The 144,179-nt window shown below is 34.2% G+C and overlaps 1 protein-coding gene and 1 pseudogene across 4 annotated transcripts; both read left to right on the top strand.

Moving 5' to 3' along the window:
• The first annotated feature begins 28,765 nt into the window (after window positions 1-28,765).
• Window positions 28,766-72,461, top strand: LOC149540053 (DExH-box ATP-dependent RNA helicase DExH18, mitochondrial-like). 3 transcript variants are annotated; one of them, XM_089801248.1, is made up of 3 exons: window positions 28,766-31,451; window positions 71,529-71,597; window positions 71,844-72,461. In XM_089801248.1, exons 1-2 carry the CDS (start codon window positions 29,146-29,148, stop codon window positions 71,554-71,556), a joined length of 2,334 nt encoding a protein of 777 aa, XP_089657374.1. In that variant the 5' UTR covers window positions 28,766-29,145; the 3' UTR covers window positions 71,557-71,597; window positions 71,844-72,461. The 3 variants fall into 3 exon arrangements, with proteins under 3 accessions (XP_089657374.1, XP_089657373.1, XP_089657372.1); XM_089801247.1 differs by having other exon boundaries at window positions 28,791-31,451; window positions 71,824-72,461; XM_089801246.1 differs by having other exon boundaries at window positions 28,856-31,451; window positions 71,984-72,461.
• Window positions 72,462-136,562: 64,101 nt separating this feature from the next.
• LOC149540052 (tubulin-folding cofactor C pseudogene) lies at window positions 136,563-138,212 on the top strand (annotated as a pseudogene). Its single transcript, XR_016356340.1, has one exon. The product of XR_016356340.1 is annotated as a tubulin-folding cofactor C pseudogene (transcript).
• Window positions 138,213-144,179: the final 5,967 nt, after the last annotated feature.

Below are 144,179 nucleotides of genomic sequence, written 5' to 3'. Positions count from 1 at the left end.
TGATGCTGACATTAACTATTTATAACATTGTAGCAAGATTCCAAAGGTCAAGGATATGGCCCCTCAATTATGGTGCTTTGAGGGGCGACATGTGGCCTAGGACCAATTTGAAATTTGTAATGGTGAGGATGTTTCTACAAGAAAAATCATGCTAAGTCTACAAATAAATGATGTGCCAAACAAAGATGTGGTGGAAAACATAGATGAACTCTGTAATTGTAATTAAAATTCACAAGTGGGGTTGGTTCATATATTAGAGAATAAAACATACAAGCTTTGGTTGTCATCACAATGAATAACACCCACATGTTGGGAAAAAGGGGTTAAGGTTTAGGGTGAGGCCCCAAAACATGATTCACCTTTCAACTTCCCTCACCACCCATTGAGTATCTGCTTGAAATTGTATATTACTATGCAGAATGTAAATGCAACCAGAAAGTGATGTGGATGCAAATTATGACACAAGAAACATGTGAAGGTGGGAATGAGGAAGGTAGTAGCATACTATCACAAGTATGTGAGACACCCAATTCTCAATATGAAACATCATTGAACAAGTTCTTAAAGATGCTCATTAACATTGTCAACCAAAAGCAGGGCAATCTTGTTGAAAAAGGGATCTATTTTAGTCATTAATCCTAATTTTTAACATCTCATAATTACATGGAATTGGTGATGGAAAAAGAGGTAAGGAAGAAGGAATCAGAGGAGATAAAAGAGAAGAAGAAAGAGAAAATCATATAAAACAAGACCACAAGCAAATTGGAAAAGGGGAATAAAGAGAATGAGAGAATGGAAAAAGGACATTCAACACAAGAAAAAGGAAAGTCTTAAAGAACAAGTGAAGAAGGAAAAGGAGAAGAGACAAAACTGAGCCAAGGTAGCATACAACCAAATGGTTGAGGAGGGATGGATTGAGGAGTAGCATATGGATTTAGAAAAAAAAAAATGTTATACAATTCATACACTTTGTCTATGGTACTGTTGGAAGGTCATCCCCTTATGCAAGATATGATCAACATCAACATCTCAAGTTATTTGATGACTTATGATTGTACACCAACTTCACCATCTATTTTGTTTGTTTTTCCTCATAACTATGGTGGTGGGATCTAAACATTTGTTGGAAAAGGTGGATATTGCAGCCCAATACAAGATGGAATGAATGGCTCTCAAGGATAACTAGTGGAGGATAACCATCACTCTTGTTGCAGCACCAAGGTGATCACTCATCTCACCACCATCAACTTTGCCTACGTGGCTACCTTAAATTAGGAATTATTTTGGTCTCTAATTTATATTGATTTTCTATGGTTTTTGTTTGCAACTATGTTTTATTTTATTAATTGAGATGTCAATGTAGGTGTGTCAAATGAAATGTGATGATTGAGCAAGGATTTCAACAAGAAGATTATGTAGTTTACAATCCATTTTGTTTTCAACTATGTCTTATATTTAATAGTGATATGTGAATACAATCTACAACACATAATATGATTATTGAACCAAGATGTGTATAATTAAGTGTACTAGATGTTTTCAATTTGAATTCCAATTTTGTGGGTCAATGGTTTAATAATTTATGTGATTGATGGTTGCATTGTGAATCAAATAAATGCAACCAAATAGCAAATTGTCCCCATTCCATTTGATAGTGGCAGTGTTGTGTGCAAATCTATTTGTGAATGTTTGAGCACAACATAGTCATGGATTTGTGACATTTCAAATCCACGTGGACATATAACAAGGTCAAGGTAGTAATATATGGGCCCATTCATATCTAGTAACATCACATGTTTTGGACCTCGTGCACTTATTGGCTCCTCTCCCCTAACTGGTCAATTATTTGTGTGTGTTCTATTTATTTACACGTTGTCTTAATTATGACATTACATGGACATACTTATTGTCTTATCTTCCACTCCCCTATCTCCCCCCCCCCCCCCCGCCCCCCCAACACAAAAAATAAATAAATAAATAAAATTACATACACATATATATAGACATATAAATATATATGTACATATATATATTCATGCACTTACATAATAAATACATATATTTACGGACTTGCATAGATACATGTAGTTGCATAGATGCAAGAAAACATGCATGCATATATTAATTTCAATCTATCATTTTTACACTTTCAATTTTAGTGATAATGGTTTGCAATTTCATTTCCAGTGTTAGGGATAAGAGTTTATTAAGTTATTTATAGATGTGCATTGTAGTCCTAAAAAGGATTCAAAATCATCATGTAATTAACATATTGCAAATTTACCTGTAAATAGACAAGATTCCAAGTCACCACTTCTATATCTTTAATTGCATTAATGTGAACTTCATTTGAAGTAAATGATATGACATCCTAATTGTAGTGTGTTTCAATGCATTTAATAAAATTGAGGAAGGATAAATAGATAATTTTAGCTTAACATTTTTACCATTACATATAATTCAATGATAACCTAAATCAATACAATTCAAATTGCATGAGTCCTATAAAACTTTATTTGAAAGTGCCTTGAAAACTGAAATAGCAATATAAAACATAGCATAAGATGTTCAACTAATGTAGATGTAGACAACCCAAGTGCACAATTAACTTTTTGTACGAGTAGTATTGAAAACTCCATAATCAAACAAGAGGAAGATATATGTCTATTGTTACAATGACTATTTGTGATATCGATTCTCCATATCTACATTTAGGAAAAATCATAGGTGCATTGTAGTTACAAAAGTATTCACAATTATATAAAGTACATTGAAATAATAAATCAAACATGCATTACAAAACTACAAAAGCATTGAAAGCCACCTTACAATTAAGGATGTTGTAAAATTTCTATATAATATTTATAATTGTCAATTTTGATATTTGGATATTTCAGTAGTGTATGTATTAAACTTATATATAATGTATCAATTTTGACACCTCTAGGAATCATCATATCACCTATCACCGTTTTATATCCTTTATCATAAAATACAACCTACATACTCAAATCTATTAGTTTGCTTACATATGAAAAATTCATCTTAGACCATGGAGATTTAACACACCATCAAGAAACTTGATTCTTACTTTACCAAGACCAACAATATTTAAATGATAATTATCGCCCAAGTACACCTTACCTACATCAAATTATTCATATTAAGAAAACCAAATTCTATTAAAGGTCATACAAAAAGATGCACCTAAGTCAATCAACCATGCATCATCACATCCATATTAGTGGTGAAAGCTACAATAAATGCATCACCATCTTCCTTCTTGGACTCATAATTAGGATCTTTTTTTTTTTTTTTTTCTTTCTCTTTTCTTCTTGTAGTTTGTATAGACATGTTTAGGATCACTGCAATTCCAACAAATAACTTTTTACTTTCTAGGAGATCTGGATCTCCCTATAGATCTAGATTTATTTTTCTTCTCATTCTTCTTTCCTTCTTTCTTATCTCTTCTACAGAAAACTAGAAGTTCCTTAGAACTAATGGATATCTTTCTCCTTATTTCTTTATAAAGAAAAGAACCCATCACATATTCCATTCTTAGAATAACAAAATTATGATTGATGGTCATACTAAGAGAATCTCATGAATTAAGAATAAACAAATTAAGATCTTACATTTCCCCTTCTCGTCCATCTTGATACCAATGAAATCCAACTAGTACACCAACATATCGACTACTTCTAGGTGGTATGTAATTTGTCCAACCTCCTCCTTTCTAAAGGAATATATTTTATTCCTCAAGAAAATTGTATTTACTAAATATTTTTCTTAATAAATCTCACCAATATTCTCCATAGATTATTTGTAGATGACTCTTCATGGACATTTATTAAATAAAGTCTATGAGAGATAGTGTATTTAGATCCTTAAGTTTAGGGCCCATAATATCAAATTTAGTATTTTCATCTAAATCTATAGATCTGAAGATATTTTCATCAACAACCTCCCATAGATCCTGACTATTTAGCAAATCCTCATGTAAATAATTTCTCCACCTCTATTCTCCCTGACAAACTAGTCATTTGAATTCTTTTGCATTAAAATCACAAACTATCTTTGATACAAGTTCTCACTTAAATTTGGATTCATCCAACAATCCACAACTGAAGCCCAAGGTAATTTATCTTTTATACCACTTGTAAGGAAGTCAAATAGTAAATCAACTTTCGATATTGGTCTTGAGGAGAGGGTAACATAAAAACTTTCTTATTTATAATAGTTATAGAAACTTAACATAAATAACATGTGTGCTAACACAATTATTTATGTGGCAAAATTTCTTTCAGGAGAAAAATTACACACTCTAAAAGCCACCCAATATATTTTTCAAAAACTAATAACAAATTAAAATATATTTACAAAGTAAGATTGTCTTAGGAGTATCACTAACTAGATGTAAACATGTAACTAGATAACTATAAGATACTTTCATACACCCTCCATCTTATGCACCTAATGTATGGGAATTCAATATAAGAAACTGTTAATTGATTTTACAAAACAATGGGCTCAAAAATACTTGTAAAGTTGTGCCCATTTTATCTCCAATCAATGATGCCCTCCAATGTGTCAATACACACAACAACACACATAACTCCCTTAAACCACTCATATATGTGTTCAACACATTTTTTTATTTCCTATTTTAGTAGACCCAACTCTCAGAGGCCATAAATTTTGAATCGAGTGTCTAATTGATGAATCATTTGAAGTGCCAAAATGCTTGTGACAATAACCTACAACCTCAAATATATTAGTATTCTCACATATAAAAAAATTCATCTTAGACCATGGAGATGCAACACACTAATAATCTCTCTCATTCTACCATCAAGAAACTTTATTTTAACTTTACCAAGACCATTAATAATTAAATGATAATTGTCACCCAAGTATACCTTACCTACATCAAATTCTTCATATTAAAAAAACCAAATTTTATTAAAGGTCATACAAAAAGATGCACCCAAGCGAATCAACCATGCATCATCGTATGCATAGTAGCAAAAGCTACAATAAGTGCATCACCATTTTCCTTCTTGGACTCATAACTAGGATCAATTCTTTTTCTTTTTCTTTCACTTTTCTTCTTATAGTTTGTATAGATGCATCTAAATCATTACAATTCCAACAAATAACTTTGTACTTTGTAGGATATATGGATCTCCTTATAGATTTGCATGAATTTTTCTTCGCATTCTTCTTTCCTTCTTTCTTTGCTCTTCTACAAAAAACTAGAACTTCCTTATAATTATGGATATCTTTCTCCTCCTTTCTTTAGAAAGAAAAAACCCACCAAAAATTACATCCTTAGAATAATAAGAGAATCCCATGAATTAGTAATGAATAAACTAAGATCTCACATTTCTCCTCCTTATCCATATTTATACCAATGAAATCCAACTAGGAAACCAACGTGCACTAAATGCTTCCAGGTGGTTTGTAATTTGTCCAACCTCCTCCTTCCTAGAGGAATATGTTTTATTCCTCAAGAAAATTGTATTTACTAAATATTTTTCTTGATAAATGTCAGCAAACTACTTCCATAGATTCTTTGTAGAGGACTCTTCATGGGCATTGATAAAAATAAAGTCTATAAGAGATAGTCTAATTAGATCCTTAAGTTTATGGTCCATAATAACAAATTGAGTATTTTTATCTAAATATATAGATCTCAAGATATTTTCATTAATAATCTCCCATAGATTTTGACTATTTTGCAAATCCTCATGTAAATAAATTCTCCACCTGTATTCTCCCTGCCAGACTAGTCATTTGAAAATTTATGCATCAAAATCACAAACTATCTCATATACAAGCTCTCACTCAAATTTGGATTTGTCCAAAAAATCCAACAACCCACAACTAAGGCCAAAGGTGATTTGGCCTTTATACCACTTGTAAGGACATCAAATAGTAAGTCAAATTCCATCATTGGTCTAGAGGAGAGGGTAACATAAAAAATTTCTTATTTATAATAGTTATAGAAACTTAGCATAAGTAACATGCATGTGAACATGATGATTTATGTGGGGAAAGTATTTTCAGAAAAAAAAAATTACACACTCTGAAACCCACCCAATATACTATTCAAAAAATACTAACAAATTAAAATATATTTACATAATAAGCTTGTCTTAAGAGTATCACTAAGTACATATATACAGGTAGCTAAATAGCTAAAAGATACTTTCATGCACCCTCCATCCTATCCACCTAATATATAGGAATGCAATACAAGAAACCATCAAATGATATTACAAAACTATGGGCTTAAAAACACTTGTAAAGTGATGACATTTAATCTCCAATCAAAGATGCCAAGTAAAATGTGTCAATACACACACCAACACATATAACTCCCTTAAATTACTCATTTATGTGTTCAACACATTTTCTCATTTCCTATTTTAGTAGACCCAACTCTCAAAGGCCATAAATTGTGAACTGAGTGTCTGATTGATGAATTGTTTGAAGTGCCAGAAAGCTTGTGACATGCTTTATCACCTTGTAAATTGTTACATCATTACCCACACTTTTGTCTTGTTTCAAAATTTATGAACCCTCCAAAATTGATTTTTTGGGGGTAATTTCTAAAATTGAAAACTTTAATGTTTTTAAAAGTAGACTTGATCTTACAAAAAAAAAATATTGATATGCTTATCCAGGCCATCCAAAACTTAAGGGAAAGAATAGAGACATTTCACACTCAAACATAAAACTCATTAAAAATAACACTCTATGTAATTGTAATGTTAAGTGACATTTTTTACGTTGAAGGTGTTTAATATATGAAGTGCATCAGTTGAGTTTTCAAATCAACAATGGAGAATATCAGATAGCATTGCAAGATGATTCCAAATGTTTTGTTTGTTGAAAGAAAAAGTTGCACAAGCATCCCCTCATCCAGTTGTTAATTCTAACACAAATATCACATCTTTGGATCCCATCATGTCCCTCATTTTCCATGTGAACTCTATAAGAAAATCACTGAATTCCAATGGAACTACTTTCATAATAGAATCTTGCCCCATCTTGTATATTCACTCAACCTTCATGATACTCGACCCTCTGCAGTCTTTGTCACTCAATCCTCCCACTTGACCAAAAAAGTAAAGGGCACTATATTCCCCCAAATCTCCAAGACCATGCCCCATTGACGAGGCAAAGGGGCTCTGTAGGTCTTGATGTTGATCTGGCTTTGTAGTGGTGACGCAATGATTTTAGCCCTTGTCCCCATCCTTTGCCCCTCTCTTTTTTCCCTGCATTGACATCTCTACTCAAACCCAAGCAAAAGAATCCTGGTGATGTAGTACAAGAAAGGTGAACCTCCAAAAGGAGATGACCAAGCCCCCAAAAAATTCAACACAATGGAGCTACACAAGATATAATTGCAAGATAATGTTTATTATCAAAAAACTCCAATTACATCATATGTTCACCATACATTCCACTAATGATGACACAACTCGCATGATAAAATATACTACATGCCAAGTTGCAAGGCCTTCTTGGTTACGACCAATTACAATTCTAGATTATAGACTCCAAGCTTCTTGTAAGTATATCCTTGATCATACTTCTTCTTAATACTTGAATGGTGATGCTTCCTAATACATCAGGACATTACATATATAGCCATCAGGACACACAAGTCGGCTAGAGTTGACAAACTCTAATAATATGAAACGTCCATTTCATTATATGACTGATCCTTAAATAATTAATGACCAAATACATAATACATCAAATGGCCTTATGTGACCTTAAGTATATGTCCACATGTTAACTAGCTTCCTAGATCCAAGAGCGCACAAGCTAACTCTTAAATACAAAATGATGTTGAATTAAATATTAGGCATCACATGAAGAGCAACATAGGAAAACAACATCTGAGAAGATGAAGCCTAACTTATGCTAGATATCACATAGGATTATGTGCACATAGGGTAATGATCCATGACAAGTCACTAACATGAAGCCAAGATCATGTAATCTAGAATGACCAACAATAATTGCCAATACAAACCATCAGACATATAACTATAAATAGAAAATAACAAATATATTGTTGGGTGATGTAAGATTGCCAACAACCCAAGGATGCTCCTGCATCAGACGTGCAAGGTGACAAAGAGATGTTCCATAAGGAATTATGAATATTTTCAAGGATTCAAAACATAAATCCTATGCTCATTCTTAATCCACAAATCCTCTTCATCAATCAACATAGCAGTTTTTCCCAATCTGCTACTACAACCAATTATGTTATCAACCATCACAAATTTTCTATTGCTACTACAACCACTAAGATAAAATGAATCATGCCTATTGTGTGCCTTCATCCAATTAGTAAATTTATTTCTTTGACCTTTTCTCTTAACTACAAGATTAGGTATCTTCAATTCTGACTACTTTCCATCAACAACAACCTTAATCATAGGTTTTATTACCTTCAAACTGAAAGTCTTGAAAATGCATAGGTTCTTTGCTTTGAAAACTTCTTCCTTCTTAAGGAAGTAAAACAAATTTCTTACCATACTTTTCAACTATAACAATACTCTTTCAAAAATCATGTATAGCTCACCTGTCAAATTGCCAAGGTCTATCAAGTAAAACATGACAAACACTTATTTCTACTACATCACATAAGACTTCATCCTTAAAAGGTCTAGTGTTGAAATTAACAAGACATTGTTCTCTGAACCAACTGATACCATAAGGAGTAGGGTATTTCAATCTTTGCAAACCATCTCTTTAGAAACAAGATTATTAGTACTACCTCCATCCATAATAACTTTACAACATTTACCTCTAGACTTACAAATAGTTCATAATAAGTTCCTTCTTTGCATTGATTCAACTTCATGCCTTGCCAATGTGATTCTCCTCATATCAAAGTGATTCTCCAACTTTTGGTGAAGACAAATCAACATCAGAAGATTTCACCTTTTGATCACCCTGTACTACCAAGTTGTTAGATTGTGGTGACTAATCAAGGAAGTATTGTACATACTCCATAATTCCTTAGTGGGATTCAGGGCCGGGTTGGGTCCCAAGTGGGGATTTGAGGGTAGGAGCCCCCAATATAGCCAAGGTTGATAGGGCTAAATTGTCTAGGGGTTCGGGGGCAAAGCCCCCAAAAAATAAATAAATTGAGCCCTATTTTATCAAGATTTTGGGCTAACATGTAATTATTAATTATAACCCTAAAATGGTAAAAATACTTGTATAAAGGGGCTTAAGGTTAGGGATTTTTTGTTGTTGTGATGCAAAAATTGGTTCTCGTGATAGTATTGAGTTGTAAGGGATTACGGATTATAATCAAGTTGCAATCACTAAATTGTAATAATATCAGACTTGTTGTTTGATGGACGTAGCCCAGGGATTGGATGAACCACATTAAATCTTGGTGTCTTGTATTCTTTTTTGTGTGATCTATTATTTTCTGATATTGTTTATATTTGTGTGCAGTTGTTATTTATGTCAATGGTTTAATCCTAACAAGTGGTATTAGAGCCTAGTTGTTCTTTCAATTATCCTCTACAAGAAAGTCTCACGATTGAGTGGGAGTCTCACAATTGAGTGGGAGTGACAGTAGACAAGGATAAGCTAAGGGTTGATAGGTTTAATGGGCAAAACTTTCAATTATGGAAGATGCAAATGGAAGACTATCTTTATCAGAAGGATTTATGGAAGTCATTGGAAGGCAAAACCAAGAATCATGGATCTATGTCAAATGACAACTGGGATCTTTTGGACAAAAAGGCACTTGGAAGTATTTTATTATGCTTAGCAGCATCGGTGGCATTTAATAATACAAAATCGAAGACAACAAAAGAGTTGATGCAAACCCTAGCAAAATCATATGAAAAGCCCTTTGCTTCAAACAAGGTATTTCTCATAAAGCGTTTATTTAATATGAAAATGACAGAAGGTGGATCTATTGCAGATCATTTAAATGAATTTAATACTATTACTCGTCAGTTATCTTTTGTGGGTATCAATTTTGATGAAGAAATTAGGGCTCTCTTGATTTTGTGTTCTTTACCTAAAAGATGGAATGGCTTGGTAATGGTTTTGAGTACTTTTGTTCTATGATGATATGATCAATGTTATTTTGAGTGAAGAAACTCATAGGAAAACCTCAGGTGGATTTACATCAGGAAGTGCTTTGAACCCAAAAAGTCAAGGTAAAATGACTGAGAGAGGAAGTAATTCTAGAAATCATGGGAAATCAAGAGGAAAGTCAAAAGGGAGGAGGTCTCAATCAAGAGAACCAAACAACTACTAGTACTATGGGAAACCAGGGCATAAAAAAGAAATATTGTTGGACTCAAAAAAAAATGGAGATAAACCAGATGGAGACAAGGAGGCAAATGTGGTAAGTAACAAATCCAAAGAGGATGCTTTGCTTCTATCTTTAGAAAGTGTTGATGATTCATGGGTTTTGGATTCTAGTGCTTCATTTCATGCTACACCTCATAGAGGTTATTTCATTGATTATCTCCAAGGGGATTTTGGACTTTTTTATTTGGGGGATAATGAACCATATCGGATTGTTGGAAAGGGAAAAGTTAAGATTAAGTTGCAGAATGGGAATCATTGGCTACTACATGAGGTAAGACATTTTCCAAGGCGGAGTAGGAATTTAATTTCAGTAGGGCAACTCGATAATGAGGGTTGTATAGCTACTTTTAATGATAAAAATTGGAAGGTTTCAAAAGGTTCCCTTGTAGTAGCAAAAGGTGTGAAAGTAGGAACCTTATATCTTTGTACATGTCATATTGTTCCTTCTACTTTAATTGTTTTAGAGAAAAATTAATGTTCAAGAACAGTTGCTGCAGTTGAGCAGGGAGAACAAATAGTTGTTGTAGATTCTGATACAACGCTATGGCACAATAGACTTGGGCATATGAGTGAGAAACGTATGAAAGTATTTCATTCAAAGAAAGTTTTACCAGGTCTGAAATGTGTTAATATGAATTTCTATGAAAGTTGTGTGTATAGAAAATAAAAGAGAGTGAGTTTTGTGAAGACTGGGAAGGAAAATAAAAAGGAGAAATTAGAGCTTGTGTATACCGATGTATGGGGACTGGCTTAGGTATCTTCCCTTGGTGGCTCTCATTATTATGTTACATTCATTGATGATGCAACTAGAAAAGTATGGGTTTATTTCCTTAGACAAAAATCTAATGTATTTCAGACTTTTAAGAAATGGAAATGCTTGGTTGAAAATGAGATTGGTAAGAAATTAAAATGTCTCAAATCTGATAATGGTGGTGAGTATCGTAGTTATGAATTTGAAGATTATTACTCCACTAATGGTATTCATAGACAAAAAATTGTTCCAAGGACCCCACAGGAAAATGGAGTGGCTGAAAGCATGAACAGGACTATAATGGAGCGCGCAAGGAGCACGAGTTTGCATGTTGGGTTGCACTTACACACGTAGGAAAAGGCTATCAATAATGTTGCATATTTGATTGATAGAGATCCCTCTACTCCTTTGGGTTGTGGTATTTTAAAGGAAGCATGGACTGGTAAGAAGGTGAGTTATTATTTTTTCAAAACATTCGGTCAAATAGATTTTGAAAATAGAACCAAGCTAGAAGCTAAGTCAAAGAAATGTGTATTTGTTGGATATGGCATTAATGAATTTGGTTATAGGCTTTGGGATTTTGAAAATCATAAAATTGGAAGAAGTAGGGATGTCATATTCAATGAGAAAGTGTTGTACAAAGATCTGTTGCAGCAACATGAGAAGAAAGAAGATGATTATGTAGTGCTGGATGATACTCCAAAAGCTGATGTTCTAGCCATTCCTCATGATGTGCAACAACTGCAACAACAAATACCACACACACCAGTGAATGTTAGACAGTCAACAAGGCTAATTAGACCTCTAGAAAGATTTTCTCCCTCTTTGTATTCTATTTTACTAACAGATGCTGGTGAACTTGAATGTTATGATGAAGTTATGTAGATGGGTACTAAGATTTAGTGAGAGTCTGCAATGAAAGATGAAATGGACTCTTTGCTAAAAAATAAGACATGAGATTTATATAAGTTACCTGCAAGTAAAAGGGTTTTACAAAATAAGTGAGTTTACAGTTTAAAAGAAGAGGATGGAGGTAAGAAAATATTTAAAGCCAGGTTAGTTGTAAAATGATTTGCACAGAAAAAGGGCATTGATTTTGATGAGATATTTTCTCCTATTGTTAAGATGACTTCTATCTATACTATTTTAAGTATTGTGGTTACTAAAGATTTACATTTAGAGCAGCTTGATGTTAAAACAACCTTCATTCATGATGATTTGGATGAAGAGATATATATGGCTCAGCCATAGGGATTTGAGGTCAAAGGTAAGGAGAACATAGTGTGCAAATTGAAGAAAAGTTGATATGGATTGAAGCAAGCACCTCGGCAATGGTATCTGAAATTTGACTGTTTTATGCATGAGCATGGATATAGTAGGTGTCAATAAAATCATTATGTTTACTTTAAGAGGTTGGATGATGATAGATACATTATTTTATGTTTATATGTTGATGATATGCTTGTAGCTGGGTCTAACATGGATCAGATTAAGGGGCTGAAATGTCAGTTAGCACATGCATTTGCTATGAAGGATTTAGGGGCAAAAAAAAAATCCTTGGTATGAAGATTTGCAAAGATAGGAAGAATAGGAAATTGACACTATCTTAGGTTGATTATGTTGAGAAGGTGTTGCAACATTTCTCTATGGAGAATGCTAAAGTTGTCAGCACACCTTTACCTGGTCATTTGAAGTTTACTAAGGAGATGTGTCCCAAGACACAAGAAGAGGAGGAGAAGATGTCAAATGTACCCTATGCTTCAGCTCTAGGAAGCTTGATGTATGCTATGGTATGTACAAGGCCAAATATTGCACATGTAGTGGGAGTCATTAGTAGGTATACGAGTCATCTAGGAATCGAGCATTGGAATGCAGTCAAATGGATTCTCAGATATTTGAGAGGAACATCCAATAAGTGTTTACACTTTAGGGGCTCTACTACTAATTTACAAGGCTATGTTGTCTCAGATTTGGTAGGGGATATTGATACCAGGTGGAGTACTACAGGTTATGTCTTTACTAGTGGTGGGGCAGCCATGAGTTGGGTTTCTAGGTTACAAAAGGTTAATGCTTTATCCACTACAAAGGTAGAGTATGTTGCTACTATAGAGGCAACAAAGGAGATGATATGGTTGCAGTTCTTTAATTAGAAGAATCAGGACACCCTCAAAAGGATAATTATTTGTTTACAAATAGTCAGAGTGTCGTTCATCTTGCAAAGAATTCAGCTCTACATTCAAAGACCAAACACATATAGTTACGATACCATTTCATTTGGTTAGTTTTGGATGATGGATAGTTAAAGTTGCACAAGATACACACAGATGACAATCCAACGGATATGTTTACAAAAGTAGTAACCAGGGAGAAGCCGAACTCCTCTTTAGCTTGGGTTAGGCTCCTAGACTGAACATGAATAAAAGAACAACAGAGTCTAGGGTGTATTGATCCAATGGGAGTCTTATGGAGTAGTGACATGCTACAAGATCAGTCTCCAAGTGGGAGATTGTTGTTTAGTGTGGAGCCTAATTAGTCCCTAAGTGGGAGATTGTTAGATTGTGGTGATTGATCAAGGAAGTATTGTACATACTCCATAATTCCTCAGCAAGGTTTAGGGCCAGGCCAAGTCCCAAGCGAGGGTTTGGGGATGGTAGCCCCCAATATAGCTGGGGCAGATAGGCCTTGACTATCCAAGGGTGGAGCCCCTAAAAAAAAATTTGGGCCCTATTTTATCGAGATTTTGGGTCAACATGTAATTATTAATTATAACCCTAAAATGGTAAGAATACTTGTATAAAAGGGTTTAGGGTTAGGTATTGTTTTGTTGTTGTGATGCAAAAATTGGTTCTTGCAATGGTATTGAGTTGTAATTGATTACAGATTGTAATCAAGTTGTAATCACTGGATCGTAATAATATTGGACTTGTTGTTTGCTGGACATAGCCCAGGGATTGGGTGAACCACATTAAATCTTGGTGTTTTGTGCTCTTTTCTATGTGATCTATTATTTTATGATATTCTTTATATTTGCATGTAATTGTTATTTATGTTTGTGGTTTAATCCTAACACAAGTTTTGTTTGTCAACCTTCACATTAGGATATTCAAAAGCTTAATGTCCATCCTTGCCACATTTAAAACAAGTACCTCTGAAAACAAATTTATTTTCAAAAATAAGTTGCTTACCTTTATCAACTTTAGTAACTTGCTTACCTTGCTTTCTTCCTATCTTTTCTTCAACTTTCAATGCATATTGATAAGCATCTTCAATTGAACTAAGTTTCAACATACGTAATTCATCTTGAATATTAAATTTCAAACAATTAACATACCTTGCAACTTTTTCTTTAGAAGATTCATGATGTCCAAATCTAATTTATATTTTGTAAAATTCTTTAGTATAAGCCTTCGCAGTCATATCTTTCTGCTTCAACTTCTAGAACTTCTTAAACAATTCAAGTTTATAGTCTCCAAGGATGAGTTTAGCCTTCAATCTAGAAACCATGGGCTTCCATCTACTAATCTTAAAGGTTCATCATTATCTTCTCTATCCTTCTATAGTTCTTTCCACTAAAAGGAAGCATGACCTTTCAATTCAGTCTATGATAACCTAACTCTCTGTGATCTAAAATATTTTCAAGCTCAAAATAACCCTCAAGTTCATTAATCCAGTCTATCAATTCCTCAAGATCTAAAGAACCAAAATAATTTGAAACTTCCATTCTACAACTCCTACCAACTTGTGTCATAGTCTTCAACAATATTTCTTCTTCTACAAGGATCTCTACTTCAAGTACTTCAAGATCTCCAACATCTTTAACATATTCTTCTTCAACTATAGGGTTCCTTCCCAAGTCAGTCAAGACATTTTAGATCTCATTCATCATCTCAACCTTGAATTCTTCAAACATATTCTCCAACCTCTTAAGGTTCATTCTTCTGGGTGACATTTTATTTTCAACAAGGTGGAATTGCCTCAAACTTTGGCAATCTGTATACCCACAGGGATCAATAGGTCTTTAACAGGAAAATAAAACTTGAACAATTCCTCTACTATTGCGAGTCAAAACTACAATTTATTGCTTCACAATCAAGAATTCAAGTCTTCACTAGCCTTCTAATCTTTAACCAAGATCAGATCAATAACTATCCAATCCAACCACTTATTATAGATTACCAATCAGATCAACCTTCGCTCAAACAACCAAATCAACAACTAGCTCCCATAAGATCCAATTAAGCTCTCATAATCAGATCAAATAACCTTTGTCTTTGATACCTCTTGATGCAGTACAAGGTAGGTGAACCTCCAAAGGAGATAACCAAGCCCCTGAAAAATTCAACACAATAGAAGTACACAAGATATAATTGTAAGAGAAAATACTTTTTTATCAACAGATCTCCAATTACATCAAATATTCTCTATATATTCCACTAATGATGACAGAACTCACATGATAAAATATACTACACAACATGTTGTAGACCTTCCTGGTTACAACCAATTATAATTCCAAATTACAAACTCCAAGCTTCCTCTAAGTATCTCCTTTATGATACTTCTTATTAATACTTGAATGATGATGTTTCCTAAGACCCAAGGACATTACATATACAACCATAAGGACACACAGGTTAGCCAGAGTTCAAAATCTCCAATAATAGGAAATGTGCATTACAATATAGGATTGGCCCTCAAATAATTAATGACCAAATACATAATACATCAAATAACCTTATGCAACCTTGGGTAAAGGTCCACATGTTAACTTACTTCCTAGATCCAAGAGCGTGGAAGCTAACTCTTAAATACATAACCATATTGAATTAAGTATCAGGCATTGCATGAATAGCAACATGGGAAAACAACATCTAAGAAGATGAAGCCTAACTTCTGCCATATGTCACATAGGATTATGCACACATAGGGTAATGATCTATGATATGTTCCTACTATGAAGCCAAGACCACATAATCTAGAAACAACCAATAAGAGTCTGCCAATACAAAACACTAGACATAGATAACTCCTACATATAAAACATAAAACAAAAATTATATTTTTGGGTGATGCAATATTGTCAACATCCCAAGGATGCTCCTACATCGCGTGGCTAAGTGGTGCTCCTAAGAGTTCTAGCTCGAGCATTATTGTAAAGAAAAGATGAGGAAAATTGTTGGTGATGGGGGATGTGGACTAGCATGGAAAAAAATAGAGAGCCAAGTTGGGGAGTTTTGTTCACAAGGTGTACCATTTGTCATGATGTGTGTGCGCATGCATTGGGGTCCATTGGATTGGATTGAAATTACTCCATGCTTCAATTTTTTGTAGGCCACATCCAAGTAACTATGAGATATTTGTGCCTCCAATGGTGGATATATATTGCAGGAAGTAACACCCATTGATAATAGAATGTATCTTATTCATTCATTAGTTTAATTTGTGAGGTAAGGAGCTCCTAGTTTAAGGTTCTCTATAGGAGTAGGCATCTTTATAGATAGAAAATTGACTGAGGCATGCAATGTGAATAGAGGGGGCAAGCGTTGAGAAGAAAAATATCACAGCGTGTGGTCTATCATTTCATTGCCATAATACAAATGAGTGGGCACCTACAATTCAACAACATGAAAATGTTTGTTTTGGGATCTCAACTATTGAAATTGGACATTGCAAGCATTGGCAATTACCCTATTCAAATTCCTCTGCAATTATCATAATTAACAGATCATCAAACACTCCATCATCTCTCCTCTCATGTGTATACTACATCATTCTTTGTAACTTGATCACTCATTCTCCTTCCCTCCACATCAATATCTCATGTGCCTACGATAGCACATCATTACATTTGCTACATGTTTTTATTCAATGCTGAGTAGATATTCCCAATATGTAATCATCACTTTTTTTTTCTTTTTTTCTTTATTACTTAGATGTAGTCTCCTTCAAAAATCATTCTATAATTAATTTGATGTTATAAAGATTATGATAATTACTAATAGTAATTTACCTTTGCATTGAAAGTTTGTTGTCTTTTCCTTCAAGAGATAAAGACATTCTTCTTACAAAAAATACCACTTGAGTTGCACTGATATCAAATTGAAAAATTTATTTTTATATTTTATTAGAAAAGTGATGCAGAAGCATCTTGGGCTTGCTTGCAATCCTGCATGTTTGGAGGGATTTTGGCTTAAATTTGTGGAGTTTGGTAGATATTGGTGTTTGACATACACTATGGAGCTCAACATACAATATGGAGCTCGACATACATTATGGAGCTCAACATGCACTATGGAGCTCAAAATGGTCTATGGAGCTTGGCATGGTCTTGGAGCTCGACATGGTCTGGGAGCTCATAAATACTTGAGAATTTACCGATGCTTGGCTTGGTCTTTCTAATGCTCATCTTGGTTGTGAGGCCTTGTCTCGATCCATCATAGCACATCTGATACATTATGACTCAATATGCTGAGACATTGTCTGATGGACTGGACATTACTATATTATTTTATGTCGTGAGATGCTTTACTTCAAAATGCTTAATCATGTTATTCAATGTTTTATAAGCATGCATAATGATTGTGTATTATAGTAAATGAATTCGAGATTAAGAATATGATCAATACTTTAATCATGCAATTTTTAATGATTGAATATGTGAGCAAAAATGAGATAATAGTTATTTAAAAGAAAGATTGATGTTTTAATTGACGTGATTATCTAGATAAGTTACACACACACACACACACACACACATATGACTTTTCTTGAACTATTGATGTGTGAATTGAGTGTGCAGGATTATTAAGCATGGAATCTAATGAGGAATTAAAAATTGACCCTATGTACAATCTGTGAAACCTAGGGTTGAGTCTAATAAAGAGATGCAAACCCCATTGTTTCGTATTTTATCATAATTTGAATGTATGTACCATTTTGTAATGGCAAGGTGTTTAATGTTACATAATAGTGAATCTTATGGTGTCACTTGACACTCATAATTTGTATATGTGTATCAGCATGATAATTAGGGTTAGCTAAGTAACCTGATAATCTGGGATGGATTTAGTAACCTGAGACTAATTAGTTGGTAACCTAGATTAATTACCATAATTAGAGTTTAGTGGTAAGTTTGCATTCCTAGGGTTTTTAGAAAGTTCAAAATTTTTAAGCTAATTAATAGTTCCTAAAATGGTCCTAGAGGCCAAAATTAATACAAACCAAGTGCCTAGGGGGTATGTGTATGGGTTGGAGACATTTTCCATGCTTCTAGATCCTTTTGTTGACTTTTATGACCTCCTAAATATCTCATTTTCCCTTTAGTGTGAAAGATGAACTTCTCCATGAGTTTGCCAAGTTTACACTCCACCAAAAAGGTTGTCTTAATCGTAGGATCAAGTTGGAAGACCCTAGAAGGCCTTAGTCAAGTATGGAGTTATTGCAATTTTAGGTGGATGAGTTTAGAAGCCAATTTAGTTACAAATTTGAGAGTTAAAGAGTGTTCACCCAATCTCTACATTTAGAGAGAGTAAAGATAGGATTGAAGGAGGAGAAAGGATTAACTCTTCTCAAAAAATTTATTTGCTATAACCTTTTATGAAGGTAGGAATATTTTATGGTCTTATTCTTCATGTTGTGTTTTTATTTGCTTAAGTAGACCTATTGCAAGTGTGTGTATTCGTATGTATGATGAAACATGTGAGGGTTGGGTTATTATGGGTTTCTTAATTTTTTGCCTTTTATGTTTTGCATTTTGTTTTGTGAGGGAAACTGTAAGGGTTGTATTGTTATTACTCACTCTCGGATAGGGCATAAGTGACCATGTACAAGAGAAAGGCCTCAGTTGGACTTCAAGTTAGTGCAAAGTCTCTCCTCATGATGAGGAGAGGGAGAAACTAGGGTGTTATGGGACCCTAATTGTCAATACAAACTATTATGTGTTTGGGGAGATAAGGAGTGAAAGAACGTAAGTTCTTGTGATTATTAGCCTCAGAAGAAGCATCTGTTTTGGTGTTGTGATTGACTTCTCCTACCCTAGAAAAATCGACCTTCTCCCTAGTCTTGGTTTGATAAGGAACCTATTGTGCAAACTTGGGATGGGAGTAATTGGTTGAATGTGTCTATGTGTTAAATTTGATTGTCATCTAGTCAGTTTTGGTTCTCCATAGTTTTTTTTTTAAAAGAGGGGTAAATGCTTTGACCTAGAGCTATGAACCAGTGAGGCCACAAATGTGGGACCTCATCCCCATTTGATTTGAACCTTGATGGCAAGGATAACAACTCAACAACTTAACTATCACAACATGTCACTATTGGCTTTGCTTTCATTTAAGAGGGGTAAATGCTTTGACCTGGAGCTATGAACTAGTGAGACCACAAATGAGGGACCTTTTCACCATTAGATTTGAACCTTGATGGCAAGGATAACAACTCAGAAACTTAACCATCACAACATGCCACTATTGGCTTCTCCATAGTTGTCTAAATATAAATTTGTAGATTACTTAGCTAATACCCTAATTGGGAGCAAAACTGGACTCAGAGTTTTGGTATTCTTGAGTCAAATGTTATGGAGACTTCTCCTTTGGATAATGATCCTGATGTAAAATTCATTGTTAACCTTATTTTTGAAATAACAATGATATCGGGTTTTCTTCCCTAATTCTTTTTTGATGGAGTCCTTGAATTAGATTTTTGAATAAAATAAATATGAAGTGGCTAGCATGTGTTGAAAAAAATGAGTAATTCCTTTCTTATGGCATTGTTTATAATTCATTTCATATGCATATGATCAATTGTGGTTAGATACCATAACGTTACACAAAGTTTACAATTTGAATATGATTAGATGTTAGAGAAAAATCGATTTATATGGATACTATTTCATTTTGCATTGCAGTAACTATTGAAAAATAATAATACTCCTACTCAAATGCATAAATATAACATCAAAAATCTATGCTATAATTCATCCTAGAAAATGAAAAAAATACCCCCCTTATGCCTTGTAAACAAAATTGTATATGAAAATTCAACACTTGTTAAAAAGTGATCCTTTAGAAATTCATATTTTTAGAGCAAAAATGCTCTCTACCTTTTGTATGTAGAAGTTTTTTATCCTCTTTTGGAACAAAGAATATACTTTAAGAGATTCCCTTTTGAATCCTTGTCTTGATTCAAATAATAGACTTGTAAATATAAATTGCAATAAAAATAAAAATAAAAATAAACAAAATAGGTAGACAATTAGTTTTTTAAAAAAAAAATCTATACCTTATCCTATCCCTCACCTAATAAACTTTGCAACATAGCTTTTCAAAATTATTTCCCTCCATATGTTTAGATTAAGTGACGTCACTCCACTCAAAAAGGAAGTATGCACTCTTAGCATTGGAGTGCATGTTTGACATAATCCTTAGTCAATCAATGCAAATAAAGGAAGAAACAAACATTCAGATACAACTTGCCTAACATACCCATGTGAAATCTATAGGAATTGGTTTAAAACATGTTTTGTCCTCCCTCCATGTGTACTAATGGGTTGACTTGGCATTTGATTGGCATAGAACTTGTAGTTTAAGACTACATTTATTTCCCCTTCATTCACCCACTAAACTTTAATCTTAAACTTTTATATCCTGCCCCTTACTCCATCCACATAGAAAAGGTTTTTGGACTGCAGTTTCATATCTGCATGTGCCCCCATGTCAACTGTCATTAGGCTGAGCATTTCAAGGGAAGGTGAATGTTTTGATAAATTGGGGGGGGGGGGAGGAGGGCAGGGGGGGACATTTGATTTAATGGGTCTCCCTTTTCAAAAGAGGGGAGTATACTTGGGCATTCAATTTCCTTTTAACCATCTTTCCTCCCCAAATCAACAATCACATAATCCTTGCATTTTCTTGGGTAGCGTGTAGGATGGGTAGGATAGTGCACCCCCACTTGGATGAGGTATCATGTAGGTGGTAGATGTGAGGGTAGGTTAGTTGGGTTAGTTAGGGATGGTTAGATGGTAAAGTTAGTTAGTTATTTTAGTTAGTTTAATATAGTATAATTTAAGATTAGTGTTTGTAATATTTTAAAGTAAATAAAATTAGTATTTTATTAGTATTGTTTTAGTTTAATTTAATTTAACTAAGATATATTTATATCTTGTAGATTTAACTTAGAAGTAGAATGTGATTAGAAAAGTAATGTTATTTTTGATTTGTTTTATATTAATGTTTTAGATATGTTTAATGTTAGAATAAGTTTGTAGATTTAATTATAATTGTTTTGTTTTAGTTATTTAAATTATTTAATTAAGTTATAAATGTTTGATGTTTACTTTATTTTTTAAATATCGTAATTATTTTTAAGAATGAAAGTGGTAGATTAATAATGTATTGAAGGGTCACATTTTTTTCCTCTGAGTGGTAGTGGTATAGGATTAAATGTAATGCAAATAGATGATGAAACTGATTAAATAATGAATGTTTAAATATAATGATTTAATCCTACATAATTAGTTATAAATCGAGATGAATTGTTAAGGTTTTGCTAGGGAAAACTATGTATACATTTCAACACACCTATAGTTGTTAACTTGTAAATAAATATATTTAATCATGTCAAAACCTAATGTGACTTAGCTAATTAGTCGACAATATCAATTCAGCTATGACCCAAGAACTAAGGAACCTAATGCGTTTCCCAAATTATGATATCACTCTCTAACTAGATGTCAACTTTGCATTAGGTTGAATCACAACTGGAATTCATTTCTATTCTTCTCATAACCCTTTTTAGGTGACATGTAATACTTAGAGGTTTAATTAACATTAAAAAAATATATTTCATGTGTTTTTGCCTTAATATTTTAGGCATGACATTTTTCTCAGGTCTTGTTGGTGCTGAGTTGTTTGTGAGCTGACTTTTGGCATTTAATTTATGTAAGGGTAGATAATTTGTGTTGTAGTCAACTTGTGGCTCAACATATATTTAATGTAAGGGATTTAATTTAATTTTTAATGAACTGGGACAACTTGTGGCTTAGTTGGGTATAAGTAGGGGGTTTTGTGGAGTCTTTAGGCATTAGATCATCTAGCTTGGAGAAGAGGACGAAGGGTAGATGTGAACTTTGAAGAGCTAGTAGTTGTGCCTTGAGAACTAGAGGATTGCTTGGAGGACTTGAGGGTACAAGTGTGGATTCTTCTTGGTGTTCTTATCTAGTTATGGATTTGGACTAGTTGAGATTTGGATTGAGATTGTAAGTTGGATCTTGTGGGATCTTGGAGAACTGATATTGTAATTATTATTTCTATTTGGCCCTAACATGGAAGGCCTTAGAGCCAGGCATATTGCATGTAAACAGTTATCTCATGAATAAAGAGTTGTGGTTTGGTATCAGATCTTGCATTATTGTTGCTTGTTGTTGTGTTTCTGTTGTGTGGTTATTTGTTGGGGGTTTGGACATCTCCTTTGGGGATTGTTTTGCCTTGTACTGCATTAGGTGGTATCAGAGTGAAGGTTGTTCCTGAGTGTGTGAACCAACCACCAAAGTTAAGGTAGTTTGCACCAGGATCTTGGGTCGATGAAGGTTGATCTAGTGGAGCTGATTAATCTTTTGGATTTGAAGATCTATTGCTTAGGGTTTGCAAATTTTTTTGAAGATGCCTCCAAGAAGAATGGACCCTAGGGCGACTGATGATCTTAGTGATGTTGTGGGAGAAAGGATCTCATAGAAGATTAGAGCAAAATTCAGATATGAGATTGCATTGATGAAGAGTGACATGATTGCTAAAATTGTGAGTGCTTTAGGTGGTGTACCTAGGCATGTTGGTACTAAAGGTAGTTATGAGGAAGTTGTTGGATTGAGTGGTGAGGATAGAATTGGTCATGTGGAGAGACCTATTGGAAATAGGGATGGTTAGTTTGCTAGACTTGGATCTTAGTTGAAGCTGAAGCATAAGACAAAGGTTTCTAATTTCTTAGGTACTTTGATTCCTAAAGATCTGATTGATTGGATTAGTGAATTGGAAGACTAATTTGAGCTTAAAGATATTGAGGATCCACTTAGAGTGTGGTTGGCACAAACTAAGCTGAAAGGACATGATACTCTTTGGTGGAAAAAATTGCAAAGAGATAGAGAAGAAGAAGGTGAAATGAAGATCACTAGATGGAGATTGATGGTGACTAAATTGAAGTCTAAGTTCAGTACTGTTGATTATGAATTTGAGTTGTTTAAGAGGTTGCAAAATCTAATGCAGAAGGATATGATTGTGAAGGATTATACAAAGAAGTTCTACAAGTTGACTATTCAGTCTGAACACAAAGAATTGTCAAAGGAAAAGGTAGCTCATTACATTAATGGTTTGAGACTCAATATTTAGGATGAGGTTGGTATGTTGAATATTTCTTTAGTTGAGTATTTTTATTAGTATGCACTAAAGGCAGAAGATAAGTTGAAGAGGAAAACTCAAAGTAATGCTAGAGGGAAGGAGAAACAGGATAGCTTGATACAAGCTAAACTGAGTGCAGAAGGTGAACCAAAACCTGTTGATCAGAAGAGAAGGATAGGTGGAGGTGTGTATAGAGGTAATTGTTTCAAACGTGGGCAAGAAGGGCATAGATAATTTGAATGTTTGCATGGTAGGACAATTACTATTATGACTAAAGGTTGCAGTCCAAGACAATCAACCTGAGCAAGGAGAGAATTTGCTAGCTCGGTGAGTACTGGTTGGTTAGAGGACACTAGATTCTTGTCAGAGTACTAGTTTGTTCAGGACTTATTGTAAGTTTGGTGGTAAAGTCTATGAGGTGATTGTGGATGGTGGTAGCACTGATAACCTTGTTGCTAAGGAGATGGTTCAAAAACTTGGTTTGAAGAGATTAAACATCCTTATCCTTATAGGATTGGCTAGTTGCAAGGTGAGCATGCTTTGGAAGTGAGGGAGAAATGTCTTGTTGATTTCCAGATTGGGTAGTAAAACAATCAAGTGTTGTGCAATATTGTGGACATGAACAGTTGTCATGTGTTTCTTGGTAGACCTTGGCAATATGATTGTAGCGCTGTGCACGATTGTGTCAATAATATGTTACTATTGAGAAAGGTGGCAGGAAGTTTCCCCTGATTCCTTTGTAGAATGAAGAGCTTGGTAGGAGGAAGCTAAGTATTGGCAGTCGAGTTGAGTTGGTAGATTCTGAGAAGCTTGGAGATCAGTGTGGAAAGCAAACTTGTAGCACACTAAGGATGGACATGAAGAGGTGGAAGAAGAACAAGGGAAAGAGTGTACAAGTTGAAGACTTGAAGGATATGTATGTGAAGAACTAATTTGGGATTTACATGCTGAATCCCAGAAGATGTTCTTCCAGCTAAATTGACTACATCTTTTCGAACCTAGGGTGTCTGATGCAAGAGCATCCTGGGCTTACTTGCAATTCTACATGTTTTGAGGGATTTTGGCTTAAAGTTGTGGAGTTTGATAGATACTGATGTTCGACATACAATATGGAGCTGGAGCTCAACATGGTTTGTGGAGTTCGACATGGTTTGGAAGCTCGACATGGACTGGGAGCTCGGTAATGCTTGGGAATTTACTGATGCTCAGCTTGGTCTTTCTAATGCTTGGCTTGGTCTTGGGTCCTATTGGTGTCGAGTTGTCTATGAGCCAACTTCTGGCATTTAATTTATCCATGAGTATTTAATTTGTGTTGTGGCCAACTTGTGGCTCGACATATATTTAATGTAAGGGATTTAATTTAATTTGTAATGAATTGGGTCGACTTGTGGCTTAGTTGGGTATAAGTAGGGGGTTTTGTGGAGTCTTTAGGCATTAGAACATCCGACTTGGAGAAGAGGATGAAGGGTAGATGCGAACTTTGAAGAGTAGTTGTGGCTTGAGAACCAAACGATTGCTTGGAGGACCTAAGGGTACAAGTGTGGATTCTTCCTTGGTGTTCTTATCCAATTGTGGATCTAGACTAGTTGAGATCTGGATTAAGATTGTAAGTTGGATCTTGTGGGATCTTGTAGAACTGATATTGTAATTTTTGTTTGTATTTGGCCCTAACCCAAAAGGCCTTACAGTCGGGCATATTGCATATAATATTATGAATAAAGAGTTGTGGTTTGGTATTAGATCTTGCATTATGATTGCTTGTTGTTGTGATTCTGTTGTGTGGTTATTTGACTCGGACATCTCCTTTGGGGATTCTCCTGCCTTGCACTACATCAAAAAGTAATAATCAACTTGATCAAGTTTCAAATGTTAATAGTTAATTTATATTTTCAATTGGGCAATTGCTATATGAGAAAGTTAGTTTAGGAATTTAAATAGTCTTAAAGATAGACAAATCACAAACTTTGATTTTTAGTTCTTATGTGTATCCAATGGATACTTGTTGGGAGCCTTGGTCTAATTTCTCAAATAAATAAATAAACATGCTCAAAATGTTCAATTCATTTGCATTCATGTTACTTGAATCCCCTTCCTTAGTCCAAATTGATCTTGAGAAGTGTAGTGAAATGCTCTTCCTAAAATGGAAGTAATTGTTTAATAAAAATATATACATAAAAAATACTTTATTTTTCTCTAATGAGAGCAATATTCTTTTGTCCATTGCACACCACAATTTTCAACATGACGAGTGCTTTTTTATTCGTTTAGTCCTAATTTCCTGAGAATTGAAGAAACTCGTATTTAATTTGAAGCTTCATAACTTCAAACTTTTGTTTCTTGGTATATTGTAGATGAAGTGGACAAGGCAAGAGTACAAGTGATATTTTTGTTGAAAGCATGGGCCAAAGCACTAGAGAGAGAAGTCTAGGATTTGGAAAACATTATTTAGAATTGGTTGTGGTAGAGGATGTCTCTTATAGAAAGAATGGTGCTTAGTGTCTTGATAACTTCAGAGGCCCAAGACATTTGAAAGTGCATGAACGATATTATTGAAGGAGTTTTGAATAGAGGCTATAATGTGAGCCTTCCAAGCGCTTTCTTAGCTCTACCTTTACATAAGATTTTTACATTTCACGCTAAATTAGGGCATTCTAGAGTGTTTCACCTCAAATTAAATAAAGAAGATGCACATTGTTTACTTTGACATAGACGAAGTCTAGTCTTGACCATCATTAATAGAATCCATATGGGCATAAAACCCAAAAGCTACCCAAAAAGTGGACCCTTCCTAAATAAGGGGCCTCTAAGTTTAGCAAGACCAATAACAAGAGTTATATATCCTGAACCATCTTTTATTTTTAGAATAGAACCTCTAAGTTGTCAAAATTAGGCATGTAGACTATTTGACAAAATGTGGACAATCTTATAAGCAAAAAATGACCAATAATTTAAGATACTAGCATGGTCATTTTCTTTGGGACAAACTTTAGGATATGGAGGGATTTATACTATTTAGAAACCAACTTTTAATAATTAGTTTGCAGAAAATTCCACCAAAATATTGGAAAACAATTCCAATTTTATGCCCCCCTTCCACATATCCTTGGCATACCCATTGCACACCAAGGTGCAATTGCTAGTCCTAATACACTTGACAATATGATAGAGTGAAAGTAGGGTCCAACATTTTTGACATTTACATTTATGATGTATAGTGTGTAGTCTTAACCAAAAAAAGAAAAATAGTAAGTGGGAAAACATCATTCTAAGACCGTCTTCCTATTTAAACCAAGAGTAACTGACATGAGCCAACTAAATGACTTCAACTTCCTACATTGATCAAAACAAAGGAAAATCACAAGTAAAAGTAATGCAACTAGTGGTAATGATATATATGGAAAATATGAGGCCAATAAAAAATAATGAACATAATGAAATATTTTAATGACATTCACAAGATCAAATAGTTTATAAAACCAAGAAAAAAAACACTCTTAATTTATCTTCACACTCTTTTTTACATTAGATCATCCCAGTCTTTTTAAATTATCTTACATTGATTCTCTTCAATTTTAACAATCTATTTAAAAAATAGATAGTTAACTTTGTATAAAAACACATTTAATAAAATATAAAAAATAATTAAATATGAAACAAAATAGTAAGTAATAAAATAAAAAACAAATTTTTATTTTAAGCTATTTTAATTTTAATTTTATGAAAAATATCCTATAATGTAGGAATAGAAAAATATAGTGGAGCTAAATACAACAAAAATAGCCTTTAGCGCTAGGAATAGAACAAGAGATGTAAGCGTTATAGTTCTTGCCACATGCATGATGGTTGCAATGTTGGGGTTGAAAAAATAAAAAGTAGAAATAAGATGGACAAAATAAAATTTAGAGAAGTAAGAAAAAAACTAATAGATGTGCATTGATGAACATGGAGTAGTGATTCTATTGCTAGTTAATAGCCAAATGCATGGGGACTTTATGCCCCTTGGCTAGCCACAACGTTGTTTGAGTGTTGTACACTAAAATTTACAGGTTCTTTTAAGAAGCTCATAAGACTACACCAATGGAAGTACATTGCGATGTTAAAGGAGCAATGCCAAAGTTGCTGGAGTGAAGGCCTTCCGACTCATAAGAAGTGATAAATGGATCATTTATTTAAAAAAAATGATACAATATGGGATTCCACCTGCATGATTCTTTTGTTAAGCCACCTATATCGGAAAAAAACTGTTATTATTTGTACTTTAAAGGCACATTGAAGAGAGAGTTAAAAAAGAAGGAAAATGAAGATTTATATATATGAAGACATATTAAAAAGAGAGATAATGATAATAGAGATTTATAGATAGAAATGAAGGATACAAAGAGATTTAAAAGAGAGAGAATGATAAGTTATTATAGGGACAATGAAAGATAGTTGGAAGAGAATTTAAAAAAAGATTAAGGATTATGTTATTTTAAGAAATATTTAAATAACAATTATAAAATTGAGTTAAATAAATGAAATATTTGTTTCTACCTTTTCCAATATAAATTCAAATATTAAATTTTAAAATATAAATTGTTGACTACTTGATCCAAACCAACAAAAAAATTAGTTTGTTTGAAGAATAATATTAGTTTTATAAATTTTAAAATGAGGAAAAAATTAAAACAAGATTGAAAAAATGGCTAGTTAAACATAGTGTGAAAAAAATTAAGATTTTACAATTCGCAAAAGTAAGGAACAATGTAAAACTAATAAATATATTTAAAATAGAAAAAACATTAAAAACTAAATTTAAAATTCTTTGTAACAAAATTTATAAATATTTTTAGTAAAAATTTATCAAATCATTATATTCTTAAAAATACACTTTTGTTATTAATTAATTTAATTAAAATTTAGAATAAAAAATTAAATTCTAAAACTAAAATAAAATAATTTTAAATTATTATGAAGAAAAAATTAAGTAAATGTATTTTTAAATGATATGATAATTAATTTTTAATAAGATTTTAAATAAACTCAAACTCAAAAATAACCTAGATTGATATATTTATAATGTTGGATAAGAAAAATGATTTAGTTATTATTGATTACACATGCATTTATGTCTTAAGAATGCAAAAATAGTGTAGACCAAACAAAAATGTCATTTATAACATAAAGAAAAATGAAAAATAAATAATAGTGCAGATCAAACAAAAATGTCATTTATAACATAAAGAAAAATGAAAAATAAATATACACATTGTAAGTTCCATATAAACTTTTTAGTTCTTTAATTGATTAGTTAATCTAATTGAAAGATTGCATCCAATGAAAAGTATCCCGCCTAGGAACTAAAATTATACTGGATCTGATAACGAAAAATGAGTTCGTTGATGGCTTACGGATAGAAAGACATGTTCAGATATCAGTTCCATGCAATTTCTGGTACGTTCCTTAGCGTTGTTGTTCGTGGAGAAGCTAACTAAACGAAAGAATTTCATTCCATTAATAAGAACTTCAATCCTTCCTGTAGGATGTCTTTTTTCACTACTTTCCAAGTTTCCAGTATGAGTCTTGTTATCTATTTAAAACCCTGAACCCTAAACCTTAAGCCATAAACTTTGATATCTACACCGAGCATTGTTTTGTTCAGCAATGATAGGGGGCCAAATGGTGGTTCTTAGAGCCCTAGTTCTGAAAAAAGCACTTTTGAGGGGTTTGGGTTCATTAAAATCTTCATGCCTGCAAATACCATATATTGAAGGGTTGGGTGGCTTAGAATCAGATATCGCCTGTACTCGTGGGAAATCACCCTTAAATCCTGCTCAGTACCGTGGAGCTCATTTATTTAGCGCCAGATCAGCTGATGAATTGCTAAGTCAATTGGTGAAAACTTCGCAAAATGGAAGGAGTTACTCTGCGTTACAATCTGGAGAAAAAAGTGCAGGAAATACGGAGGCTCCAATCAATGTACCTGAAAATGATAAAAACCTAGTAAATGGTAAAGATTTTGATAGTTTGGAAGAAAATAAAAGCAGTGTTAAAAGAGTTGGGGATGTCCGGTCTTGTGATCATGCGGTTTTATTCCAGGAGATGTGTCAGTCTACGAGACCTGCGGAGCTAACTCTGTCCGAGAAACAAAAATTACTAGAGATTTTGCAGTGGTTCGCTCACTCGGGTTGGGCTTGTGACCAAGCTTTGGCTCTGTATATCAAAGATTCAGTTTTTTCGACAGCTGCGAGAAGTTTTAGTAGGTTTGTTATCCATCACAGTCAGAGGGACATATTAGAGCATTTGATAAGGTTAGGGGCTTCAAAAGAATCAGTTCAGTTTCTTTTTCCCTTGTTTGCGGAGTTTTGCATGAAAGAGTTTGAAGATGAGATAAAGAGCTTTAGGAATATTGCTGGAACTGCAGATCTCAGGACGCCACACACCTGGTTTCCGTTTGCACGGGCAATGAAGAGGAAGATCGTGTATCACTGTGGCCCCACAAACAGTGGCAAAACATATAGTGCATTGCAGAGTTTCTTGCAGGCGAAGAGTGGAATTTATTGCGGTCCGCTTCGTCTCCTTGCAATGGAGGTGTTTGACAAAGTGAATGCACTTGGTGTGTATTGCAGTCTTCATACAGGGCAAGAGAAGAAAAATATTCCGTTTGCAAATCACATTTCATGCACAATAGAAATGGCCTCTACAGATGTAAACTTCGAAGTTGCTGTTTTGGATGAAATTCAGATGATAAATGATGAGACTAGAGGGTTTGCATGGAGCAGAGCTTTGCTGGGGTTAAGGGCCGATGAAGTCCATTTATGTGGCGATCCTACTGTTTTGAAGCTTGTAAAGGAAATTTGTAGTAAGACTGGGGATGATCTAATTGTGCATCATTATGACAGGTTCAAGCCTCTGGTCGTGGAAGCCAAGACCCTTCAAGGAAGCTTCGAACACATTGAGTCTGGAGATTGTATTGTGGCTTTCTCACGAAGGGAACTCTTTGAAATCAGAATGGCAATTGAGAAGTTTACTAAACATCGTTGTTGTATCATATATGGCGCTCTTCCACCTGAGACTAGAAAACAACAGGCAAATCTTTTTAACAATCCAGAAAATGATTTTGATGTTCTTGTTGCAAGTGATGCTATTGGCATGGGTCTTAATTTAAATATCAAAAGGGTTGTATTTTATGGTCTCCAAAAATATAATGGTTTCAGACAGCAGCATGTTCCTGCTTCTCAAGTAAAACAGATTGCTGGAAGAGCAGGCAGGAGGGGGAGCCCATATCCAGAGGGACTGACGACTACATTCAAGTTAGAAGACTTGGATTATCTAATAGATTGCTTGCGGCAACCATTTGAAGAATGCAGAATTGCTGGCCTTTTTCCATTTTTTGAACAAATTGAGCTATTTGCCGGGCAGCTTCCAAATATTACTTTTGTTGAGCTGCTAGAAAAATTTGCCAAATGTTGTGTGTTGGATGGATCTTACTTCCTTTGTAAACACGATCATGTAAAAAGGGTGGCACACATGCTGGAAAGAGTACCAGAGTTATCACTTCGAGATCGGTTCAATTTTTGCTATGCACCTGTTAATACACGTGATCCTAAAGCAATGGCCCATTTGTCAAGATTTGCTCAACAATATGGCGAAAATCTTCCTGTTAGAATAGCAATGGGTGTACCTAGAGGATCTGCAAAAAACGATCTGGAGCTTTTGGATTTGGAAACTAAGCACCAAATCTTATCTATGTATTTATGGCTATCTCATCATTTCAGGGAGGAGACATTCCCATTTAAGGAGAGGGCAGAAATCATGGCTAGGGATATTGCAGATCTACTTAACAAGTCTCTTGCTAAAGCATGCTGGAAACCTGAGTCAAGAAACGGCAAGAAAGTTGCCCCACAAAATAAGGGAGCCCCACCACAAAATATTTCCGCTGTTGGGAGGCAACTTTTGATCATAAAAGAGTAAGTTATTTCTGTATTTTGTTACACTTTAATGTAGTATTTTATAATATTTTTCTCATAACTTCATACTGTTTTCAACAAGATAATTTAAGCAATGTGGTTGATAGCATTCTCATATTACAAAGGCAAATTTACACAATTTCTATTTGAAAATAAATTTATAATGCAGAGTGTAAGAGTCATTCTGGTTAACCTGGGCGTATGATTTTTTTTTTAAAATAATGAGGACGTGATTAATTCAGGTGAGTTTGACTTACGTTTCATCAAGCTTTACCTCATACTGCCAAGACGAGTTAACGTATCCAGACAGACTATGCTTATGTGTTTTGTCTGAATTTTGAGTAAGTTAGTGTTGAAAATCTGGTAGCGTCTGTCAGAAACTGTTATATTTATCTGAAACTATCATACCAATTTAAGTAAGCAAAACCTATATATTCACATTATAATTCTCTTGGATTGAGCATTATTTCCTTGCACAAATGCCTATCATGTATTGATTAGTTTGGATTGAGTTTATGATCCATCACCTTATGCAATTCGAAGGTCATATTGTAAACTTGTTTGTTAATCAAACATACCCGATCATGGAGGGGTCTTTTGGAGTTGCTTATGATGAGACTTTGTGTCTCTTCATAAAGAGACTCATATTGATAAGTCAAGACTGCTCACAATTGTATAATATATTATGGAGACCTATCTCCCATCCCTTGAGATGCATCTCGTAGATGAAAACACGTCTCTAGTACCTCAGGCGTCTTCGGAAACTTCCTGACACATAGGGTTCTTTTGGCTGCCATTGCCAACTGTCTCTGAAGTCTCTCAAGCAGAATTTGATGTCTCCTGCCAAAACACCTAGGGAAACATGTGTTAAAAGGCAAAAAAAAAGAAGGGAAATAAATGAAATAAGCAGGCATAATGTTTTGTGCTTATATGTCAGATGATACAAAAATCCATGCAAAGATATAATGATCGGATCAACCACCGATGTGGACATTTGGAGAGGGATATATACAGTTGTATGACTGATTTACTATTCTTGTTTTCAAAGTTCTATGTCATGATATTTTTTGGAAATTATTGAATTATAGTAGAAAAAGTGTCTCCAAGTACCTTTATCTACTATGTTTGAAGATTAGCCATGTGGGTATTGGTTCAAGTCTCGACATCTCCAAATACCCCTATCACTTTGTAACTGTATTTAATAGATGCTTAAAGATGTAGAAATAAGAGGGTGAGAATGTGAGGAAAATCTTGTTCATGGTTTGTTGAGAGAGTATGTAAGTAGAGTGAAAATCAGATTAAAAGTTCTAGAAGAGATTTGGAAGTAGATGCATCACAATCTTTCAATTGAAGTTTATACTCCCAAAAGGGTTTCTCCACTTAAACCTTGGGTTGTGAGATTTACTTTTTGTAGGTTCTTGTAATCTGATATTGTTGATTTGTATCTCTTTGTTATCACTATCTTATAGCGAAGTCATCTTCCTTCTTATTGCTGTTTTAAGTCCATCTGAAGTGATTGTACTTTTTTTCAAAAAGGGGCTAAAAATTTATTCAGATTTAAGCAAAAGGCCCCAGGCCCAACCAAGGACACCCTACAAACAACAAGAAGTTCTAGAAGGAACCTTGAAGAAAGAACAATATCTAATGTTGTTCTCCTAGATTAACTTTTCCAAAGTCTCTGAGTACTTTGGGACAGGAGTGCCTAGTCATCAACATGAAGCCCATTAACCAAGTCACTTCACCTCTCTATTCCATTCATGAGGAATATGATGGAAAGAAATATGCTGATTAGCTCCATGCAAATGCTGCTCATTTAACCAAGGTCACCGGGAGACAGGGAGACTTGGAGGTCTCTGGTACTGGTACAATAATTTTTCAAAACTAGGAGACAGGGGTACTTGGAGACGGCAATTTTTTTTAATAGTTTAAAGAGTCTAATACTAAATACAAAATTTGAAAATCATAATATTGTAAAATTAAAAGACTAAAGTAAATAATAATAGTAATGTCCCATTAATATAGAGTCAAATATTCTAAGAAACCAATGGCGAATCTATAGCAAAAAACACAGTTTCTGGGCGCAAATCTATTATTGGGGGTTTTAAGAAACCCTTGGCGTCACTCCTAGCCCTAGATGTGCAGAAAAACTGGACAAAAATGCCCAAAAAATAGTCACTTTTTTTCAAAAATGGCTAGAAAAAAAATGTGAATATTGATCGTCTATATTCTCAGACAAACCCTTGTTTGAAGCAAATATTTTTGCGAAATAATTTCGAAGATGGGGCTTGATAATTTTAGAAAAGAAATTATGATTTTAGAATTTTTATAAAGAAGTGGCCCTGCTACCATATTACAAAGTAATTGGTTAAATACTTGCTTGTTATTAACAGAGACCGAGAGGTATATATATTACAAATAGATTACCATTAACTAATTATAGATCCTTATCTATTATTATAATAATATTAACATTCAACTGCAAGCTGACTTCAATATAGGTGGTCTTGGAACTTCACCCTTGACCTCCGTTTTCGACACCCTTTGCAATGTATCCATATAATGCTTCAAGACACCTAGCTGGCTGACTAAGGTTAGGAAGTTTCTGTTAGGTTTCAGACCCACTTTATACTGCAACCAATTAATTCCCTTCTTATGTGGCTATTACCTTTAAAATCAAACCTTTTGCAATATTGAAACATCGGAGAGTTGCAACTTTCCGAATCTTTTGAACAAAGAATGATGTGGGATGGCCATTTCTTTGCTAACATATGTATCAAATAACATTCTAATATAAAATGGTTAATTTTGTACACATGTATACCACAACAGATCTGATAACCCCAAATAAAGTTGTGCTCAACAATTAAGGTAATACCAATCTCTGATGAATTCTGTCATGGAGATACACGCGTTGATCTTAACCTTGTCTCCTCTGGATTAATGGCTCACGGCATTGAGAAATAATACCTGGGTGGGTCTGAACCTGTAATCTTCCTTATTACTGCTTGCGCCTCTAGCATCTTCCGAATTATGTCCAGTTTAAATATTATAATTGTTGACATTTATGTGGTCTAGTTGCCACTATACATGATTGCAAGTATGATGACAATTGTAATGTAGGGATAGTTCTTGGTGAAAGACCACAAATACTGACTGTTGTAGTTATATTGAAGGCGGCTAGGGATCATGCATAAACTATGACTGATCGAATATCCAACTGAGGCAATCATTGCAATACTTTACCTTAGATTATATGCAGGAGTGTCATGATGTTCCTCTCATTGTGGCAAATATATTCTTTTCTCTTCAACGTGATCTGTCTGTATATAAGATCGATCTGGAAGCTCTTTATAGGATGACTGTATTTCTTGATAATTATCCCTCCTCCCTGTTTGTATATGGCTATTGGCTGAGGTAATCACTGTCAACTCGTGCACACTTCCTATAATTGTTTTTGACTTTGTAGCATGGTTATATATATGACTATATATAGATTGTCTTTTACACTTTCTTATGGATTGTAGTTGCCAACTTACATTCACTGACTATTGATTACAAATACCATGTCCCTTATATTACATATTGTTCGATCCTTTCTTTTGTATCTATGAGTTTATATCCGCTGACTATTTTGTGTTTTTCATTTCTGCTGATTATCTTGTTAGGCACTGCCTGTAATGCTTGTTCGATGTTTCTTGTCCTTACCGTTTTCTCTAATTTCTATTTGATTTTGTCTGAATTTAGTTTTTAGTTGCTGCTGCATATATTCTTCTCTGACTTGGACTATTGACTAGTCTCTCAATGTGGTTGTTATGGTCTATTTATTTCTAATTATTTTTTTCTGCTTTTACCCTGTAGTATGGCAAGTTCATGCTCTGATACTACTTGTAATGTCCCCTGTTTGGTCCTCTGATTTTTGCAGATTCGTTAAATATCAAATTTTCTGAATAATCTCTTTTCCCGATGTTAATATTCCATATATAAAATTTTCTTCCCTAAAGTCTTGTCCTTCATAAATGATATTATCTTGTTAATAATTATACTATATTTTTTTTCCCTTCCTAATAGATATGATTTTATTCAATGAGCCAGGTTTGAACTTGGCCTGAACCAAGGGTGGATACATCTAGGGGATTCACTATCCCCATAAAGGCACAAGAGAAAAGTCTATTAACAGACCAAATTAAACAATATTGCCTTTGACTACTTTCATATGAGAACCGAGCATCATATCAAAAGAGCCCATTGTTTTGTTCAAACTCTTTCCATCTTTTACAGTAAGCCATCCATCTTCTATCTTAGTGGCTTCATTTCGCCAATCCAAGAAACATGTTAAAGAACCCTGAGCATGTTAAATCTTTCTTTCAAGAAGAGACCGATACAATTAGAGTTCTAAGCAGGGCACATGCCAATATATGTATGTCTGTATGTGTGTGTCCAAAAAGTTCTATAAACCCTTATTCTTGAGAATACCCATTAAAGAGAGCATCTCAAGAGGTGGCTTTATAGCTCTCTATCTATGACGTGCAAAGGCTATGAGATGGAGGCTCTCAAATGAACCAAGCTATGCAACCCTTGCAAGGTGCACCATAGAATGAGTGCTAAATCTTTCTTTCAGGAAGAGACCATTACAATTAGAGTTCTAAGCAGGGCACATGACAATATATGTATGCCTGTATGTTTGTGTCCAAAAAGTATCACACTTCTATAAACCCTTATTCTTGAGAATACCCATGAAAGATAACATCTTAAGCGGCGGCTTATAGCTCTCTATCTATGACGGGCAAAGTCTGTGAGATGGAGGCTCTCAAATGAACCAAGCTATGCAACCCTTGCAAGGTGCACCATAGAATGAGAGTTTCAAAGATGAGAGCAAGAGTGCTAGCATCCAAGAATCACAATGAATGCATTGCAAATGTAAGATCTAAACTAAATGAAATGCACTAGCTAACAAAAAGAACTAAGCTAAATCATAAAGGAAACTAAGCTAAAAAGAAAACCATGAAGCTATAATGCAAGTGAACCAAGATGCAAGTATGAGGAAAATAGTATGAGAATTCAAATGCTCCAAGTCTTCAAAGCTCCAAAAGCACCTAAAATTCTGCAACATACCATTAGCATGAAAGACCAAGATTTGAGAATGAGGAGAGAGCCCTCCCATTTAAAGAAAATGGACGATAGAGATTAAGAGGCAAAAGAGGCATAATCAAGGGAGAGGAATGTATCTTGAGTGATCCATGTGCACAAGCATCTCAACCAATAAGAAACAATGGCTGACTTTAGAGAGAGAGAGAAATGTGTGGAGGAGGATTAAAATATTTAAAAAATAGACGATTCCTATGACATGGAAAATTGTGCATTCATGTGTAGACAAAAATACCTTTTCCTCTTATTTTTAAAATAGGAATAATGCTTTATGTGTGCACACTTATGATAAGTGGGAAGTGGGGATTTTTATTTAATTAAAAGGGAGCATGTTCTTTCAATTAAATAAAAGACTTAGGATAAAGTGGTCAAACTGTAGGTTATAATTGAAATTTTTTTTTTTTGAGGATTTGATCAAAGATAAGCAATAGATAAATAATGCAAAATTGCTAAAAAGAGGGCTTAGAGTCTAGATGACTATTTTTGGGTGATTACATTTGCCTCTCTTTGACTAATGTGTGATTGATCTAGGAACACATTATGTCAAAGAATGAAGAAACCAATCAAGTAGTAGAGAAATTTGACTTCAAAGAATGAAGTACAGAGAGAGATAGCAAATCTTGAATGCATAGTACTGAACATTAGGAGAGAGATAGATAGTATCAATACTTGAGATGAGAGCTGATACGTCAAGCCAAGTAGCCAAAGCAAGCATATGAATCAAGAGCAAATGGAAAGGTCAAGTATATGCTTCTGAGAAATAGATAGCCATAGCAAAAAAACAATTTGCAGCAAATGATAGAATATTCTTGCCCCCTCGGAATCGAAATCGAAATGAGATAGAAGAGATGGAGAAATGAGTTGGATCTAGATCAAATCAAGATAAAGAAAAGTCTATGATGATAGATAAGCGATTAATACCAAAGAGTGACCACCAAGGAGTGAAAATATGCGCCAGGTCGACTAAGTTTGACCAATAAGATAACACATTAGAAGTAGGTCAAAGCTAGAATAAGGATGAAGCAAAATGAAATGAAATGAATAAAAAGAGTTGAAGAGAGAAGAAATGAAGCAATGAAGATTGCCCCAGCAATATTTAAAGATTTAAGCCTCAGAAATGGTTAGCCAACTACGCAAAAGGAGAATTTTATAATGCAACTTTGAACAACAAGATGAACCCAAATTTCAATTTTGATCTCGAAAATGGTTCGAGAATGTCAAAATAATGTAAGAGGTTCAAAAGTGCAGATAAATGTGATGATACAATTAACCCTTTTGATGATTGGATGGTGAAGAGGTGAATGAAAGCCAAGAAGAGATGACAAGATATGAATGAGAAGAAGTGAGAGAAGAATGAACGCATTTAGCCAACACATCCATGAAAGATAAATAAGACTCTATTAACATAAAAAAAATGCAAAGCTAAGTTAAAATGAATCCTAAAATGCAAGACCAATAAGATAACACATTAGAAGTAGGTCAAAGTTAGAATAAGGATGAAGTGAAATGAAATGAAACGAATAAAAAGAGTTGAAGAGAGAAGAAATGAAGCAATGAAGATTGCCCCAGCAATATTTAAAGATTAAGCCTCAGAAATGGTTAGCCAACTACGCAAAAGGAGAATTTTAAAATGCAACTTTGAACAACAAGATGAACCCGAATTTCGATTTTGATCTCAAAAATGGTTCTAGAACATCAAAATTATGTAAGAGGTTCAAAAGTGCAGATAAATGTGATGATAAGATTAACCCTTTTGATGATTGGATAGCGAAGAGGTGAATGAAAGCCAAGAGGAGATGACAAGATATGAATGAGAAGAGGTGAGAGAAGAATGAATGCATTTAGCCGAGACATCCATGAAAGATAAATAAGACTCTATTAACATAAAAAAATGCAAAGCTAAGTTAAAATGAACCCTAAAATGCAAGCTAGTATGCAAAAGGTGTAATTGCAAGGATTATATAGATAGGTCCTAGTTTTTATCATTGAGCCTTATTAGGGACATCAAAAGATCATACAATCATCACAAGTATAACTATGAGGATTTGCATAGGATCTATATCGGATAGAATGTGGGAATTCAACCTATGCATCAAAGACATATAGGTCAAAGATGACTAGTGCAGTTAGATTCCTTAAGTATAGTGTAGCAATATTATGCCTGCATCAAGGCACAAAATGTGAGATGGCCATAAGCATGCATATGCAAAAAACAGACAAGGATGATACGTTATAGATCCTAAGTGTCAAGTGGGAGAAGCAATATGCTCAAGACACCTATGATCGATAAAGTACACCTACACGGAGAAAGCAAAAGAAAACATGCCCCATGCCCCTAGTCCTCTAGTCCGTGACATCCTCGAGAGACTATTAGGGAGGGAACACTCAACAAAGAAATTAACATAGACAAAACACAATTTAAAATAAAGCCAACAAGTCTCAGCCAATGTTTAGTGTTTAAGTGCATATGTGTAAGTCACATGAGCATTTCCTTAGGACTCAAACTTGTCAGTGAGAAATATTGCAACATCTTAGACTGTAGCTAAGGTATCCAATAAGTGTTGAGAGACACTTGATGTCAAGGGGAGTGTTGAAAAACACTTGATGTCAAGGGAAGTGTTGAAAAACACTATTTGAGAGTTGCCAAAGAAACACCAATGCAACAAGGAGACCTATGATAAGCTAAGCAGTTTGTGCCCCCGGACCTAGATTAGAGTCTGTTCTAAGCTAGACAAGGAAAAAAAAAGATGAAGTGAAATGAGCACAAAGCAAAGACTGATAGACATAGGTGCAAGGGTCTCAAGCAATGCCTGTTTCCAGGTTTTCACCACTTGGCATTGTTTCAAGACTTTTTATAATTTTTTTTGTATTTTTGAGATATTTGAATTTTTTTGGTGATACATCAGAGTGCACATTCCTAGATTTTCACTAAGATGATAATTTTATCAGGACATTTTCTGTTTTTTGGAAATTTTTCTTAGCATTATATATAATTTTTTTTGGATTTTTAAGAATGATTTAGAGATTACTAGTTCTCAAGCAAGATCGCATCATTTTGTTCCACTGTTAAGCAAGGTGAAGGGAACGATGAAATAGCAAGCTAATGGGTAAGAAGAGATGGATAGGTAAGGAGTATGAATCAAGTGAAAGTGATCCTCAAAGACCGGCTCCTCAAGAATTCCCAAGCTATGGAAAGATAGCCATATGGAGCAGTTTGTGGATAAGCATAGAAAATCATAAAAGGAGATAGCATGCAGGACCAGTAGTTAAAGTCAATTAGCAAGATAACATATATGATAAGTAGAGGAATAAGAGAGATAGCATATAGGATAAGCAATGAAAACCAATAAGTGAGATAACATATAGGATAAGTAGTGGACGCCAATAAGCGAGATATCATGAAAGCGTTTTTGTAAAAGAGTAGGCATGTTAAGAGACTTCTAAGAACCATGCTTTTATTTATGGGATCAAGACCAAGGGGTGAATTGGATAGGATAGCAATAGGATAGGGCAATAAGAATGAAGGGCAATATGTAGGCTATGAGTGAATGAGCAAGCACAATAGGGAAGTTGATGGATAAGACAGCCAATACACAAGAATAACTCAATTGTCAAGATCACAGAGGAAATATGGAACACATAGATTATGGAAGAATTATGCATGATGAATGTTTTGCTAGGTTTTCATCATGGTACTTATCCAAGGTGCCGCAAGAAGTGGTTTTCACCATAGGATGAATTTATTTCTCTTTACTTTTGGTACTAAGGCGCCACAAGAAATGGTTTTTACCAAGGCACATTTTTTGTTGCTTTTCTATTTTTTTCTTTTTTCTTTTTTGGAAATAGGTTAAGCTTTTTCAAGTTAAATAACGCTCCTATAGGAAAGATAAGTCATGATAAGCGAAGACCATTGATAAGTACGCTCAAAGATGCTGATAGGGTCAAAGAAGAGAGATGGTAGTAGGATAAGTATATGGAGGATAAGAGTTCATGCATTGTAAGGATTGTAGGATTATGGATAGTAGGTAAGTGTAGCTTTGAAAGATTGCATAAGGGTAGGTGACAAAGTGGGGAAGATCAACATTAACACACACCTTGGAGGGTTTTGGAATGATGGAGGAATCATGGATGAAATAGCTTGAGGTTTAGATGTATGAGCTAGTAGCGTAATTTTAAAGGAAGATGGAGTGAAAAGCTTTGAAAGCTTTTGAGAAAGACATTTGGAAGAAGATGGAGTGGAATCCTTTGGAAGCTTTAATATCAACTTTGATTTATTTTCAATATTCAAGTCTTTCAAGGTAAGACAAGATTATTAATGTCCAACAAAAGACCACGAAGGGTCTATGGGATTGAGAATTACAATCATGAAGTTGTCAATAGCAAGAGCACCAAACAGTCTGAGAAAAGCTAAACAGAAACAAGAAAAGAGAGAGGCCAAGGCAAAGACTAGAGAGACTTGGGAATCCATATAGCTTTAGATTTTCTTTTGGATACTTTAGAACACATTTCTTCAATAATGGGTTTAGGAACCCATAGTGAACCTTTGTGGTCTCTTGAATAATTGTTCTATCTTTGTATTCACATGTCAATTAGATAGGACATAGTGATCTTCATTTGTAAATGGATTCTTGTGTTTGTTCTTAAGTTGATCATCCAAATTGCTTCCAAAAGATGGGATTTGTGGATGAATAAGGCTAATATGAATGATTCATATAGATGGATGTAAATTCATCAAGGATGAGTCTCTTTGTTGATCTTGAGGTATAATAGGAGAGCTAGGAGTGGATAATGTAGGAGATGAAGGAACATAAGGCCGCAATATGGAAGGAAGGTTTGAAGGTTTTAGGTTTGACGGATAAGGACCAAGGATAGATTTAGTAGATGTAAAGGGGTAATGAATAGGGATATCAACATCTTTAGAGTTAGCAACAGTGTTCTAGGACTCTACAAGTCTGAGATAGAGGCGGCCTTTCTGAGGCAAATGGCCTCTGGACTTTGACTCGGCCGAGTCCTGGCAAAGTCCACGTGGACTTGGTGAGTCTAGGGACTCTACCGAGTCCCGAGCCCAAGACTCTCCCAAATTTCTTTTTAAATTTTAAATTTTTTTTTTAAAATTTAAAAAGATAGAGATTTCTGGAAGGTGTTTTATTTTCAGTGTATATTAATTCTGAAAATGATGTTGTGGTATGTTATGAATTTATTAAGGATTGAATCTTAAATCTTAAATCTTAAATCTTCAACTTTATATTATGTTATTCAATTTTTTTCCTTCATAAATTCGCTGTCTACTTATGCGATCTATGCAAAATTGTGTATGAGTATTAAGTAGCTTCTATTTATCTCAATTATTCTATATTTGATCTTAATTGACTAAATGATGCATGAAAAAATTGTTAAATCCTTAAGAATCTTTGAATTTCATGGGTTTTTTGATTCGGAGTCCTTGTTGAGTCCTAGCCGAGTCCGAGTCCTAGTCGGATTTTGACTTTCCGAGTCAGAGGCGACTCTGAGTCCCATAACTATGGTTAGCAACGTGGCCAAGGCCATCAATAGACTCCTAATTAGCTTTGAAAGGAGCATTTGAAGTTCGAGCATAATTTTGAAGTGAGCATGGAGAAGTAGAATAACAGGGAATGTTTTAATCTTGACAAGTAGCTTTGGATAGCACAGGCATGGTAACTTTCTCATGATTTTCATTATGGTCAATGGAAATAGTGGAAGTGATGTCTTCATTATACTTAGGAGGTGGGTAAGATATAGGATATGGAAGAGTGTCATCTTGAAGGAGATGAAAGGGTGCTTGATCTTGATCTTTCGTGACATTTAAATCTTTAGATTTTTGAGAGTCCTCTTGACATGTAGCCACTTCTAAGGACAAGGGAGAATGAAGAGGGACTGGAGTAGTGCTCAGAGTAGGCATAATAGCGTATGAAGGTTGGGGATCTTTATTCTTAGTAGCATGGAAAAGATTTGCATCCAAGTGAAGAGTGGCTTGACTTTCTTTCAGAGGTAGCCCTTGAGGGTAGGCATAGTCAATATGGAAAGCATTAGGTTCTTTGTTTGATGGAGTTATGTTGGAGATCTTTGAAGTTTTGGGAGATGCATAAGTGTTGGAAGAAATGGAGATATCAAGGAAGCCATCACTAGACATAGGTTCATCAACATTATCTTGATCTAAAGAAGTATCCTCATCACATTGAGTCATTAGGAGTTCCAACATCAATGATCCCATTATCAATAAGATCTTGAATTTTATGTTTCAACTCAATACAATCTTTAGTTTTATGACCTTTGTTTATATGGTAGCCACAATAGTGATCATCTCTCCACCATGGAGGTTTTACATCAGGTTCATTAGGTCTAGATTTGTGTGGTAAAGTGATGATCTTGTTTGCAACCAAGGTCTTAAGCACCATATCATATGAATATCCCATAGGAGTACAAGTTCTTTCAAAAGTATGTCTAGGCTCTTGTTGTTTCTCATGTGAATACATATTGGTCAAAGATAGGATTATCATGAAATTTTGGCATAGGCTCGAAGGAGATATTGTTTGCTTGCTCTCTAAAGAGGCCTTTATTTCCAATAAATGAAGTCAATTGATATCTTGGAGAGATAGAGTCTATAGACTTAGAAGAAGAGGAAGAATATGATGTTAAATAAGATGACTCGTGTGCATATTGAGAACTTAAGGGAAGCTTGAATGTGATGATTCCATTCTTTCCTCTTTTTCTCAATTTTAAACTTCATTTCTATCATGCACCTAGTGAGATGAAGGTAGGCAAGATCATTTGTTTCTTCTAGTTCTTTGTATCGAGCATATAGATCATGAAAGTCTTTAATGACATAAAAGAACTCTTGATCATCTAGACTTGGTTGAGGTTTGGTAGCACAAGGTTTGAAGCCCATAGTGGTAGGTAGAAAATCAAGCATGAAGGAGACTAGAGGAAGTTAATAAGGTGACATGAGATAACTTGATGTCCAAACTAGGGAGGTAGAGTGTTCACTTGTCAAGATAGCTAGCAATAAAAGAGTGACTTGTCAAGAAAAGTGTCCAAGTAGCTTACAACACTAGCAACTCAAGTCAAGAGCTAGGCAAGAAGCCCAAAAACATAAGTAGATAAAGCAAGAGAGATAACAAGTGAACAACTTTCCCAATCAAAGAGTGTAGTTAATAGATCAAGGTAACCTTTCAGGAAAAGAGGGTTTGAGCAAGAGGACATAGATGAAGAAGGTGGAAAAGATGAAGAGTGTTAAGACCAAGAGCCATTTTAAGAAAGTTCAAGCACTAGAGACATAGCAAGCAAAGTAAAATGATGGAAATCCTAATAATAAGAAACACATGCAAGATGTTTGGACTTGATGTTTGACTTGGTTGACAAAGTTTTGACAATATTGGATAGCATAGCAAGTTTGATATTCAAAAACAAGTTTTTCAATCAAGATAGTGCCACATTGAGTAGTCTTCAAACAATCAAGCAAGGGACAAAGCAACCTTGCATGATACAAGCATATGTGAGGTCTAAAAAGTAAAGCCCTAGAACTATTGTTATGTGTATTTTCAAAATATTTCCACCGGTCTAGCACACTCGAAAACACATCAAGCAATAGCTCTCTAAAGGACATTGCTCATTACTCAATACCTTGGCCCACAACTTGATGCTCCCTTGCCTCACACAAAGTGTTTTCCCACAATAGATATTGACTTTGTCGTAGATGGGTTACCCATATCTAAAGGAACACATATGGTGAGTCCAATCTTGTGTGATCCGGGTAGTCCTCTAGGATCAATCCTTGCACCAAGATATTGAGCAAAAAAATTGGGTGGCCTCTAATCCTAAGGTGTCTAGTAAGGGTTCTGTTTGCAACACCCCCCTTGCTCCCAATAGGAGACACCTTATCATATGATAAGTAACGGACCTTGCAGCCACAAAAGTACCTTAAGCATTTTCACTTAGTGATTTCCTCATGGTCTCAATCCACAAATACTTCCACTAGATGAAGATGTGTTACGCCCCTCTAGGCTTTGGCCTTTGTCAAGGGGTTTCTGATTATAGTGAGTCGGATTAGTTGGGTTTTACTTGTTTCCACTTTGGGTCATTCTTATTGGTATCTTTCCACCAATAGCAGGCCCTCTAAAGGTATGAATCTTACTAGGAGATTAAACAAAATGGATCCACACTAAGGAGGTCAAGATTTCTGATTTACCTAAAAGGTGAATAGCATACTCTCCTATTCCCTAATGCTTCTCCCAAAATTAAGATCACTAGATTGGAATGTCCCACTTACTTTCTTTGATCCAATGAAGTGTCAAGATTTCTTATTCACCTATAAGGTGAAGAGCATACTCTCCTACCAACAATGAACCATACTCACAAGTTTTATGTTCCTATGTAATGAAATGACTAATCTAATGCCACACTTGAAAATGAAATAAAATACAAGAAAAACTTGGTTTGTTTGTTTGATTTGGGCAGCTCTGCAAACACATTAATAGCCCATTTATCTTTGACATGTGTTATTTTATTTTATTTTGGCAAGCAACTGTGCAACCCCTACAAAACAACAAGATTAGGACATCAAAACTAAGTAAGACCTGCAACACAAAGTGGTTAGTTGCCTCAAAAATCCAAATTGTCTTCTAATCAAGTGTATGTAAAAAAAGTGCAAACTAATCACAAATACTCACTTTTTTACTTTATGCTTTTGACCTAGTCAACAAGATCTGATTTGTTTGCTATTTTTTTGGCTCCAAAAATGAAAATCAAAAGAAGAGATCCTTGCTAAAAACCAGAGACCTTTCCAAAAATGCAAGAAATTTAGCAATATCTCTCAATTTGTGTCCTAGGGACCCATTTTTCCAATTAACAGATTTTTTTTTTCAAATTGAGTTATTAAGCGCTAATATGGCCTCTAAATTCAAAACACAAAGAACTAACCCCCTGTAGAATTTAAAGAGCTTTCAAAAAATTTAAAGTTTTTGAAAATTTTTGCTGATTTTGTGACCAAAAATAGTTTTTTATGAAAACCAAAGAAAAATTATATCCGACATAAATCAACTCAAACAACTTTGAAAATTGGATAGAGACATCTCGGATGCATCCCCAACACAATTTTTTTTAAGATCTGAACTCCAAGCGGTTTAGGAGATATGATCAAATCTTTAAAAGCCTAGGTTTTTGGCCCCCAAACGAATCTGCACAAGGGTTAGCCTTAAAAGGAAAGTGCTAACCCCACAAAACCACTTGATTAGATCCAATAAGCTGCTATAAAAAACTAGAAATAAGAATGCAACTAAAATGCAAAATACGGTGGGCGCAAAAAATGTGTACAAAAAGTGTCACACTTCTATAAACCCTTATTCTTGAGAATACCCATGAAAAAGAGCATCTCAAGAGGCGGCTTATAGTTCTCTATCTATGACGTGCAAAGGCTATGAGATGGTGACTCTCAAATGAACCAAGCTATGCAACTTTTGCAAGGTGCACCATAGAACGAGAGATTCAAAGATGAGAGCAAGAGTGCTAGCATTCAAGAATCACAATGAATGCATTGCAAATGTAAAATCTAAACTAAATGAAATGCAAGAGCTAACAAAAAGAACTAAGCTAAAGCATAAAGGAAACTAAGCTAAAAATAAAGCCATGAAGCTACAATGCAAGTGAACCAAGATGCAAGTATGAGGAAAAGAGTACGAGAATGCAAATGCTCTAAGTCTTCAAAGCTCCAAAAGCACCTAAGATCCTGCAACATAACATTAGCATGAAAGACCAAGATTTGAGAATGAGGAGAGAGCCCTCCCTTTTTAAAATAGGCATAATCAAGAGAGGAGAATGCATCTTGAGTGATCCATGTGCACAATCATCTTAACCAATAAAAAACAATGATTGACTTTAGAGAGGGAGAGAAATGTATGGAGGAGAATTAAAATTTTTTTTAAAATAAAAGATTCCTCTCACATAGAAAATTGTGCATTCATGTGTAGACAAAAATGCCTTTTCCTCTTATTTTTAAAATAAGAATAATGCTTTATGTGTGCACACTTAGGATAAGTGGGAAGTGGGGATTTTTATTTAATTAAAAATGAATGTCTTTCAATTAAATAAAAGACTTAGGATAAAGTGGTAAACCATAGGATATAATTCAATAAATAGATTTTGGAGGATTTGATAAAAGAAAAGCAATAGATAAATTATGCAAAATTGCTAGAAAGGGGGCTTATAGTCTAGAACACTATTTTTGGGTGATTACAATATGCATGCCTATTTACAAGTGATTGTCATATATTACATACAATATTACTTGTGAATCAACATACATATACATGCATGTATGTATGTTCATGAATAATGGAGTATTAAGAGATAAACATTACTAATAGTATATGAGATGTCTTAATTTCGGCAACCCACCTTGTGGTTAGGGTTTGAGGTGTAAGAGGAGGGTAAATGGATCATGTAAGGAGGCCAAATAAGGACACTTGCACATGCAAGGAGGCTAGAAGAAACACATGCATTATGTTGGGAAGTCAAAAATGAGTACTTGCATCATGTAAGGAGAAATACTTATATCATGTAAGGAAGCCAATGAATGAATGAATGGATGATTTTAAGGAGGCCAAGAGAGCACCTACATAGGATCAAGAAACCCCTCTACAACCTCAACCCAAATTCCACAAGGTGGCATAAATTGATTTTTTTGTTTTGTTAAATAGAGGAGACAAAAATTCCTTATGTAGATTTACAAAGAAGATGCTTCTAAAAGAAATAATTGTGAACTAAAGAGAAAATTATAAACTACTTAATAAACCAAAGACTGTCTAAAATGACCTTAAACATTACAGTAAGGAGGAAGAGACATTGATAGGGAAAGTATTTACAAGCAAACCACTAAGCAAGCAAGAGGATGGTTTGGTATACATCCGCTCGTAGGCTTAGTGTAGAATACTAGATATGGCTTGTACAAACCTACCTTGTCTCTACTCCAATCTTAATTTTGATTACTTAATGTTATTGATAATTTATGATTTTGATATGATCATAACTCTAAACACTGAATGGATGTGTAGATGTGTATTTGTAGTGTTGTTTGTATCGTGTTTTCAAGATTCAATCTAGGATCACAATATTTAACGAAATATTTACTTGGTGAGATGTAGACCTAACCCTAATATGTGCAATTGCGACTTTAGTGCAAATTAGGAAAGGAACATCATGAAGGCAGTATTCCTATCTCCTTCTTGTAGCTAGTCAATTCAGAAGTTTTGCTTTTGGAAAATATCGTCACGCAGCTCCCATTCTTCCACTTCTAAACTGCTAGAGCCCTTGGCAATAGATTAGACAAGTAATAGTACTAGCCAAGCTTGAGCGAATATTTTGCTAAAGTGAGGGTTTTCAAAGCATTGCTTATTCTACCTCTTCAATTTGTTTTTTGCATATTGCAATCTTTTGACAAGAGAACGCTGTTGGCAATATGGCTAGGTAGATGTGGTAGTGTTGTCATTTATTTGGCAACTTACATATTTTGGTATTTCATTATGGAATTAGTGATAGAAAACTGTCCAAGTATTGGACAGTTTGCAGCAGCATAGAGATACTTTTTGTATGTATGGATGACAGAGTTTGAGTTAGCTCGTGTAGTTGAGGAATGATTGATGACAGTGTCATGATGACGTATGTCAGTGCGCAGGTTTGTATGGACGAGTATGACATTAGTTATAGAGAAATTACCAGTACAAGTAATTAACAGAGCACGTTAGTAAATTGAATTGTATAACTTAAGGAATTATTTTGGTAACAAAATAATTACTTAACCATGATGGGCTGACATCCTAGATGTTAACCCTGAAGTCATTTTATAATTAGCCAAGCGTGTGGAAGTCGTAAGGACGACTGATCAAGAGTTTTTTTAGATTGCAAGTTATAAGTAAAGATCATATCGGGCACAACTAATGTGAAGCGAAGAAGTGATGCAAACTATTTTGAAGGAAGTTTATATGACATGCGAGCTTTTTATGATGCGAGATCTGGTGTATGATTAGAGGATTCACAAAGTGCAACAGTGAGACAATATTGTATGTATATCTATTCTCGTGAAGAAACTTATTTGTATATTGCATGTTAGGGCAGTGGGCTCTTCTTGCATACATTGTATTTGTTCCACCAACTCCTAATAGGGTTGAGGCTTTTAATAGGGCCTAGTCCTCTAACAAGGACTCGAGACACTATATGTATTTGATAGACTCCTAAGAGGGGCAATATTCTAACAGGATTGTTTTGTTTAGTGGATTGTCTTGTGGGTATCATCCTCATCAGAGTTTTCCCTTGGCCAGGGTTTCCCTAGTTAACAAATAATAGTGTTATGAGTTCTCTATGTGTATGGTTTTATTTATTGTTCAACATTGTTGGTTTACTTTCTTATGTAAGTTATAAAGTAATTAACAATATCCAGCTATGGGCAAAATTTTGTAGAATACTGATTCACCACCCCCATCCCCTTTTTTAGTATTATCTATTTCTAACAATTGTTATTAGAGCACAGTTACTTAGAAGAGGCTTAGCAGCTTGAGTAAGATCCCTATGGATATGGAATAGTTGAAGAGAAACCTTGAAGAAGCTCTTGAGCGAGTTGATCTTCTTACTGAAGAAAGAGATAACTTGAAAGATAGGTATGAGGGTGCAAAAGTTTACATTGCCAAACTGAAAGATAAGATTGATGAGCTGAGATCTAGAAAGGAATCGAAAGAGTAGACTAGTGACAATGATGAAGTAGGAACCCTCAAGAAAGAAAATGAGATCCTGAAACACGAGTTGATAATCGTTGAACTTAGGTTGAGTCTTAAGAAAGATAATAGCAAAACTAAAGTTGATTTGAAATCTGAAAATGCAGACCTAAGATCCCAATTGAGTCAAGTAACATCTGAACTAGATTCTATTCAGATAGAGCATGCAAAATTAGAATAGCACAACACTATTGTGAAAGGAGAATTGATTCAAGCTAAACAATAGTTAGAAAAGCTTTATTCCAGTAGTGAGAAAATTGATGAACAATTATTTTATCAAAGATCTTATGATAAGACAGGCCTTGGATATCTTATTGGAGAAAAGTCAGCCAAGAAATCTGAAGTTTGGAAAGAACCTGATCCAGTTGTTGAGTCCCCTAAGGAACCTGATTTGAGTAAGATTGAGTCAAGGGCACCTACTGAAGTACCTAAAGAAGTTGAACAAGCTAAATATGTTTGAGAAACATGATGAACCTAAGACAACAGAGCAAGTTGAAGTACCTAAGGAAGCTAGTTATGAATGCAGAGGTAGATGTTTTATATGCAATGAAGTTGGTCATATCAAGAGAGATTGCGCAGGTAAGTCTTTTAAACCCATTAGTAATTTCTATTGTTATAATTATCATGGTTATGGACATAAAGTAGTAGATTGTAAGAAACCTAAGTTTGATAATAATAATGCAAATAGTAGAATGTTTAGGGATGCAGACGCTGCAGGAAGTGAGAGAAGAAGATCACCAAGCAGATCTAATGATTTAGAGAAATCTAATCGTGAAAGGAAACAAGTTGTATGTTACAAATGTAACAATCCTGGACATATTGCAAGGAATTGTAGAGCACTTGATAGTTCGAATGGAACCAATCAGAGAAAGAATGCACCTGTATGTCAGTTATGTAATAACTTTGGACACACAGCAAGATTTTGCAGAATGGACAGAAGGAACTTCAACATGAATCTGAATTGCAGAAGGGACAACAACAAAAATGACAGAAGAAATGATAGTGGCAGTGATAACAGTCAAAAAGAAGCATTTAAAGAGCATGTTGATGAATTCAAGGAAGCATTTGTGAAAGCTAATAATTTAGAAAGTTCTTACACAGTTTTAGAAGAGCAGTATTTTGATGCATCTGATGGAAGTTTAAAGTCAATAGTTGTTTGTGACTCATCCTATTTGAATTAAACATTTCCTATAGAAGCAGAGCGTCAGTTGATCAGTTTTGAATGTAGAAAGCGAATTAGAAGTTGCACAGTCAGCAAAAGGAAGAATACATAGCGAGGAAGCTATGGTAACGTGCACAAGTATTTGTATGATTGCAGTGAGTCTTACAGAAGAAATCAAGTTTATTGGTAATTAGTGACAGCTCTTGAAGTTAAAGTAGATACACATTTATTGCGAAGTTAAATTTGAAATGATTTAATAATTGCAAACAAGTTTGTTAGTACCATTTACTCATGTAAAGAGTTTGGAGCATTTTTGAGTGATTTGACAATGAATTTAAGAATGAAGTGAAGCATTTGAAGTGTAAAGTTGCAGAAGCCATATTACGCGATAACTAAGGTATTTTACGAAGCTTTAGTTGGAATTTTAGTATAATCAATTATGGAAAACCGGTCAGTATGTGATGTTAGTGAGAGACCAAGGTATAAGTTCAAGAAGCACCGGTTTGTGTTCCTCATTGATGATCCTTTGGGAGTGTTCTCTCAAATCCTGCCTAGTGTACTTTATGTAGAAGATGTGAGAAGCTACATTCATTATAAATTTGAGAATATTAGTGATGAAGATATTCACAAGGATTTAGGAGATATGTGCAACGGGAAGCTAACTTAGGACTTGAGTACGCATACCTAAATGAACTGAACCTGCTTAAGTGTATGTTTTATACGGAATTTGACAATCATGAGTGGAGTTGGATTATCTTGAGCAAAGTTCATGAAGAAATGTTTTGGGTAGGTGATGTACTTGTAATAATTGATAATCACTTAATTCATAAGGTCATAGGTTTAAGCAATGAAGGTTGAAATCCCTGAACAATATGAATGTCATGAAGATTGTTGTAACAAACTTAAAGACAAAGTTTGATGGAAGGAACATGAGAGTGGAGCTAATTGAGGACATTGGAGTTAGAGTGCTAAGCAAGATTTTAGGATATAAGCTAAATCACAGTTCAAGGGTAAATTCTGTGCCAACAGGGTTTCTACATGCAGTATAATGTGATGGCTATTGAAAAGACTAAGGTAAATATGTGTGAGATTGTCAGAGTGCAATTGTTGGATAACATCGCCAAGTTGAAGAAATCTAAGAATGCAGTCTTTAGATTTGAATCTTTGTTGACACATCTGTTTTCTATGCCACCAAGCAATTTCCCAGAATGACAAATGGGATAGTAATGAATGTATTATGAAGATGGTCACCTAGTGCTACAGGACCAAACTCAAAGATGTTAGAGACAGAGACATTGACATAATGATGAAGAAAAGATACATGATCCCTCCTGTTATGGTAGAGAAGTACAAAGATGAAATATGCTTTATGGTAGAAACTGATACAACCTATGTGGAGGCTCTAGAACCAAGAGTGAAATTTATTGAACCTATGGGCTATGAAATGAGTGAAAAACTCATAGAAAGATATGCAAAGATTATACTGCAATTAGAGAACGATACAAAATGTGCTAGATGGGGAACATATGATGAGAAGATGAAGGAAGTTCATTCTGAACTTCATAGCAAAGAAATCAAGAAAAATGTGGAGAAAATGATAGAATCCATTCTAAAGGAATCATGCATGACAAGACAATAGTTTGATGAGATCAAAGGTATAGCTTTGGAAATGAAGACCAATGGGCGAATAGAGGTATTGATAGCTACTCCTATTGCCATTGTAGCACTGTCTGTGGAAGTGACAGTAGCAGGATCTACTGCACCCTATGCAACAGTTGCGCAAGTTCAACTAGTCAAGGTGCAACTTGGTCAGCACAAGAGGAAATTTGATGAAAATGTGGTTACAACATCTGCGTAGAGGAAGTTTGAATGATTAGTGAAGGTTAAGCAAGAACCTACACCATCTCCTAAAAGGAGGACAAAGCAAACCACTAGTGGACCAGGAAAGAGAAGAAAGACACGACAAATTAGTGATTTTGAAGAGTCCGATGAAGAGACTGAAGACGAAGTAGTAGAATAGGTAGTTGGAGAAGGAAGAACTTCAATTGGTAAGAAAGCCTGGAACCCAAGGTTGAGAATCTGAACATGTAGATTATTAATAATGACAATTTTGTTCAATTGAATAAGTATTATAGTTTGTATAATAACATGGATAGAAGAGAATTAGAAAATGCTATAGTGAGGAACATGATTTTGAGAAATAAGAGGTTTGACATCATTTAGAATAAGATACCAAAAGACTTGTATAATAGGCTAATAAACATAAAGAGGAGTAGTAGAAGATACAAAACTCAGAGAAAATATGATTAAGAAATTGTGCGAAGTCAGCACTAATGAGGATATTGAAAGAATTTTTCAAAGGTATTGAAGCTTTGTTGCGGAATAAAAGAAGAGCAATTCTTCTTATGGGAGGTAACTATGAAGAGGTAAAGAAGGAAACAAAAGAAGCCATAGTTAAGTATGTGACTTCCATGCCTAAGGCCACTAAAGAAGGTGCACAATCAGAGACAACAAGTCTTGTGTATGTTGAGGCTAGTACATCTACTAAATATAAAGAAGAGGTTGAGGAAACTCAGTAAATTAACTCACCTCCTCACATAGTTATTAGGACTGAATCCATGCAAGTGGATAGTACTCATATAACTATCGATGCTAAAGAGGATCCTTTTACAAGATATGAGACCAACATTGTTGGCAATATTATTGCCTATTCCAGCTCTGATGAAGAGGAGAATGAGGAAGCAAACAAAAGGAAATCAAAAGAGGAAGAGAAGAAGAGAGTAGAACAAGAAAAAGAAACAAAAAGGATTGAAGATGAGAAGAGGAAAGCAAAAGAAGAAAGAAAAGAAGAGAAAAGAAAGGAAGAAGAAAAGAAAAAGGAGGATTTGAGAAGGAAAGAGCAAGAAATGAAGAGAATCGAAGATGAGAAAATAATGGAAGAAGAGAGAAAGAAAGACGAGGAAGAAAGACTGAGAGAAAAAGAAAAGGAGAAGAAGAGGCAAGAGGAAGAGAAAAAAAGTATTGAATTAAAGGCAGTCTCACTTATTGTAGCAGCTACCCCAACATCAACAACATTTGATGATGATGATGATCAGAAGGGTCTAATGAGTTCTTTGAGCAAGTTACTGAAGAAGAACAAGTCGGTGAAGACTTTGGAGAAACAATTAGTAGAAGTTTTGGAAAGAATGTAGAAGACAGTGCAGACCATTGTTACAAAACCTGATATGCAGAAGAAGGCAAAAGAAATAATAAGATCATTTGATGAAAATTCACCACCTTGTCTAATATTACTTCAGTACAAGCACAAACCAAGCATGATGCATCATTGTTTGACACAGTATGCACTAACGTTAGGAATGATTTGCAAGCTTTGAATGTTTGCATAAAAGAGCTAAGGAAGAGCTTGTATGGACAATGCGCATTGTCATACGATTACTTGTCAAAATTTGATGTACAGATCAAAGGCCAAATGAGTGAGCTTCAAACACTCACTATCAGATTACACCAACCAGAAGCAAGTATTGAAGATATTGGAACAGAGATGGAGAAAATTCACAATGCTATCAGAGGCATTGAATTTGATAAGGAGAAGGTAATTAGGAGATTCTCTATCCTTAGAGAATACTTGTCATGAAAAATTAGCATTTTGCAGAGGCAATTGTAGGAGTGTCTTGCAGCTGAGGCATCCTATGAAAAATTTTCCTGTACTGACTTGAGTGTAGTTGAAGTGGCATCTTATGCACTTTATGCACTCATCAGTATTTTAGGTACTGTTAAAAAGAACTGGAAGGAGCTTGAAGGCTAAAACTTGGTTTTGCAGATTGTATATCCAGAATTTCAAGTTGAACAGCGAAAGGTAATATAGTTTTGTCTTATTGTTTTGTCACCTTTGTCATTGATGTCAAAGGGGGAGAAGATTGTAAAGGAAAATTGTATAGAAGATACACATACATGTAAGGGGGAGTTTAGCTATGTATGTAGGAAATCATTGTAAAGAATTGATAAGGAATGTAATGATCCATCAAAACATGAATAAAATTTTGAAGTGTTGAAGGCCAAATTTTGAGTAGTTACTTTTGTATTGTTGTTTTGTATGACATCATTTTGGGACTTAGCCAATTTTCTCAAATGTTGCCATCAATGCCAGAGGGGGAGATTGTTGGCAATATGGCTAGGGAGATGTGGTAGTGTTGTCATTTATGGCAACATACATATTTTGATATTTCATTATGAAATCAGCGATAGAAAATTGTCTAAGTGTTGGATAGTTTGTAGTAGCACATAGATACTTTTTGTATGTGTAGATGACAAAGTTCGAGTTAGCTCTTGTGCAGTTGACGAATGATCAATGACAGTGCCATGATGACATATGTTAGTGTGCAGGTCTGTATAGATAGTATGACATTAGTTACAAAGGAATTACCAGTACAGGTAATTAACAAAACAGAACGAAGCATGTCAGTAAATTGAATTGTAAGACTTAAGGAATTATTTTGGTAACAAAATAATTACTTACCATGATGGGCTGACATCTTAGATGTTAACCACAGTCATTTTATAATTAACCAAGTGTGTGGAAGCTGTAAGGCCGATTGATTAAGAGTTTTGTTAGATTGCAATGTATAAGTAAAGATCATATCTTGCGTAGCTAATGGGAAGCAAAGAAGTAATGTGAACTATTTTGAAGGAAGTTTATATGATATGCGAGCTTTATATGATGCAAGATCAGGTGTATGATCAGAGGATTCACAAAGTATAACAGTGAGGCAGTATTGTATGTATATCTATTCTTCTGAAGAAACTTATTGTATATTGCATGTTAGGGCGGTGGGCTCTTCTTGCATACATTGTATTTGTTCCACCAACTCCTAACGAGGTTGAGGCTTTTAATAGGGCCTAGTCCTCTAATAAGGACTCGTGACACTATTGATTTGATAGACTCCTAACTAGGTCAATATCCTTAACATGATTCTTTTGTTTAGTGGATCATTTTGTGGGTATCATCCCCACCAGGGTTTTCCCTTGGCCATGGTTTCCCTAGTTAATAAATAATGGTGTTATGAGTTATCTATGTGTATGGTTTTATTTGTTGTTCAACATTGTTGGTTTATTTCATATGCAAGTTCTAAAGTAGCTAACAATATCTAGTTGTGGGCAAAAGTTTGTAGAACACTGATTCACCCCCCACTCAGTATTATCTATTTCTAATAAATGCATAGTCCTTTCATAAGAAAGCTTCCCTTCATGCCGCAAATCAGTCATTAAATCTTGAAGAGAGATCCCCTACCTACATCAGTTGAAACATAATAGAACATTTTTCATTGTTCTAAAAGAAATTGCTAAGAGTTTAATCAACGAGTGATCAAAACTTTTCCAATCCAAGATCTTTGAGTTGGTAGTCAATCTCGTAGATGGAAATATCGCTGAATAATCACCGTTTTTTAAAAACTCACTAAATTGTTTTGATCGGCGAGTGCAGAAACAGGAAATCGGGAATTTAGAAAAACTTGCCAAAAACTCTCATAGTTGTTTCTATCAACATTTAAAAGCAAAAATAAAATGTTGTTTTGAAGCTCATTTCTTATTTTCATTTCTTATTTGTAGGAGGATTTAGTCATGATTTCAGCTCAAGGGTAGGAGGATTTATACAAATATAACATTTAAGTTGCATTTATTAACTTATACTTTAAGTTATATTTATATAAATACTATCAAGATGTTTGAGATAGGTTTCAACTTCATAGGAGTTAAAATGCAGATTCTAGATTTTGGGGATTTTCAAAAAATTCCAGGCTTAGCCAAATTTTAGGATTTAGTATGCCTTCAACATTGTTATCTCCTATAACTTTTCCTAGCTATTTGAGGTCAAGTTGAAGCTGAAGCATGGATTTTGTAATGATTCTAACTGGTTTTTTCATAAATCACTTTTGGTTTCAATTCTATATTCTCGAGTTCTGATAGACTTAGGTCAACCACTTGCTCACATCCAAGAGAAGCATTACTTTCCAGCAAGCCAAACTTTCTCACTCACTCTCAAACTATTTTGCTGTGATGTATTACTTGTAGTTTTATAAAAACTATTTAGTATGATGCATTTACTTGTAGTTTTATAGAAACTAAACTGCAATGATGTATTTGCTTCTAGTTTTATAGAAACTATTTACTATTTTGCTTCCGCCATCAACATTTTGCACAAGAATGCAATTTTATATCCACTTTGCACACGCGCACACACACACACACACATATTTGCTTGTTTCTTTTGTGTTCTCATTATTTAACTTATTAAATGCATCTTCTCAATGAATTTTGCAAAAAACTGTTTTTTAATGAAATTTAAGCTTTTTTAGGTTCCCAAGTTTTTTTAAAACCTGGCTGAATTTTCCTGAGTTTTCTTTTGTGGCTTGGCAAGCTTTTGCCGAGTGATAGTTTTCCATCTACGACCCATCTATCGCCCAACTTAGAGAAAGAGACAAGAAATCTATCTAGCCTCTATGAAATTGGACAATCCCACTTTTTATACTGTTCCAAGTGAAGGCACCATTATTTGGTGTCATATCAATAACATTCAAGAGCTCAATTGTATCATTAAGTAGATTGGCAAAAGGATCAAGCTAGACTTAGCCCCCTCTTTTTTCCTCCAAGTTGAAAATTGCATTGAAGTCACTAGCCATAAATCAAGGGAGAAAGGGTACTGGAGAACAAAAAATCATAATATGATTCCAAAGTTTCATTTTGACTAAGAGATTTGTAGGAACATATACATAGAAAAAAGAGAAGTTTTCCCTAAATCCAAACTAGAACCAATCATAGAGATGATAGAAGAGCGACTTGAAATCCCACTTGCAAGGGAGAACCTTCATAAAAACAAATCCCAACTACCGGCATTGACAAGTGCCACGTGACCAAGTTATAGGGGCTCTATTTAACATACTATCCATTGTCAACTTTGTTTCCTGAATAAAGACAATTTGAGGAAAATGGGTATCAATCAAGTCACGAACAACCTTTTCTATAGGGATGTTATTCATAATTTTGTACCCTTCACATTCCATGTTCAAACAATCATTTGTGAGATTGGTAGTCAATGGGCTTCATTGATTCAGATTCCACTAATGTATCGCCAATTAGCTTTACCTTCTCGTGGTTTATGCAATGCTCAATCGTCAAATGTTTTGTCCAGAGCCCCCCTTTAAGGCTTTTTGCTACAAGACCAAGGTAGGAGAAGCCCTATTGTTTTTTTCCAGAGTCCAAAGCCTCTTTAACAAAAGGAGAGCTTGGAGCTACCAAAGTTGTATCATCTTTGAAGATCAAAATCCCATTCGTTTCTAGTACATTTGGAATTTGTGTGGGTAAATCTATATCCGTTCATGTAGGCGATCCTCCATAGATAATTTTTAATACTCCTTCGCAATATCTTATTGATACCACCCAATTGACTTAGCATCAGAGGATAACTCAATAGAATTTCCCTCTTTCTATACCAAGTAATCCAAAATATCAAATTGGTTACGAGTCCCATCATTCTCTCCTTATTGCGAGGCTTAACAAGAATGAAATCTCCTTGTTTGCAGTCCTTTCAAATATAGGAGCCTTCCCTTATCCGCCTCAGGGGTGAAATTGGAGGGAGCATTAGCTGCAATAGCTGACAAATAAGATCGAGGGCACTTCCTTTGCAAATGCTCATACTCATTACAAATTCTTCATCTAGATGATAGTGTCTCATAGTCAAGGTGTTCAATCTAGGAAGAGGATCCAAAACATATTTCTATAGAATCTGGTAAGGGCTATTTAAATCAATTTCAACCGAGATACAAGCTCAAGAGATTAACTTCTGGTCTTGAGTTTGTGTAGCAGAGGCAATGGTTTTTCCAAACAGAACAGCAATCAAGTGAAGAATGATTCTCCTCTAGGTTAGACTCAGTGAGATGCTGGCATTGATTGTCATTGATGTTGAAGCCTTTGTACCATCTTGGTTGTATCAGTTGGTTATTGGCAGTTTCAGTTATATACCTGTTGGCTGTTGGTAATGCATCGAAGGTTTTGGTTATGCATAGGCTAGGTTCAATACATAATATTTTGGTGTTCCATTGTAGGTGTATTTGGTTCTACTCATTGCCTACCTGTCTTGACAAAATTATATGCTTCCAGTAATTAGTATTGTATGAAGTTGTCTATAGGTTCTTGGTGATTGCTATAATTACAGTGTTCTTCCAGATGTCTCTAATATCTGGACAATGGTGTAGTTCATCAGATGGTATTGGTTAGGTGCTACATTGTGTTCCGGACAAATTCTATCCACTTTCATCTATCGATGAGTTCAAATATGTTGTGGATAATCTTTTGGACTTGGTTTTGGGGTTCTTAGTAAATGTAATATGCATTGTATACATCTTATATGTGACCTATCTTTGGATCCTGCTGTACCGTGTTGCAAAATTTTCTTAAGGGTGTTTTAGATTTAGGATTGTTGGTAATATATTAAATACAAATGTAATATCTTTTGAAATTGTGCCCAACACATGTTTGGTGTGGCTGACAATATGATCAGATATCTATATAAATAAAGAAAACCCTTTTGTATCCAAGGCATAGTATGGTATGGTATGCATGGATGGTATGGCACGAGAGTGAAGTGACAGAGTAGTGCTGTGTGAGCATAGTGGAGTTCTTGTCGGTACATCAGGCAGTGAAGTGGTTGAAGTAGAGCATTGGAGAAAGAAGGCCTTATATACTAAGTTGCAGAAGATCGGTGTATGCTGGTTGAAGATCTGTAGTGGATCTTTGCTGTCGGTAATCTGTGTGCTATCAACTGGAACTGTTTTATTTGCAATCAGGGGCAGTTCTTTCAGTTCACTAGTTGTCAATAAAACTTGTATTGGCAGTTAGTCACTTTCATATTTCAAGGTAGTTAGCCCAACCTGCAGTGAACCAACCGTGGTGAGCAAATCGGCAGTGAAAGTTTTTAAAAACCACCATAACTGGTGTTCTATTTCATGAGAATTAGCTTCTCCACAGTTTTTTCCCAATTTAGGTTTCTACATAAATTTTGGTGTTCTTTGTGTTGGTGTTTCTGCACTTTCATGGTTACATCTATTATAATGTTTGATGTGAATAATCGATGAATCAGAAGGAGATATTGCTATTGTCTATGAGTTTGTAGATGCAGTAAAAGTTTTATAAAGTGAGTGGGAATAACTGATACACTGCCCCTCTTAATTATTCGGCTTGTTCAACACTCTAGAGCTCAAGTGGAAGCCTTGTAAGGACTCTTGAGGGAAGCTCCTCAACAAAGTTGAAACCCGCAAACCAAGGTTCGATGAAGAGTCGTTCCTTATCAAAAAAATATGGGCCAGCTTCAAGAAGCCTTGTTTTTGTCTGCCATGCAGGAGAAAACGACCAGAAAGTCATTGTCAGCAGCTAACAATATCTTTATATTTCCTTTAGGAATCCAAAATTGTCGAGCCCAAGATTCTAAAACCAGCAAAGAGAGTCGAAGTTGATAATTTTGCAAATAAGGACATGATTGCTCCAGTAGGAGATGTCTTCAATCACCAAAATAGGTTGGTCTTGGCACCTCTCTAAACATCTATTCACTTTCTTTATTTTGGAGAAACCCTTTGAGGAGAAAGACCCTTTGATAGACAAGATTTTGTTCAGATGATCCATATTTTTACATGCATCACCAAACCCGCAGAAGAAACTCGTTCTGCCATGGCAAAATCAGACCTCTGAGCAAACTGTACCCTACCAGCTGGAATACAGAAACTGGGAGTTTGCCCCAAATTTCCATTCAGCAAAGAATGGAAGAGATTTCTCACAACGAAACAGTCACCGAAAGCTACAGCCTGCAGATGCAGAACAGCCCCAAACGGCTTCAAACAGAAGAAAAAGTGTCCAAGAGAAGGCCCAGTGAGCCCCAATTGCTGCCTGAAAATGTTGACCCAAATCACAGCCGAGGATCCTGAACGCAGACCCATATTGCAAAAAAAATCCCTTTAACCAGCATGTACACCACCTGCATGTGCCTGCAAATCCAACCCACACGAACAGCACCTCGCAAAACCATGAACTTGACCCCTAGCAGCACACAGCAGAAGAAAAATTCAAGCTGGACTAAACCCTAGCCTGCACATGCTCATACCGTCCGCATTTGAATGCCATGCTCATACCGTCCGCATGTGAATGCCATCCTTTTGAAATACATTCATTTCTTACACTGAAAGAGGAATCATCTGAAGTGATTGTATTAAGCATTTAAAGTGGCTGATTTTTGCATCATAAATAAGTTGAAAGTCTGCATGGTAATTTTATAAAGGCAACTAAATGTTTCAGATTTGCATATAGTTTTCAGATATTTTAGCATTCTAAGTCTTGTATCTGACCAAGTGGTATGGTAACTTGAATAGTGCTTTGATGATTAACTTTTGGATCATAGATTGATTTTTTTTTTGGTTTCATAGCATCCTAGGGTGTTATGAAGCATTTGTGCGTGAGGAACATCATAGAAAATTCTTTCATAGGTGCATTCCATAGAGTATCAATGAATCACAGTTGCTTGTTGGATCCATAACAAATAAATTCGCATAGTTTTTTGAAGCATAGTTATAACATCTACCTAGAGCCAATTGCATTTAAGCAAGGATAGTAGGCCAATGACCTGGATACTTGGTGAGTTTGGACAAACTTGCCAAGTTTGATAAACATACCGAACTTGGTGAGTCTTCTTGTTGAGATTTGGTTGTTAGTGACACTAGCAGCAAAAAATAGAAAATTAAAGTGAAAAAAACTCGGATTCAGACTCAACTTAAAAAATTAAAAATACATCATCTATCCTGGTAAAACATCATTTATGTATGAGCAGCAGTTCAAAGATGAAAAATAGTCTTGTCGAATGCAATACAACTTCTAGATCTACACTTCTAAACACTTGTGGAATGTGGGGAGAAATTTGTTGGTAGTGACAGCCAAGAGATCAGGTCTTTGCATAGTCTATTGTTTGGAGTCAATAATGGATCAATACACAATGTGTTAGTAAATACATTGTATTCATTTGCTATGGAGTTATCACTTTGAGCTAAATAAGTAATCATAAGCTTTTTGGTTTTTGCAAATCTTCCAAAAGAGGACTTAAAAAGGGAGAAATTCCACACACTTGCTATATAGATGAAATTTTATGACAAATTTCTATAATGTGATGATATTTATGCAAAACTAGAAGATAAGTTGGGATATCTATGTGCCATCTAACTCTTTTTTATTCTATCAGAACTTTGTCTCAGTTGAATTGCAATTGAATTACATTTATACTTTTGGTTCCCAAGCCAATCAATATTCTGAATAATGCTTGTATGATTGTAGCAGCATTGTATACTTGTCTGAGAGATGAGTGCAGGATCCTACATAGGGCTAGTGATGCTTGACTGAGTGATACAATCTCCTCTCTACCGCACTTCTTGATTCTGTGTTATGATTTTATTTTTATGCCACAAATATCATGATTCAGGAGTTTGGTGCATCTAAAGAATTGAGAATGCTTGTATATTTTAAAATATCATTTCCTTCAAGTCAAATCCAGTTTAGTTTTGATTTGATTGATTTATACTTGTGATGTTATATATGTCTTTAAAGTTGTTTTTTTGAAGGGTGCACGGTATAAGCTTTAAATCATTAAAAAGAAGCTATGCATTTCATGGTTTTTCAATTTTCTGAGGCTTCGTAAAAATAATGGTTTGCAAGTGTCTTTTTTTTTCCAACTGTTATATTTGCTTGTTTGCACGTCTCTAATTACAAGGACTTTTGCTCAATTTTAGCAATACATATGTCACATTTGTCTTAATTATGACATATTATGTATAATCTTTTTATTGTGATTGCCTAAAATGAAAATTAACATGTTTGTAGAATATACTAGGCCTTTTAGGCTGGGGTCCCATGGGCACCCGCTTGCTTAAAAATAGAGTGAGTGCCACTGAGCTTTTTTAGGAATATTTAAAGGGGAGCAGTCCCATGAATTTTACATATAAATCTGCTTAAAAAAATTAGCTCCTAAATTCAAGGAAGCAGATGGTCCCGTAATTTGAAAATGAAATCAGCTTAATCTCTAAATTAATGATAATATAAATTGTTCTTTTTAGATTTTTTGGTGGGATGATTTCACTTTGGAGGGAAAATGAAGGGTAGGTTCTTGCCAAGTGGCAGAATTCTTCCCTAAGCTGGTGGGGCTATTTTCAGCCCCCACCCCATTTTCATCCGCTCAACTAAAAAGTAGGGACTCCTAGTTAATAGGAAAAGATTCAAAATTAAGCTTCAGCCCCCACAAAAAATAATCATAGGACCGCTAGCTCCTTAAATATAGAGCCCCCCTCCCCCCCATGGGACCCTTGCCTTATTTTCATTTATGGTGATTTTATGTTTTCTTTTCCTTTCATATAGGTATCTGTATATGATTTGCCTATTTGAAATAAAATATCCCAAACTAGGATATTGTCTCAAATCTGATTTGAGTTTTCAATATTTGTCATGTTTTGCTTCATTTCATTGCAAAATAACATGCAAACATGGTTACTAAACATGCAAAGGAAACAATATAGATTTCCAAGGAAATAAACAATTATAAACACAAATCTATTGATAATGATTCTGATATAAAACATGCATGGCTGTCACATCAAATATATTATTGCTAGAGTTGCCTAAATTTTCCTCCAAAACCTGTTTAAAACAATATAAATCTGTGTTGGCAGTGGGCCAGCATCCTTCACGGGGTTCATTACAAGGCTTAACCGCCTTTTGTGCCTTCTTTAAGTCTAGTGGTTGTATTGGGCACTAACAGGTTGATCTTTTGGTGTAATGACAATCCTAGCTTGTAACAATCTGCTCAATGATGAACCCGGAGTGAGTCCACTTCTCAAGTATTGTTAGACTTCTGTCTAACCTATGAATATCCAAGGGTTCCTGTCCTCAAATATGGCTGCTGCTGCCAAGCCAGCCACAATGGAGAAACTAATAAGTAACAAATCAATATCTCATAATAGAATGAGACTCGAATCCACAATCAAACCTTTTATAAAAATTCCCAGCCAAAGAGCCATTGATTTCCTTCTGATTTTTTTACTTAGCCACTAAGGCAAATAATAAAACTTAACTCATTTAATAATTCAACCCCATGGCCTAGGAAAGACTCAAGTCATGACTTAAGTTGGCCCTTTTTAAATAATTGCCACTGAATAATTAAACTCATATTACCAACAACTATAGCTTTTTCTCCTATGTAATTAAACACTTAATCCTGTCTATTAACTTAATGCTTTAGCCTATGGAGAGAATAGATAATAGGCTAGCATTAGTATTTGTTTATTTATTGAAGTGCTTGGCAAAAGGCGACATTACATCAAAATATTTCCATAAGCAATAGGTTGTTATTTTTATTTATTGTTATTTGGATTAGCTCGGGATTTCAGTTTAATATTGATTCTATTCTATTCATAACATCAAATCTTAGGAATGGGACTTCAACTAATATTCTGGGTCATCCAGGAAAGAAGGATTTCATCCTAGGTCTCACCCCAATCTCTCATTTTAGTTTATTCTGGGACTGCAACTAGTCATTTTTCGGCTCCTTTGACTCTGTTATATTAATGACAAATCATGGAATGTGATTGAGTCTTTGATGCAAAAAGTCACACACAATTGAATTCAAAAGCAACAACAATGAGCATCATGGATTGTGGATTTTGACATCATAAAAAAAATCAGTTTGTCATGTTCAAGTCTTGTGACTATGGTTTGAAGTGTATTTTGGCCATCATAAGTGGCTTCACTAGAAAGGCTTTACTTTCTGAAGGAGTATCATGTCTTTTTTATAGTTAAGAGTGGGGTGAAACCTAGGATGAATCCTTTTCCAAGGTCTTCAATTTAGTAGTGGAGAACTACAGATCATGTTTAGTATAAACCTCAAGAGGTTGTAGATTGGACAATGGCCTATAATAGGCAATCAAGCATTGACAAACTTAAGGAAAATAGCATAATGTGATTATTGACATTTCCTTATAATCTACAACAAAATGAGGTAGGTGAGAGAGAGAGAATTGTATGGTTGTAAAGATGGCTAGGTGCATGTTGCAAAAGTTTCCTAAGACTTTGAATAGAATAATCTTTTTATTGTGATTGCCTAAATTGAAAATTAACATGTTTGTAGGATATACTAGGCCTCACATTTTCACTTCTATGGTGATTTTATGCTTTCTTTTCTTTTCAAATAGGTATTTGTATATGATTTGCCTATTTCAAATGAAATATCCTGAACTAGGATATTGTCTGAAATCTGATCTGGGTTTTCAATTTTTGTCATGTTTTGCTTCATTTCATTGCAAAAATACACCATTCAAAACTAAACATGAAAAGGAAATGATATAGATTTCCAAGGAAATAAGCAATTACAAACACAAATCTATTGATATTGATTCTGATATAAAACATGCATGGCTGTTGCACAAATATATATAATATTATTGCTTTAGTGCTAGAACATGCATAAATTTTCCTCCAAAACCTGTTTAAAACAATAAAAATCTGCTCAATGATGAATCCAGAGTGAGTCCACCTCTCAAGCAGTGTTGGTTTTCTGTCTAACCTATGAATATCCAAGGGTTTCTGTCCTCAAATATGGCTGCTACTGTCAAACCAACAACAATGGAGAAAATATCAAGTAACAAATCAACATCTCGTAATAGTATGAGACTCAAATTCCCAATCGAACCTTTTATAAATTCCCCAACCAAAAAGCTATCAATTTTCTTGTTCTGATTTTTTTATTTTTTCTATTTATTCTATACATAAAATCAATCTTAGGAATGGAACTTCAAGTAATATTCTGGGTCATCCAGGATAAAAGGATTCATCCTAGGTCTCGCCTGACTCTCTATTTTAGTTTATTCTGGGTCTGCAACCGATTGTTTTTTTTGCTCCTTTAACTCTCTATTATATTGATGATGGATCATGGAATGTGATTGAAGCGTCGATGCAAAAACTCATGCACAATTGAATTCAAAAGCAACAACAATCAACATCGTGGATTGTGGAATTTGACATCGTAAAAAAAATAGTTTGTCATGCCCAATTTTTCTGACTACGGTTTGTAGTATTTTTGGCCATCAAAAGTGACTTCACTTGAAATACTTAACTTTTTGAAGGAGTCTCATGTTCCTTTTATAGTTATAGTGGGGCAAGATCTAGGATGAACCCTTTTCCAAGGTCCTCAAGGTAGAAGTGGGGAATCGTAGATCATGTTTAGTGTAAACATCAAGAGTTTGTAGATTGGATAATGGCCCATAATAGGCAATCAAGCATTGACAAACCTAAGGAAAATAACATAATATGTTTATTGATGGTCCAGATTCTAGCCTCCTCCAATAACTCATGAGAAGCCAGAAACCTTTGCAAGTGGCAGCAAATGCCCAAATGAGCCAGGCAGATCCTTTTTAATGCTGTAGTGGAGTTAGTTATCTAATATTAAAGAAGACAAGAAGTTAGTTTACAAACCATTCTTTGATGGCTAAGGTACATGATTTGTGTGATTTGGAGAGATACAAGGAAACTGAAGGAAACTTGCTTTGGGAAATACAATGAAAGCTGAATATGGTTCTCCAGATGCAGTATTTACTGAAGGGAAGGGTGGACTAGATGGAAAGAACGCCACGATTCTAAATCTACCAATCCCAGTGTTCTCGAAGGGAGCAATGAAAGAATAGTCATTGAGCAAGTTAAGTGGAGGGGACCACTCATGAGAAGCCAGAAACCTTTGCAAGTGGCAGCAAATGCCCAAATGAGCCAGGCAGATCCTTTTTAATGCTATAGTGGAGTTAGTTGTCTAATATTAAAGAAGACAAGAAGTTAGTTTACAAACCATTCTTTGATGGCTAAGGTACATGATTTGTGTGATTTGGAGAGATACAAGGAAACTGAAGGAAACTTGCTTTGGGAAATACAATGAAAGCTGAATATGGTTCTCCATGAAGAATTGGCCTTGGTAGTTGTTTCAATTTTTAACTGCTTAAAGATAATTTCACTAATTGCAAGTGTCTCTAAAGCACTGTGTTTGTCTTAGAAGAGGATTTTGAGAAATACAGAAGTAGACTTGTAACCAAGGGGTACTAACAGACTGAATATGTTCTGTCATGTAGTGTTTGTTCTAGTTTCAAAGTTCACCATGGTGAGGAATTCTTGTAGTTGCAATGAAATATAAATGGCAAGTGCATCAGTTGGATGGAATGAGTGTGTTTCCCCACAGTGATTTGAAGGAAAAGATTTTCATGTAGCAACCTCATGGATTCATGAAAGGTGGAGAGGAACATTCGGTTTGTAGATTTAAGTCATTACTTGGCTTGAAGCAGGTGCTTTCTGCATGGAATGAGAAGATTAGTAGATATCTTTAGGAATTGAATTTTGAAAACTTTGAAAAGGAGCACAATCGTTGTGAAAAGAAGATTGATAGGGGAATCTCTTTTGTAAGGAAACATACAAGGAAGCCAAGGGCAGTTTGCTTTGGGAAATACAATGAAAGATGAATATGGTTTTCCATGAAGAATTGGACTTGGTAGTTTTTTCAAGTTCCAATTTTTAACTGCTCAAAGGTAATTTCATTAGTTGCAAGTGTGTCTACAGCACCGTGTCATCTTAGAAGAGGAAGTTGAGAAATACAGAACTAGATTTGTAACCAAGGGGTCCTTGCAGACTGAATACATTGATTGTCATGAAGTGTTTTCTCTAGTTGCAAGGTTCAATATGGTGAGGTCTTGTAGTTGCAACAAAATATAAGCGGCAAGTGCATCAGTTTGATTCAATGAGTGTTGGCTGCTACCCCACAGTGATTTGAAGGAAAAGATTTTCATGTAGCAACCTCTTGGATTCATGAAAGATGGAGAGGGGCATTTGGTTTGTAGATTTAAGTCATTACATGGCTTGAAGTGGGTGCCTCCTGCATGGTATGAGAAGATCGGTTGATATCTTTAGGAATTAAATTATGAAAACTTTGAAAAGGAGCACAGTTGTTGTGAAAAGAAGATTGATAGAGGATTCTCTTTATTGTTCTTTAAGTCAAGGATCTAATTTTGACTGCTAATAATTTTGATTTTGATTATGTATAAAAACATCCAGCATTATAGCTTGTGATTTCAGATTTGGGGTTGCTTCACTATGTTTTGTCTTTACAAGTTTGGTTGGAGTAGAGTACATTTGTTTTCATGCAGTCAAAATATGTCAAGTTGACAAAATTTAGGGTGGAGGATGCAAAAGTTGTCAAAACTCCAGGTGAACCTATTATAACGTTGACAAATAATACATGAATAAAAGAGGTTGATCCCACAAAATATCAGTCTATAGAGGAGAGTTTATTGTAAATTACCCCAACTTGCTATGATTTTTTCTATTGGGTTGGTGGACAAGTTTATGTAGGAAATCTAGTGTAGTTTCAAAAAAGTTGCAAATGGTATATTTAGACATGAGAAGGGTAACTTGGATTTTGGCCTTTTCAAGAGAGGAGGCAAATGCATTCTACATGGATATACAAAGTTAGTTTGGTTAGGTGAATTGCACTTTAGGTTCTCTCTTCATTTTGAAAGATTCTTCGATCTAAGAGTCTTTTGAGAAGCAAAATGGCAGGCTCATAGTAATGAGAGTCACCATGATTCACATGAGTCACTCGGGTTGGGGAGTTGGGTTACCCCTGCCGGGTCAAAATGACCCGTGACCCTGACCTGCCAAGTCATCAAATATTTTATATTTCTCTAAGGTATTTCTATTAATATCCCTGACTTGCCGAGTCACTGCCAAGTCATGACTGAGTCCGAGCTAGGTCACGAGTCGAGTTACCCTTGCTGAGTCAGAGCTAGGTCCGAGTCTCATTACTTTGGGCAGGCTTACATTGGACTGCTTAAGCATCAAATGAAGTAGTGTGGTTGCAAGAGATGCTGGATCACTTGCATGTGCCAAAAGGTGTGTTGATGATTTGTTGTGATAATTAGAGTGCTCTTTAGACTGCTTTGAATCTTGTCTTTCATTTGGAAGCTAAGGATATTAAGATCAAGTATCACAAGGTTCATGGGATGTTGCAGCTTTAGAAGATTTTGGTTGGCTATTTTGGTGTGGAGGATCAAGTGACATATGTTTACCAGATTGTTGATGGAGAGTAAGTTGGTCAAGTTTCAGTTATAGTTGTGCTTCAAAGAACTTGTCTGAAGGGAGATTACCATCATGACATTCCATTTCTTGTCTATATACTATTTCTGTACATTGTAGGTGTTATAAATTGTTAAATTCCAGAGTAAGGGAGATGTCAGAATATTTGAGATGTCCTTTTATCAGCATTTTGCTGTCATCATGCTTTATGGTGGTTTAATGACCATAATGTTGGAATGTGTAATTTCCCCTCAAATGAAATGTAAAACAATAATAGAGGATTCTAGAAATTCCTGGATTACCAAATAGGGTTAGATAAAAGTCTAGAAGTTATTTATGTTTAGATAGTTTTAGAAAAGTCTATTTGTCCTATGTTGGTTAATTTAGATGTTTCCGGAAATGATCTAAGACCTTTATAAATAGAGGCATCATGTAATGTTATTGATATGGACAAAATGTAATTGATATGGACAAATGGTTAATGAAATATATTAGTGCCGCAGCACATTGAGTATTCATTTTAGTTTGGTTTGTCCATCCACCTTTCACAAGGTGTATTAGAGTTGTCTTGAGTTTCTACAAGTGGTATCAGAGCAAGGGTAAGAAAATCCTGCCACCATTTGTAACAGACGAATCAAAGCTATATTAATTGGGAGAGTCTTGTCACTTGTTTTGATAGAAGCAGCTAATCAAGGGATAGCTGATGAAGGAATGAATTTGTTTGTCACCATTTGTGACAGCAAAGAGATTTTTTTATTTTGCAGAGCAAGGTTTTTTGGAGAACCCTGTCACCATTTGTGATAGATGCAACTATCAAGAGGTAGCTGAAAGAAGACATGAATTTGATCAAGATTATTAGTGAATCCTATCACCGCCATTTGTGACAGATGAGGCAAGATTATCAGTGGATCTTGTGAAAAGAGGAAATTGTTGGCAGGTAATTGCTGACAAAATGTTCGTAGAAATTAAAGGCCGCAGTCTTGGAAGACACTATTCATGCATTAACAGATACAAGATTATTGGAAAATAGCATTTTGACATCAGACAAAAGAATAGATTTGGATTCGTATGCAACAACATTTGAGGTTGAAATTAGTGGGAGTGTTGGAATGTGTAATTTCCCCTCAAATGAAATGTAAAACAATAATAGAGGATTCTAGAAATTCTTGGATTACCGAATAGGGTTAGATAAAGTTGTAGAAGTTATTTATGCTTAGATAGTTTTAGAAAATTCTATTTGTCCCATGTTGGCTAATTTAGATGTTTCCGAAAATGATCTAAGACCTTTATAAATAGAGGCATCATGTAATGTTATTGATATGGACAAATGGTTAATGAAATATATTACTGCCACAGCACATTGAGTATTTTTCCATTTTAGTTTAGTTTGTCCATCCACTTTTCACAAGTTGTATTAGAGTTGTCTTGGGTTTCTACACATAAGAGTAGGTTGATTCAACAATGCTTTAATGCCTAAGCTCTTGTGTGTTGATTTATTTCAAGTTTCACATGGACTGTATCTCATAAGTGATTGGTTTTTTGACTTTGTTTTAAGAGGTCAGTATTACTGTGACTGAGAACCATGAAGCTATGTTCTTGTATAACTAAAGTTTTAGGTGGTGAAGTAATGAAGTTAGGGTACCTTATGCACTTATTATTTAATTCCTTTTTTCAGAATCTCACCCTTCCTTTCAATATGGAGGTCATATAGGAAGTGTTTTTCCTTCTAGTTCATAATGTGTAAAGAAATCAAGTGATCCACAATTGCACTGCAACAGGGAGGATTGTACAACACTCTCAAGCAAAATTGTGCTTCAACACTGAAAATATCCTCTTTCTAAAGGAACTGTTAAACTTACAACTGCCAGCGTTCCCTGAATTCACAGTCAAAAATTTCCGAGTTCTAGTATGAAATAGCTAATTTGGTCATTGTCCCCTAGCCATAGATTACATTTTAGATGTAAGTACACATCAATGCTGATTTATTAAAGATTTTTTGTGGGATTCACCATAATGAGAACTTACGCACCACGAAAATAGAACATTATCAATCAACTCGTATCTGAAGCTTTTCAGAATTACATTTTTACAGAATGATCTTTGTTGCATCTTGTTTGTATCTTTTTATTACAGATTCTGAGTTAACACGACTTAAAATTATATCAATAAACACTATGTCATATGCAACTGAATTTTACTCATATACGTATTCACCATGGTTACCAGGAGACCCTACACCTGGAGACGCGTCTCGGAGACCCCCAGTACCGGAGACACGTCTCTAGGTACCGGAGACGTCCCCAAAAATGTTTGGATGCAAAAGGTTTTGGTTGCCATCTCCAAAGTCCCCCAACCAACAATTGATGTCTCCCACCAAAAATATATAAGGCATCATAAAACTCCTAAATCTTATCCTCTATCATCACCCCTTAAAAAATTGTTATTACTTATATCATATATGTTAGTAATTATAATGATAGCCACTATAGTTTTCCAATCAATTTGCTTAATTGCCTCTAGAAAGACTTGTCAATGATGTATAATTATTTCTTTATTAAACAACAATTAACGTCTCCAAGTACCCCCCTCTCCTATTTTTGAAAATTAGCCGTACCAGTACCAGTACCAGTCTCCAAGGTCTCCAAGTACCCCAGTCTCCTGGTAACCTTGGTATTCACCTTAGCAATTGAAGTTTTGATGCCTTAATAAGAGTATTATAGGTACCTGACGATATGTATTTCACGTTATTATGATGCATTCTTTCTGATGTTCACCTTTTTTTCAGTTCTTATGATAAGTTCATGTGTTTTGCAGGAAGGCAAGCAGGTTGGTTGGATGTTAAGGAGGCATGCGAAGGATGAGATTTTCCAAGGACTTAAAGAGGTCAGCGATATTTTTGATTTTTGATCATCTGGATCTCTAAGTTTTGCTGCAGATATTATGAATCAGTATTTTTAGAAGTCTTGCTCTATAGAGAATTGATGCCCTTGTAATGCTCTTTTCCAACTTCACCTTTTTAAATCTATTTTCACATTATGGCTGTTTTCATGATTATGCTTTTATGACTTCCGTGCATTAATATATGCTAGTGATTCATGCATTTGTTCAGATTTTCTTTTCATGATTCAGATTGCACAGACATCTTGGCAATTCATGCAAAGATCCTGTAGGTTGAAGTTTCTTTTTAAAATTCTTGCTGGAGAGGGTGAAACTCTACAGGGGCATGTTCCGTGCTACAAGCAATGACCCATTGCTCTTTCTGGATACAGATTTTGAAATGGACAAAATGTTAATCTTGTGTGGAAGTCTAGCTCATATCAGTTGTATGAGAATATTGAAGATCGTCTTGTTTTTTTATAAAGTGGTGTTTCCCGCAAAGTTTACGCGTCTTCAAAATATGACACACATCTGATAAGTTAAAGGCTGGTGTGGCACTTCCTCGTTGAGTCTGTTATCAATCACTGTAGAGAGAAAATCATCAAGCACAATAGGCAGACTCTGGTATAGAGCTAACTGAAGAGAGTTTAGGCTCTGTATATCAGAGACTAATGCAACTGAATAGCATAGCATTATGTATTTTTGCATGCAGATTGCTCAAAATTTGGACTTTTTGACATGGAGAAAGTATGATAGGATTTGTACCACGTGCTTTCAAATGAGGAAAGTTCTACACTTATTTCAAAAAGTAATCTGAATAACAGCTGAGAAAAATAGTTCAGTTTGAATACAGCATTAGTATTTTCTTTAGTATGCTTCTTACAAAGCATGGGTCTTCAATAAATCAATTTTGTTATAGAAAGCTTAACGATCAGCATTCAGATCTTTGCCACTTCATAGTTTTGATGAAAGTGTGTTGTGATGAACAAAATTCTTTTATTGGGTTTTTCTTTTCGGGAGGTATTCATTAGCATTGGCTCAGTTGCATTTTTATTTGTTATGGATTTTCTATTTACCCAAGCTAGACATTTAGGGCTTTCACTGGAATTTAGAATATCTACCACTGGATTGGAGTGTTAAGCTCTATTGTCTTTGTACGTTGAAGGGCTATAGAAGAATGTTTGAGGATTATTTACTCAGTTTAATCATAACAACAAATTACTACTGTTATTTGTTTGATTGATTGGTTTAGAAATAGGGGCCTTCATCTCTGAAACAAGACATCCTCTAATAAGGATCAATTAGTCACTACAACAAATTTCGTTGTGGGATCTGAACATTGGATCACTCGCCTATGAACCAACAAACTAACTATTGCACTACACATGCATGCACCAAATAGTATGACCCCACAGATTTTTTTTTTGCACTTCTACTGTTTTGTGAAGGATAGTTAATTTTTGCAACTGAGCAATTATCAATGCTAATTGCTATTTTTTGTGTAAATGACCCCTTGAAAACACAGCAATTTACTAACATAAACTGTGCAAGTCTATTTTTTGGTTTAGCATGCATTCCCAAATGTCTATACCCACCAACTTGTCTACTACAAATTGATGTGACATAAATCATTGTACAAATCTTCTCATCTATTCTTTGATCCAAGATCCCAGAGAAATTGGGCATGGCTGAAATTGCAAGAAAACTCTTTACATCATCTTTAAAGCCATTGTCGGTTTGAAAACATTAACTTCTCTATCAGATACGAAATGCATGGTTTACATTGTAAAATAGGGGCTTCCGCCAAAACCCCACTTCAATTACCATAACATAGGCAAACAAAATTTTGAGTATTATTTCAAAATGGAGATAGATAGGGCAGGACTCTCCGTGATCAAAGAGCACAAGAAAATACAAATTATATCATGAATCAGACAGTTTTTGAATTGCCATCATTACTATTATTGTAAAGATACTTTTTCCCTCTCTCTAATGCAGTTAGCCAAATCATATATCAAATTGATTGAACCAGAAACAATTTACATATCTTACATAACGACCAACTTTATTTATTAACATAAGCACATTAATATATGATACACAATTTAAGTTAATAGTATGATTCAAGTTGGGGACACAATTACAACAAGTATGTCCATGCATTTGGATCATGTTTATTGTGCAAGTTAATAAACCCTTTGACCCAAAAGTAGTAAATCCAAATGATTTGGAGTCAATGGTGCAAGAGCACCTAGGCTAATTCCTAGTCTTAGTTTTCACATTTTTGGTTTTTGGCTTGTACCGATCTTAGCCAAGTCAATTGTTTGGACCTTAGAAGGTCATGTGTGTTTGCTCCTAGGTGGATTTGCCTAGGCCCAATCCATTCTAGTTGTTTTTGAGTTGCTTTTTCTTACCTTGCGTTTTGGTTGTTAGGAAGATTAATGGTATGGGTCTTGTACCCTAGAAGTTTGAGGAAGATATGGTTTTGAACTTATTTTGGCCTCTATGATGTTTTTACATCCTTTTGCATAGGTTGCAGGTTATACATTGTCATTTATCTCAAAGATGGGAAGATGTCAACAAGTTGTAAATTGTTGCAAAATTGTCAATTAGGTGAAATTAGTCAAAATCATGTAAGTTGATGCTCTAAAGGCTAAATTGTGCGTAGACATCATAAAGGGACCATACTAGACCTATTTGGAGGTTTCCAAGTGATGGATGTCAAAATTGTTAAGAGATGCAAAAGTTGTCAACAACTTTGAAAAGTTGCTTGACAAGATTTTGACAAAATATTGCATTTTTGGGAGAATGAGGTTGATAGTTAACTATTTGAAACCTCTCGAGGAACCTATAAGACCATGAGGGAAAACCATTCCAAGGGTTGGAAGTTGTAAAAAGTGAGTTTTGAAAATTAAAAGGCACGAGTTGTTCTAGAATTGACAGTTTCGAGGTCTTTCATTGCAAAAGTGCTTTAATGGATTGAATCACTTTGTTTTCATTGGATCCTTGTATTTCATGCTCTTACAATACTTTTTTGTTTTGTATTGCAAGTTGATAGGAGTTCATTAAGTTACAGTTTAAAAATCTTTTGCTTCTAGCGAGTCTGTTGTTTTCATTTTGACAACTTTGTGAAAAATGACTCCCTCGTGAATCCTCACTGTGGAATCATCATGGCTTTGAAGGACATTGAAGTTGAGTCTTCGTACAATGTATATACCAAAGGACAGGCCCAGACAAATTGGTTTGCCATATTTCAAGTGATGCACTAGGCGAGCTTTCATTGCATGGCTCATAGTGCTTGCAAGAGGATTTTGATGGATTGAATATATTTGATAGTTCAATTTGAGAGCTGTAGGAGGAGGGATGTATGAGGGAGCTATATGCAGAAGGAGAAGTTCCTAAGACAAGTTTTATGATGTGCTTCATTAGACCCTAGTGGATGTTGATTGAAAATGCTTGAAACCCTTGGTTTTAGGCATAAAAATAGCAAAGGGGTGTACAAACAGGGTGAGGACTTGAAACCCACAAAATCTTGAAGTGTTCCCAAAAGGGTACCCATATCTGAGGTTAGTTTACCACCTTCTTAAGGGAAATTTGGAATTGTATCCCAAAAACTAACTTTGGAGGCCTAATTCTACTAGGTCTAATTAGGACAACTTTGTCAAGTTTGAAGGAATTGATAAGGAGATCTATGGAATTTGAGACCAGAAGGATAGGGTTAAGTCTAAAAACCATCAAGTTGCATCCCTCGCTCCACCTTGAAGGTAGGATGACCAAGTTTGATGGAGTTGTGAGTATGAAGGACAAGGGAAGATGTCTCTAGGAAGGAAGCATGTTGGAAAAACCTTGGTATAGCTAGGTAGGGAAGTGAGGAGGATTAGATAGCAATCCTCTTGAGGTTAAGGTGACTAAGGAGAACCCTAATAGGCTAGGAGAGAAGCCTAGGTGAGCCCTTGGTGAAGAAAAGGGCTAGCAAGCAATCCATCTTGCATCAGTCAGTACATTTTGTCAACCATCAAGTGTGATTTTATAAACCTATAGTAATTTTTCGCTACATTCTATAAACAACAACACACAAATTTGTATATCTATTGTCTTGTCGGTGTTATCATGTCGAGTTATGATTGGCTCGACATGTTTTTAGCTATACAAAATTGACCAGAGATTTTGATTGTACAACTATGATGACAAACTCATCTAATGATCATCTTTATTATGACATTACGATAAAACGTAGTCACTAGAACATTACTTAGATTGAGTATAAAGACCAATCAATTATAACGACTTTACCACAAAATAGTGGATTTAGTAGAGAAACTCTCCCTAAAAGAAAAACACCACAAAGAAGAGAGGTCCAATATGTATTAGCAGCAATAAATATGGTTATGATGTGTTCACTTCCATTCTCTTTGCTTCCAATTTGGTGTCACCTTTGTATTTGTGAACAACCTCATTACACCTCTCACTCGCCTTGTTTTTGTAATTCAACTCTACATTAATTTGTTTTTCATCAATTCTACATCCAAAGAGCTATATATACAATAACAAGAGATACAAAGCTCACAATAAAGGCGAGCAAGTGAAGCTCATCATCCTAACAACTAAAACCTTTGGTTTACTTGTATGGAAGTCAGGAAGTCAGGAGGACATTGATTTTGCTCTAATACTTCTCCTCCAATTTGGGTGCTCAATTGCAAGGTAGACAGTACACTATGTGTAATAAATGATGGAATACTAAGAGATACACGTTGCCTCTTCTAATCTTCCACTCAAAGAAGCCCACATGTTATTTGTTTACTTTTTAAGTCATTAATTATCTCATTCTACATCCACTTGTGGGAAAACAATTTTAAACAATTTTCTCAACTAGTAGAACCCATCACCCTTTATGAATGTGTCACAAACAATAATGAGAATAAATATTATAATTTGTTTTCCCATTACATACTAAGACACTTCCCATGGATGTTGGGACCACACCATAAGATTTACAAGGTAGATGGCACTTTAATACTAACATTTTCCCAATTGACATCATAAAGTGTAAATATACCCACAAACATCATAAGCAAAGGAAAACATCCCTAGGCCATCCATGTACCATCTAAATAGTCACTGTGCTCTCATGCTCCGACAAGATACCTATAAAAAGGGGTAGGCCATGAGATAAAAATCCTCCACCATGCCAGATATAGAAGAAAAAAGGAACATGCCAAGGGGAACCATATCAATTGCTAGTGAAATCTACACCAATCTTTGGATGAACATAGACATCGGACTCAAATTATAACAAAGACTCTGAGTAACTACCATGCTCGTACCACATAGAATATCAACCACAACAAATTGTAATACGTCCAAATTAATCGTACATTGAACCAAGGTATACCATCATTAGATAAAACGTCATGCCATCAACATACCAACTTTCGATTTGTAATCAAGTCTTTGTATATGCATCCTCCTATCTCAATGTAATATACCAATGCACACATGGCCACATGCAAGGCCAACTAAGAAATTTCACACCAATGTTGAAACAAATCTTGTGGACATATGCAGTTTGAAACTGATTCAAATAGGATAACTAGACCCACATTGAAAAATCTCCTAATGCACTATTTAAACTATGAAAATATAGATTAGATAGAACCAATCTATCTATAGTACTTAACATAGAGGATGTGACCAATCCCTCTATAACATAGTGTCAAGATAACATACACTAATCTACAAGCCTTGCAAACAAATATCCTACAATATCTCTCTCACATTAGTTTCCATAGTTCTCTCAAGTATTACACACTCAACCGCATTACTACAAACATCCACAAATAAGCACAAGACCAAAAAGAGACTAAAAACATCCACTCCAATACTGAAAGAATGCAACCATGTAACATTCAAATCAAATAAATCATGCTAGCAATAGATGTTAGCCTCTCATACCTAAGGTATATCAAACTAACCAACCATTCCTTCAACAAAAGAATATGTCCAAAGTGAAAAATATCTCTTCTGCCTCTCCAAATAAGTCCCTAGAATTTAATCTATGGCTCAAGACCAATAAGGACAGCAAAAAAAATTCATAAAACCATGCATCATCTTCTTATCAAGTTTGAAAACTTCTATACTCAAAATTAAGTCACATGAGAAGACAAGATACAAAAAAATAAAATAAAAAAATAAAAAAAAATAAAAAAATAAAAAAATGATAACCAATTGGTCAATACCTCTCAGATTATTTTATCGAGTAGACCAAGAGTGGCTTACAAGGTTATGATGAGAACTTCAAAGCTTAAAATGAATGACAATATTTTCTTCATATCCAAAATGGATTCACATCTGGAACCAAGTGCAGACTCCTTGATCTTTTGGATAAAATCGTCGTTAAAGAGAAACCATCTCAACATACAATCCCAAGAAACATGAGATCTCATAGACTCACCCAAGAATCTTGAGTCTCTACGATCATCCACTAACCAATCCATCTTGACTTCAAATAAAACATAGAAAACGATGAAGCACGTAATAGATGATCACTAGTAAAACCAAAGAGAACCAAGAAAGCTATTTAGAAAATAATATTATGAACATATCACGACATCATGATGTAACCTCTTCTCAAAAGTTCATATGGTCCAAAATATCATACATTGAGACCCCAGACAAGAAATAAGAGTCCTTTTTAGCAAACAAAAGTGTCACAATCTTCAAGCCACATGAAGATAACCATCCAATGTCAAATGAAGAATCCACAACACAATAAAAGATCTCATTGAACTATGTAATCAAGATCTCCAAGTATTATGACAATCGTCTCCTAAATGAGGTTCCTTCGTGGACACAATGATATCAAAGAATTCAACCTTACAAGCTTTGAAGGGAAAAGCCAAACCATGACCTCCGAACCAAGAAAATACATAATTACACATCCTTTTCCAATAGAACCACAAATGTCAAGATCACGCTACAATCTTAAGGAAGAATATAGTCCTTGGTTTCTCCTTTTGTTTGATCATCTTGTTTCTTAGTGGGGTCATGTGATTCTTCTATTCCTATGAACTTTCCTCACCTAAGGTTACTGGTGCAGGAGCACCTAGTGGATACCATGACCACATGAAGAATTCAAGCATGGAGGGAATCATGAAGACACTTTTGAGGGTTGATTGGAACGTTTTAAGGCCAATCATGGCCATATGTAATGAACAAATTGATACACAAACTAAAAGCCCTAAGAAATTTGATAAGAGCTTTAGGAAAAATTGAATGTAAGGGAGGCCAATAGTGCCTAATAGGATTAAATTAGGTTATAATTGGGTAGAAAGGGTCTTAGATAGGTTAATTAAATTAAGCCCTAGGATGAAAACATAAACAAATTTGAATAAGTTTGAATCAAATTAAACAAAGAAATGAAAGTTGGAAATTTAATTTTCAAATTCTAACGATTAGTTACAATTTGGTTGGAAAATAGATTTAGGCCCTTAAACATGTTTGTAATGCATTCCAACTAACTTGGATTAATTGAGGAAGTTTGAAGGAACCCTATATAGCCTGATCAAGGCATAGGGGCATTAGGGGAGTACAAATTGAACACCATTGTACATAGTGGTGCATGAATTAAGAAATAAAAGCTAATTGTTTTTGCCAATTTCTTCTAGTTTATTGACTTTTTAACCCATCCCTCATCTTTGTAATGATTCAGGGACATAAAATAACCCCTTCCTAACACTGGTAAATGTTTTGAAGTTTTTATTGTTGCATTTATACAAGTTGCTGAAAGAGTTTGGGAAATTGCTTATTTTCTAACCACTTTTTCAATTCTTCATGGAATAATGATTATTCCAAGGATTTAAGAGCTTGATTCCCATAGAATGATCAAGTCCTAACATGTAGAATGTCTAATACACACAATTTTGTAAGAGAGTTTGAAAATGTTTGGTGATCACCATATTTGGTTGTGTTGAGGGAACACAATTTGGAGGCATGACTATTGTAGTAGCATAACTATCAATTGGAGGACCATTTTTAATGATGTTATGTGTTCAAGTATGTCAAGAGGAAGGTGAATCAACCCTTTTTTTTTTGGAGATTTGGCTAGGAGAGGCAACATTGAAGAAGCGCTAGTTTGGGCAAAGGTTTGTAGACAAATTTGGGACTTCTAGGTCTAGACTACCTATAGTCCCAAATTGATGTAGGAATCCTCTAATTGGGAGAAAGATAAGGTTAGGTATAGATTTATAGAGTTTGGGGATAATATTTTCATATGATTCCTTATGTGCCCCATTTTTAGCCCAAAAATAGCCATAGTTGGCTAGTTCAGAGGTAACAACTGGTAATATGTATAAGAAACAACTTCTTATATGATTTAAAGTACTATCATTTATTTGATTGATAAAGAGGATTTGATCAAATGAGGTAACAATAGCACCTAGAGGAAAGGTTGAGTTATGATTTGGAAAAGGTGTACAAGAATCAACTAAGGCAGTGATATTATAGTGCATTGATAATATACTTAAGGTTGCAAAGGTTACACCAAGCATGTTAAGAGGAACAAGTTAGATGAAGTTAGTTTGCCAAGCTTGACAATTTGTACAGTAGGTACTGAGCAAAGTTAGTGCAAGTCGAGCAAAAAATCAATTGGAGTCGAGCAAAAGTCTATTTTAGTGTACGCCAAGTGAAATAGTTGATGCTGAGTAAAGTTTAGTTGATGCCAAGTACTAGTAAACTTTAGTTTGTGCTAAGTGATTTTATAGTGGATGCCAAGCAACACAGTATGTGCCAAACACTAGAAGCTAGTTAATGTTGAGTGTCATCATCATTAGAAAGATCATGAATTCGATGGATCTGAGCTGTTAAAGTTGATTTCTTGGATTATGTAAATCGTGTGGAAGATAAGATTGATGAGTTGGTGGCACAAAATTCATGGTAAACGATCTTTAGGAAAATTCAAAGAGGATTGAAGAAGAAGTTTCTAGAAGGGAATAAAATGAAATAAGGGGTAGGTTCATTGAATCCTACCTAATCTATCCTAACCCTAAATTGGACGATGGAGGATGAACAAAAAAAATCTTAATTCTTTATTTATAGAGATGGTTGGTTAGAAGCAACGATTATCATGTGCGAGAGCCTAAGGAAGATAAAGAGTCTAGGGTATAGCTTCATTTAGTGACCTAAGAGAAGAGTCTACATTGGGAAGTTAAGCAAGAAGGCTTAAGGGTATGGATGCTTGAAGGGTGAACAAGCTATCCGAGCTGAAGTGTGTGAAAGCCAAGCAGAATGGAGGACTGAAACAAAGATCTGTAATCTGCAAATGGAGTCACAGTGTGATTGAAATCCTTTAACAAGGTCACATTTAACAGTGTATATTGTAACCTCTAACAAGATTGACATTTCATAGGGCATCACTTCAGAAGAGTGAGAAAGAGTAGCATGTTACTGGTGTTTTTCCCAAATTGGGTTTTCATGTTAATCATTGTGTCAAGTGTGTTATTGAATCTATTATGTTTCATGTTTACATTTCTACAAATTGATTTGACAATAACCTACAAGTTTTAAGTGATTGCATAATCTTATGGATGCATGCATGATGAAAATGTTTTATGGGTTCACTAAGCTGTGAAAAGTTATAATAGTGCATTTGGACCCTGGATAACCGATTCATCGCCCCTCTCAGTTATTCTAAAGAATTCCAACAATTTGGTATTAGAGCCATCTACTTAAGAGGTCTAGTTTGAAGGTACTAGAAGCACAAAGATCAAGATATCAAAAAGAGAAATACCCAAGCTTAATAGAGATGACTTTCCTACATGAAAAAGTCTAATGAAGCTACACCTTGGAGGACTTGGAGATCATGCACAATCTACCATTTTTGTTGAGCATGCTGATCCTGCTGGAGTCTTAACTTTTGAAGATTTGAAAAAGAAGAAAGAACACAACTAAGCAATGTTGGAGATTGCCTCTGCCCTAAGCTATTGTAAGTTTGATGGTATCAAAGGATGTGATAGTGCAAAGAAAATGTGGGATGCTCTACACACCATCTATGGAGGTGACAATAATGTTTTAAGAGCCAAAGTTGAAAGTCTCAGAGGTAAGTTTGATGATATGAGAATGCAAGGTGAAAATATTACTCAATATTGCTCTAGGATAAAGGATGTTGCTAATGCAATAAGAGGAGCTACTGGTAAAATAGATGATGATACTGTACTAAGAAAATTTTTGAGAACATTGTTGTCCATCTATGCTATTAGAGTTTTAGCAATACAAGAACTAAGATGTGTGCCAACAAATGATCTAACTCTTGAAGGTCTGGCATGTAGGCTCACTGCTTTTGAGCTATCTAATTTTGATAATTACAAACTTGAAAATATTGAAAATACTTTCAAAGCTAAGCTATCATTGAAATAATCAAATGAGAAGAAGAAGAAAAAGAAAAAATATGTGTCCAACGATAGTGATACAGATGAGGAAGATGTAGATCAACTTGAAGCACTACTCACAAGGAGATTTCACAGAGGTAAAGGCAAGTTTAAAGGTAAATTACCTATCATTTGTTTCAATTGCAATGAGGTTGGTCATATTATTGCTAGATACCCAATGAAGAAGAATTTTAGAGGTGATGACAAGTACAAAAGTAGAAGAGATGAAGACAACAAAGATTATAAAGACAAAGACAAGAAGTCTTGTTACATTGCTGAAGAGGAAACAAAAGATGAATCTGAAGACCATGATGATGAAGTCATGTATGCTGTAATGAAAGATGAATCAAATGAAGATGAGGCAATTGCACTTGTGTCTTGTGTGAACGAGAATGACAGATGGATCATTAATAGTGGGTGTTCACATCACATGACTGGAGATAAAATTAAGTTCATTACCTTGAATTGTTATGATGAAAATAGTGTAAGATTTGGCAATCATGCACCATGTTTGATAAAAGGAAAATGTTCTATTAAACTCATAAAATATTTTATGTGACAATGCTTACTATGTTGAAGGATTTAACTATAATTTGTTGTGTGTGTCACAACCGAATAATTCAGGATGCAAGGTTGAGTTTGAAAACAAAATTGTTAAGATATATGATACTGATGGAAAATTGATTAGAAAGGGTGATCAAACTATAAGTAATCTATTCTACCTTGATATAGAGGATGCTAATTGTTTAGTTGTAGAATTTGATGATGTGTGGCTATGGCACAAGAGGTTATGTCATCTTAATCTTGATAAATTGGTTAGTATCAGTAACATGAGAAAAGTTAGAGGTTTGCCTAAGTTGAAGAAGCCTAACAATATAATGTGCAAACAATGTTAGTTAGGCAAGATGACAAAGTCAAATTTTAAAAGTAGAACTCATACCTCTAAAGGAACTATAGAGATTGTTTATACTGACTTGTGTGGACCAATTGAAGTGCAAAGCTACAAAGGAGATAAGTACATTATATTGCTTGTTGATGATTATTCTAGAAAGATGTCAGTTATGTTTCTAAAATAGAAATCTGATGCTTTCCAAATGTTTAAGTGGTTCTTAGCAAGAGTTGAAAAGGAAGCAGGTAAAAGTCTGAAATGTTTGAAATCTAACAGAGGAGGAGAATTTACATCAAATGAGTTTGAGATGTTCTGCAATGACAAAGGAATCAAAAGACAAACATCTATTCCTAGAACCCCTCCACAAAATGGAATTGCTAAAAGGAGGAATAGGTCTGTAATGGATTGTGCTAGAACACTCATGATGGAGAAAAATGTTGCTTTAAAATATTGGAGAGAAGATGTAAGTACAATTGTCTATATCTTGAATAGTGTGCAAGTCAAGAAAGGTACTCATTCAACACTTTTTGAACTATGGTATGGATACTCACAGAATGTAAAATATTTTAAAGTATTTGAAAGCAAATGCTATATTTTCAAAGATTTCAGGATTGGTAAACTAGATGCAAATGGTAAAGAAAGTATATTTCTAGATTATTCTAGAAGAAGTAAAGCTTACAAGTGTTTAAATACTAACACTAACAAAGTTGTAGAAAGTGCAAATGTGAAATTTGATGAATATATAGAAGTATATGAGGCTGAATCTATGAAGGAACCAGAAGAATACAAATCATTTGTATACTTTTATGAAGGTATTCCTATTGCAGAAGATGTTGCAAATCAAGTTACCAATCAACAACAAGTTTCAGTGACTGTTGAGTCACATACAATGAATGTCGAGTTGCATTCAGGAACTGAGTTACATTTAGGTGTTGAGTTATAGAATGAAGTTAAGGCACATTCTGATTCTGAGACTAGTGTACATGAAAGAGATGATGAACTACCTGCTAGAGATGTACATAGTGATTCAGAAGCTGAAAGACTAAGTGAAGAAACCAAAGCTAAACCAAGACTATCTAAATATGTCAAGAGACATCATCTTGTTGCACAAATCATTGGAGATAAAGATGCTAGACCAATGACAAGGAACAAGTTGAGAAATGATATATGTTTGCTAAGCATGAAAGAATCCAAAATAGTGAAAGATGCCTTAGAAGATGTGGACTGGAGTAAAGCCATGAAAGAAGAGATTGAACAAATTGAGAAAAATAAAATATGGACTCTAGTTCCTAGACTAAAAGAGAAAAATGTGATTGGCACCAAGTGGGTATACATAAAAAAGTTAGATGAAAATGGTGAAGTCACAAGGAACAAAGAAAGATTGGCTTATGAAGGATATGCACAAGAAGAAGGGATTGACTATGGAGAAACATTTTCTCCTGTTGCTAGATTGGAAGGAGTAAGAACTCTACTTGCTTATTCTACATAAAAAGGTTTCAAAGATTATTAAATGGATGGTAAGTCTACATTTCTGAATGGTATATTAGCAGAATAAGTCTATATAGAATAGCCTGAAGCTTTTGTTGATGCCAACAACAAAAACATGGTATGTAGATTACACAAAGCTTTATATGGTTTGAAGCAAGCACCAAGAACATAGTATGAGAGATTTCATAATTATCTTGTGAAGATTGAATTTGAGAGGACTAATGATAACAACAATCTATACTTGAAGATAGAGAAAGGAAAAGGTATTTTATTATCTGAATTTTTATTGATGATATCATATTTGGGGGTCAAGATACTTTATGCAAGACTTTTGCAAATCAAATGAAGCAAGAATTTGAGATGTCTATGTTTGGAGAGATCAAGTTCTTTGTGGGTTTGTAAGTACATCAGATGAAATATGATATATACATCACTTAGTCAAAGTATGTTAAGGAGATACTAAAAACTTTTAGATTAGAAGATTCCAAGCCAGTAAGTACACCTATGGTGATAGGATAAATTGTCAAAGAATGATAATTTAGTTAAGGTTAATCAAACATTATATAGGTCTATGATTGACAAATTACAATATATAGTACATAGTAGAACTGATATTGCATTATTTGTAGGGATAGTTGCAATATTCTTTGCTAATTCTAGGGAGAATCATTTGATGACTGTAAAGAGAATAATGAGATATCTAAAAGGAATAAAGGAATATGGTCTATACTACAAGAAAAATGAGAAATTTGAATTCAGAGCCTATACTGATGATGATTGGCCTAGAAATATTGATGATAGAAAGAACACCAATGGAGGAGCATTTTTCTTAGGCAAAAGGCTACTTACACGGACTAGCAAGAAATAAAATTGCATTTCTCAATCTACTACTGAAGCTGAATATGTTGCCACTGTAGTAAATTGTACAAACATTGTATAGATCAAACAACCACTCAAAGGTATGAAGGAAGAGATCACTGAACCAGTGATACTTTATTGTGATAATACAAGTGCTATACATATATCAAAGAATCTTATGTTGCACACAAAGACTAAGCACATTGGAATCAAATATCATCACTTAAGGGAATTAGTTCAAGATAAAGAGGTGAAGATGGAATATGTTAACACAAAAGAGAAAATTGGTAATATCTTCCAAAAAGCATTACCCAAGGATGCTCATGAGTATCTAAGAGGTAAACTAGGGGTGATATCCCTATCAAAGGCTATCTAAGAAACAAGAGGAGTTCCCCACATCAAACAAGTTGATTAACATATGTTAAACATTTATGCAATGGATCCTACTTTAGGAGCTGCCTAAAGTAGTCAAAGAGATGGATTTACAAATCAGTCACAAGAAAGGTGATTGAGGGAGAAACTAAAACTATTCATATCTGCATATTTAAGATTTTGAGCCTTTAGCATTGTTGTCAAAGAGGGAGATATACAAGGAAATTGAATAGAAACCTGAGAGATATTGAAGGGAGAAATCCTATGAGGGAGATAGAGATTGTTATCAAAGAGGGAGACATTGTTGAAAGCACATAAAGGAACTGAAAAGAGACAGAGGAATCCTAACACACAGTATGAGGGAGATTTTAACTGCTAAAAGAGAAATTGTATCTACTGACTACATCTACCTAGTAAGATGGAGATAATGTAGAAGGAGATATAAGAAGTAATTCAAAGGGAGTCATAAGGATGAGTTGATTGTCTGTTGATCATAATAGAATAGAATTTTGCAACCTATTCAGAAGATGAAAGTTGTTGATAGTGAGCAAAATTTCAATACAAGAAATTATTTTCTTTTTGGTATTTTGTTGGTCTTATTGTTGAAACCTAGTCAATTTGGTTGATCATTTTGGTTTGCCATCAATGCCAAAGAGGGAGATTGTTGAAAATAGATTGATACAAGTATGATAAATATGTTTCACTCATTATTTTGTGACTGATATCAAACCTGCTATCTGGTGGTAAGACAAATGCTTATGTGGTTTAAAGTACTATCATTTATTTGATTGATGAAGAGGATTTGATCAAATGAGGTAACAATAGCACCTAGAGGAAAGGTTGATTTATGATATGGAAAAGGTGTACAAGAATCAACTAAGACAATGATATTATAGTGCATTGATAATCTACTTAAGCTTGCAAAGTTTGGTTACACTAAACAAGTTCAGAAGAACAAGTTAACTGAAGTTAGTCTGCCAAGCTTTACAATTTGTATAGTAGGTGCCAAGCAAAGTTAGTGCAAACCTAGCAAAAAATCAATTGGAGTCGAGAAAAAGTCTATTATAGTGTAAGCTGAGTAAAATAGTTAATGTCGAACACTAGTAAACTTTAGTTTGTGCTGAGTGATTTTACAGTGGATGTTGAGCAACGTAGTATGTGTCGAGCATCAGAAGCTAGTTAATGCTGAGTATCAACATTATTAGAAAGATCATGAATTTGATGGATCTGAGTTGTGAAAGTTGATTTCTTGGATTATTGAACCATGTGGAAGAGAACATTGATGAGCTAGTGGCACATAATTTATGGTAAACCATTACTTTAACATGATTGAGAATAGGAAAGATAAAGTCGGTGGATCTAGGCATGAATGAAAAGGTAATGAATTTTACTTCTTGTCTAAATTTAAAAGAAGATTCAAAGTTAAGGACCCTATAGAGAATAATAAAAAAGAGTTACAGGGATTTGGTATACATGGTGTAATAACCAAATTTACAATAATATAGGAAAATTCAAAGAGGTTTGAAGGAGAAGTTTCTAGAAGGGAATGAAATGAAATAAGGGGTAGATTCATTGAATCCTACCTAATTTGTCCTAACCCTAAATTGGATGATGGAGGACGAATGGAAAAAAAATCTTAATTCTCTATTTATAGAGATGGCTGGTCAGAAGCAAAGATTGTCATGTGCGAGAACCTAAGGAAGATAAAGTCTAGTATATTGCTTCATTCAGTGACCTAAGAGAAGGGTTTGCATTGGCAAGTTAAGTAAGAAGGCTTAAGGGTATGGATGCTTGAAGGGTGAACAATTTATTAGAGTTGAAGTGTGTGAAAGCCAAGCAGAATGGAGGACTGAAACAAAGATCTATAATATGAAAATGGAGTTGTAAGTTGTTATCAAATCACTCTTTACTATTACTCCCTAATAATTGTACTAGTCTAGGGTAAATCCTTTGGATTAAGGTTGACCTAACAATCATTTGTAAACCCCCTAACTGAGTGACATTCCAAATGAATGATCTAAAGTTCTCTAATAAGGCTCACTCCAATAGGGTGATTGAAATCCTTTAACAGGGTCACATTTAACAGTGTGTATTATAACCTTTAATAGGGTTGGCCTCTCGTAGGGCATCACTCTAGAAGAGTGAGAAAGAGTAGCATGTTACTTGTGGTTTTTCCCAAATTGGGTTTCCATGTAAATAATTGTGTCAAGTGTGTTATTGAATCTGTTATGTTTCATTTTTACATTTCTACAAATTGATTTGAGTTTTAAGTGATTACATAATCTTATGGTTGCGTGCATGATGAAAATGTTTCATGGGTTCATTAAGCTATAAAAAGTTATAGTAATACATCCACACCTTGGATAACTAATTCACCCCCCTCTTAGTTATTCTAAAGAATTCCAGCAAAATACATCTCCATTGGTAATGAAATTTGACAAAAAAGTGCATAGATTTGTTGTTGAGGGCAGAACAAACAAGGTTGCAACAGGGAAGTGGAGAAGGACTAGCCATGGAGTGATGGTTGGCACATTTTGGTGTCCATTTGTTTCTCCAATGAAGGGAGATATAATATTATCTAGACCAAGAAAAGGCAAGGATTAGTTGGATCCCAAATAGTTGCTAAGGATAGAGTTGAAACAAGTAGATCTCGATGACTATCCCAAATCACAGTCTAATAGTGATAATGCATTTAAATTTTGTTTTGTTAACAATGTGTGTGCAGGATTAAGAATATTGAATCAGGAGATACCTGATATAAAGAAGCCAAACTTTAGGGTGTGATCAAGGAAGATGGGTGGAAGAAAGACAAAGACCTTTAACTATTGGGGAAAGAGTGATTTTGTAGGGCAGGTACATGGTGCAGGAGCACCTAGTGGATACTAGGACCAAATGAAGACATCAAGCACGAAGGGGAGCATGAAGGAACTTTTGAGGGTTTATTGAAATGTTTTAAGGCCAATCTTGGCCATCCGTAATTAATAAATTGATACAAAATCTAAAATCCCTAGATGTCTTGATAAGGACCTTAAGACAAATCAAATGTAAGGGAGGCCAATATTGCCTAATATAATTAAATTAGGTTCTAATTGAGTAGAAGGGGTTTTAGATGGGTTAATTTAAGTCCTAGGATGAAAACAAAAATAAAGTTGATTAAGTTTGAACCAAATTAAATAAAGAAATAAATGTTGGAAATCTCAAATTTCAAATTCTAATGGTTAGTTACAATTTGGAGGGAAAAAGAATTTATGCCCTTAAACAAAATTTTAATGCATTCCAACAAATTTTTATCAGTTGAGGAAATTGAAAAGGCACCTTATATCACCTAGTCAAGGCATAGGGGTATCATGGGAGTACAGATTGAACTCCATCGTATGGATTGGTGCATGCATTAAGCATTTACAAGTTTAGTGTTTTTGCCAATTTCTTATGGGTTATTGACTTTTTTATGCAACAACAAATAACCCCTTCCAAACACTGGTAAATATTTTTAAGTTGTTATTGTTGAATTTATACAAGAATTTTCTAATAGAGTTTGAGAAATTTCTTATTTTCTAATCAATTGCACAATTCTTCATGGAATAATGACCATTCCATTGATGTAAGATCCTAATTCCCATGGAATGATAAATTCCTAGCACATACAATATGACTGAATTTGAGAAATTGCTTATGTTCTATCAAGTTTGCAATTCTTCATGGAATAATGATCATTCCATAGATGTAAGAGCTCAATTACCATGAAATGATAAATTCCTAACATGTATAATATCAAACTAACACAATTTTGAAGGAATGTTTAAAAACATTTGGTGATAACTGGCGGGGCTTATTGTTGGCATATAGATCTTTTGATTTTTCTGGTCATTTAGAAGGTTTTTCATGCTCATAGACTTTTTAATCACATATCTGTATAAACTCATGAACTGCTATGGTCTCTTGAACATATTATTGTTTCATCGTTATAATAGTTTAGTTAAAACTTATGGTTTTTATATGAAATCAAATGCGTGTGTATTAATGAATTTGTTGCTTTCTTCTCTAATTTTTATTGAGTATGTTCCTGCATCCATGTGTGTCATGAGAAAGAATGATTTAGTTAATACATTTAATGCTTTCTATTGATCATTGATATGGATATGTATTTCAAAATTGGGCATGTGTACTTACCTTCTATTGGAACGAGACAAATGAAATTGAAGAAGTGCCATCAAGTATGTGTTGACATGTTTATGCAATAGTTACAACAAAGAGGCCAACAAGAGATCAAGTCAAATTAACCACAAACTATCCATGCGTAAATCTAGAATCATGTTGGGTTGCATTTATGGAATACTTATTGGATAGGATGAATGTTTCCTATATTGTTGTAACTCATTAAAGTCTCTACTAAATCTTTGTTGTTTAAGGATCATAGACTTAGGAATTTTGTAATATTTCTATTATTTCAATGTAATAGCTCTATTATTTCAATTGTATTCCTAATGGTTTGAACATCAATAAAATGGCATTGTTGACTTCGAGTACTTTATCTTGAGTGTTTGTTTTATTTGCTCATGCAAGGGGACCACCTGATGAGTGAATTTAGTTAGTAGAATTAGTTTCCTATTTTTCTTAGAATAGTTTAGTACTATGTTGCTCATGTAGCCACACAGTAGCAAAATTGTTGGTTGTTCCTATATCATAAGAAAACTGAGTAGTATCCTATATGTATTTAAATTCCTTTGCAATATCTTAACTTCTCTATTCTATAATTAGTTTCAACATTCCAATTTCATAGTTTAGTGATGGCAATCAGGCTGGTTCAAATCATATACTTTGTAGATACCATTTCATGTATACTTCCTTGGTTGATATGTGAAATGTGTCTAATAAGTCATTTGGCCATTGCTTAAGGATATCCAATCCATAAGTAATGGGTGTAAAGGTAAATTTTCCAAACTGACTAATTGGCCAAGCATTTTGACACTATTGCCAAGGATGGTGTCAATCTAAAGCTTCATAAGGGTCATTTCCCTAGTTTTCATAAAATTAGAAAAACTATTTTCATTCATTTTGTATGCATAGAAGAAGAGGCCTCCTTGGGAGATTCCTTCCTCAACTTCACCCCTTTGAAATAGAAGAAATTATTTACTCTAAGGCAAAAATTACTCAAGAAGAAAACCAAGAAAGAGACCAAGAAGAGAACCAACCATTTGAAAATCCATTTGTTGTTGTTGACCAAGAAGAATTATCTTCACCTCCATCTTCAGAAGGATCATTGCACTTGAATGACCTCATTGTTAAACCAAAATATCAAGATAACCATCTAGCTCTTGTAATTTATCAACCATGAAGACAAAGAGCTCCACCTCCACCACCAAGGATGGCTCAACCTACTTTTCCCTTTCCTATACCATATTAACATTATAATAAAAGCTTGAATAATATTCCAACCTACACTCTCTAAATTCTATGTCCATATCATTGAAGCTATTAAAACCATCCTTTTTGTGTTTGACATTCTTAGTAGGAGTTATGATTATACCAGTGATGCTCATTGGCTAAAGTTGTTTCCCTCCACTCTAAAAGAGGAATATTTAAGATGGTTCATTAGAGTAGGTGCTAATATTATAGCTGATTGGGATGCAATGAAGAATTTGTTCTCGAAAAAATATAAGGAGTATTGTAGGGGGTATGATATGAAAGGTGATGATATTTTTGAAATGTCACAAAAGGAGGATGTGGTCTTGGAAGATTATGTCTCTAGTTTTATGTTCAATTTGCCAAAAATACTCAACAATGACTAAATTAGGAGTCTCAAACATATATTTTCTTGAAAGGTGTAAATGATGGATGTATTGAAGCTCTTGACCTCATGGCATGAGGAGATATATATTACTCAAATAAGATGGGATGATATCAAAATAATTTACCTTGGTTATTCAAGGGAAAGAATGAAGAAAGGATAAGGGAGTCAACTTACATCTAGTAAGTCTAATGCTTTTGGAGTATCTACAGTAGATATTTCGAATTTATTATCTAACTTCAAGAAGGACATCATCACCAATGCTTCTATCTAATGGATATCATGGAAGATAAAAACAAACATGAGCAAGATGAAGCTATATCAGCTAAATTCTACTACCATTGTAGATAAAAGAAGAGGAATTACAAATGCAAGACATTCCCAAAGTGGAGACCAAACCTTAGCCAATGCCTACTAAGTTTAGATTTATTGAAGAGAATGGAGATGTGCTTTATGTTGGTCAATGCAGGCCATGGGCCCAGAGACAAGGTATGCCTCAAGACCCTTTATGAAATTCTAGTAATTTTAATAATAAATGGAAAAATCCATATTCCTAGAATGCTGGCCCAAAGAATCCTAACTATAGAAATAATCACTAGCTTAACACACCTCAACCAAAATGTAATAATTAAATATGGAAGAAACCTCCATCTTACTAGTAACAATAAAAAAATGACACTCTAATGCTCCTAGCCAGTGGTAGCAACATCAAAAAAATTGGCATTAACATCCCAATCAATGGAAGTCTCCACAAGGTAATTAGAAATAGTCACCACCATGGCAACCTAACTAGTAATATGGTTCCCTCCAACAACCACAAAAACAAGCTTTAATGCCTCCTTCTACAGCCAATCCTAACCCATCTAAGAAAACTCAATTTCCTGATCAACCCACACCTAATCCTAACATGACTAGTCTAAAATGCAATAATACTCTTCTAATGCTAATCAACAAAAAACCTACTCCATTCATGTTAATGAGATACACCATAGGTCAGGAACTAATCTTACTACCCCAAAAGGACCTATATATCATAACAAAAGTAACTATTGAGGATGCACTTGTTGAAGAAGAAGCTATCTATGTACCAACACCAACTCTTATAGCTAAGACTCGACCCTTCCTACCAAAAAAATGTTAAAAAATATATATTCATAATCAACAACAAGAGTTGAGGGATAAAGAAGATGGTATTATAGTACTAAATAACAACGGTACTCAAATCACTTCTATGATACTTGAATTGCTTCAATGCTAGCTACCAATAAAGGTATATGCTTTATTTCTCAAATAGAAAATGTTGAATTTCAAAATGATTAGGATATTCTAGCCCTGCATACCCCATATGAGTTTTATCATGCTTTTCAAAACTCTCCCACTATAATTAAAAAACTTTATGTGAATTATATTTGCATAATTTAGAAGTCCCTAGTGATAGAGAGTGGAACCCATTGATGTATCTGGGAGACATTCAACTACGAGCGTTCATGTCATGGGTTCAAAATTATATTAGTAGAGAAAACTAGGATAGATCCTATAGAGAAGAGGAAATGAATGTACCCCTATTTTTGAATCTTGAAGAAAAATATCCCCAAACTTATTATTATGACTAGTTAAAGGTAGCAGATAGTGATGCAATGAGTGAACAGATTAATCCTCTTAGGGAGGTTGCATATACAAAATATGAATAGTTGGCAGTCAGAGAAGTGCAAGAAGTTGAGAGATCGATAATGCAAAGATGGATTATAATTCATGAGGACTTGCAAGTGAAAGAACCCTATTCACCTCAAAATTTCATCATGGTAAGCAGGAAAAATCCTTGGTATATAGAGTTAGGAAGAACAAGACTGTGCTTTTGGATTCCCCTTTGGTTCTAGCCACCACTAATCATCCATCCACTACTTGGTGTTCATGAAAATATGGATGAACATGAAATGGAAGAAGAAGTTCAGATATGGGAACAACTTAGAGAATTTAGGGGATATTATTGGAGCTTTTCCAAGAAGGGATTAGGTCAAAGCACTCCCTCATATTTTTGGACAAGAGCTCATGTGAGGAACTACATAGTTTTTGGAAGATCAACAAGGAATTAATTTGGGGAAAATTATGGGGATTATTATTGACATATAGTTCTTTTGGATTTTATGATCATTTAGAAGGTTTTTATGCTTTATGCTCAAAGACTTTCTAATCATATTATGTACAAACTTATGAACTCCTATGGTCTCCTGAACATATTATGCTTTCATGGTTTTAATACCATAGTTAAAACTTATGGTTGTTAAATGAAATAAAATATGTGTGTGTTAATGAATTTGTTGCTTTTGTAGTGCCTACCCTTAGTTTACTTTTCATGTTATATTGTCGAATTCTTTTAGGCCAACTATTATGGTAATGTGTTATGATTTAGTGGTACTCGATTACCTAATTTGATTGGATGTGATTTCATACTCAATTTATATATTTGATGAGCTAATTGATACCTAGTTATTTCATGTGTTCATATTTTTTCTTTCGACGATGATCCTTCATATGTTCATATAGCGATTTCAGTTGTTTCATGATGACAGTTAGATGGATGATTTATATATGATTTTTCTATGATTACTTATCCCATACTTGCATGTGTATGGTATACATGTATGTTTTACTTTGCATTTGACATTTTTTATGTGGTTGAGGGAGGAAGTCATAGTCACCTGCTAGTCAAGATTTACACAATTCACCACTCCCCACCATTGCCTATTTAATTTACACACACACACACACACACACACACACACACACACACACACACACACACACACACACACACACACACACACGTTCAACTTTTATGCAGATTGCAGGTATCAGGCATCAACTTCCCTAAATTGCCAGGATGAGCATGCCCTATCGTAGTATCTTAATGGTAAAGAGTGGAGATAGTTCTCGAGCCCAAATCCTAAACCTAAGACAATTGTCCTAGAAAATAGGACAAGTATCTGAGTTATTTACCCTTCTGAATTCATCAAGTGACGTGAATTCAAGATTTTGACTCTTGAGTTTGATTTAGTACTTTGTCTTTAAAATGGGTTTCTTATTTAGATTTGTGGGTCTGTTGTGATTTTTAGTTATAATTAAATCAAATAAAGATATTATTAAATGATTTAATTTGAAAAAAAATTTATAAAGAAAAATTAATATTATATTTAATTAATTGAGAAAGTAGTTAAATAGAAGAAGTAAATTTAAAAGATTTAATTAAATTTTTAAATTTGGTGTAATAATATTTATTTAATTTTATAATAATTAATTTAGGAGTTTCATTTTAATTAATGAACTCTAAATATTATTATTATTTAAATTAATAAATAAATTATTAAATACATCTTGTGATTTAATAAAAGCAAGAGAGAATAAATTAAATAAAGTTTATTTTAATTAAAACAGAAAAAGTTTGTAGATGAAATTAAAATAATAAAGAAAAAGGATTGTGTGTTTGTAAACCGAAGCCCTAAAGGAGAAAGCTCTTTATAAAGAAATTAGAGCCCATTTCTCCACACATAGGTTTGGAGGAACACGTTTTTGGAAAGGGTTTTGAGAGATGAGAATTCTTGCAAGTTTCGAGCATTCGTTTGGTTAGCATCATATTGAGGTAAGATCTTTGTTGAGATTATCACAGTAATTTCCCTTCGAATTTCTCTCTATTTGCTTCGTGTTTGATTGTAGATCTTGATTTCAAATTCTGGTTGAAACCCTTGTTTGAGAAATCTTGTTATTAGTTATTGAATTGACTATGAGAGAAATCAATTGAAATTCTTTTTGGAAAATTGGAATGTTTCAAAAAAATTAAGATCTCGATAGGGTTGAAAAAGAAAACTAGATTTAATAATTTAATTTGACTGTTTCAATTTTGTTGCCCTATTAGATCTATCATGGAAATATATTAATTTTTTTTATATGTTTACCATAGTAATTGAAAAATTATTGTGGTAATTGCATTTAAAAATATATTGTTTGCATGTTTGTTTGGGGGATGGGGGCTTTGTTAAAAAAAAAAATTATTATATAAAAAAAATATAATATATTTTAAGGAGGTGGGCTACCACCCCTCCCCTCCTTCCTCCTCTATTTGTTTTGTCAATAACCTTTTTAATACGGTTTACACACAATAGATATGATGTCATAGCAGTAGGTACTGCTGACGTAGTACCTTGTTGCTATGACTGCAAGGCTGTCGTGACAAAGTTAACAACCTAGGAGCTTTAAAATATAAGGGTAGGAAGTTTTTATTTTAGTTTTTTTAATTAATTAATTATTTTTGAATATATTAATTATTAAATATGTTTTTAAATAAAATTTAATATTAATTATTATTATTAAAATTAATAATTTTTATTATTAATAAATTAATAAATATTATTTATTAGTAATTTAATAATAATTATTAGATTTTAAGGCAAGAGCCTACAACACAACGGTAAATTGTGAGCCTCTTATTAAAGAGGTCTTGAGTTCAAATCTACTCGTGCTTAATAAAATAATAATTAACAACAATGCATAATAATTAATCTTGGCTTTAGCCTCTTACCCATCAAAAATAAATAATTATTAGATTTTACAAATGTTTAAATTAAAGATTTTTTTTATTTGGTTATTATTAAAATATACATATATTAAATTGATAATTGTAATTTCCAATTATTAATTTGGAAATTGTAATTCAATTATTTATAAATGAGAGAATTGCTTGGTCTTTTTATATGACTCGAATTTTGTTTAAATGGTTCATTTTATATGAGACAATTTTTATACCAAGGAAACTTTATCACTTTTGTGAACTCGAAAACTTTGTTTAATATGATACTTGGAAACAAAAAATTGGAACTCTTTTTTGTAAATTGAACTTTTATGATTTCAAAACCAAATGAACTATGGAACTACATTTATTGTGATGTATGGTTTATTTTGAGTTGGGGTTGGGTTTGACTTAATATGTTGACCAATTTTGGATGTTTACTAGAGGTCTAGAAGTTAATGCTTTATGATGTTATATGTGATGTCGTGGTTATGTAATTTGATCTTTGAGATATGGATCAGTGGTTATATTGTGATTTCCAGTTGCTTGTATAGAGCTAATGTGGTCATTGTGACCTTATGAGATTTTTTGCTATGAGCTTAGGTTAGGTTATCTTTATGCATGTTGGGAAGTGGCTTTCAATGGAGGTTAGAGCCCTAAACAATCTGGTTGGGTAACCCATTGTAAGTTGTATTAATAAGTGATAATCTTTCATTAAATGGGTTTAAAATGAATTAATAAGAGTTATTGGTTTACCTCGCCCATGCCTCAAGTACTAGTATAGGCTAGGATGGCAGTAGAGAGGATGCTTGGTTGTGACCTTTCTTTATTAGTATGCCTTGTCTGTACAAAAGGATACTAATGCCACATAGAGTCACTAGGGTGGTAGAGTCCAAAGAGGCTGCTAGGGCAACCTTAGAGTTGGCTCATGTGATGATAGTTGTCCACTTACATAGTAGATTTCCTATGTGTCTTTGTTGCCTTTGGGGTTAGATGTTATTGGTGTCTTGGTAAACTTGAGATAGATTGCTATCAAATTTTCCTCGACCTAGATGATATTGGTTATGATTGTTGCATTTGTTATCCATTTGGGACTTGAGATTATCTCCTCAACATGATGGTAGTGGGCCATTTAGGTTCCACAAGGTCGGGTGGTAGTGTTTCTTATACCATTGAGATCCAATAGTTTGATGTACTTGTGTAGTTGTTCCTTTCATTTTGATCTTGTGTTTATGTTTGATGGTTATATTTTGTTGTACTATACTTGATTATTAGAGATCTTATAAGATGTTTTATTTATTCATGATGTATATTCTTTGAGCTTTTCATACATTGTGACTTGTACATCCTGGTTATGCCATGTGGCATCTTATGTAATTGTATATTATTTCATTGGATTCGTACTTGTGGTTATTTTATAATGTGGATTTTTTTATGTATCAAATTTAGTATTGATGAAACTTAGGTATGTAATTCAACATCATGGGACCCTTAAGAGATGTAATTTGTTTATGGATTGTTTGTATGTATGTGAGTTATTACTTCCACTATGTTATCTCTTGTTGTTTTAATCTTTCAAAAAAAAAAGTTTGGCAAACTTAGTGACACTTTAAGTTAATTTTGTTCGGGTTCCCTGGTGGGGTGTTACAACTTTATTCCCTAAATTGTATTGGGAATGTTCATATAGCTATGTGTGTCATGAGAAAGAATTAGTTAATTATTACATTTAATGCTCTCTAGCTAATATTGATATGGATATGTGTTTTGAAATTGGGCATGTGTACTAACCTTTTGCATAAATGAGTCAAATGGAATTGACGAAGTGCCATCAAGCATGTGTTGGCAAGTTCAAGCAATAACTACATGAAAGTAGTTAGTAGGAAATTAGGTCAAAGCAACTACAAACTACCCATGCATAAATCTTGGTTCAAGTTGAATGACATTTATGGAAGACTTGTTCAATAGGATGAATGTGTCCTATATTGCCTTGATTCATTAAAATGTGTACTAAATGCTTGTTGTTGAAGGATTATAGATTGAGGAAGTTTTTCTCTCTCTTTAGTTTTCTTTAAATAAGTGTTTATTTAGCCTACTCTAGTTAGTCAAAAAGTTGATTATATTCCAACAATAATATTCAATATAATAGTTTTGTTATTTCTATTGTACTGATGATTTGAATACCAATTAAATGACATTGGTGAGTAAATTTAGTTAGTGGAATTAGTTTCCTATTTTTCTTAGAATGGTTTAGTAATTTTCTATTCCTCTAACCACATAGTAGAAAACCTATTAGTCCCTAGTAATTTTCTATTCCTTGAACATTTAAGGGATTGCAGAGGACCTAATATCTACCCACATTTTGAAGCATGAATTCTAATTCATTCAGAGCTAGGAGATATTGTGATTTTGCTCGGACATCGATTGCTAGACATTTAATTGCTAATGCAGGTCAACTTGTGGCTCTTCAAGAATTTAATGTTAGGTTTATTTTCATTTAGTATTTTCTAAGAGCCAACATGTGGCTTCTCTATGTTCTAGAATGATCTATAAGTCATTTTGGCTAGTATAAATAGAGTGTTTAGGCTTAGAGCTAGGACAATTTTAAAGGATTTTTGAAGAGAGGATTGGAGAGTAAAACTAGAAAGTGCGAATTTGCTACTGGATCTTGGATTTGAATGTATTTGTATCTGGTCATAGCCCATAAGGCCTTATAGTTGGGCATGTATGTTGAATATTTGAAGAATCAATAAAATTTTTTGCTCTTCCTCCTTTAGTTGTTGATTCTATATGTTAGATTTCCATTGTGTTAACTCTTGTAGGGTGGTTCAAAGAGTAGGGTGTGTCATTGGCCCTAGTTTTCCATAAACTTCCTTGTGTTAGGTGGTATCAGAGCTTGAGGTTCGTCCTTGTAGAGATTGGATTGTGTGGAACCCTAATTTAGATTTGGTTGTAGGGTTGCAGATCTGAGAATTTGACCTATAACTTGTTCTGATCTTGCAGGAACCTGATTTGTAAAGATGGTTTGTGGGAGAGGAAATGCTGATAATGCTATATTGGATCAATTAAGAAAAATCACAACTAGATTATATGCTATGGAGATATCCTAGAGGAGAGGAGCACATCTTGATGATGTAAGTGATGATGAAACAACAATACCAAACCATAATTCAAAACTTGAAGAAGATCAAGATGAGGAAAGATTATTGAGAGTATCATCTTGGGAAAATTCAAAGCTCTCTGTAGAAGTTGTTCCTTATGATAGAAAATTTGATGCCAATGTTGTGTTGGATTGGATGTTAGATATGGAGAAGTTCTTTGAGTATGAAAACACTCCTGATAATATGAAGGTGAAGATTGTAGTTACTAGGTTGAAAGGTCATGCTTCACTATGGTGGGAGCATTTACAAACTGATAGACACAGGAGAGGAAAGGAGAAGATCAAAACTTGGTCGAAGATGATGAACAAGGTAAAAAATAAATTCCTTCCTGCTGATTACCAAGTTAGCTTGTTAAGAAAGGTGCAAAATTTGAAACAAAAGGATATGACTGTGAAAGAGTATACCGGGGAATTCTATAGATTGGACATCAAATTTGGATATGTGGATGATGATGTTGAGAAAATTACAAGGTACATAAATGGATTGAGATCTAGAATTCAAGATGAAATAAGTTTTGTGAAGTTGGAAAGTGTGGAAGAAACATATCAATATACCTTGAAAGTTGAGGAGATCTTGACAAAGAAGCATGAATAAAGACAAAGAGGTAGAGGTGGTAGATTCCAGAGAGGCAAAGGTAAATCTTATGGTGAAGGTGGCAGATTTGACAATTGTGTGCAAGATAAGGAAAAATCTGAATGGAAGAATGATGACAAAGACAAGACCGAGTGGAAAGGCAGTAGTTCATACCAAGAAGGTACTAGATCTTACCGAGGAAGAGGTAACTTTTATCCTAGAGGTGGTTTCCATGGTAATTGTTTCAGATGTGGTAAAGAAGGACATAGATATTTTGAATGTAGATCTTCTAAAAGTGGGCAGAATAATAGAAATGTTGTGATTCAATAAGACATTTAGAGTTCACCAAGTGGACTTGAGGCTAGAGAAAATCTGAAGGTGAGAAGAACCTTATATAATAATGGAAGTGATGAGGAACCTATCCATAGAAGAAGTCTTTTCAAGACCAGATGTAAAATGCTACAAGGTGATGATTGATAGTGGAAGTTCTACAAATTTGGCATCAGAAGAGCTGGTTACAAAGTTATAGTTGTAGAGACTGAAACATCCCAAACCTTATCATGTTTCATGGATCAAAGATGAGCATAATAGATTGGTAAGTGAGAAATGCCTTGTGAAGTTCAAAATTGGACATTACTTTGATGAAGTTTTGTGTGATATTATGCCCATGGATGGTTGTCATATTTTGTTTGGTAGACCTTGGTAATATGATAGGTATGTTGTGCATGATGGAAGATTGAATCAATATATTGTTTTGGTAAATGGAAAGAAAAAAACATTGCTACCTTTGATTGAAAGTCTAGATGAGGTCAGTTGTACTACAATAAAAGTTTGCATCATTAATGGAAAGAAATTTGAAAAGGAAGTAAAGAAGAACCAAGTTTGTTTTGCTATAGTTCCTAGAGGAATGAGTGTTGATAGTAATGACTAAGGATAAAAAGTTGGTAATTAAAAAGTGACAACATAAATTTTTGAATTGTTGAATGAGTATAAAGAGATTGTTGCAGAGGATATACCTGATGGTTCTCTAGTAAGAAGTATAAGTCATTGTATGGATCTAATTCCTAGAGTTAGTTTGCCAAATAAAGCACCATATAGATTGACATCTATAGAGAATGAAGGACTCAATAGACAAGTGCATGAATTGTTGTAGAAAGGTTTGATGAGAGAAAGTTTGAGTCCATGTGTTTTACCTACTATATTAGCACCTAAAAAGAATGGAGAAAGGAGAATGTGTACTGATTCTAGAGCTATTAACAAGATCACAGTGAAATATAGATTTTCTATGCTTAGGATGGATGACATAATGGATTGTTTGAGTGGAGCAAAGTATTTTACCAAGATTGATTTGAAGAGTGGCTATTATCAGATCAGAATCAGAGAAGGTGATGAATGGAAGAATACTTTCAAGACAAAAGATGGTTTGTATGAATAGTTGGTTATGCCTTTTGGTTTGACTAATGCACCTAGTACTTTCACGAGGTTGATGAATGAATTTTTGAAAAGACTCTAGGGTAAGTTTATGATTTTTTATTTGGATGATATTGTGATATTCAACAAGACTAAGGAAGAACATCTTGAGCATATTAGACAAGTATTACAGAGGTTGAAAGAGGAAAAGTTGCTGATTAATCTAAAAAAGTGTTCTTTTATGCAAGAGGAGATTGTGTATTTGAGATTTGTGATTTCAGTTGATGGATTGAAGATGGATCCTAACAAGGTTAAAACAATTTTGGAATGGCCTACACTTGAGAATGTGGGTGAGGTAAGATCATTTCATGGTTTGACTAGTTTTTACAAAAAACATATAAAGAATTTTAGTGTTTTTTGTAATGCTATGACTAAGACAATGAGAGGAGATAAAAAGGAATTCAAGTGAACACATGGAGCTGATAAGAGTTTTGAGACATTGAAACAAAAGGTTGCTAAATTATTTGTATTGGCTTTACCTAATTTCAACAAAGTATTTCAAGTTGAATGTGATGCAAGTGGTAATGCAATAGGAGCTATATTAAGTCAAGAACGTAAACCTGTTGCTTTCTTTAGTGAGAAGTTGAATGATGCTAAAAGGAAGTATTATGTCTATGATCAAGAATTTTATGATATTGTCCAAGATTTGAAGAAGTGGAGACATTATTTTATTCCTAAAGAGCTTGCGCTATATACTGATCATAAAGCTTTACAATACTTGGGAAGTCAACATAAATTGAATCAAAGACATATGAAGTGGGTTAAGTACTTGCAGAATTTTACATTTGCCATTAAGCACAAGAGTGGAGTTACTAACAAAGTTGCTGATGCAATGAGTAGAAGATGTTCTTTGTTGACTAAAATGAAGGTTGAAGTTCTTGGTTTTGATGAAATGAATGAGTTGTATGATGCTGATCTTGATTTTTCAAAGGCATGGAGAGAGTGCGGAGCACAAAATCTGACAAATCACATAAGTATGATGAGTATTTCATTCAAGAAGGTATGTTGTTCAAAGGTATTTAGTTGTGTATTCCTAGAAGTTCTATAAGGTTTAATTTGATTAAGGAAAAGCATAATGGTGGATTGGCAGGACATTTTAGAATTCATAAGACATTGAGTTTGCTGAAAGAGAAGTATTATTAGCCACAAATGTATAAGGATGTTAAAAAATTTGTAAAGAGTTGTGGAGTTTGTCAAGTTGCAAAAGGAGTGAGTCAAAATATTGGTCTGTATACACCTATTACTATTCCTAAGAAACCTTGGAGTGACATGAGTATGGATTTTGTTCTTGGGTTACCTAAGATAGTGAAGGGGTATGACTCCATATTTGTTGTAGTGGATAGATTTTATAAGATGGCTCATTTCATACCATGTAAGAAGACATCAGATGCTGAGCATGTTGCTGAAATTTTGTTTAAAGAGATTGTGAGATTGCATTGACTACCAAGAAGTATCATTTCTGACAGAGATAGTAAGTTTGGTGGTTATTTTTGGAAGACTTTGTGGAAGAAGATGGGTACTGATGTATATACAACAATTGTAAATAGAAGCTCTGGTAAGTTCTACATTCCATTTGCAAATAGATGTATATACATAGGTTGTAAATAGAAGCTTGGGTAATTTGCTGAGATGTTTAGTTGGAAATAAACCAAGTAATTGAGAGATGGTATTGGCACAAGCTAAATTTACATATAAGAATTCTGTGAATAGGAGTATAGGAAAGACACCTTTTGAGATTGTTACTGGAATGAAGCCTTGAGGTATATTAGATTTGAGAGATATTACTGGTGAAGAAAAAAGAAGTGCTGCAAGAGAAGAATTTGCTGATTTTATGAAATTTTTACATAAGGAAGTGAAGTTGAGGATAGAACAAAGTAATCATAAGTACAAGGAGAATGTTGATCAGTCTAGGAGACATCATGATTTTCAATTTGGTGATGAGGTGATGGTTCATCTGAAGAAAGGGAGATTTCTGGTTGGAACATACAATAAGCTAAAGATGAAGAAGTTTGACAGTGGAAACGCCTATGAAATTGAGTTACTTGATGACATGGATATATCTCCTATATTCAATGTTGTTAATTTATACAAGTATCATGAGTTAGATGATGAAGTTATTATAGTAGAGGACTATCCTATGAAGTGGATTGAAGAAGTTGAACAGATATTGGATCAGAGAATTGGTAAGAGTACAATGGAAAAAGATTATTATGAATATTTGGTGAAGTGGAAGAACAAACCTATGAAAGATGCTTCATGGATTTTTCAATCTAAGTTGGATTCAGCTCAAGTTGTAACATCTCAATGATTTAGGAGAATCATTTCTTCCAACCCTAGTTGTCTAATATAGGAGTATCCTGGGTTGCTCTACTATCTTGCATGTTTTCAGTTTTTATCTTGCTACTGAAAGTGTGTTCTGCTAAAACTATATTTTCTAGTTTTTGGGTGCATGTTTTAGACTGTGTAACTAATTTTACATAATGAATGAGAGGCTTTGCACATCAAGGATTCAAGAGGGCCTAGAGTACTACCTATTATCCAAGGCACAAGTTCTAACTCCTTATAAGGTGGGAGATATGGCAATTCTACCGGAGTATCAATTTCTGGCAGTTCTTTCGATAGTTTTTTGTGCTTGACTTTTGCAATGGATGCACACTTTTCCTTGATGAATAAGTCTTTGCACACTTAAGAGGTTCTAGAGGACCTAAATATCTACCCAAAATTTGAAGCGCAAGTTCTAATTTAATTGGAGCTAGGAGATATTATGATTTTTCTCGGACATCGATTTCTGGACATTTAATTGCTCATGCAAGCCAACTTGTGGCTCTTCAAGAATTTAATGTTAGGTTTATTTTCATTTAATATTTGTTGAGATCTGACTTGTGGCTTCTCTATGTTCTAGAATGATCTATAAGCCATTTTGGCTAGTATAAATTGAGTGGTTAGGTTTAGAGCTAGGACAATTTTGAAGGAGTCTTGAAGAGAGGATTGGAGAGCATAACTAGAAAGTGTGAATTTTCTATTGGATCTTGGATTTGAATGTATTTGTATCTGGACATAACCAAAAAGGCCTTATAGATGGGCATGTATGTTGAATATTTGAAGAATCAATTAAAGTGTTTTCTCTTCCTCCTTTGGTTGTTGATTATATGTGTTAGATTTCCATTGTGTCAACTCTTACAGGGTTGTTCGGAGAGCTGGGTGTGTCATTGGCCCTAGTTTTCTCTAACCTTCCTTCCATCATAATATTCCATCTTGGGTGCTCCCCAAATTATATGGGATGATCATTGAAGATCCCAAAACCTTCCCTTTTAAGTTTGATCCATTCTCTGTAGGAGTTATGATTATGCCATTAACACTCATAGGCTGAAGTTATTTCCTTCCACTTTGAAAGAGGTAGCTTTAAGGTGGTTTATGGGATTGAGTACTAATATTGTAGCTAATTGGGATGCAATAAAGAATTTCTCCTTGCAAAATATAAGGATTATTGTAGGGGTTATGATATGAAAGGTGGTGACATTTTTAAAATGTCACAAAAGGAGGATGAGACCTTGGAAGATTATGTCTCTAGGTTCATGTTCAATTTGCAGGAAAATACTCAACACCAACTAAATTAGGAGTCTCAAAAACATATTTTCTTAAAAGGTGTTAATGATGCATGTATTGAATCTCTAGACCTCATAGTAGGAGGTGATATTACTAAAAGAAAAAATGTTGCTACTCAACTAGATACAATGGAAGCTAAAAAGGACATAATAAAAAATGATTCTAATCTCTTATCTGACTTCAAAAAGGACATAATAAAAAATGTTGCTACTCAACTAGATACAATGCAAGCTAAAAAGAAACATGAGGAAGTTGAAGCTATGTTGACTGATTTTTTCTCCCGTTGTAAAGAAAAGAAGAGGAATTGCAAATTCAAGACAATTTACAACCTAGAGAGCCACCCTTAGCCAATGCCTACCAAGTTCATAGTTATTGAAGTGAATGGGGATGCGCTTTATGTTGGTTAGTATAAGCAATGAGATCAACATTTTGGGTTTGTAGGTGGAATGGGCTATTGGAACTTTATGAGTAGGTGGATCTAAGGAGTTTCATTTTTTTATAAGTCCTTGAAGTCATTTGTATCCTTTGGAAAAGGTCTTGAAATAGTTGTATTCCTTAAGAATTTAGTATCCTTTTTGTAACATTTAGTGAATCAAAACATTGCAAGTGTTTGACAAACAATGTCACAAGCAATTAAAAAGTCCTTGTCACCATCCTCTACATTAGTTTCTATGTTGTTGTATTGGTACTCTATCTAGTTATGATTTTTTCTTTGTTTTGCTTTATTTGGTTTAATTTCATGTGGTATTATGTTTTTGTGCTACTTTTATTTGTAGTGCAATCCTCATCTCTCTATCCTATTTGGCAACTATTATTCTCTTCTTGAAAATTCTTTAGTAGTACTGACGTAGGCAAAGGATGAATAACTAGGGCCAAAGACTCACCCAGCTATCCAAACCACCCTACAAGAGTTAACACAATGGAAGCAAACATAAAGAAAAAAAACCAAAGGAGGAAGAAGAGTGAAAAACTTTTATTGAATTATCAAAATATCTTCATACATGCCTAGCTATAAGGCCTTCTAGGTTATGACCAACTACAAATACATTCACATTCAAAGGTCCAGCAAAAAATTCACACTTTCAGTTATTCTCACCAATTTGCTTCCCAAAAACTTCTTACCTACCTAACTCTAACCTAAAACACTCTATATATACTTGCCAAAATAGATTGCAAATCATTCTAAAACATTGCATAAGAGGAAGACCAACCCAACAACTCAAACAATCCATAAGAAGAAGGTAAAATTCTTTGCTCTACTCAAACAATCCATTATGTCATCCATCCTTGGCATAAGAAACCTATATTTCACTATGATCTTGTTAATTGCTCTAGAATCAGTACACATTCTCCATTCTCCATTCTTTCTAGGTGCTAATATAGTAGGTACAACACATGGACTCAAGCTTTCTCTGATCAAACCTTTCTACAATAATTCATGCACTTGTCTGTTAAGTTCTTCATTATCTATAGGTGTCAATCTATATAGTGCTTTGTTTGTCAAACTAGCTCTAGGAATTAGATCCATACAGTGACTTATACTTCTTAATGGAGGTAAACCATCAGGAATATCATTAGCAATAATGTCTTTATACTCATTCAACAATTCTATAATTTCTACTGATACTTGACTATCACTATCTGCTATCACTTGGTCATTACTAGCTTTTGCTGCTCGATCATTACTATCAACACTTGGTCCTCTAAGAATTACAACAAAAAAAACTTGATTCTTCTTTACTTCCTTTTCAAATTGTTTCTCATTAACCATGCAAACTTTTACTGTAGTGCAATTAACCTGATCTGGACTTTCAATCAAAGGAAACAATATTTGCTTCTTTCCATTCACCCAAAGAGTATATTGATTCAATCTTCCATCATGTACAATATATCTATCATATTGCCAAGGTCTACCCAATAAAATATGACAACAATCCATGGGCATAATATTACACAAAACTTCATGAAAGTACTATCCTATTTTGAACTTCACAAAGCATTGATCACTTACCAATATCTTATGCTCATCTTTCATCCATGAAACTTGATAAGGTTTGGGATGTTTCAACCTTTGCAACTACAACTTGTAACCAGCTCTTTTGATTCCAGATTTGTAGAACTTCCATTGTCAATAATCACTTTGTAGCATTTTCCTGCCATCTTACATCTTGTCTTGAAAAGACTTCTCCTTAAAATAGGTTCCTCATCACTTCCCTTATTACATAAGGTGCTTCTCACCATCAAATTTTCTCCAAACTCAGGTCCATGTGGTGAACCTCATCATCTCCTTGAATCATAAAAGTTCTATTACCTTGCCCACTTTCAAAGGATCTACATTCAAAAGATATATGTCCCTCTTTTCCACATCTGAAACAATTACCATGAAACCCACCTCTAGAATAAGAATTACGTCTTCCATGGTAAGAATTAGTACCTCCTCAGCAAGAATTACCACTTTTCCATTTGATCTTGCCTTTATCATCATTCTTCCCTTCAAATTTTCCTTTATCTTGCATAAAACTTTCAGATCTGTCACTTTCACCATAAGATTTACCTCTGCCTCTTTGGAATCTACCACCTCTACCTCTTTGTCTTTGTTCATGCTTTTTTGTCAAGATCTCCTCAGCTTTCAAGGCATATTGATATGCTTCTTCACCACTTTTCAACTTCAAAAAACTTATTTCATCTTGAATTCTACATCTTAATCCATTTATGTACCTTGTAATTTTCTCAACATCATCATTCGCATGTCCAGATTCGATGTCCAATCTATAGAATTCCTCAGTATACTCTTTCACAATCATGTCCTTTTGTTTCAAATTTTGCATCTTCCTCAATAAGCTAACTTGGTAATCAGTAGGAAAGAAAATTTTCTTTACGTTGTTCATCATCTTTGGCCAATGTCTGATCTTCTCCTTTCCTCTCCTTTGTCTATCAGTTTGTAAGTGCTCCCACCATAGTGATGCATGACCTTTCAACCTAGTGACTGCAATCTTCACCTTTCTATTATCAAGAGTGTTTTCATACTCAAAGAGCTTCTCCATATCAGAGATCCAATCCAACACAACATTGCTATCCAATTTTCCATCATAAGGAACAACTTCTATAGAAGGCTTTGAGTTTTCCCTAGACAATACTCGCAACAAACTTTCTCATCTTGATCTTCTTCAAGTTTTGGATTATGATTTGGTGCTACTGCTTCATCATCACTTACATCATCAAGTTGTGCTCCTCTCCTCTAGGCTATCTCTATAGCATCTAATCTAGCTGTAATTTGTCTCAACTGACCCAATATATCATTATCAACATAATTTCCTCTACCACGAACCATCTTTACAAATCAAGTTCCTGCAAGATCATAACCCTCTGCAAGTTATAGGTCAAATTTGTAGATCTACCACCCTACAACCAAATCTAAATCAAGGTTCTACACAATCTAATCTCCACAAGGATGAACCTCAAGCTCTAATACCAACTAACACAAGAAAATGATGAATAAGTAGGGCTAAAGGCTCACCTAGCTATCTAAACCACCATGCAAGAGTTAACACAATATAAACAAACACAAAGAACAACAACCAAAGGAGGAAGAAGAGTGAAATACTTTTATTGATTCATCAAAATATATTCATACATGCCCAGCTATAAGGTCTTTTGGGTTACAACCAAAATACAAATACATTCACATTCAAAGGTCCAACAACAAATTTGCACTTTCAGTTCTACTCTCCAATCTGCTTCCCAAAAAATTCTTACTTACCTAACTCTAAGCCTAAAACACTCTATATATACTTGTCAAAATAGCTTATGGATCATTCTAAAACATTACATAAGAGGAAAGCCGACCCAAAAAATGGTCTGGACACATCCCAAGAAAAGATCTTAACATAAATGTTACGATTGAAATAAATCCCACAAGTTAGCTCATAGAAATCACATCCAAATGCTGACACTCATCACAGGAAGGGTTATTTGGCATACATTAGGTAACTCAGCATATGAAGAGTCAATTGGCATACACTAGGTAACTCAACACATAAAGAAATTTCTATAGTAAGCACATGAAGGAATTACTACAGTAACTCGACAAATGAAGGAATTGCTATAGTAACTCAGCACACGAAGGAATTGCTAAAGTAACTTGGCTCCAATTGAGTGTTATAGTATCAGAGCTTAAGGTTTTTCCTTGTGGAGATTAGATCATGTAAAACCCTAATTTGAATTTGGTTATAGGGTGGCAGATCTATGAATTTGACCTATAACTTGTAGAGGGTTACAATCTTGTAGGAACCTGATCTATAAAGATGGTTCATGGTAGAATAAATATCGATGATGCTATATTGGATCAGTTGAGACAAATTGTAGCCAAAATAGATGCTATAGAGACAACCCAGAGGAGAGCAACACATCTTGATGATGTAAGTGATGATGAAGCAACAACAACAAACCATAATCCAAAACCTAAAGAAGATCAAGATGAGGAATGATTGTTGCCAGTGTTGTTTAGGAAAAATTCAAAGCTTGTTGTAGAAGTTGTTCCTTATGATGGAAAATTGGATATCAATGCTATGTTGGATTGGATCTTTGATATGGAGAAGTTCTTTGAGTATGAAAACACTCCTGATAATAGAAAGTTGAAGATTGTAGTTACTAGGTTGAAAGGTCATGCATGACTATGGTGGTAGCACTTGCAAACTGATAGACAAAGGAGAGGAAAGGAGAAGATGAGAACTTGGCCAAAGATGGTGAACAATGTAAAGAACAAATTCCTCCCTGTTGATTACCAAGTTAGCTTGTTGAGAAAGATGTAAAATTTGAAACAAAAGGAGATATGATTGTGAAAGAATATACCAAGGAATTCTATAGATTGGACATTAGATCTGGAAATGTGGATGATGATGTTGAGAAAATTGCAAGGTACATTAATGGATTGAGATCTAAAATACAAGATGAAATAAGTTTTGTGAAGTTGGAAAGTGTACAAGAAGCATATCAATATGCGTTGAAAGCTAAGGAGATCTTGACAAAGAAGCATGAACAAAGACAAAGAGGTAGAGGTGGTAGATTTCAGAGAGGGAGAGGTAGATCTTATGGTGAAGGTGGTAGATCTAATAATTTTATGTAGGATAAAGGAAAATTTGAATGGAAGAATGATGACAAAGGCAAGACTGAATAGATAAGTGGTAATTCTTACCGAGGAGGCACTAATTCTTATCAAGGAAGAGGTAATTCTTATTCTAGAGGTGGATTTCATGGTAATTGTTTTAGATGTGGTAAAGAGGGACATAGATCTTTTGAATGTGGATCCTCTAAAAGTGGGCAAGGTAATAGAAATGTTGTGATGAAGGAGATGATTAGGGTTCACCAAGTGGACCTGAGGATGGAGAAAATTTGATAGTGAGAAGAACCTTATGTAATAAGCGAGGTGATGAGGAACCTATTTTAAGGAGATGTCTTTTGAAGACAAGATGAAAGATGGCTGGAAAATGCTACAAAGTGATCATTGATAGTGGAATTTCTATAAATTTGACATCAGAGGAGCTAGTTACAAAGTTGCAATTGTAGAGGCTGAAGCATCCTAAACCCTATCATGTTTCATGGATCAAAGATGAACATAAGATATTCGTAAGTGAGCAATGCCTTGTGAAGTTCAAGATTGGACATTACTTTGATGAAGTTTTGTGTGATATTATGCCTATGGATTGTTGTCATATTTTGTGGGGTAGACCTTTGGAAATATGATGGATATGTTGTACATGATGGAATATTGAATCAATATACTCTTTGGGTAAATGGGAAGAAACAAATATTGTTGCCTTTGACTAAAAGTCCAGATGAGGTCAGTTGTACTACAATAAAAGTTTGCATGGTTAATGGGAAATAATTTGAAAATGAAGTGAAGAAGAATAAAGTCTATTTTTCCATAGTTCCTAGAGGACCAAGTGTTGGTAGTAATGACCAAGTAGCAGAAGCTATTAATAACCGAGTGACAACAGATAGTGATAGCTGAGTACCAGTAGAATTTTTTTTTTTTTTGAATGAGTATAAAGACATTATTGTTGATGATATTTCTAATGGTTTACCTCTAGTAAGAAGTATAAATCATTGTATGGATATGATTCCTAGAGCTAGTTTGCCAAAAAAAGCACCATATAGATTGACACCTATAGAGAATCAAGAACTTAATAGACAAGTGCATGAGGTGTTGCAGAAAGGATTGATCAGAGAAAGCCTGAGTCCATGTGTTGTACCTACTATATTAGCACCTAAAAAGAATGGAGAATGGAGAATGTGTACTGATTCCAGAGCTATTAACAAGATAACAGTGAAATATAGGTTTCCTGTGCCAAGGATGGATGACATAATGGATTGTTTGAGTGGAGCAAAGTATTTTACCAAGATTGATTTGAAGAGTGCCTATCATCAGATCAAAATTAGAGAAGGTGATGAATGGAAGATTTCTTTCAAGACAAAAGATGGTTTGTATGAGTGGTTGGTTATGCCTTTTGGTTTGACCAATGCACCTAGTACTTTGATGAGGTTAATCAATGAAGTTCTGAAAAGATTTTTGGGTAAGTTTGTGATTATTTGTTTGGATGATATTCTGATATTCAGTAAGACTAAGGAAGAACATCTTGAGCATATTAGACAACTATTGTAGAGGTTGGAAGAGGAAAAGTTGTTGATTAATCTAAAAAAGTGTTCTTTTATGCAAGAGGAGATTGTGTATTTAGGATTTGTGATTTTAGCTGATGGATTGAAGATGGATCTTGAGAAGGTTAAAGCAATTTTGGAATGGCCTACACCTAAGAATGTGGGTGAGGTAAGATCATTTCATGGTTTGGCTAATTTTTATAGAAAGTTTATAAGGAATTTTAGTGCTATTTGTAATGCTATGAGTGAACCAATGAGGGGAGATAAAAAGAAATTCAAGTGGACACATGGAGCTGATAAGAGTTTTGAGACTTTGAAATAAAAGGTTGCTGAATTACCTATATTGGCTTTACCTGATTTCAACAAAGTATTTCAAGTTGAATGTGGTGCAAGTGGTAAGGAAATACGAGTTGTATTAAGTCAAGAAGGTAAACATGTTGCTTTTTTTAGTGAAAGGTTGAATGATGCTAAAAGGAAGTATTCTGTGTATGATCAAGAGTTTTATACTATTGTTCAAGAATTGAAGAAGTGGAGACATTATTTGATTCCTAAGGAGTTTGTGTTGTATATTGATCATAAAGCTTTACAATACTTGGGAAGTCAACATAAATTGAATCAAAGACATATGAAGTGGGTTGAGTACTTGCAGATTTTCACATTTGTTATTAAGCATAAGAGTGGACTTACTAACAGAGTTGCTAATGCATTGAGTAGAAGACATTCTTTTTTGATTGAAATGAAGGTTGAAGTTCTTGGTTTTGATGAAATGGAAAAGTTGTATGATGCTAATCCTGATTTTTCTGAGGCATGGAGAGAGTGTAGAGCACCAAATCTAAAAATCACATAAGTAAGTATGATGAGTATTTCATTTAAGAAAGTATGTTGTTCAAAGGTTTTCAGTTGTGTATTCCTAGAAGTTCTATGAGGTTGAATTTGATTAAAGAAAAACATAGTGGTGGATTGGCTGGACATTTTGGAATTGATAAGACATTGAGTTTGCTAAAGAGAAGTATTATTGGCCACAAATGTATAAGGATGTTCAAAAATTTGTGGAGTTTGTCAAGTTGCAAAAGAAGTGAGTCAAAATACTAGTTTGTATACACCTTACTATTCCTGAGAAACCTTGGAGTGACATCAGTATGGATTTTGTTCTTGGATTACCTAAGACAGTAAATAGGTATGATTCCATATTTTTTGTAGTGGATAGATTTTCTAAGATGGCTCATTTAATACCATGTAAGAAGACATCAGATGCTGAGCATGTTGCTGAACTTTTCTTTAAAGAGATTGTGAGATTGCATGGATTACCAAGAAGTATTATATCTGATAGAGATAGTAAGTTTGTTGGTTATTTTTGGAAGACTTTGTGGAAGAAGATGGGTACTGAGCTGAAGTTTAGTTCTGCATTCCATCCACAGACAGATGGATAGACATAGGTTGTGAATAGAAGCTTGGGTAATTTGCTGAGATGTTTAGTGAGGAATAAGCCAAGTAATTGGGAGATGGTATTGGCACAAGCTAAATTTGCATATAACAATTATGTGAATAGGAGTACAGGGAAGACACCTTTTGAGATTATTACTGGAATTCTCCAAGAGAAGAATTTCCTAATTTTATGGAGTCTCTGCATAAGGAAGTGAAGTTGAGGTTGGAACAAAGTAATCAGAAGTATAAGGAGAATGCTGATCAGTCTAGAAGACACCATGATTTTCAAGTTGGTGAAGAGGTGATGGTTCATCTAAAGAAAGGAAGATTCCTTGTTGGAACATACAGTAAGCTAAAGATGAAGAAATTAAGATATTGTAAGATTTTGAAGAAGTTTGACAATGGTAATGCTTATGAAGTTGAGTTACTTGATGACATGGATATATCTCCTATATTCAATATTGCTGATTTGTATAAGTATCATGAGTAAGAGGATGAAGTTATTGTATCAGATGATTATCCTAAGAAGCAGATTGAAGAATTTGAATAGATATTGGATCAGAGAGTTGGCAAGAGCACAAGAGAAAAAGATTACTATGAATATTTGGTGAAGTGGAAGAATAGACCTATTGAAGATGCTTGATGTATTTCTCAATTTGAGTTGGATTCAACTCAAGTTGTGACATCTCAATGATTCAGGAGAATCATTTCTTTCAACCCCAGTTGTTTGATGTAGGAGCATCTTGGGTTGCCTTTTTATCTTGCTCATTTTTGTTCATTCTACAAGTTGGTGCCTAACAATTCTTTCATGTGCCCAACAAATCCTTCATGTGCCTAGCAATTCCTTCATGTGCCTAGTTATTGTAGCAATTCTTTCATGTGGTAGCAATTCCTTCATGTGCCTAGCAATTCTTTCATGTGCCTAGTTATTGTAGGAATTCCTTCATGTGTCTAGCAATTCCTTCATGTGCCTAGCAACTCCTTCATGTGCCGAGTTACTATAGCAATTCCTTCATGTGCCAATTTACTGTAGCAATTCCTTCATGTGCCTAGCAACTCCTTCATATGTCGAGTTATTGTAGCAATTCCTTCATGTGCCTGGCAATTCCTTCATGTGCCAAGTTACCGTAGCAATTCCTTTATGTGTCGAGTTACCTAGTGTATGCTGAGTGACTCTTCATGTACTGAGTTACCCAATGTATGTCGAATGTCAATATTTGGATGTGATTTCTATGAGCTGACTTGTTAGATTTATTTTTATCATGATATTTATGTTAAGATATTTTCTTGGGATGTGTCTAGACCATTGTTGGGTCACCTTCCTCTTATGTAATGTTCTAGAATAATCTGTAAGCTATTTTGGAAAGTATATATAGAGTGTTTAGGCTTAGAGTTAGGAAATTTTTTGAGAAGAGGAATTCTAAGAGAAGAATTGAAAGTGTGAATTTATAGTTGGATCTTTGAATGTGAATGTATTTGTAATTGGTCGTAACCCAGAAGGCTTTATAGTTGGGCATGTATGAAGATTTTTTGATGAATCAATAAAATTATTTCTCTCTTCTTCCTCCTTTGGTTATTGTTCCTTGTGTTTGCTTTCGTTGTGTTAATTGTTGGAGGGTGGTTTGGATAGCTGGATGAGCCTTTGGCCCTGGTTATTCATTTTTGGATTGTAGTGTCATATTTTTATAATATTGACCTATCTTGTACTAGTTGAACAAATCATGGACACAAAATTTGCATTGTTTCTTCTCTTTCCAACATGTAATTTCAAAGTACCCCAATTTTCTACAATTGAAATATGTGAAAATTGCCCTTACATGAGTCATTATCAATATATGGTTCCAAACCTTGAGGATTTTGTATAGTTTTTTTACTTATCTAGTTTAGGTTCCATGGAAGTACTTTGCACCCATGAGTTTATACATAAAGATGGTTTTAGTTGGCTTTCTGCCAATTCCTTATTATATGTTATGTTCCTATCATAGTTTTAGTCCTATTTGACTCAAAAAATTGGGATGAACAATTATTTGGTTCCTAAACATCCTATCTTCCTCAAGTGTTATAGTATCTTTTTTTTCTCCTATTTATTTTGAATATTCATTTTTTATATGTCCTTATTATTTACAACAAGTGCACCATATGCTTGACCTTTGTGGTGTTTCAAAAATTATTGTATGATGCAGGAGTATCCTAGGATCTTGGCAATAATGCATCATTTTGGTCATGTTTATTATTATTATTCTTGTTTCTTTTCTAAGTGATCATAAGTGATCATGGATGATCTTTTGATAGTACATTTTAGATGGTGCAATCCTAGTGACTGATGATGACTTATTCTTGATTAATCTCTAATGATCATACATTCTTTGTATTCTTATTTGATAAAGTTCTCATTGTTTTACTTTGGGGTAGTGTATTCTTTGTTGGTACCTTGGACAATCATTGAATTTTTTTGGGAGGTGTGTGATTCTAATGTGTGGTCATTTGAGACTCTTTTTTGTGATTATTGGAACATGTGTGGACCCATATTTAGGATAAAACATCCTTATATTTCTATTTTCTCAACTATTGGTCCTATCTTTGGGTTTGACCTATTCATTGTAATATGTTTCCTCTGTTATTGGTACGTGTAAATCTTTTGGGTTGACCTAGGTGTCATAGTGATTATATATGTAATATCTATGATTTATTAAGCATAAGGAATATAGTAGAAAAACTTAGAGGTCTTGTCAAATGTGGATTGAGACCACATATATGTTGAACATTGCAACTGGGTAGGCCTTGTATCCCAACATGTTGTAAGCTCATTGTCATTGGATCTGTATATGATCAATCAAATTATATTGGTTCTTTCTTCATTATGTTATAGATTCCATGTGTTTACTCTTTATTCTTGGTTGGACATATCCTTTGGGGATTCTCCTTCCTTGAGATGCATTAGGTTGTATCAATGCTTAGTTTTACATTCCTTGTGGAAACTAATTTAATTGGGACCTTGATAACCTAGCGATTTGGTTGTAGGGTGCCAAAACTCTGATTTGACCTATAAATTATAGAGGTTGTGATCTTTACAGACCTTGTTGATTTGGTTGTAGGGGTGCAACCTTGTGTTTGACTTATAATAAACATAGGGTTGTAAAGATAGTTTGTGGAAGAGGAAATACAGATCCTTGAGACATATTGCAGATAGATTTTTAGTTGTTGAGATAACCTAAAGAAGAGGAGGACCTATTAAAAATGTTAGTGAAGATGAAGTTGAGAAAGTGGAGGAGTGATTTCCTAATCTTGAATAGGGTGATGAAATATTCTTGAGACCCTTGACAAGATTAAGTGTAAGACCACATTTTAACCCTCTTGATTATGGTGGAAAGCTTGATGTTGATACTTTTTAGATTAGATCTAAGAGATAGAAAGACACTTTAAGTATAAGAATACATCGGTTAATGAGAAGGTGAATACAATAAGTACAAATTTGAATGGACATGCATATTTTTGGTGGGAACATTTGCAAACTGATAAGCAAAGAAGAGGAAAAGAAAAGATTAAGACTGGGGTGAAGATGATTAGCAAGTTTAAAGCCAAATTATTATCAAGAAATTATCAAATTATTTTGGTGAAAAAATTATAGAATTTGAGCTAATATGACCATGAAAGATTATATTGAGAAATTTTACTAGTTGGATATTAGATTTGTACACATTGATGGTGAAGTGGAAATGATTGCTAGATATTTGAAAGAATTGAGAATTTCTATTTAGGAAAAATTTAGGTGGTTCACGATTGATAACATTGAGGATGCACACAAATTTGCATTGAAAGTAGAAGAGAAGTTGAACAAGTCATGAATAGAGGCATAGAGGTATAGGTGGTAGATTCCTTAGAGGTAGAGGCATATCTTATGGTGAGAGTAGCAAAAACTTCTACAGATAGAGGTAAGACTAATCATGACAAATAGAACTCTCATTAAAAGGAGGAAAGTTCATACAGATGTAGTAGAAGTTATTTAAGAGGAAATGGAAATAATATAGAAGATAAGATATTATTTAAGGGAACTTGCTTCAAGTGTGAAGAAGAAGGTCACAAAGAATTTGAGTGTATTAATTCAAACATGAAACTTGGTAGTAATAGCTAAAATGCACTTGTGTAGGAAGATTCATCTAATTAATTGAATGGACCACAAGATGGAGCAAACCTGATGGTTAGAAGAACCTTGCATAGTGAGGAAGCTATTGGGGATCATGTGTTAAGGAAAATATTTATTTAAGATAAGATGTAAGATTGCATATAAATGTTGCAAAGCGATGATTGATAGTGGAAGTTCTAATAATATAGCATCAGAGGAGTTGGTCAACAAATTGCAATTACCAACAATAAAGTGTCCTAATCCTTATCACATTACCTATGTTGTATTTGCTTGATTTGACTAAGGTATTTCAAGTTGATTGTGATGCAATTGGAAATTCAATTGGAGTAGTATTGAGTCAAGATGGTAGACCTATTTCTTTTTACAATGAGAAGTTGAATTATTATAAGAAAATGTTTTTAGTTTATGATGAGAATTTTTTCTCTATTGTTGAAGCTTTGAAGAAATGGAGACATTATTTGATTCCTAAATAAATTTTATTGTATACAAATCATAAATCCTTGTAATATTTGGGTAGTGAGAATAAGTTGAATGAGAGACACATGAAGTAGGTTGAGCATTTACAAAATCTCACTTTTATTTTGAACAATAGGAGTGGACAATATAATAATTTTTTTGATGAATTGAGAATAAGAAGTAAATTTTTTACTACAATGAGAGATGACATTTTTGGTTAGATGATTTGAAGACCTTGTATGTGTTAATTGACATGGATCATTTCTGCAAATGTAATTATATTGTCATTGTTATAGATATGTTCCAAATGTAGATTTGAATGTCACACAAGTATGAGAGAAGGAGACATGTCTCCAAGGTTTAAACATCATTAGTTAGTATATTAATAATATAAATAACCGTATGTATAATATATACATTATTTTTATATGTTATATATATATATAATATGTATATGAAGGAATATTTATCTAATTATCATCAATAATAAAACTCATGATCATATCAATTTGACTGTAACTACAAACTTAACACTCCCTCTTAGTTAGGAAGGATTGATATAGAACATATATTATGTTCTTGAGTATATGAAAAGCTATCATCTTAGTATGATATTCCTAGAATGGCATATTTAAGGATATCAACATAAATTCGTCAACACACACACATATTATATATGGAATTTGCTATGATTAACAAAGAGGCTAAAATTCTTAACACTTCTTCTTTTAGCAAAGAGGGAAATTAATAAATTTTTATAACATTAATATAAGTTTAAACACCACCTTAAGTGGGGTATATAATAAATTTAAGTTATGGTGTCCGATAAGATCTGACCCAAAGAACCATAACAACTTTCATGGCATCCGATAAAATCCACCCTAAAGAACCATGATAAGTTGGTTATCAAGGTGTCCGAAAAAACCTAGCCCAAAGAACCAAGATAAAACTTTCTCCAACAAATTTTGGTGTTAGGAGATAGGTCTACTATTGATAAGATCACCACCTTACAATATTTACCTTCTTTTCATTATCATAACTTTTAGCACGCTGGGACAACAACTTAATGTAATCTATTATGATAATAGGTCTAGTTATTGATAAGATCACCACCTTTCAATAACTCCCCTATACTTACATACATCAATGAAAGTTTCTCATCTTTCATGACATAATTACAACAATATCATGTAGTAACTCACATGATATCCACCATGAACCAAGTTAGAGGGTGGACCAACCATAGCTACTAGTAGAAGGTGGAACAAAGGGGTTTCACCTCATACTTCTCTCTCATAGAGAAGAGTGCATTAAAAATAATTTCTCTTAGAACTTCTCCTCATAGTGAAGATATCATCTATAAAGGATTACATTTCAAAATTTGTCCCTCTGAACATCAATCCTCAGAAGTCAGGTCCTCTAGTTACTTCCCTAGAAAATCTCTTCACCCAAGAATGCCTATTGAACTCACTTTGAATCTGATATCAATTTTCTAATTTTCTGGTGATAAGTCATTACTTCCTCATGTTATATATAGGAGTAGGCCTATCAACATCATGTAGTCACCCATATGTATTTCTAGACTCCCTCTAAGTATCAATCTTCTAAGCTCTTGCATTGCCTTCGAAGAACTATCATACTTCCTCTTAATGTAGAAGAATCTCATAATCTCAATTATCAAGGATGAGAGACTCATTTTATCCATCTTGATCATCAAATTCTTTGGAGCTACTATCATTATGTTGAGTCTACACAATATTTGGTAGCATGTGTAAAGTACCAACTTTCTTTTCTTGTAAGAATATCTTCAACCATAAAGGAAAAGATCAAGGCAAATAACCTTTATAGTATGTATAGAAATTAAAAATAAGAGAGATAAATGTCAAGAATAAAACTACTTATCTACACATGAAGATTTATAATTCTATTCTTAAATTGTTTGAGAATGGAACATCTCCCCTCTAAAATTGGGAATGGAACATTGACTATTATTCCCCCCACAATGTAAAATTTCCACTTATTATTATATTGTTGAACAATTTTTTATATCAAATATGATCACTCCTTTCTAATTTCTAACTTGCTCTTTTTATCCATTGAAAGTCCAAACATTCATTTAGCTTAATAGTAGAAGTGAACACAACTCGTCCTCAATACACCAATATGTTGATTGAGTATGATTGTGCCACTTGAATGACTCTACAACTCATATGTCAAGTTTCATTTATCAAAGAGAGACTTGTAGATGGTTCAATTGAATTCTTAAAACTTCATTAACATCTCACAACAAATCAAATATCCTTATAGTAATTTCTTCAGATACAAGTGACATCATTTAGAATTCACCACTTTCTCATGATGTACACAAGGGGTAGGCCCACTAAAATCACATAGTTGTAAGGTATATGCATGAATTACAATCCTTTTGATTGCTACAATTTATTGATAATTGGATAAGACATCTCAACATGGTTTACTCTCTTTGAATCAATATGATCAAAGATCACCAAAGGTTGACTAAATCATATCCTCTATCTCACTCCCTCTCTTTCAAGGTTGCCCATAATGAAATGTCAAGCTCCCTCTAAATCTCAATCTCCCTCTGTCTTGATTTTATCATTTTATATTCCATGATAGATCACCTCATATTAATTATACTATATTTAATCACTACTAAATTAGAGTGGGTTGTTTGTATATAGTGAAATATACACAAGCATATGTCATTAAGAATAATACTCATATATTTCTCAAATAGACACTAACCCATCACAAAAATTAAGTAATGGGACCACCCAAATATATGAGCACCACAGTAGCCCCTTCCTGTCAACCTTTATTGATGCATGTAGGTAACCCTTTGCTTTCCCTAAATATTTCTTCTCTACATTGTTCCTTTTCTAAGATCAAAGGTGGATGTTGTTATATATAAAACTGACTAGGTTGTTTATTACTCGACACCCCTTTCTCGGTACAAAATTTCTATGTAATACTTGTAATTTTATTTGGGATAGATTTGTAATTTTTTGGCAACTCTTTATATTTTGTGCCTAAGACCTCTACCTCTTATATCTATATGCCTCATCCAAATTTAATATATATCACTGGTCTGTGTAATAAATGAAAGTCTTAGTCTTAACTTTACCTATTTATGTCCTTCCTTATTCTTCAATAATACTTCACCTTCATTTTTGTTTCTTCCAAATGATACCTAATTTAGGGAGGTGACTTGGTGTGCATACAATATTTATTCTTCCCTCTTTCCTTGATTATCCCAAGTGCAACATGCAACTGATCTTTTTTTCGTTCATACTTCTCCATGTCTTATGTGTTCAATCCATGCTATTGATTTTGTCTAGTTGGTTATCCATGCTACTCCTACATGCTAACATGCTCTACAAATTACCTTTGACCATCGATTGGATCCTTTATGTTATGTGTGCTATGTAGAAGTGACTAGGCTTGATATATTTATCTCTTATTTTTTTGGTAACTTCCAATTTGTGTGGTCTCCCTTATTGTATCTTTTATCTCTCCATGTCTATTCATTTGGTCGTTGGTGTTTTCTTTCAAAAATTTGTTCCTTTATATAACTATCATCACATTATCTTCCTTCTGCATTATCATTATTTAATTTTTTTAAAGTTTTCTTTGTATGCTCTATCTCTGACAAAAATATCCTTCATATAAAAGAGACTCATAGCCCTACTAGTCTCGAAAATTCCTCAAGTATCAACCAGATCACCTCCTCCCCTTCAAAAAAAGGAAAGACAAGGACTAATCACAATCAATGCTTAATAGGTCATTCATGTTGTCCATGCTTATTGGACATTACTTGAAATTGCCATCATTGACAATGATCATCAAGATGAAACCAAAAATTCCATGATGCTAAGTGTAGAATGTTGGCTGCAATTATTTCATTTCATCAACTAATTTTCAATTATTTCATCAATCATTATCGGGTCACTGCTATTCTGACTTCTTATTGGCTTTTGTTCCCATTCTTTATCATAGAATAGGCAAGATCAAACTAAAGTCGCATTTCAACAAGTTGAACAATATGGTACATCAATAGAAACTTTTATAAATTTCATGATGATTGTCTTATGATTACATAAATATGTGAACATGTATATCTCCTTCTTTGTGGTTTATTATCTGCTAAGTCTCTAAACTTGAATCTATGCATTTAAAAGGCTTTGATACCATGTTAAATGACATGGATCATTTCTGCAAATGTAATTATATTTCCATTGTTATAGATATGTTCCAAATGTAGATTTGGATCTCACATAAGTATGAGAGAAGTAGACATGTCTCTTGAAGAGATATATCTCCAAGGTTTAAACATCATTAGTTAGTATATTGATGAAACAAATAATCATATGTATACTATATATATAATATATAATATATGTATATAAAGGAATATTTATCTAATTATCATCAATAATGAAACTCATGTTCATATCAATATGTCTGTAACTACAAACTTAATAGTATGAAACTGATCATGTGTTTGTAGAATCTTTGAAAGCTTATACGAAACCAATGACCAATAACCAAAGAAAATGGGTTGATTATCTCATTCAAGAAGATATGTTGTTTAAGGGTATTTAGTTTTGCATATCTATAAGATCAATGAGGAATAATATAATCAAGGAAAAATATATTGGATGACGTGTGGGAAATTTTGGTATTGATAAGACTGTGAGCTTGGCCTAGTGAGAAGTACTTTTGGCCTCAAATCCATAAGGATATTTAGAAATTTGTTGAGATTTGAAAAAAAATTCAGATCACTAAAAGATTTAATCATAATGTGGGATTTTATAATTCATTACCTATCCCTTGTAGACCTTGGGAAGATATTAGCATGAATTTTGTTCTTGGATTGCCTATGACTCAAAGGGGTATTGTTTCTTATTTTGTTGTTGTGGATAGATTTTCCAAGACAACTCATTTCATACCCTATAGGAAGATGTCAAATGTAGTACATATAGCCGACTTATTTTTCAAGGAAGTTTTGAGGTTGCATGGGTTACCATAGAGCATTGTTTTTGATAGAGACAATAGTTTTTTGTCTATTTTTGGAAGATACTTTGGAAGAAAATGAATGTTGATTTGAAGTTTATTTCTACATATTGTCTACAAACCGATGGAAAAAGAGAGGTTGGGGATATAATTTTGAGTACCTTGTTAATATTCTTAGTTGGAGACAAGTCAAGTAATTGGGATTTAGTTTTTATTCAAGTAGAGTTTGCCAATAACAATTCATTAAATAGGAGTATTGCTTAGACACCTTTTGAGATTGTTACTAGCATGCATCGTAGAAAGATTACAAAATTAAGAGTGTTGGTCAAGAGGATAAATAAAGTGATGAAGTAGAAGGTTATGTAGGTTTCATGAAGACTTTGCATGATGAAGTGAAATTTAACTTATAACAAAGTAATTAAAGATACAATGATAGAGATGATAGAGATTGGAGAGATAAGGAGTTTGCAATGGGTGATGAGGACATGATTCATTTCAAGAAAAATAGGTTACCATTTGGAATCTATAGAAAGATAAAGATAAATAAATATGGACCATTTAAGATTATGAGGAACTTTGACATTGATAATTATTTTGAAGTTGAGCTACTTGCTAATATGGTTACTTCACTGGTATTCAATATTTCTAATTTGAATGAGTACCATGAGCATGTTGATGATTTAGTTATTGAAAAATACTATCCGAAGAAGAAAACGAATGAGGTTGAGAGGCTTTTGGATAGCTAAATTGGAAAAAGAGTCATACAAAAGGATAATATGGAATACTTAGTTTAGTGGAATAATAGAATGCTTGAAGACAGTTCCTAGATTTCTTAGTCTAAGTTGGATAGATTTGGTTTCACTCAAGTTAGACATGGGTATATATGTGGACATAAATTTCTTAGTAACCCCAGGTTTTTTTATGGAAGATCGTCTTGGGTTTTGGCAATCATGTGTCATTTTATTTTAGTTTGTTCTTTATATTCTTGTTTCCTATCAAAGTGATCATGAGTGTGGTCTTTTGATAGGATGTTTTAGCTATTGCAATCCCAGTGGAACTTTGAGGACTTTTTTTTTATCATTCTCCTATAATTTTGTAACATTTAGACTCCTATCTGACAAAGTTTTTCTCTTGGGTAGTGTATTCTTTACTAGCACCTTGAACGATCACTAAATTTCATTAGGAAGTGCGTGATTCTTATGTGCAATCATTTAAGACTCTTTGTGATGATTCTTGGAAAATGTGGAAAACTGTTTCTAGGATATCACATTCTTATTTGTTATTTGATCAGTTGTTGATCCTATCTTGGGGTCTGATCTATTTTTTAAAACATATTTCCTTAGTTATTTGGAAGTGTGAATCTCCTAGGTTGACCTATATGTCATAATGATTATATATGTAATATCTATGTTGTATCAAGCATAAGGACATAGTACAAAAATCTAGAGATCAAGATGTTGTGCACATGAAGATCACATATCTCTTGAAGGTTGTAATCTAGTAGGCCTTATTGTCCAACATGTCATAATCTTATTGTAATTAGATGTGTATAATTGATCAAATTTTGTTGTTTCTTTCCTCCATTATGTTATAGTTTCCCTGCATTTACTCTTGATGGTTGATTGGACATCTCATTTAGGTGTTCTCATTTCTTGACTTGCATCATTTTCTAAACTATAATTTTCTCAATTTCAAGTTGAACTTGTTCTACCATATCTTTTTTCCTTTTCTTTCATTCTTTTACTAAGATTTTATTTTTACCCAACAATCCAATGTTACCAATTCTAAGTGTGTTGCTAAATGTCTACCATATAAATTCATCTTTAGAGTTGAAATAGAGAGGAACCCTTCAATTTTTTTTAATTTTTTTTTTGTCATTTATATGTTCATCCATCCTCCACATTACTTCTTTGAATATCTAGTTAAAATCATCTATTGATTCGTCATCTCATTGGGTTAGTTCCTTCAACTTGTTGACTCCTATTGAGAGTTTAGAGGAATCAAATACTTATAGAAATTATTATCTTCAACAAATCTTTGTCATTTTATAGATGTTCTTTGAAACTTAATTGTAATGGTTCATTATTTAGGTAACCTACGAAATTTGATACTTTTGTGTTATCACATGTTCCATTTCTACTTTTCTAGATCGACTCCAACATGAAAATATGTTCCATGACATCATTTGTGTCCTTGAATATGGACATCTTCCTCACAATGTTCATTTTGTATTCTTCCAAATTACCTACTAGTTGACTTCTTAAGTTTGTATAAGGGTATCTTCTTGACTTGTCTTCTCAATGGTTTGACCACCACTTCCTTGACTATCGTAGTCCATAGTATACATTATCCACAACCTTTGTTTGCTCATGTTATTTTTTTATTCATATTTTCTTTTTATATTTATATCTAATATTAATGGTGCTAGGCGTGGCTCTAGTTTGGAGGAAGATGTATGTTCATCATATTGCTTCATTTTTAGAGGTAACTCTTTATTATAAAATGAGAAATCTTTCTTTACAAATAATACAATTTCATAATTGACTATTAATATCAGAAGATCAAGGTGATTTTCTACCTCACATCCATTTGTCTCTTTCACAACATTATTTTCTTCCTAGACTTTCATTATTTTTATTTTAGTCAATTTTTTTGTTGTACCCACATCAACACACTAAACAACACCCTCCTTAACACACTTCCCTATTTTCTTTAGGAAATTTTACACCATTATACCAACTTGTTTTCTTTCTTTCATTTTCTAATTATTTTTCCCTTTCATGATATTTTCCCTCTCATTCTCGAGTTATTTATGCTTTCCTTTATTTGGTGTTATTATCCATTATTGTTTAAATATATTCTCTTGTTTCTCTTATGCATTTTAAAAAAAAATCCTTCACCCATGGAAATTTTTTCTCTCGTTTAATTATTCTTCATACATCCTACTGTCATTTAAAATTTTAGAATAATTTTGTCTCTTTAGGAATCCTTCCGTCTTTTTAAATTTTGCATCCCGTTATTCCCCATCATACTCTCATAGAGGTGACCCTTAGGGCTTAGCACAATAATTTTCTACCTTTTTTATTTCTTCCTTATGCTTTATAATTTCTTTATTGCTCTTTCCAACCAAATTTATTTCATCATTGAGAGAGAAATAAAGTTTAAACCAATTTGATGTTGAATTCATACTCGTAATATAAAGTATCTTTGATTTTAATCTAGTTGTTATCCATATTGTTCTAATTGAAATGAGATGTAAAGTTTCTTTAAAACCTCTCTTAAAACAATAAGGTAAATTATATGATTTAATTGATGACATGTTAGTTTTTAAATTTTTATTTTAATAATAGATCATGTGAAACTTTAAGCATAATAAATATTCTTATTTTTATATGAAAGTTTAACATCTTATCACTATATTTAATGGTTTAATACGATCCCAATTGAGATTAAAGTTTTCAAAGTCTTTAAAATAGGATAAAGTTCATATATAATTACAAGGCGATAACAATTACAAACATGTTTGATACTAAATGTAAAATATTTACTATTTCTCTTTCTTGAGTGACATTAACATTATATTATTGTAAAATAACAAGCCTTTATACATGTAACTATCATGTGTCACTAATCATAAATGATATAGTAAACTCACTTATTATTTATTAAAGGGCCCGTTCTATTTTGATCCATCTAGAAGACTTGTAAATTATTTTTTGTATCATATAAAATGGGGGAAAATGCTAGAATATATCACTCACCAAATTATTGGATTGCATATAGGAAGATCCAAAACCTTATACTAAAGGAAATCCAATTGGCACAAGATAGGATGTGAATTCATAATCTTCACAATGTAGGGTTTTGGATGACCCTTCCTTTCCCTAAGAGAAGGATTTGAAAATGATATAAAAGAGAGGGATATAATATATGATATTAAATTCTAGAGAGAAGTAACATGTTCACATTGAGGGTTAGTAGAGGAAGATGTTAGGATTAGATAGATAGAAAATAAAAGTTACATGCAAATATAACCAATATCACAAAGGAATAAAGTACACCTAAATGAAAAAAAAAGAAAAAAAAATTTAATGTGGTTCATTCAATCCTTAGGATACATCCACCAAATAGTGAGTCCAATATAAATTATCTAGTAAATTCAATCTATTATAATCTTCAATCTCCCTTACAACTCAATACTGTTGCAAGAGGCTATATATTTACCTTAGAAAAACCTAACCCTAATATGATGTTACATAACTTATGCTAGCTTAATAAGTTAACCCTAAACATACTTGACAAGTAAAACTTGGGAAATAGTTGACAAGTCATCTCAAAAAAATCCTTGACAAGTTAACCAATTTTTTTCGTGGTGATGCACCAAAGCCCACATAATATGAAAAGTGTACAATACTTTCTTGATCAGTTACCATTTATCAAGAAAAGCTAATTTATATATGTATAAGCCCTACCAAAGTTTAGTGAGATGAGAAGTAGATCAAGGTATAGAAATCTAAAGGTTGAAGCTTTCAACTATAAAAATCATTAGAGACAAAGGTATAGGTCAATTTTGGGTGACTTGTACTTGGTATAGGTAGCTTTTACTAGGTGATATATATCCAAGAGGAGAAAATATGGAGGTCTCAGTACTACAAAAAATATTGTATCTTTAGATCAACAAATTTGAATGTAAAACTCCACAAACCTGCACCTACACTTAGAAAGAAAGAGAAATTATCGGATTGACTTGCTCAAGCCCACATTTAGGAATTAACCTTGGAATAAAATTGAGAAAATATTTGGAAGTATAATCTAGATCTAAAACACTAAATCACCATATACCTCAATGATGTTATGCTACTTTGGAGATGATCACAAATGTTGATGCAATCAATTCGACTCCAAAAATTCCCAATAGGAAATCATGAAACCAAACCCTTGAATGATTAATGTTGTATTTAAAAAAAATATTGGATTATGGAAGAAAGAGAGGAAGAAGACTTTTTGGATAGATATAGATCTCCTTTTTTGATATAAAACATCTTTGTATCCTATAGTGAAAGAAGCTAGATCTATGTAAAGAAATGCATGCTTGGTGGGTGTTGAATGACCTTAAATGAATGCTTTCTTGATTTCTTGAACTCTTTGAATGCACAATAGGTTTTTTGTAGGAATCCTCATGAACAGTGGATGTCATATAATTGATGGATGTAAAAATGAAGGGATGATGCTTCCTTTTATAATGATTTTGGGGTTAATTTATGAATGGGATGCCTCCACAAGGTGAGAAAAAGATAAACAAATGTTGTGTCAGACCCACAACTCCCAAAAGAAACCCTCCAAATTATAGGTATCTACAAGGAAAAGCATACTAGGAGGGTTCAAATTTCAAGGCATTGGTGCTAGGAATAGTGAAGTCTTAAGGGGTTTGGGTTGACTTAGAAAGATGTGTGATAAAAATGATTTAAAGGTAACCTAAGTCTTGAATTTACCAAGATAGGGCCTAGGATAAGAGTGAATTTTTTTATTGAAGTGAAAATATGCATAAATATTAGTCCCTACCTCAATTTTTGCACCAGTTAAAGAGAAAAGTAAAGGAAGATATATTCAATGTAAATCCTACCTAAACATATACAGTAATGAGAGAGAAATTGAATTATATTAATGGATGAATAAATGGAAATTAGAGCCAACATATATATTTTTGAAGAAGTTATGTTGATTTGGGGGACAAAACATAGGAACCCCTAGATGATAAAATGGGGCTAAAAATGAGCACCCAAGAAGGCTAATTACTTTTTAATATGATACATATAGCCCCCAATTTAGTGGGAGTACCACCTCATGCTCACAATATAGTAGAAAAAAGAGAGAAGATGATGAAAGTCATGGGAAAATTGTAAAGAGGTAAAGCATCACTAAGTTAAAGGACACATGCCCCCAAACTAGGATATCAACTTGCACATCCATATATAAGGATAATGGAAACAATTTTTTTTTCCTAATGCTTATTAAGGTTAAGGAGATCTTGTTGGGGATATTTATAAACCTCTAATATTATTCTTAGAAATATATTCCAAGAGCACAAGTGGTCAATTTAAAAGAGTGAGAACATACATGAAGGATAAGATAAGACTCCATAGTTTGATCAAATATAAAATTCTATTTTACTATGGAATCATGGAGGAGATATCAAGACCACCATGAAGGATAAAATATAAGAAATTTTATATTGCACTGAAGTGATCCATGAGAGAGAGAGAGAGAAGAGAGAAATGAATAATTTATTGTCTAGAAAATTAAGTTATGCTAGTAATTTTTACCTCAGGAAGTTTTTGCCTTCTAGTGGATTTGTGTGTGTGTGTGTGTGTGTGTATGCGCACGTGCGCGCGCGCATGCGTGTGTGTGTGCGTGTTGCACAAGGACTCAAAGTTTGTCTGATCAAACCTTTATCAAGAAATTATTGAAATTGTCTATTCAATTCTTAATTCTTTGTAGGAGTCAATCTATGTGGTTCTTTATTAGGAAAACTATCTATAGGTATCAAATCCATATAGTGACTAATACTCCTTATGGGAGGCAATCCATCAAGTACATAATCTAAAATAATATCTTGAATCCAATTAACAGAGATATAACCTTAGGTGCATGTTGATCAAGTTAATCTAGTTTCTCACTCTTCCTAGGAATCAAATCAAAACAAAAAGTTTGTTTCTCATGTCCTTACAAATAGACTTCCTTCAACCAAGAAGACTCTAACTATAATGCAATGATTTTCCTCAAGTTTCTCTATCAAAGGTAACAAGACTTGTTTCTTCCCATTTTCCTAAATATTATATTATTTCAATTTACCATCATGTAAAGCTTGTATATGATATTGCCAAGATCTTCCCAAAAGAATATGACAATAATCCATAGGAATAAATATCACACAAGAATTCATCATAATAATTTGAAGTCTTGAATTTCACAAGGCATTGATCACTTAGCAACAATTTTTGGTCCTCCTTGATCCAAGTAATGTGATAAGGATTAGGGTTTCTCAATCTCTACAATTTCAACTTAGATACCAATTTCCTAGTTGCCAAATTACTAGAACTACCAATGTCAATTATCACTTTGAATTTTTTTTGTTCAATCTTACATCTGGTCTTGAAAAGACTTTTCCTAGAAATAGGTTCTTCATTCAATTTCTCATTCCACAAAGTTTTTTTGATTATTAGGGTCTCTCCTTTTGTAGGTTCATTATGAGGGTCAATAGATTTTTCTTGAACCAAAGCATTTTTGCTAAAAAAAATTTGTCTTCTTTCCAAAAAATGTACATTCAAAGGCTCTATGTCCTTCTTAACCACACTTAAAAAAAAGCACCCTTAAACCAAGATATATCTTCCCCTTTACCAATATTGTTATTCCTAGAGTAACCAAAATAATTACTTCTAGTGTAGTTACCTCTTCCTCTGCTAAATTTATCTTCTTTCCATTTTGATTTGCCCCTTCATGAGATGTATTATTAGATGTGGTACTTTCTCCATAAGATCTACCTCCACTTTACTAAAATATTCCACCTCTAGTAATTTTTTATATGTTCTTGTTTCTTTGCCAATATTTATTCATCTCTCAAGGCATAAATGTATGCTTCTTCAACACTTTCCCTTTTCAAAAAACCATTATCATCTTGAATTGAAGTTCTTAGTCAATTTAGGTATCTAGAAACCTTTTCAATCTCATCATCAATATGGAAATAGTGAATACTGAGAGGGGTGGTAAAAGGTAGGGAGGGGTGAGTTAGTATTCCACAAACTTTAGCCCAACTATGGATATTATTAACAATCTTCAAGCTTGCATATATGATCAAACTTAAAAGTAAACATAAGTATTACATAATGAACCTCATAACACAATTAGTTTTAACTAAGGAAACCCTTGTGGGGGTGGTACCCACAAAATGATCCACAAATAAAAAGTATCTTGTGAAAGATATTGACGTGTTAGGAGTCTATTACAACTATATAGTGTATTTGTGCTTATTAGCAGACCAGGTCTTGTTAGAAGCCTCAAACCTATTAGGGTTATTGTTATGATAGAAAAGTGCAAGATGAGTCCACTACTCAAACATGCATATACAATTGTACAATGTTATAAATAGAGATAGATACAAAATATTTCATTGTGTTGATATCTTCAATAACTGACCAATCTTTATAGTTCCTCTTCAAAATAGTATAGACAACTACTCTGTTATGCTCTAGAATCAAATTCGTGTCTTTATCAAACATACAAAGTGCCAAAATAAACATCATATCATTATAATAGAATGCCATACTTTGCCTAACAAAATTCTTTTCCTTTATATAATTTTTTTCATAAGTTGGCCTTGTGGTGCCTTACACGTTACCAAATCTTCAAATAAAGTTTTTCCATGTGTGGGTTAACATCTAGGATGCCATCCCAACCTTGTTAAGAAAATATTTTGGAAAAAAAAAATAATCCCTTGACCAAAAATTCATTATATTGCCTTTTACTCGATTCTACCTTGTTAACTTGTTACTGCTATTAATATATCCTCCATAATTCATACAAAACTTAATATCTCTTTTAGCTGTCTTAGACATATGCCATGCACTATCTGTACTTCCTAACTTCAAGTGTATAATCTCATGTGCCTCCAATGAATCACGCTGAACAAAATAAGTTTCTTGAAGCCTTTTTTTGATTTGTAATTAGTTAATTGTTTAAGTATTGTACCTTCAGAATTCACCAGAAGTTCTACTATCTTAAAATAGACTATATGTTTCCATAAATGACAACCCTTAATATTACACATTAGCCAAATTGCCAACAAATATGTCTAGATGTAATGTCCAACTTATAGATTTCCTCAGTGTCATCTTTCATAGTCATGTCTTTTTGCCTCAAGTTTTGCATTATTCTCAACAAATTAACTTGGTAATCAATAGGAAGGAATTTATTTTTTAAGCTTACCAACCATTTTCATCCAAGTCTTGATCGTTTATTTTCCTCTTCTTTATCTATTTTCCTAAAAGTGTTCCCATGAAAGAGAAGCATGCCCCTTCAACTTATAAGTTATTATCCTCACTTTTCTATCCTTGGGGATACTTTCATAATCAAAGTACTTTTGAATCTTAGAGACCGAATCCAACAAAGCATCAATATCAAGCTTTCCACATTAACTTGAAAGTTCAAAGGAAGGTCTGGGATTTTCTTTAGATAAATCTCCAAAAAGCCCTTCCCCATCTTATTCCTCTTTAGGTTTCAAATTAGGTGCAATGAATTCTTCTTCATCACTAACATGATCAAGATGTACTCCTCTTCTCTAGGTTGTTTCAATAGCTTCAAGTCTAGATGCAATTTGTCTCAACATGTCCATTATAACATTATCTATATTTATTGTATCTTGAACCATTTTTACAATAGTTCCTACAAGAATTTCAACCCTCTATAAGTTATACATTATAAATTAGATCTACCACCCTATAACCAATCCAATCAAGGTTCTCTGTGATCCCAAAACTTTGCAAGGAAATTAATCTTCATTTTGATACCACCTGACACAAGGTAAGATGTATAAATCAACCAAAGAACATTCACCAACCACCCTTTCAGAGTATACACATGGAAGCCAACACAAATATGGAAGATGCCACAAGATACATGGAGATAGATGAGACAATCTTCTTGCAACATACCAACTATAAGACCTACCTAGTTATATCCATTTACAATTGAAATACAATCAATGAGCTTAGAAGCCTTGGGTTACAGAGCCAAATTCATTTTATTTTGTTCTACTATCAAGATCACTACCTACTCTAACCCTAGATCTCAAATATATAGCCACCAAGACCTCAAGTCATCCTAATAGGTGCATTTGTTACAAAATATAGATCTTATCCCAAAGGAAAATTAAGAGACCAAATAATTAAGAAAATCACCATCTGTGGGTTCAAGAATAGGTCCACGCATGATCCAAGAAGAGACCCCTAAGGCCTCATAAAGCCTTGAAACAACAAGAACTTTGCAGAAGTAAATAACCACATGTTAATTGATATGCTAGGAAATGAATACACTTCGAGAAAATAGAAGGATAACTATTTAACAAAATCAAATGAAGTTTCACAAACATAGGAAGATGATCCAAAATAGATCTATTAGAAGATAGGGTTTTCGTTGCACCAAAAGATTGACTTGACAATGCCTGATACAACCACTAGACTTATAGAACACGATAGGTAGTTAAGTCATGTCATGAATCTCGAAGGGGAATGTTGGTAGTTAGTACAAAAATCCCCCCCTTAGCATTACCTGAGGAGATTTGAACCAATGACCAAGCTCTGATACCACTTGTTATAAGCTAGGGTTGTCATTAACCAAAAGATTGACTTGTTAATGACTAATATAACCACTAGACTTATATAATATAGGAGGTAGTTAATCCATGTCACAAATCTCAAAGGGAAATGTTGGTAGTTAGTCTAAAAAGGTCCTTGTTAGGTAAACAATTGCACATAAACAAATAACATGAACACCAAGGATCATTCCCCGAACAAAAAACATGAACAATTAACATGGAATATTTTTGGTTGATGCGAGATTGCATAAGAACCCAAGATGATCCTACACCATCCTTCTAAAATGGGGGCTAAATGTACCATCCCATTAATTTAGCACCTAAATTGGAGGCTCTAGGACATATTAGGTCTCACTTTGGTGATTTCAATATGCTAATGTCTTTTATGTTTGATTCCCACATCTTTCATTTTCTTCCTCTAAAACATATCACACTCCCCTAGACCCGAGCCAACCTTGAACTACATAATGTAAGGACTAGGTTGGCTAAGTCAACCATGTCTTGTAAAAGGTCACCCAAGTCAGTCTTGTCCTAGGGCAATGCGTTTAAGCAGGCTCCAGGCCCAATGTAGGGGTTTTTCTTCCTAACCTTTATTTTTTCCTAACTTGAGAATGTCAAATCCCAAAATGAGTATAAAAGGATATCAAAGCCTCCCAATTTGAATATCTTTATTATGTAATCAATCCATTTTCATGTTCAAGTGTAAGTTATTGGCAATTTCAAGAGCAAGTATAATCAAATTTGTTGAGGATCTAGATTCAAGATTTGAAGGCAATCATCCAATTCAAGATCTCTAGATCTCTATTTATTCAAGATCCATTCAAGAAAACAAAATTGTCTCTAATTTATGCAAGTTCTCTCCCATGGTGGCCAAGTAGAGGAATTATGAAGTTAGAAAGAAAATCGACACTCATCATTCCTTCCTCTCCTTCTCCATTAAAGACTATCAAGCATACATTCATTCGAGATCTAGGTTTGACAAGTGTAGATCTATGCATTTGCAAAGACAACCTTGATTCCACATCTAGAGCCTGCAAACAACAATCTTCATGATTTTATCAGATCCTAACATCCATCCTTGAGGGTTTCTTATGTAAGGTGAATACTTACAACTATCTTGTTTACATTACTTTCCTTATACAATTTCTATTTCATTTCAAGATGAATTCCTATACATGGTCTTGGCCAAGGTAAGTCCATTCCCACAACCTTCTCTACTTTTATGTGTGGAAGAACATATTATAGTGTTTTAGACATGGATTTGGGAGATACAAAATCAATTATAAATCCTATACAAAATTCATCAAATTTGTTGTCAAAAGGACTAGGTTGACTTTTTTGACATTCTCTTGGACTAAGTCAACTTTTTTGACACTATCCTTTGGATCTAGGATTGCCATAGACAAAAATTGTAGGCCTTAGAGTTCTAGATCCAAAACCTTACTTGATTTTGATTATCCTACAACAATCAAATTTAGAACTAGCAGTAAATACCCCTCTTTTTATTTTCAAGGTAAGTTCATTCATCCTAGTTTCATCTTGCACTTACTTTTATACATCAAAATTAATATTGTATCTTGTTAGTTATCATTTCCTTTATCATTGCACAAGTTCCTTTCTTACATTTTTACATGTCTTATCATCCTATCATTAAATGAACTCATTTCTAAATCACCCCATTTTTGAATCTAGATCTTGCATTAGCATCCCTTCATCCTTTTTGGGTCATGATAATCTAATTTGGGTTTAAGGGCGATCATTTGGGTTTCTACTAATGTATCATACACACAATAACACATTGATTTGGTGATTGATATTCATCCATAACATTGCTCACAATTTCATATGATACAAGGTGATTATCTAAGACTTGATAGTGCAAGAAACTATGTCTTTGTTTCGCCATCACAATGAAAACTTAAAACATAGATTCTGGAGCTATTTTAAAGCAAAAATGTAACAAAATCTCACATCTGATCATTTTTCGTGTTATTCTATGAGATAATGCATTTTGTTCCATTTTTGAAAAAGTAGTTTAGCATTATTTCTAATCATAATTTCCATTAAAACAGACACTAATTGTGATATTGCTATTAGGATTTAACTGTGTAATTTTTGAGTTAAACTCATTGACCCATGATTCATGAGTAGTGGTTCACACGAACCCCTCTCTCATGAGAATGAATGGAGCACTTATCACTCATTGGATCTAGGTGATGCTCACAAAGGTGAAGCACAAGGACTTCCCTCATCCATCCTATTACTACTCTAGCTCGAGCATGCTTAACTACAAAATTCCCTCCATGGTTAGACCCACTCTACTTGAAATCCCATTTGCAAACAAACTTTATGTTCTAACTAGATCTTTTTTTTAATGTCCACCACTAAAAATTGAGTATAAAGATGAAGCTAGACTTTACAACAATTTAAATTACATAAAATATCATTTTTCCACCTAAAGCAAAGATGAAATTTAGATTCGATTTCAACCATTCAAATTTCAATCATTTTATACATTTCCTTATTATTACATTATAATCTTGATGAATGTCTTATAGAATGTTGATTAGAACTGCTATTTATCCATTCTTCCAATCTCTCCCTTAAATCATTTTTTTAAACATTATATTAAATTTTCATTAGAATCAATAAAAAATAAAAATAAAAACTAATCTATGAAATGAAATCATTAACAAGAAACATAATATATTTATAATTTTAATATCTTACAAACTTTATAAAAAAATACTGTGCATCTATCTTAATATTAAGATTTTTAAACCTGTACTAAAGTCTGATTCATGGTTAGTATTAGCATTATATATAGTGTTAGGATTAGAATTATGAGTATGATTAGGGTTAGAGTTAGTGTTAGAGTTAGGGTTAGAATTAGGGGTAGGGGTAGGGTTAGGGTTAGAGATAGAGTTGGAGTTAGAGTTAGGGTTAGAGTTAGAATATGGGTTTAAATTAGGGTTACATTTAGAGTTAGAAGTAGAGTTAGGATTAGAGATAGTAAGGCTTAGGGTTAGGGCTAGAATTAGGGTTAGGGTTAGAATTAGCATTAGATTTAGGATTATAAAGGGTTAAGGTTAGGGTTAGGGGGAGGATTAAAGTTAGGGATAGAGTTATAGTTAGAGTTAGGGTTAGGGTTAAACTTAGATATATATACTTATATATACTCTTATATATATATTCTAATTTTTTATTTTTGATAAAATTAGTATCAATTTATTTGTTATATATATATATATATATATATTATTAAAATTATTATCATATCTTTTATATTCGTGGTGACTGCTACTAGCTTATATATACTTATATATATATAATGCCTAGCTTATATATACTTGTATATATATATATATATAAAATGCCGAGAGTCATCTTTCTCGAGGCACTTATTTTAATTCAAATTGTATCCAACACAAAAAAAATCATTACGATTTAAATTAAAATAGGTGCCTCAAGAAGGATAACTCTCGGCATTATATATATATATATAAGTATATATAAGCTAGTATATTTATAATTTTAATATCTTACAAACTTTATAAAAGAATACTGTGCATCTATCTTAATATTAAGATTCTAAAACTTGTACTAAAGTCTGATTCATGTATAAATTTTGTGTTAATTGATGTTACTACGTATAAATAAAAATAATTATAAATTACTATGGATTTAACAATTACACCTTATTGGAAAAAAACAGTCTTACGCCCTATTTTAGTAGTCCCAATTTAGCTCAAAAACTCTCTCGAATTTCATTGCAAAGGTCTCGTAATTAATTTGCAGATAGATCAAATTGGAAGCGCGTTATTTTTAGATCCGTAAATCCAGCTGAAGCTCGTTTCAGCGATGGCGGAATCTGCTGAAACAACGCAAGAATCTGCAAATGTAGCTCCAACTCTTCTGAAATTCAGATGCGAGGAAGAAACAGAGGCTTCGATCCAGGAGAAAAAACTTACTGAAATGCTCAAACACCTCGGAGATCTTAACAACGCCCGCCTTCAGCAATCACAGTCACGTAAGTCCGAGATCCTCTCTGCGCCCGTCTTTGAATCAGTTGAGACGTTTTTGAAACGATTTTCTCAGACCAAACAAAAAATCCATAAGGTTCTCGATGACCATCTTGATAAGGGGGATAGTCAAGAAAGAATCCTAGTTAAATCCGGATTAGAAACCCTAAGTGCCGAGATCGCTGACCTCGAAAAGCTAGTAGCTGAGGGTTCATATTATCTGCCTTCATACGAAGTCCGTGCTGCTCGTAACGCCATTGCAGAGCTCAAGGAGCGTCTGGATAATGCCAATTGTAAACTTTTGCCAAAAAAGAAGTTTTCATTCAGAAACAAGGTCAGTAAACCAAACCCCAAAATAATTGAGGAAAAATCTCCAACAGAAAACAACGAGAAAAATGTTATTGGCAAAGATAGTTTTATTGTCTGCGATACCCCAGGGTTGAGGAACAAGGATGGAATAGTCGTGGTAAAGGATATGAATCTTTCCAATGACGAGGATTTTGCGCTATCCGATTTGGTGGATTGTAAAGTGTATATCAGGGGTAGGTTGAGGGCTCTCTTTATCCACAAATTGAAGGGCTGCCAGGTATTTGCCGGGCCTGTTATGGGTTCTGTGCTTATAGAGGAAGCAGAAAACTGTGCTTTCATGCTTGCATCTCATCAAATTAGGATTCACCAGACTGTAAATACGGACTTCTATCTTAGGGTTAGGAGCAGACCTATAGTTGAGTATGCTAGCAATGTCAGGTTTGCTCCTTTTTCATTGTTTTACAGAGGGATTGACGAAGAGCTTCAAGAATCTGATCTTAAGGATGAAACTGGAATGTGGGCTAATGTGGATGACTTCAGGTGGTTAAGAGCAGTGGCATCACCGAATTGGAGTATAATTCCAGATGCTGATCGGTTGCCACTTCTAGATATTTCTGATATCAAAGCAAAGGAAACAGCTGCGCCATGAATATTTGATTTTAATTTGTTGGTTTCCATGCAAGCTAATTTCAAGGGAAGGGCCGTGTGCTGAAACAAAATCAAGCCATTCTGTAGAGTGCATTCGTTTATGTGTTCTTAATAGCTTTCTAGGATTTTAGAACCAAATCCAGCCAGATTTATAGCTACAAAAAAAGGTCTGGAGCTCTCTTGTTGTCACCGTTGAAATGAAGAGGGATATTTTCTGTGACTGGTTTTTTCAAAAAAATTATTTCAATTGTAAAGATATCTCCAATTTTTGTAATCCTAATGGAGAATGAATGTTTCTATCTGAAGCACGCATGCTTTTCCTGTTAAATTTCTTATGAAATAAACGTGTATGTCATATATACACTTTTGCAGAAAATGTGACAGCTTAATTTCTCTTGCAATGCGAAAAAAATTATGCTCAATTAGGTGACCTGTAGTTTGAAGTATAAAACAGTAATAAGATTGTGACATTGCTATCAGGATTTAACTGTGTGATTTTTGAGTCAAACTTAAAAATTGTGATTTTTGAGTAATAAAATTGCTTAACATGACAGTCAACAACTTTCGAGTTTTTTTTGCCCAGAAACTAGCTAGTTAGTTACTGTAGAACCTGGATTTCTTCTATCTACATGTTTAATTTCTTATGAATTGTAGTTGTGACAACTCTTAAATCCACCATTTTGAAACAAATGTTGAGTGATGTCACTGAGAATGGAGCTTAAAAGGAGGTGCAATGGTTATGCTGATTGCCAATTGGAGTCAGTTTTCTTCTTTTTATTGACAGACTCTTACCTGCAGAAAAATGTGGTCATAGACATGAGCATGCATACAGCTTATGTTGAACCTATCTGATCTGCACAACACTTCATCTAGATTGAAAATCAATACTTCATTGGGTCTTTGTACATTTGGGCTTCAAGGCACAATGCCGTATCCATGTGTGTTTGTTACTAATAATGGCAATAAAATTAGACATTTTTAGTGCTAGGTTAATAGTTGCTATGGACTGACATGTAGTAAAGAAACAGTTCGACCTTGGGCTCTAAAGACAGCAGAGCCAAAAAAAGAGTAGAATATATTATGCCAAACATAAATAAAAAATATCTGCATGTAGGGAGGTTAGGAAACAAGGAAAAACTACCGAGCAACAGACACAAGTAAACCATGCGCCCCCATTTACCGACAATCACAACTTAGCATTTTAGAAGAGGAGAAACAATGCCAACCTCAAGAAGCCTTTGTGAATACTAAGTCATACTAGCAGAAACTATCTTTATTATATCTGTGTTTTCACTGTGGTGCAGAGGTCTTTAGCAAAAGTGTGAATGAGTCCAACCACAATCCTTCAAGGCAACTCTATACCTTCCAAGGGTCTATAAGACTCCCTTCTCCCACACTTCCACTTTCCACAAACTTCTAAGACAACTTCCACAATCTTTTTCACAAACTCCACAAAGTGACTCTAAAAGCCAACTTTGAATCCTAGGGCTCAAACTTAGAAATGATCACAACCCAACTCCCAGATTCCAACCAAGACTTGGAACATTTAAAGGGATGCACAAGGATCAAGTTTCCACTACAGTTTGGGCTCCCCAACTTCCACAACTCTCAAATGCTAAGAGGCCTAATTGCTCCTAGTAGTACTTTTATGGGTTTTAGGGCAACAACTTGGAAATTTCCAAAAGAACTTGGCAAACAAATTACAGTTTCAAATACTCTTTTGGGCCTTCTATCTATCCCCCAACTTTCAATTCCCTAACCTACTCCAGCACCCTTGAACTCACACAGGCTTCTCAGGCCTAATTGGCCAAAAGAGGCTTGGAACACCTGGCAAATAGCAAGAATGGGTTCCTAGGCTTAGAAACTGATGTGGAAGTTCTTCCTCCAACTAATCCCAACATGAAACAACCTTCTACCAAGTTCTAGACTTCCATCTCTTCGTTCACCCTACAAACCCTCACCAATTTGGTTGAATGCATGTGAATATTCAACCTAGGGCTCGCTCATAGGACCTTCAGATCTTCTGTAACTTAGGAATCTATTAGTACACGTCCTAACCTTGTAAAATCCAGGAGGCCGTTGAATTCCAACCACGGAGTTACAATTTAGGACCAAAAAGCCATGAAAACCCTTAATTTCAGGGTTTGCTGACCCAACTTCAGTAAAACAAGGACATCTCTCTCCAAACTTAACAAAAATGAATAAAACAAAATGCTATGGAATCAGGATTCACAACTCTATTAATTCATGTCATCTGATCCAGTCAGCCAATCCGTACAATTCCTACACACAATAAATGCTCAGAAAATATGCTTGTTTCTCCTTAAAATTGATTTGTCCGTACAATACTTAACACCTCTGATTTTTTCCAGAGTGTGGATGCATAAATACACCATCCCCAACGGTTACAACCTATATTTGAAAGGTTGGGACTGTTGTGTGAAAAGTTGTTCTTTTTAACAAAAAGTTGTCAACAACAAGAATTGCAAATCAACAACTTTTACAAATTTTTTCTTAAGACTTTGTTATTTGATCTTTTGCCTTCCTACAAACCTTATTAAGGTAAAATGGTATGAAAAAAACATTAGAGACTCCTATTTACTCAAAATATGCAATTTTGGGATCCTTTTGGACTAAGTGAACTTAGGTTTATAAGCACACCTGAAGTTCCTTAACCAAACATAAGATCATTGCTTATTACATACAAAATGAAATTAAAACATCTTGTTGTGGATCGTTACATGTCTTCCACAAGGTCACCACATGCCTTGATCCATATTGTTCTTAGTTCCATCACCTTGGTGCTCTGCACCATACTTCTCTGGCCAAAAAACACTCAAGTCCCTTGAGTGGGAATGTCTGCAAATTTTACACCAGTCTTCTCAATATCTGTCATAGACATCCAAGTTGCTTTCTCCAGTGGTTTATCCTGCCATTTGATCAAATAGTCATAATAGGTATGCTTTCTATTCTTCCTACTGATCCTCTGTTTAAAAATGCATTCAATACTTGGAGGGCTTTGTCTTGGTAGGTCCTGAAGAACATCCTTAGAACCTGCATCATCAATGTCAGTAGGACTAGACATCTTGTATGCATAAATATCAGATACATTAAATATTTGTGAGAGGCATATATCAGGAGCTAAGTCAATCTTGTATGCATTAGGACCACATTGTTTGAGAATTTGAAATGGCCCTATCTTTTTCATGTGCAGTTTTATATACTTCCCTATAGGAAGTCTTTTCTTCTTAGGGTGGACCATGACCATGTCCCCAACCTTGAAATGTATTTCTCTTCTCTTCATGTCTGCTGCCTGCTTGTATTTCTGAGAACTCTGCTGCAATCTCTCTTTGACCTATTGGTGAATGTCTTTCATCACTTCAACAAAATCATCTGCTAATGCACTCCTCTGACCAATACTCCCTACAGATCTAAGTTCAAAGACACCCCTTGGATGAGAACCATAGATGATTTGGAATGGACTGAGGCCCGCACTTCTATTGACAGAGTCATTATAGGAGAACTCAGCTTGAGACAAGATAGTATTCCATACTACACCGTACTCCTTTGTCAAGCACCTAAGAAGGTTACCTAGGGATCATTTATCACCTCAGTTTGCCCATCAGACTGTGGGTGAGAGGCAGATGCCATAGTAAGGTTGGTTCCCAATATTTTCCACAGGTATGCCAAAAATGCCCTACAAATTTAGGATCCCTATCTGAAACAATGGTTAGAGGTAGGCCATGAAGTCTCACTATTTCTTTGTAGAATAAGCCTGCAATGCTGGAAGCATCATGTGTATTCTTACAAGGGAGAAAGTGTGCAATCTTGGAGAATCTATCTACAACAACATATATACTGTCATATCCTGATATGGTCCTAGGAAAACCCAAGACAAAGTCCATGTTGACTGAATCCCAAGGCTTTGTAGGTATTGGCAATGGTGTATATAATCCCTGATTTGAACTTGTTCCTTTTGCCCTCTGACATATTATGCAAGTCTCCACAAATTTTCTGATGTCAGTCTACATTCTAGGCCAAAAGTAGAATCTCCTCACTAATTCCAAAGTCTTATCAAGGCCAAAATGACCAAATAGACTCCACAATGTTTCTCTTTGATTACGTTTTCCCTCATTGAGCATTGAGGTACGCATAATTGACTACCTTTAAACAAAAGTCCTTCTTGGATGAGATACTCTGCAAAATCAGTGTGGTACCTCTCCCCTAACTGCGAACAAACTTGGTAGGCTTCCTTAAAATATTCATCATTGATGTACATATCTTTCAGAGCAGGTATACCAACACTTTCCAATTGCACTTCTTGAATGGCTAGGTTCCTAAAAGCATCAACAACTTTGTTAGCCACCCCTTTCTTGTGTTTGATTGAAAAGGTGTGTGATTGCAGGTACTCCATCCACTTGATGTGCCTATCGTTCAACTTCCCTTGTCTATTCAAAAAACTCAATGCTTGATTATCAATGTAAACAATAAATTCCATAGCTAGCAAATAATGCCTCCATTTCCTAAGGGATTGAACCATTGCATACATCTCTAGATCATAGGCGAAGTATTTTTGTTTTGCTTCATTTAGTTTTTCACTGAAAAAGGTCACAAGCCTGCCTGCCTGGCTTAAAACACCACCAATTGCCCTCTTGCTAGCATCATATTCGATGATGAAGATCTTGTTAAAATCAGGCAAAACAAGTATTGGTTGTTGTGCTACCCTTGTCTTCAGATATGCTACCCTTGTCTTCAGATATTCAAATGATTGGTCTGCATCCCTAGTCCATTCAAATTGACATTTTCTTTCCCCCTTGACAGTATCAATCATAGGTGCACTTATCCCACTAAAATTCTTAACAAATTTTCTATAGAAACTAGCAAGGCCATGGAAGCTTTTTACCTCACTAGCTGATCTTGGAGTAGGCCAATTCAGTACGGCTTCTACTTTTGAGGGATCCATCTTTAGGTTTCCCTTGGAGATGACAAACCCAAGGAATACAAGTTCCTCCTGCAAGAACACACACTTGTCCAAATTGATCTTTAACTGCTCCTCATGTAGCCTCTTCAATACCATATCAAGATGCATTAGATGTTCTTCTTTATCTTTACTGAATTTTGAGATATCATCTAAGTAAACAACAATAAAAAGATTTATGAAAGGTTTGAGGACTTCATTCATTAACCTCATACAGGTGCTTGGAGCATTAGACAGGCCAAAGGGCATTACAACCCATTCAAACAATCCTTCATTTGTCTTGAAGGCAATTTTGCATTCATCCCCCTCTCTAATCCTTATCTAGTGGTAGCCACTTTTCAAGTCAATTTTGGAAAAATACTTTGCACTCCCTAGGCAATCCATAAGATCTTCCATTCTAGGCATTGGAAACCTATATCTGATAGTTATCCTATTGATTGCTCTGGAGTCAATGCATAATCTCCATGTACCTTCCTTCATAGGAGCAAGTACTGTTGGAACAACACAAGGACTGATACTTTTTCTTATAAAGCCCTTCTCTAGAAGACCTTGTATCTACCTGTCCACGTTTGCATTTTGCTCTAGTGTTAGTTTATAGGCAGCCTTGTTAGGCAACGTGGAACCAAGGATTAGCTCAATACAATGACTAATCTCCCTCATAGGTGGTAAGGTGTATGTCTTCTCATCAACAATTATACCTTTGTACTGGTCTAATAGGTCTGCAACTTCTTTTGAACCTACTCTCCTTACTGGTTTTGCTATTGTTTTTGGCTTCACTATTATGGCAAAGCATGGGACATTCTTCTCCTTTAGTGCTTTCAAGAATTCTTTTTCCTAGCTAGGGTCACACTATTACTTACGGCTTTTCCCCCTTCACCCTTAGGCAATGGTGTCATAGTATAATTTACCCCATCTTTGGCTAAAGCATACACATTCCTTTTCCCCTCATTTTGGGCATCAACATCATACTGCCATGGTCTCCCTAAAAAGAGATGGCATGCATCCATGTTAGTCACTTCACACAAGACCCTGTCTTTGTACTCTCCTATTTGAAATTCTACCCAACATTACTCATTGACTGTGGTTTGTTGGTCCTTATTTAACCAAGATATCTTGTAAGGGTTTGGGTGTGGAAATTTCTTCAAACCAAGTTTATTAATCATTTCTATTGATGCTAAGTTCTTTGTTGAACCAGAATCAACAATCACTTTACAAACCTTTCCATTTACCTTGTAGTGTGTCTTGAATAAGGTTTTCCTTTGGGGAGGCTCCTTCTGCATTAGCATCTTCAAGAGTGTTCTATTGAACATGATGTATTCTCCCTGCTCTGGCTCAGCAGGTCTAGAGATGCTTTAATGGTAAGAG

This window comes from Cupressus sempervirens, chromosome 9 (assembly GCF_028749045.1).
Source record: "Cupressus sempervirens isolate cs-2001-9-10 chromosome 9, ASM2874904v1, whole genome shotgun sequence".
Lineage (NCBI taxonomy): Eukaryota > Viridiplantae > Streptophyta > Pinopsida > Cupressales > Cupressaceae > Cupressus > Cupressus sempervirens.
Note: the sequence above shows the minus strand (reverse complement) of the source record. Positions and strands in the feature narration are given on the sequence as shown.

Coding starts and splice junctions, on each gene's coding strand:
- LOC149540053 (XM_089801248.1), top strand. CDS start 29,146: ATGATAGGGGGCCAAATGGTGGTTCTTAGAGCCCTAGTTCTGAAAAAA. Junction 31,452..71,528: donor CAACTTTTGATCATAAAAGA/GTAAGTTATTTC, acceptor TGTGTTTTGCAG/GAAGGCAAGCAGGTTGGTTG.